Genomic DNA, 144,179 nt, shown 5'->3' with positions numbered 1-144,179 from the left:
TGTATGAATTCCACAGAACCTGTATGAGTGGACCCAAAAACAGACTCTGGCTTTGGAGTCATGCAGGTGAAGGAAACCAATCTACTTTAATGCAACCAAACACAAACTCCTGCAGCCGCAAGAAGTCCTGAACATGCAAACTCAAAAGTCAGAACTAAAACTTGACTTGATTAAAATGTATTCAGTCAAACAAAAGCAGGGACTTGATGAAGGATAAACTGGACTAATTCAGTCTAGTTGTGATTTAACCCTTTATGTGTGTGTGTGTGTGTGTGTGTGTGTGTGGATGTGTGTCAAAGAGATGTACAGAATTTCTGAGACTTTGTGCTTTTCGTTATGATTAAATAAAACTCCTCAAAACCCTGTCATTGCATTGATGTAAACTTTTACACCATCCTGAATTTAGACATTTCCACGCCCATGTTGGACGTGACTGGGAACAAAAACAAGTTGTGTATGAAACTTAATATAAAAATATGCTATCTCACCAGAGTATCTCACCTCACGCTGTCCCGGTTCCACAATCTTCCATGCTTTTATTCTCATGTGGAGCTTCGTTTTCTAGACAAATCCCTGCCAGCTGTCACTTGGACAGATGCATAAAAGCAGGTAAATCAGAACATTTTCTACATGTTTTCTGCTCATTTCAGTCCAGATGTTCAGATGTAAATGTTGCTGATTTGCATATGAGCTGCTGAGGAGAACATGCTAATCTATTTCCACAGTTTTTCTTCTTCTTTTTTCTTCAGCTCTGCAGTTTGATTTAAGTTGACACTTCAGCAGCCCCACAAAGCCTTCTGGGAGTCGGGCTGATCCGACACTGGTCCACTAATTGGCCATCTTCATATTTAAAAAGGGAAACTTGATACAGTAAGAAGTGGGAGAGAATACAAAAAAGGCTGTCAATTTTTTCCTATGGATGTCTCCTTTTATAATATGATAGCTGGTGTAATAATTGGCAAGATCTTATACTTTAAATATGGCGTCAAACTCGTGATTGATGGGGCTCGGAAGTAAAGAAGAGATTACTGAAGTCATTTGGAAACATTGTCAAGGAGCTTTGGTTACATAAAGTATTCAGTTCTTATGAAACAAGATTAATCTCAAAGTGCTTTCATGTGATTTTTTATTTTGGTTATGAAAATGAATGTTTGACGCTTGTTGTAAGTGGATTCTGGATGTTGAGTGATTACACTCTACTCCCGACATTTTCACACATTTGCTCACCCGCTGGAAATCCGTTCTCCAGCATGACCACTCTGAGCTGGCAAATCAGATTAATTATTTAAACCTAACGTGAGATGAAATAGTTTGCCAAATGTGGCGTTTTGGTCTGAAGAGAAAGTAAGCCAAACAGAGGATCAGAGGAAAGGCAGGCTGGAGGAACGCACCGATGTGTGTTGAGCCTTTTCTCCACATATGTCATTCTGTTCTAAGCCACACCTGCTGCTATCCACGACTTAGCATAGAGGGAGAGAGGCAGTGGAGTGTGTTGTGTTGCAGGCTGTGCAGTCACAGGCTGAGCAGTCGCTGAAGCGAACGGTCGCTGCATCGCTGCTGCCTTTCCTTTTTCTTTTTTTCCACCTCTGTTTCTCCTCCCTTTTTCTTCTCTGCTTCATAAAGTGTGGTCTTTCCTCCTACCATGCTGAAGCGATGGTGTAATTAGCAGGACTCTGTGGGAGAGGAAAGGCTCTGCTCTCTGCAGGATCGTTCGGCCAATCGCTGATTCTCACTCAGAACTGGGAATAAACGGAAGGCAGCGCTCGGACCGCCACCAGGCAACTGGGAATTCCTGTGAATGGGAAGTGATTATTTTAGTCATTTTTCTTTCCAGTTAAGTTGTGGAACATTTCTATCTGGACGTATCTTAAGAGAAAATCTGGGACATTTTGCTGTTTTTCACATGAGATCCAGAGAGCGGGAAACAGGTGGGAATTGTGGGTTTTTAACCTCTGTGCTGCATGTTGGGGAGCTCAGCTCACCTCCCCGCTGAGATCCAAATGCTGACAAATTGCCTACTTGACTCAATCAGGTGGCTGATCAGGTGCAGTCGTGACGTGTGATCCTTCAATCTAGCAGCACCATCGAGTTTATAGAAAGAACCGGATCATAATTGAGTTTAAACAAGGAGCCTCGTTGACAGGTGGGAGGATTTCCATCTCTGTGACGGGGAGAGGGAGTGCACAGTCATTAGGCAGCTGGGGAGAAGATGCCAGCCATTCTGGTGGCCTCAAAGATGAAGTCAGGACTCCCCAAACCCAAGCCAGTGCACAGTGCCTTGCCCATTCCCCAGAACCCCAGCAGGCCATCAGCTCTAGCTCTGTCTCCGGCACCTCTCAAGACCCACATCCCTTCGCTGGACCAGCAGGTGTCCTCAAGACCCCCGAGAGGCAATGCAACGGAGTCGGAGGCTGGCGGAAACACTCAGGTCAGGATGCAAAAATGGTCACTTTCACACCCACCTGCTGCCTTGTTGTGGTTAGATCATCGAGCACGGTGCTCAGCACTTTTTATTTTGATTCCTTGCATGTTCGAACAAATTTCGATATTTGTGCTTTCAAACCACAATGTTCCAAGAGAAAATGTTGCTTTAAGAAAATGGAAACTTTCAGATATTTTTAGTTTTTAACAGATCGACCAACAGAAGCGCAGCATCATCATACTTTGACGGCTCAGTTTGGGCCAACAGAAACAACGAGCCAAATTCAGCGAGTTCCTGGAAGGAGACGAAGCAGGCTGCTCCTCTGCTGTCCAGGATGACAGCGCAGCACGATGTCAGGGTGGATGTTTTGCTGTGTTTGTAAAATATTGGCTGCTCTTAGCAACCCCATGCAAAGGGCTGCAAAGGCAAAAGGGATTGCTGTAGCACCATGTAAGGCAGCGAGGGGAAGGGAGCTGTCTCTGTGTGTTTGTCTGCATTAGCTGGCCAAGGAGAGCATGCTTGCCAGCTTGTCCAGTAAGCATGACTCTCAGAGTGACCAAGGCTTCCAGCACGCCGTAGTTTGGAGACAAATCTAGATCCAGTTTAAGGAAAAGATGCAAGAGGCCAGTGCCCTTGGTCCCAGCGCGGGGTCTTGCTGCTGGTGTCGTTTGTTTTGTGGCTAATCATGTTTTCTCACTGACCTACTTTCTATGACTTTCTCCCCCTCTTTTCTGTCCTCCTTTCTTTTCTTCCCTGTGGTGCTGATGAAGCGGCCGTGGCCGTCTTCACCCGCGGCAAAGTTAACCCATGACCTTCCTAACCAGTCGCAGTGACCTGAACATTGCAGTCATATGCTTGAATCCACCAAATCTGACTGCGTGAGTGTGTTACACAGCAGGAGTGTTTGTCGTTTGGCTGCATTGTCCTTATTTTTGCACTGCGTGCCGAGTTTCACCCAGAGACTCATTGAAGCGGAGAGAGAACTGAAGTGGAATGGCTGCTGAAGACTCCACATTCAGGTAGCCCCAGTGGAGCTTCTGCACAGACTGTGATGGTTCCTGAATGTGAACCCAATCTGCTGAGGACAACCTGTGGTTATTAGTCGTGGCCCCGCTGGAGATGCATCGGCTGCCTTGTATTTCACATGTAATCAACATAGCAAGAACTTTTTCAGCAGTCTGTTAACCCACATCAGTCCTATCGACATGTCTTCCAGTTTCAGGATCCAGCGATACGGTGGCTTGTTGAAAAGCTTTTAGCTGCTGTAACTTAAAGCAGTTGCTTTCTGTATGATATCATCAGCCTCATCTTCTCTACAGTGTTGCTTCGGGTCATTGACATTTGCGGCCACTTGTTTTATACATAATTATGCATAATCATCATACTTGCTTGCCTACTCCAACCAGTCGAGGCAGATGGCCGTCTTCCCTGAGCTGGTTCTGCTGGAGGTTTCGCCTTCCTGTTAAAATGGAGTTTTCCTTTCCACTGTCGCCTCATGCAGGATTGGATTGAAGTCAAGATTTGATGCAATCTGTAGGTTTTCCTTAACTAGGCTATTTATTATGAATTGGCTTGAATTGGTGCATCTGTAAAGGGTCCTGAGACGATGACATTGTCAAGTGGCGCTACAAATAAAGCTGAACTGAACTGAGTAGAGAATAATTCTCTTTAGGTTCTGAAACAGCATTTCATTTGGGTTTAAGCCTGAACTTTGACAAAACTTCCCTGCTTCTGCATGTTTGTCTTTATGCGACAGCATAATATTTCATGTTGACATTCACCTGAGGTTACATTTTACCAACTGTTTAAGACCTGAAATAGTTCTTTTTAATTGTGACGATAAATAAAGCGTCCAATTAAAAGTGGGTTAACATTCTTCCACATGGGATTTGCTGCCTTTATGACTCCTTCGATGTTGCCTAAATTTCAGCTTGTAGATGATTGCATTTCTCATTAGACCTTTCCTTAACCTCCTGACTAATCTGCACACACGCTGCGTTAGCCTTATTGAAATTCATCTCAGTGTGAATCTTACGTTTCCAGCAAACATCAGTTTTATTCATCAGTGCGAGAAAATGATCACAACCCTAGAGAAAAGCGTGTTTGTTACCTTTTAGTGTGGTGTCATCCCAGCATCAGCCGTTTACTGCAGTGTACACAATGTTTTCAACAAAAAATGGGTCAGGGTACATCTGGAGATATGAGAAAATATTCCTTCCTTTTTTTCGTACCTCCAGCTGGTGACGCCCTAAGTAGTGAATTGACTGGCTCATGCTTTGAATGTTCCACTGAATGATGGGAATCAGAGGGAATAAAGAAGTAAATATATCCAACTGTAAATAAAAGTGAGTGAATATTGTATTTAAAGGAGAAATATTTGTCCTTAGAGAGGTGGAGAGGCAGATTTTAGCCTCCACAGGAGCCACAAATAGAACAGAACTGTAAGGCAGTGAGTGGGTTAAAGTTTGAATATCTCAGCTAGGGAAACTTCTTTTTTTTTTTGTACGGTCCCTATCACTGCCAATCTTTATCTTCACTTTACCCTTATTGCCTCCTTAGATCGGGATCAGGCTGTTGGATAATCCATGACTGTACAAAACAAACAGAGCAAATCTTGAAAAAAGTTTTTAAAATGAAATATTTCCACTGAAATGCAGCGTATTCTGCTTTTATAGTAAGCTGCTGACAATTGTGGTCGTTTGGTCATATTTTTGGGGGGAATGTAGGAAGCCAGCTGGCAGAAGCAGCGAGGCGCGATAAGGTGTGTTTAACCCAAACTGCAAACACATGATAAAGTGAACATAACACTGTTAAGTACTGACAGGCAGGTCAGTGTTTATCTGAGGGATTAATGAGGCTGTGATGGAGAGTAGCCGCGGCTCACGCGTCCAGCTGGTTGGCCCAGTTGGCTCGAAACACACAAACATGTTGCGTACACCTGTAACAAAGAGTTAATCCATAACACAGCAGGAGGCAGAGGAACTCAGCCAGGGTGCGTTTACAGACTGTGTGTGTGTTTCTAATTCTGATGTAAAGGTGATAATCTGTAAATGTGTGAAAGATATTTGAAGCTGCTGGCCAGCATATGTGTGTGTGTGTGTGTGTGTGTGTGTGTGTGTGTGTGTGTGTGTGTGTGTGTTTGTTTATGTGTTTCTGATTGTGACTGTACATTACTATAAAGCCCTTTTGACCTTTAACCCTTTGCAGTCCCTTCTTGAGAGCTTCACGTTGCACAGATACGCTGCTGCCCTCTAGTGGTCAATATTTATTTTGCACCTCTTTTCATTCATAAACCTGAGCATGGTGTGTGTGTGTGTGTGTTTGTTTATGTGTTTCTGATTGTGACTGTACATTACTATAAAGCCCTTTTGACCTTTAACCCTTTGCAGTCCCTTCTTGAGAGCTTCACCTTGCACAGATACGCTGCTGCCCTCTAGTGGTCAAGATTTATTTTGCACCTCTTTTCATTCATAAACGTGAGCATGGTGTGTGTGTGTGTGTGTGTGTGTGTGTGTGTGTGTGTGTGTGTGTGTGTGTGTGTGTGTGTGTGTGTGTGTGTGTGTGTGTGTGTTTGTGCACACAAGTCATGCGAGGTCACAGTCTATGCATGATTAATTATTAGCAAATCCATGTACTTTTGCTCTCTCCTTCACCTCTTTGTATTCCAAATTCTTCTCCTGCCATCTCAGTGTTTTTTACAACAGGTCAATGCCAGAAAAATACATTCTGATGTTTATGGAACGTATTCAGACCTTTCTTATTTATGCAAAGCACACATACATATAAACACTATTACAGAGTCACAAGCTCTCACATGAGCACACTGCCACAGAGAGAGATTTGTCTGTCTGCCAGGGTGATAAGGAACTCCTATCTTAATAAGCATCTTTGAAGATAAAGGCTTGAAGCAGACTCGGTATAAAGCCAGGCTTCATTAGACCCATTGTGAAAAGGCATCACAGTGTGTGAGCTGAATGTCAGTCTCAGTAGTCAGACTGGTGAGAGGGCTAGCAGCTCCCTTAGCTAATATTTACTGAGATCATCCTGTGTTAAATAAAGCAGGAACTGGCATTGATTAGACCGACCCCCCAACCAGCGATAAAGAGCTTAGTGTGGATATTAAATCATCTCTAAGATTGAATCATCAGAGTTTCATTAATTCTTCCATCCTTGAAGAAGAGTAATTGCCTGTGATTATAATGTTCCTCATTTGAATTATTCAAATTGAGTATAATTTCATTTACTGGTATTTGTTTCGACTGGATTTACTTTCCCAGATATGAGTGAGCCAGGTTGATTATTATTAATTCAAAGCTAATTACATGAAACGTGGAAAAGTGTTGATTCATTGCAATGGAAAAGCTGCACTTTGACTCAGACTTTGAAGTTTTATTTTAAACCAATAAGAAGAAAAATTAGGAAAGACATTATATCTCAAGTAAAGTCTGTGTTTGACCTCTCAGATGTGGAAGGATAGCTGAGGCTGAGACCAATTCCATTAGTTTCATTTCCTGAAACAATTGTGATGTGTAGATTAACTAGAAATCCATTTTACTGTATAATTGATTAAATGTATTTGTTAAATACAAACTGTTTACTGACCTCATCATCACCCAGTTTTCGTTGTTGGGTCAATAGTACAAGTAATTATAGGAAATCATCTTGGGTTATGGCAACCTATTTTGGTAGACAGTTAATAATAAATAATGTGATGCTACAAAAGCAAAATTCCAGTGACTGTCAGTACATTCTTAAATAAAACGAACTGTGGTTACATCTAACTGGACACAAACCAGTATATGTGACGGGAGGGGTATATGTGATGGAACAGACTTTACATGAACATTTTTCAATACATTCTCCTGTTTCTATGGCAGATTATTTTACATGTAAGAACAGTTATCTTAACTTAAGTTACATGACAGGTGATTTTCTGAATTGATCAATTCTGGATGTTTAGTCTTTAGCTCAGCACCAGTCTGGAAAACACCTAAGTAACGTCTTGAAGTGCTACCTTTTAGTCCCATTTTTAAATGTGTTTTACTGATTAAATAAACAGAAAACTGTCTGAATGAGAGCAGCTTAAAGGAATTCACTTGTCCTTTTCTGGTTTTACAGAATATGAAGCTTTGGCAAATGCGCATTAAACTTTGCTCTGTTTAAGTCTGATTGAGGGTTATACTTGCAGGAGTTAATTGAGCTGTAATTGCAATCTGTGTGTGTGTGTGTGTTTTGCAGCTTTGGAAGGTTAGATTTTATACAATTCCAGTTGGACTATGTTTACATAGATTTTAAAGTCCAGTTTTTGTTGAAGCAACTCTTTTTTTTTTTTTTAAATGTGATGTAAACTTACTGGCCACTAAGATAGCATATTTAGCTGTGTATTTATACCTGGAATCATGTTTGCATACTTCTCTTTGTTAGTTCTGATACAAAGGTGCATTTTTATGAAATGTCATACTATTAAATATGCATGATGGACACATTTGAAAAGATCAATAATGATTTAAAGACCAAATGCAATCATTTGAAATGGAAGCAGAGAAGGTTTTAATGGTCAAAAACTAATTTGTTAAACTTTTTTTTTATATCAAAGTTGTATGAAATAAATATAAAGCATATACAAATAGATAGATAGTATTTTTAGGTGCCTTTCAAGTTATTTTCAGGTTATAATGTTCAGGAATCAAATTATCATAAGACAACAAGAAAAACAATTTAATTAAATTTTAGCAGAAAATATTTTATATTTCTCCCTGCAGTATGTAAATGTCAGTGTTTGACCCCTTGAAAAGATCTCTATGGTGTCTGGGGTCTCTCCCCTCCTCCCAGTATCCGGCAGTAATGACTTTTTTATGGCTTTTACATCCAGCACGAGTCTCCTGGAGACCCGAGCAGGTGAGAGTGAAAGGCAAATCACCAGCATGCTGCATTGGATTGCTAATGTCTTCCTGCCTGTCCAGAGCTGGGCAGATTGGTGGGGGGTTCTGGTGTCTATATTGCCTTTTTATTACCATGACAAAGAACCACTCTGACATATGTCTCTTTGGGAGGTGCTGCAAGTTAAAGCCAGATTTAATGGATGTTTTATTGGCTCATCGTTGGGGAGATCTTTGTAGAACCAGCTTTTAATAGACTTCAACGTTCAGACAAGGAGCTCAGAAACGGGAGCAAGCTTTGTTTGGACTTAGGAGTTATCCTCATGGACATACTGTTCTTTACAAACCCTTTCATTTCATAGCTTTACATGTCACTGTTTTGTAAAAAAAAACCTGAAATGCAAATGAAGTAGAAATCAAGGCAGCGCTCTTTAGATGCTGACAGCTGACACTTTTAAGATAAGAGCTTTTTCACCCAGTAGCGAGTTACTATCAGTGCTAAGCAGGAGGAAGCCTGTGTTGCTGTTGATAAGAGCAGCCACACACCTGTGTGTCCTCTCACGGAGAAGACGGAGGTGGTTGTCCTGCATATTCGTGAGGCTGATCTGCGACAACCTGGCGGATGCGATACCAACGGCAGCCTCAGGTGCGGACAAACTGCTGTCAGATGGCGAGATAGCAGCCAGCCTGAAGGCTGTGCCCTCAATGTCAGGAGGCAGCTTCTTCCGCACACACACAGCGATGAAGAGTGTCCTGCAGGATTTATATTCATGAAACAGAATAATACAAAATACATGTTTGTTTTTTCTTTTTTGAGAAAAAAATCAGTTTGAATTGTATGTGAAATAATTTTAGCAAACATGAAGCTGTCATCAGTGCTGGTATTTTATGCTAGGCTGTTAAATGCTGTTAATTGGCTATTAAATACAATTTGGGGAAAAACTGAAATATTAGAAAATGTGCATTTGGTTCATTTTCATCTTGCATTAAAGCAAATAAAATCTGATGACAGTTGCAGATTACTCTAATAAACAATGGAAAGGGTGGAGCTATATTAACACTTGGTATTAACATTAAATATTAAGTATGCAGTATATGCAAATATCTCCAGAGTTTCATACGGACCACACACTGGTCTGATGCGTCTTCACACAAGCAGTAGATTTTCAGCCAATGTGTTTTATTGTTTGTATCAGTTTTCATAACAGCAATGAAGGGTGTAACAAGGGGTCCACATGGGCAGCGTGTCTCCAGTGTGTGTTCTTTTTTCATGTTTCTGCACAAACCGGCCCAGCAGGAAAACAACAGCTTCACTTTGTGTTTCTACTCAGCTGAGAGCCATTAACACTGAGCTCTGTCACATCTATAAAACTCTATAAACTCCGCTGTTATGTTACATGTGCTGATGAAAACTATGCCTGAGTACCATAAGTAGCAATATGTGAAAATGTCTTGGTGAATCCATAGTTGCAGCATTCAGAATTCAGTATAAACAGTTGGAAATCTGCACTTCACGTCCTGTTTGTGGTCTTGTAAGATGTAGGGTCTGTGTGTAGGAAACACTACTTCCAAGTCTGAGGTCATGGTCCTCAAATGGAAAAGGATCGATTTCCTTCTCTTGGTGGGGAGTGAAATGTTGCTTCAGTGTTGGGTGGATTACTTCATGTGGTGAAAAGAAAGCTGAGCATGAAAGCGAAGCTGATCTCCACATGGAGCTGATCCTGTTTAGGTGGTTTGGGCCTCTGGTCAGGATGCCCTTCTGATGCTTCCCTCAGGTTATGAATCTGGCATGTCCCACCTGCAGCAGCACTCTATCTCTGGCTGGTGTGGGGAAGCCCAATGAGTTCCTCAGGAAAAGCTGGAAGACTTGACTGGCAGAAGGAGTTCCAGTACCTGGTCTTGGATAAATAACCGAAGACGGATGGATGAATGGAATGAAGTGACATTTGATCACCCGTGGTCAATAAAGACTCATTTTCTGCCCGGGACATCTTCACAAAAAGGGACTTGTTAATCTTAAGGGAATTGTTATAAATAAGTGAAATAAAAAATAGATGTTTTAACATGGCAACACCAGATTGACCCATTCGGAGCCAATCACTTGTCATTTCGCCAAATATTTACCTTATTTCTTGTCACTTAAAACTGACCCTGCACAAAAAATGCTCATTGTTTGTGTTGCATGTCAAAACATATTCAGAAAAGAATTTAAATTCTGTCCTTTTTGGAAAGAGGCAAAAACATTCAGTTAAATTATTTTGAAAATTTCCAACCATGAAAACAAATGAAACCATGTTTCTTTAACAATTTAGATTACAATAAAAATAGATAGAAATAGCTAAACTAGGGTGCATTTTTGTGGGACATATGTGATCATATGGCAGTTGGCTCCATTTGAAATGACCTCATCTCCTCCTAATGTGTCTCGATCAGATTCCACTTCCTGCGCGGTAGTCCCCTCTCCTTCCTGTGTGAGGTCATGGCTGAGCACATAACCATATTAATTAAGACCGGGCATCTGCTTCTCCTGAGTCAACATCCTTCCATTGATCTCCTTCCAAGGTGCCCTCCTCACTTTGGTTTCTCTCCTTCTCTGCTTTCCTTGTGTCGATTGTCACATGGAACCCATTGGTGCACACAAATGGAGCATTGTGAGCGGCGCCCCCTGAGGAGTCCAACCTGCAGAGGCAGTTAGACTAACACAATCAGCGTCATCTCTGTCTGCAAGATGGAGCCGGGATAGAAAAAAAAAAAGGTAGAGGTCAAAAAGGCTGAAATCCCCCTCCCTGGAGGATCAAGCCCAAGGTTAAATGGGACCAGGATGCTGTTTGGATAACTGTATGACCTTTTTCTAGCCACTGTGGAGCCATTGACATTTGTCAAGAAAATTTTGGTGCAACACACAAGAATATAATGAAATGAATTCACTGTTTTTCACTTAATAAATAAGAAGATGGTGGTGATGGTGGACCGTAGCTTTCATTAAAAGGAAGTTTATTCTTCTGGATAGAAGAAGTAACACATTAGATATTAATTTCTTTTAAAAATGCATAATAAAAGATATTAATGCATATAATTTGTAACAGATCCACGTTGTGTTTGTGGGTGACAAGCTAGCTCAGTACTTGACGAAAATGTGTTGTTACGGAACTCACAAAAACAATAGTACTGGGTTTCCCCAGGGCTCTTCATTTATTACACTCATCAACCTTATAAAACCCGGTTGGACGGCTGCCGCCTCCTCATACATGAACTAAACAAAAGCTACCAGCATGTCACAGTGAGATCAGGAACTAAAAATTGAGCAGACTGCTCCTAAAATGTCCATCCTTCCTTTGCAAGGTCACATCCCAATCTGTAGGGTGCTGTCTGATGACATCACTACTAGTGGACAGCCAAAGTGTTTTTAATGGGCCATTCAACAACTAGAGCAGACATCTTTCAACTGGGAAGTTGGGAGATTGATTCCAGGCTTCCACTGACACTGAAACCCAAGTTGCCCCCCCGATGCGCCAATGTAAGTCGCTTTGGATGAAAGCGTCTGCTCAATGACTATAGAACTTCTACAAGCTGCACTATATGAGCGAAGAAAAGGTTTTGGTCTTCATTGAGAAGTTCAAAAAACAGTTTTTCAATTCTTTCACAATTTGACCCTTATGCGAAGATTCAGGTTTTTTCCCATCAGTTCTGACAGTTTTCCTTCTGCTGAGTCGCATCAGCTGATGCCGACAACCACACACATTTCTATTTAGTTTATTTTCCTTATTTATTCTGTATGTTTTTGTATTTTTAATTCCCTAAAGGGAACCAGGAAACATTTGACATTTGGAGAAATCAGATTATTAGGCAGGTATCAACAAAACAAAAAAAAAATCCAAGAACATTTTGTTGAAATTCCTCTGTTCAGATTAGTTTTTATTTACCGTATCCACGCTATCCCTCCATCCTACCTTGTACTGAAGGGTTTCGTACCCCATTTGTAAAGCAAACCACCATAGTTTGTATTTAAATCTTTAGTCTGAGCTCCAAGCTGCTGAGGTCGGCCTGATTTCCAGCTGTGCTCTGAGGTGGATGTGATTGTTGAGTATAAATAGGCATGACAACAGCTATGAAAGATTGCTTGGCTTTCTGTCAACAGTGTCTGCTTGTGAAAAGATGACAGAGTAGATTTTCACATCACCTCTTCCAGCTCTCTTCTCCTGCTGCTTTGCAGAGTTTATCAAGCTGTTTTATTCCTCCCATTTCAACCTGGATGGAATCGCATAAAGTGTGCAGAAGTGCACAGATTATCACTGTCCATGCTCGTTGTTTAGTGCATCTAAGCTTCTCTGGTAACTTCTGAATACTAAAACTGTTGGACTTTTTCAATTTCTTCTTTGTTTTGGAAGATCTTGGGCCTTCTATTAGTCTGCTTCAACTATAAGACTTTTTCCCATTTATTTCCAGGATATGTCTGATTCCCACCATTCTGAGTTGAATCTGTGCAACGCTGTTCAACAGAACTTAAACTTTTAACTCAGGTTGGAGAAGGCAAGCAAGACTTTGCTTTAGCATACTGACAGATCAGAAAACTAGCAACGAGCTGACACCATACTGCCAGTAACTTCACTCATCGCTCTAATTAATCTGTTAGCCTTTACTTTGGTAAACCAGACTCCTCATCTGAGTCTGACTCCAACATGTACAGCAATCAAGCTGAATTCATGGTTTCCATAAGCAGATTCAGGCACAGCTAACATAACAGGTCTCCTGTCTCTATATAGGCACTTTTCTTTAGTGGTAAATGGGTCCAGAATTTCTCAGCAGTATTGAAGAAAGAAACAATAAGTTTTCAGCATGTTTTTGATACATAATATTTTTGCATTTTACCTTTGAGGTTTTTTTTATATAGTTTATGTCAGTTTTAGCACAAGACTTCTGCTTACTAAAACATGTATCATGGGGAAGGTTTGGGGATGAAAGGTTTTTTATTCTGATTTATTTTGGGATGATACATTTTAATAGTACAATTACCTCCAAGTAGTGATACAGTGCAGCTTTTTGTACACTGAAAATAGGCTAAGTTTTGATTTTTTAATTAGTAACTCTCTCTGAGGTTGCCTCAATATAAAGCATCACTTTCGGATTAATAAATCTAAACATTTAATGCTAATTTTGTACATATAAGATAATATAACTGATGTAAAATGTCAGCGTTGACAATGTTGCAGTAAATAGAAAATTCTGTGCACGTGTCAGATCTTGACCTTGCATGAACTGTATTGCAAATCATCGAGAAGACTGTAGGAAGTTAGATAATGGGGGCAGTCATTATGTCCACAGTGGACCTCCTTTCCAGTTGCTTTTGTCTGCAACTTTCTGCCCCCAGCAAGTCCATATGTCTCTAAACACCCCTTTACTCTCACCCAAGCAGAGAAGCAAGCCAGCAGGTCTGTCTCACACCCTCCCCATCATCATCCAGGTCATCCTCCCCAGCTTTGAGAGCTCAGAGGTGGGGGGGGGTCCACCAAAACAAAACCCCCTCCGCAGTGGGGTTATCCCCTCATTGTCCCTGATGGACTGTGGTTTCTCTGGAACTGTGAAAGGAACCATACTCACCCCATTCACTGTGGCTTCGCTTAATGAGCTTGTTGAAGGCCTGCACTAAAACTGTTAAACACAAGCACTAAACGCTGACATCTTCCTGCTTGTAGAGCCAGAATGGCATTAAATCAATGCTGGTTGGGAGCAGTGTCTGAATGACGATCCACTGGGCCGCTATGCTGGGTAGACTTGTCTGTTTTTGTGTTTGTTCAGACTCTCTTTACATACAATGTAGCAGATACTGGCAGTGTGCAGCATTAGATGACTGTTTAAGACCGGGTTAAAGTTGTGATGGAAATGCCCTTTATTCTCCCCTTTATTGGAGTGGCTTGAGTCTTTGAATGGTTCTGTTGTTGGTGAAAGTTCTCCATAAGTATTGGCTGGATTACAACCAAATTTCTTTTCTATTCTATTCTATTCTATTCTATTCTATTCTATTCTATTCTATTCTGTTGTCACTTTTCTCCAAAGCCACTTACATCTAAGAGTGACAACAACACAAGCAAGAAATCAAACATTGGAGGACATCATAGATAAGTGCTGTGAGTCCAATTGGATTCCAGTGTTGCCATGTAGTGCTGGAGGACTTTTTTTTTTTTTTTAAAACAAACATTTAAAAAAAAACAAAAAAAACAAGCGACAACCCCCGGTAGTTGATAGTGAAGTCCATGTGGAAGTGCCAAAACTGCAGTTCTCTCCTCATCCACTAGGGGCTCTAAAAACAGCAAATCTCCATAGATTTCCATGTTAAAAAAGACCAACTTCACAGCATAAATAAACATATTTACAGCCTGGTACAAAAAAAACACTTTAGGTTTAATAGGTCAGGTTTACCTTCATTACAACTGTGGAGGAGTGATTATTTCTTTTTATTTAGAGGCATGTTCTTTTGATTGACAAGTACCAAATATTCTGCTTCAAGATGGAAGAAAGTAGGACAACCTCAGTTTTTAACTGGTTAACAGTGTGACTTAGCTTTAACCCGCCTTCCTCCGTTAGCTGGTTTGCTCCTGTTTGCTCTGGGTTAGCTCAGAGAGCTCTTAGCCACAGCCACCTCGGAGTTTTCTAGATGTGAATCATCTACCCGCATGCTCTCAGCCCCCCTCTCAACTCTATCTCTTTGCACATTTTTGTGTTTTTCGGGGGAGATGACACCTGTACCGCTGCTATGATGGTGATGGTAAGACCCGCCCAATGAGCTTCATTTCAGCTGTTCAGAAACCTATGGGTGACATCACAGAGGCTCCGTCCATCGTTTTGTATGCCATCTATAGTCGAAATACAAAGAACAGTTGATCCCACAACATTGTTTTGGGCGCTCATTCAGTGCTGAATTGTCACAAAGAACTAGACAATGGATGAAAAGAAGAGTTACACTAAGTGCGGAAATGCTCTGAGAATAGCTGAGTCTTTATCTTAGTCTTGAAAGTAGATAAGGACTCTGATTGGACAGAGTTTGGTAGGTCGTTCCACGAACAACAGAGGATAAGAGTCTGGCTACAGATTTAGCCCCATGTCGTGGTGGTAACGCTAGGTGTCTTTCACTGGTAGAGCGTAACTGTCGAGAAGGAGTGTAGCTCTGGATTATGGAGTGGTGGTAGAACGGAGCCGTTGGAGTTATTGTTTTGTAAGCCAGAAGCAAGGCTTTAAATTTGGTCTGTGCTGAAACTGGAAATTTGGTGCACACATGTACTGTACCCAAGGCCTTTAAACTGTTGGATGATCCAGAAGATACCCGTAGATATCAGCATTTCTTTATCTAATAAAAATGATAAATTTTGGTTGTTAGAACAATGTTCTTTCTTTCACTTACAGATATTTATCAGTTGAATCTATGTAAGTCTTGTCACACAACCGGTATACACCGTGTCACGGTGTTGATGTTGCTGCAGTCTGCATTTTAAATTTTAAGACAAAAAATTATATAACCATGTACTTTGCAGACTGTTAAAGGGCTGTTTACATTGCAGCTGTCACAATGTCAGGTTTTCACCACATTAAACCATTTATTATAACAAAATAAAAATCAATTGAAAAATATTTTGTCAATAAACTACTTTACATTTTATTTAATGGTTTTTCCTCTTCCTTTTTAAAGGAAATTGTGTGATCATTAAAATAGGTTATAAACATCTTTTAACATTTAGACTTTTATCAGCAGAGATCAAATCCCAGTAATATGATGTAATTATTATGAACATTATGAACATTGCTTGAGATTATGATAATCATTAAATTACTGGGTGGTGAACATACATACTTTCCTCTATTTTTTGAATGTCCAGCACATAACAGAATAAAGAAGAAGTGCAAAACAGACTGAAAGAATATCAAAGCACATCAGATGCTGCAATGCCACTTTTACTTTAATTTTAATCTTTTTGTAACGTTAAAAACCATCAGTGCAAAGCTTGATCTGCAGTGGACAAAATACTTGTGCTTGGTTCTAATATGAATGAATGAAATGAATGAATGAAAAATACCTTATTAATGCCCAAAGGGAAATTCAATATTGTAGTAGATAATAATTAATTTGAGGAGGTCGGATGCTGATGACTGCTGGCAGGAATGATCTTCTGTATCTTTCAGTCTTACGGCTATATCTACCTACTTATACATCTGTTTTAATATAGAGCATCACTGAGCTGAAGTAAATGTAGCTAAAACTCCTTTCAGGACTTTTAATGAGAGAAGTTTATGATTAAACAGTCTGTAAGGAGATCCATGTGTCTTGGATCCAACACCTAGTGGTCATGAGTGGTATTACACTTAAAGGCATTTCCACACTGGCTAATTCATCCATCTTATTATATAATCTGTGACATTAACTTAGCATGGGTGTACCTGGGGACTCCACCACACAATGTGCAGCCATTGCCAAATTATTTTTACTGACTTTTAAAGAGTTACTCTCCTGTTGAGTGTGTAATTAGTATAACTTCTCACTAACTACAAATCAACTTTTAGATGCAATGCAAAAGACAGGCAGTAATAGCAAAATATAAGGATCTTTTTTGTCATTTTGGTCTGAACAAACAGACATGAACGCATTATTTACAATTTATTGCATACATAACTTTAAGCTGCATCTGTGTTATGTTATAGCTTTTGACAGCTGAAAGTAATACAAACATTTAAGTTAAATTATCAAAGGTCGTTACTTTACACGGTCTACATGACCTCTATACTATTGTTTTTTCATAGAGCTTAAAGTGTTTTGGTTCAGCCTGCTGGAAGTGATCAGGCATCCCCCTACTGTGGGAACACTCTGTAAATCTTGGGCCTTTCCCAAAATTCAAATTCAGCTTGTAATTTGTGGTCAGCAGTGGGGTGTGTGTGCGCAGGGGGTTGGAACCCGCTCAAACAGAGGGCATCCTGTACTGTGGAATCTCTCTCACACACACATAAATACTTAGGTTATGAACCCTCTGTACGTAGGAGCATAAATACTGAAAAGCAGCTGCTGCAGTGTGCCTTGAGTGACGGCTGATCAGAGAGCGGGCTCCTCCATCTGCGTTTGAGGAAAATAAAACTTGGCTTGTTTTGACAGTGAGAAGCTGGTTAAAGAAATAATAATGGAGAAGAGGTGGTTAGTGTTGGGTTTTGAATGGTTGGGCCTCTATGAACCACACTTCCCACAGTTTAGTCTCCATATATTGCTATCAGGACTTCAGTGATCGTTCTTCTTTTTTTTTTCTTTACTTTTTTTGTCATGGGTGGTATGGATTGTCGGGGGAGGGGTAGAAAAAGGGTTAAGAGGTCTATCCTTTTCTTATTCTGTCTCCTCCCCATATGACCAATGGTCCATTGAAGAGCAATAGCACAATGTGTTGCTGTGGGTAAGGAGGGAGGGGGTCCAAGCCTCCTCCTGGTCTCAGTGCATTTGGTTTGGCTGCCTCTCAGAGCAGCAGCAGAGGCTGCGGAGCTCCTCTTGCCTTTCACCTCCTGCATTTATTTTTCCTCCTCTCTGTCCCAGAGAGGGTGGAGAGAAGCTGGAAGGACTGAACTGCCCCCCCTCCCCTTCGCCAGGCAAACAGAAACCTGCTGGGGCTGGAACAAGCAGCATTTTTACATCGCTCTGGATCTTCATGCTGCATCATTCAAGACCTTGTTCTCCAGCCTGCGACCTCTGCTCGGATTGATTTTCTTCTTTGTGGACTTTTTCGTTCTGGTGCAGCTCTGTTGGGTCCAGTTGGCTGTTGACCTGAAACTAATGTCTCATGTGTGGGCTGAGTGGGGCCACCAGCAGTCCTCCTAAATGTGAGGCAGGTGTGTCAAAGGAAGGAAGCTGCAGGAAGCAACATGAGTTTGATGTTGTGCCGCTGGGAGCAGAACAACTTCAGCATGAAACTGGTAGGTTGAACGCTGTCGGGTCATCACAAAGGTCAAGCAGCAGGTCTGTTTTGGAGTTTTTTTTGTTGAAAAAGCTGCGTAAAATCAAAGCCCTGCAGGCCTGTCTCTGTTGACAGCCCCTCCATCAATGCATTTTACACATCCTTTAACTTTTCTTCTTTTTTTTCCTCAAACCTCAGTCAGCATCTGATGGTTTTTTTTTTTTCCCCCTTGATTGTGTCTTTATGTATCAGTTTTAAAAATATAACTATCAGAGAAAACTGATCCATCCTGTTTTTTCTTCTTTACTTGATGGTGCCTTCACTTGGCCGTCTGCATGGAAAGTTAAAGCAGGCTTGGTAGGGACTTTACTTGGAGTTTTGCAACACATCACTGTGTGTTTATTTCCCTACCTCATGAAAAAGGGAAGCATTTTACTCTCTTTTACTACCTACTGTTTGGTGTGATATGTCAAAGAGGTGGTAAATATTCAACAAGATCTGGGACACTGAGATAAAATACAGAGCCGGTCAGGTGCAGGTGGGCTATGTGGTGGAAGCAAATGTGAAAAAAGACTCTTTATGAAGCTGATGTGACTGATACAAATAGGAAGCAGCAGATTTAATAAAGTAATTTAGTATAATGAGCACCCTGTTGAGTTTACGCGTAACACAAACGGTTGGAAAACACTCTTTCTTTCCTTCAGTCTCTTTCTTTCCCCCTTTCTTTCCTTCAGTCTCTCTTTCTTTTAGCCTCGGTCCTTATCTGCATCTCCTATGAGCCCAGAGAGGAAGGGGAGATGGAAGAAGAGGTTATTACCAGAGCCTAGAGATGAGCTGATAAGAAGGCTAGTTTAATTACACGCCACTAACGTCCACACAGCATGACTGACAGGAGGCCAGTGGCCCACAGGGGCAGTGTGTTTTTATTTGTGTATAAATGACAAGAAGAGAGTGAGACTGACAAAGGATTGCAGGGTAGAATATGTGCACACACTTAGAGAAATTAAAATGACCTTCCTTTTTTATTATGAAGTGTGATCGATGTCCATAATCCTCTCTGTTCATATTCAAGTCCATTGATTTTATTTGATTGCCATAGTTCCACCGTAAATGCTCGACCTATTGATGTGTGAAGGAAAATGTTTAATTTATGTGTAAAATGTTGGTCAAAGACCTGTCAGACTACGCACAGCAAATGAAAGAATGAGTGCAGCTATACTTGTGCTGTTAAGACATTTAATAGTTGTGTGTGCGCACATGTCTGTCTGTCTCTCTCTGTGTGTGTGTGTCCACACACAGAAGCCACAGCATCTGTTAAGCTACGTATTTGCTTTACTGTTCTTCTTGTACATTGCTTTTTATCCAAACAAATGATGAAGTTACTTTAATTGTCTGATTTTTATAAAGCTTTAGCAAGGCGATGTCTAAATGTAGCTTCCTGATCAGAATTTTCCCTGTTTATGACATTCACCTTTCACCACATTTATTGCACAGAAACAAGCATCTAAGGACTTCTGAAATGGATTCTTCAGATAAAGTCCCTGACCTGGTTTCAGCCTGTAAGCCCTTTATCACCGTGTGTCAGTCTTGATGGGCAGTAAAATGCAATCACCTCTTTACAATCAGCTGAAATAAAGGAAGAACGTGTTTAACCTTTTACAATTATTTATCCAAAGGTTTTTCTGTTACTCAGAAACCAGCTACTCCCTGTTTACACTGGTAGAAAATGACTTGAAAACTTAGTCAAAGTTGGGAGGTGAATAACACAAAGATCTTTGATCAGATTTCACTAGAATGGACTACAATAGCATCAGGGATGTGGCTTTGATAAACAGAGAAGAGGACACACCCACCCGTTGCATCAGAAAGCAAACGGTCTTAGAGGTAAAAAGCCACAAAAAGCAACAGCACTGCAGGTCATGTTTACTGATTTAAAAGTACAAAGAAGCTGCCGTGTGAGCATTCTGTGGACATGGAAATCGGTTTTATCAATGCACATGGGTTGCTAGTTCATGCAGTAGCATTAACAACACTTGGTGTTGCCACTGAGCCTTCATGTGCATCCGACTGCATGTCTTAGGACTTGTTCTGATTAGGCATGGCAGGTAAAGCACATTTCCACCGTGCAGTAACCAAAGCACCACTTTGGCATATTTGGAAATTTGGGATTTATGAGTCCATGTTCTCATATTCTGTATGAACCATATGAGGGTTACTGACACTACTTTAATATCAAAGTAGTAGATCAAGTATTTCTATGCATCCTTTGTGGAAATGCAGTTTTGTACATTTACACTCACTCAGTGTCCTGGGTTTCTTTTGTCAAATCCTGTTTCCCATGTTACTCCAGCAGAGTTTCGGCCACTTGTTTGGTCTGCCGTGTGTCCCGTATGGCCTCACAAAGCCGCATGTCTTTCATGTGCCAAACGGAGTACAAGCAGAGACATGAGGGCTTATTTAGAGCTGGTCTGCTGCAGCATTCTGCGGGTTAAAGCCACTTGAGAGGCTTGTGTGAGTACACTGGGATGCAGAGTGGAGTGGGATGGGGTGAGATAGAGGGCTGCTGCAGCAGACCAAGAGCTATCCATGGTGCAACTTGCTAGTAGCACAAACTAACAGTAGTTCTTGATGGTGATAGGATGAAGATGTAATGTTTTTTTCATGGAGACCTTGCCCTGTTCACCCTTAATTTCTCCCATCTTCAGTTCATTTTTTCCTTTCTGTCCAGCTGCTCCTCTTGCAACGATAAAAACCTGCAGGAGGGATGTGTGTAGCCATTGCAGTTAGTGGCACTTATCTTTTTACTTTTGTTCGCTGTTTACACAGAGAGGAATTCAGTCACACACAACTAAATGCAGGCCCCAGGTCGTTTCAAGCATGTCTGTTTGCTATGATTATGGACGGTATGATGTCACACATTTGTTTTTTAGCTTGCATTTTATAGCAAGAGTTTACCATCAGCATCTTTATTTATGCAGCCAGAGGTGATGAATGAAAGGAACTTCTGAGCCCGTATATTTTCTTTGCATCCACCGTGTCGTGCTAATACTTTTGACACCGCTGTCACAAAACACCAGTTTCTTTTAGTGACTTGGTGCAACCGTTCTCTAGCTTGCAGTGCATTTTATTATGACACAGTGAGTTTTACCTCTCATGTGGAGATTTTGCACGCAACCTTGTAATGCTTTACTGAAACTGCATTACAAACAACTTGTACCTTTTTATCATTTTGCAGGCATGTTTGTACATTGTGGATGTAGCAGTCAATTTAAAAACATGCAGCCTTATTATAACAATGCAAACTCAACTCATCCCTTGTTATTTTAGTTGCTTATGGACGTGTTTTATTTGGCATGTTTTACCGAACTCTATTTTCATTATAAAGTTTCTTTGAGAACTTACTTGATTTTTGCAGCCGGCCTGTAGTGGCCAAAGAGCTGACTTTTTCTTTTCTTTGTTTTTTGGCACATTTGTGTATCTTTGAGGTAACTTCTTGTTGGTAGAAGTGATTTTTCTGGCAGATATGATATTAACTGTAATAATTCTTTTGGTCTTTTTTATAAAATCACTGTGAAGTGCAGAAACATATCACTCAATGATCTATGATCATTCTCCAAGATCATTTATTTATTGTAACTGCTTTTAATTTATTAGAATTCTTTTAAACTGTGTTTTCTATGCATTTATCTGAAAATGATGTTACTTTATTTATAGTGAATGGAGCAGTGTTTGTTGACGAATCCACAACAAACTGGGCAAGCACTGAAAAAACCGGTGACCACATGGCAGAATGTAGCAGCAGTGAAAGCTGTAGTCATCTTTCTCATAAGGGACACTGGTATTTCAGAAGCCATCTGTCCATCTGTTAGTACTGAATAAGAGTCATGAAGAAGATCAGTGTTGATATATATCAGAGCTGAGAAAGTTTCTGTAGTTCTGTTATTTCTGTTATTTATAGTCTGTTGACTGACTGGTTGAGTGCTGGGTGCAGCAGTGAAAAGTCACACAGCTGAAGTGTTTAAGTGGAAAACTGCCACCCCTTCACACCTGTGTGCCTTTCCCTCCCCTCACTGCATCCTTCTTTAGATTAAGTTAGGGGCTCCATCAGTCCATCCATCATGCCCCCATCAACCATCTGCTACGTGGCCCAGGATGGGTCAGAGGGGATGTGTTGCCACATGTCACCCTCAGCTTGCAGCAGCACAAAGATGCTGAGTCCTTATTGATGGGGCTGAGGAGAGGTAGGGGTGAAATACATAAAATATGTTTTTCAGTATTGAAAGGGTTGAAAGGGTTTCTCATATTTAAGGCATCTCTTAACAAACTACGAATTGATCCTAAGAGACCATAAATGCAAACATAGCAGATGATGCATCTGGTTGTAGGAGATATGATGCTGTGGATATGACTTTTTTTTATTTTATGTATGAATGTGAACATTAAATTGTGACTGTCTTCATCTTTAAGGAAATAAATTGTTATTATTATTATTATGAGCTATCATATAGTATCATGAAGTGTTATTATTAATCATATTAATTATGATAATAATAAACTCCCATTTTATTTAACTATATAGCTGCATGTCAGGGGTTTCAACCAATCGAATGGCTTAGAGGACAGACCTGACCTCATTGACATTCATGTATTGGGAGGAGGAGAATTTACCAGTAACAGCTACACGGCCGAAGCAGAAACACCAGACAACCAGCTGTTCTAATTGTAAAGAAACAGTAAACATCTTGGGGCCCCTGTAAGAAAACAATTCAGACAATCATCAAGAGCACCTGTGAAGATATAAAGACACATGAACAAACACCAGCAGCATGTCTATGCAAAGCATGAGTGATTAAACTTGCAGTATAACAAACAGCCTTTTATTTTAGGGTTAATTTTATGCTTTAGCCTTCTCTTTTTTCTTTGCAAAACTACTCAGTATTACATCACATCAAATATCAAATTAGATCACATCAAACTTAATTTATAAAGCACTTTTCATACAATAAATTGCATCACGAAGTGATTTTTTTAGATTTTAAATTACTAAAAAGAATAATTATTGGAATATTAATCGAAGAATAATGAATCTCTGGTGAAATGTTACACCTTAAACTTTAACCCTGACTGCACATATCTTTCTGTTTCTAATAGAGTTTAATAAATGAAATATATAAAGATTGGTGTGTATATTCTTGATTAATTTATTCCTTGTCATCCATGGAGTGTGTTGTTTTCTGCCTCCATTTATGTTGCTGCAGGAACATGCAGCAGGACAGTGCACATGTCAGCACATAACTACTGGCTAAACCTGGTGACATAAGACGATGAATGCTTTCAAAACATAGTAAAAAGCGCCACCTGACACCTCAGACCTCCCATGTATGATATATGCCTCTGTGTGTGTTTGCCAGCTGCAATGTACAGCACCAGGTGTGCCGGAAAGACACTGAAATGTCATACTAGTCACTGGGAGATCATCTGCATCAAGTAAATATATCCATCACAATTTTACTGTCTGTCTTAAACACACGAGGTGACAGCACATGGTAAAACTTTACCTTGTAAAAAAAAAACAAAAACAAACCATAATCCTGGAAGACATATTTTCAGGAAAATGCCTTAAAAGAACTAAAGTAAATGAAGAATTATTCCATAATAACAAGGTTCATGTTCTTGGTGTCTAACTAGGAACATCAGAGAATTTATTCCCACTCATTTTGTGTCTCTTAGTATGTTTGAATGAATAAAACAGAGAATAAAAGCAGTGACATTTCTTCCTGAACCTAATTTTTTTTTCTCTCTAATGGAGAATAACACCAATGGTAATAACAATAATGATTCCATGTGCACACATTTAGGTGGTTATGTTAATATTTGTTCAGCCTTTTTGAGGGCCAAAGGGTCTTCCATATCCATAAACATGATAAAATTTTCCAACACAGAAGCAGACAGACAGAAGTGAAGAAGATAATGGATCTTTAAAACAGTTTTTCTGTTCTACTGGAACAGATTAAACTTTGTCAAAGACTTACGATAATGTGACCCAAATGTATTCAAATACAAAGTGGTAAAAAACAAAATAAAGGTCCAGTTTGGATTTGATGTTTACCTCTGCAGTAGCAGAAAGTGGAACTGAGTCAGAGTGATACCCAGAGACAGAAAGAGAGAGACGACAGGGGAGGGTGTCAGGATGTCTCAGGCTTCATAAGTAGCCTGAAAGGCGGAGAGGCACAGATAAGAGTGAAGTTTATGTAAAGAGGAGTAAAGCATGTCATGTTCCTACAGGCATCAACCCATAAAGACGCTGTTACACAGATGTGAGGGGGGCAAGCACACAGTCACCAATTAACTGAACTTCTGCAGACAGACTGCTTTCACGCTCATGCTCTGGTATTCTGGAAGTTTTAAGCTTTTAGTTGACTTCGTCCTGTTAGTTGTCTTCATCAAAGTGACATGGATGGCGGCCTCGAGGTGCCAGCCAGGAGCCACAGCCGCTTCTCCTGTGAAAACTACAAAGTGGTAAGAAAGCAGAGAGGGGGGGGGGGGGGGGGGGGGCTCAATGTTATGAAGGTTTTAGAAGTTGTTTTTAATGACTTGTTTTGCTCTATAGATTTTTTTTTTTTTTTTTAACTTATTAACTTGATCACTGACTGAACAGCACATAAAAAGCGATGTACAGCGGGAATAATGTTAAACTATTTACCACTGACAGTAACAGAGGGGACCTACGAGGGAGCGTTACATGAGGAGAGGTCAGCTGGAAATAGACGCGTCAGGAGTAGAACTGGATCTCTTCTAACAGCTTGGATTTATTATAGAAGCATCTGACAGAAGCAGGTTCTCTGGGAATTTAATGCATGACTGGAAGCTTTACAAGTCTTCCTTGTAAACATCTAGGTATCCTAAACGTGGTTTCTGGACGAGGCCTTCATCTAAGCTGACGTTTAAAGGTAGATTGCCTCTGAAGAGGCAGAAGAAAGCACTGTTATTAGAGCATGTCTTCTGTAGCCTCAGCACTTGGGGTCATTACCTGAATTATAAAGAAAGCCGTTAAAGTTCTGGCTCCTTCTTGGGAATGATTGCACTTTCCAGCAGCTTTGGACCTGCTGCATTCCTTTTTACAGTTCTTGCTTGTGTTGGCAGATTAAGTTCATAACTTCATGCTTTTAGGTTTCTTACTGGACCCTGCAAGTAATAAGGCTAATAACCTTTAAGTTGTCAGCATGATTGTAGCTGCACCTTTGACTTAGAACTTAGATGGGCTGACCTGAGGTGTTGTGGTTTGATCTCATGAGAAAATGGGACATATTTAGACACTGTGATTTTTATGCTTCAGATGGAGAGACTAAATAGTTCTCAACAAGCATCCCAGTACAGAAATACTTTTAAAACCCTCTGGAGGAATAGAAGTTCACCACATTGTCGTTAGCAGGCTATAAATACACATATCCAAAATGGTGTGGAGGAAGATTAAACATAATCAGTGTTTCCTTTTGCAAAAACCTTTGCAGACCATGTTATATTTTGTTCTTTAAATACATTCTGCGCTGTAACTGGTATCACATTTCCAGGTAACTATACAAAGTTCACATTTCTACCAGCACTTTACAGATGATAACAGTTCCTTCAGGGTCATTTGTCATTTTTATTGTTACTTGTCTCCTTGGGCATTACAGCAGCAGAATGATGATATGGTTTTTGTGTTTTTATTTTCCTAATTGAAATCAAGAAAAATGACAAGCAAAAAAAAAGTTTTATACATTTTTTTTTTTGTTTGTTTTTAATCTACAAAAATCAGCAATATCGAAAAATTGTGAGAATCGCAATTTAAATTGAATCAGCACCCAAAAAAATCGAAATGGAATCGGGACAAAAGCATGTCGTCACAGCGCTAGTGGACAGTATTGGTGAGTTTAGTTTAATCTCACTTAAGTGGCTCAACAAACAAAAAAGCATACTCTTAAAACGGTCGGCTACACAAATTGAACAAAAAAAAAAAAAAAAAAAAAACAGCCATGGAAAACTGAAACACCTCAAAAACCTTTCATATATATTTAATATATATTTCCTGAAAACCACCTTAAGCACTCAAAGCAAGTTCTAAAGAAGTAAGGGTGTCTTTAGATAATATTGTATAGCCGACTGGACTGATTAAAGCTTTTTTAGTTATAATTTCTTCTAACCTTTCTGTTTTAAAGGTACAGAGGTGGATTCAGGGGTTGATCAACCTCATAGCTGGCAACTGCTTAAGTCATAGACCAAAATGTTGTAGTGCAACAGAAAGTTGGCACTTTTAATAGACCAGTATGACAGATCTGCAACATTATCACTTTGTTTTTTTTCTTGTTTTTATGGTACTATCTTTGTGTGGAAACGGGTCGTCAAGGCAAAAACTCGGGCGTGGGAGGAGTTTGGTGAGGCCATGGAGAATGACTTTCAAATGGCTTCAAAGCGATTCTGGTCCACCATCCGGTGGAACAGTAGGGGGACCAGAGTGTGTGTGTGTTCCAATTACAGGGAAATCACACTCCTCAGAGGAGAGGAGGAGGGTCCATCAGATAGTAGGATTGAGGAGGAGCAGTGTAGTTTTTGTCCTGGTCGTGGAACAGTGGATCAGCTCTATACCCTCTTTGGGGTCCTGGAGGGGGCATGGGAGTTTGCCCAACCAGTCTACATGTGCTTTGTGGACCTGGAGAAGGCATGTGTACCCCGGAGACTCCTGTGGGAGGTACTCTGGAAGTATGGGGTACCAGACCCCCCTTGTACAAGCTGTCCAGTCCCTGTACGACAGGTGTCAGAGCTTGGTCCACATTGCCAGCAGTAAGTCGGATTCGTTTCCAGTGAGGTTTGGACTCCGCCAAGGCTGCCCTTCATCACTGATTCTGTTCATAACTTATATGGACAGAATTCCTAGGTGCAGCTGAGGTGTTGAGGGGATCCGGTCTGCTGGCCTCAGGGTTTGGGTTTGGATCATCTGGCCATGATCCGCAACTCTAGCTTGAGCAATACGCAGCCGAGTGTGAAGCAGCTGGGATGAGAATCAGCACCTCCAAATCTGAGACCATGGTCCTCAGCCGGAATAGGGTGGATTGCCCTCTCCGGGTCGGGAGTGAGGTCCTGCCTCAAGTGGAGGAGTTTAAATATCTCGGGGTCTTGTTCACAAGGGAGGGAAGGATGGAGCGCGAGATCGCCAGACGTATAGGTGTGGCATCTGCAGTAATGCGGACTCTGCGCCGGTCTGTTGTGGTGAAGAAGGAGCTGAGCCAGAAGGCAAAGCTCTTGATTTACAAGTCTATCTACGTTCCTACCCTCACCTATGGTCATGAGCTGTGGGCCGTGACCGAAAGAACGAGATCTCGTATACAGGCGGCTGAAATGAGTTTCTTCCGCAGGGTAGCCAGGCTCTCCCTTAGAGATAGGGTGAGGAGCTCGGTCATCCGGGAGGGGCTCAGAGTAGAGCCGCTGCTCCTCGGCATCAAGAGGAGCCAGTTGAGGTGGCTCGGGCATCTGGTCAGGATGCCTCCTGGACCTCCCTGGTGAGGTGTTCCAGGCATGTCCCTCTGGGAGGAGATCCCAGAGGAGACCCAGGAAACAATGGAGGGATTATATCTCTTGGCTGGCCTGGGAACGCCTTGTGATCCCCTCGCAGAGTTGGCAAACATGGCTGGGGAGAGGGAAGTCTGGGCTTCCCTGCTTAGGCAGCTGCCCCCGCGACCCGACCCCGGATAAGCAGAAGAAGATGGATGGATGGAAAGGGGTCATAGTTGAGAGCTGTTTGATTAATATGCTGCTTTTAGGCATTTTCTGACTGTATTTAAATAATACCAATGATCTTTGACATGATGTACATCCCATATGATAAACAAACCTTATAAACTAAGTACTGTGCTGGCCAGTTTAAGAAGAGTGAGGATGGGGAGAAGATTAGAAGTGTTTGCCATCATCACCTTCTATCTTGTTTAAATTGTGATCTGATGTCTTTGCATAGAAAATGATGGCAATAATTTTTGTGAGCCAAAATCGATAACTTAAGACAAGTCCAAAAATGGACACATAATCAAAAGAAATTTGAAAAATGCCACAACATTTGAAGAACTCGTGTCTTTGATGGAAACAGTTTGGACAAACTGAAGTGAAAATCTCAGTTCTCGCCTCAGTCTCCTTCAGCTCAAGGCCACTCTGGCAGTGTGATGCTCTGATCGTCCTTCTATGTCTGACCAGGCGCAGTGTGCTCTGCATGGGCGGCCTGTCTGCGTCATGCCCTTCTGCAGGCGTCGCACACCAGCTTTGTGACTCAGCAAACCGAGGCAGCAGGGATGCTGGATGTGCTGCAGATTTGTGTGTTTGTGTGAAGAGAAGATGCAGCTGTATGTAAAAAGTGACTCATTTCTCCTTGTTGTCAAGCTTTTAAGAACTTAGGGCTTAAATTAGACATTATTATGTGAACATGCATGTGCCTTTTATGCGGTAAATACTTGAAAATTGACAAAGCATGTTTGTCAGATTTCAGTGTTTTCTGTAAATGTCAAGATGTGTGTTTACAGAGGCTCGGCCAGCTGTCTGTGCAGTATAAAAGAAGCTGTAGCAGGTTACTGTTAATCATGAGCGTTTTTCCTCTTGAAGTCTACACAAAATGTGAACAAAGACAGTTTTGCGTTCTGGATTTTAAAAGAAATGGTGAATATAATGCTGAAAAGTAGGGTTTTTGACGATGTTTCTTATATATTTGATGCTGAGGACTTATTACTTATTAAAAAGGAGTAGCCACTGTAGTTGTGAAGCTACTAGCCCAAGACAGATGTTTTAAAAGAAAAAAAGGTGAAAGTCAACATTATCCAGTTTTTGTCCCTTTTAAAATGAAAATCCCTGATCTTTTATCAAAGTGTGTAACAGTCTATACACTGAAGTGGACATATTCCCAACAGACTACATGCGACAGTTTCCATACATGAATGAGTCAGTGTCATGTTTCTGTCTGTAGCAGCGGGAATGTCCCTGTCTCCAATACCAATTTACAGCTTCTAAAAAAGATTCATAAAACCCATGTGGAGAATGTTGGGAATACTGGGAGCTTTTGAGATTAGAGGGATTTCCCCTTTGAAAAACCCTTCTGTATATATGGACATCAGGTTAACGTGGCAAAATATGTTTTAATAATGCTCCATGAACTAAGAGCTTATAAGATATTATTTTAATTAACAAGCTCCTTGTAAGGTATCAACATCAGCTAAAGCAACATTAGTAGAATATTAATGTAGATCAAGTGATTACAGAAGAAAAGATCGATAATCTAACACTTAAATGTGAAATCCCAAATAGATGTTATTTTGTTTTTTGCAGAGACATTTGTTACAGCGACAGTCAGAGAAAGTAATTCTCCAGCATCATCAATACCCTATTTTAAAACTGTTTTGGATCAGCAGAAAATTGTAATGGTTCATCCTTTATTCATGCTTTACCGCTTCATCAAACTCCATCAAATTCAATTTTGTTGTGTCTGCATCATCTCAGAGCTGGCAGTAAAATGATATCTTCTCCAAAAACTTGGTAGTCTTGGCAGAGGAATAGCATCATGTACCAACCCCAATGCCAAAAGTTTAGATGACATCTGTTGTAATCTGCATGAACTAACCTTTTATTTTATAGTCCTGCTCATTTACATCATATTGTGGCCTCTTATCCATCTAATGATTGCATTTTCCAGTCCATATGTGAAGTGGTTTCCTTTTTATGAAAAGAGTGGATTGGAGACCACAACACCTCATTTCTTTCCAGTAGATGGATATTGAATCAATATGGAGTCAATACTCTTCTTTATAAACCATACAGCCCACTTAAATGTCCCACAATTCAGATGTTTGCCTTTCATCACCACTTGTTCATTACTTGTCCTCCTTTTCCCGCAGGTCTTAAAGCAACTATTAGATCATAGTTTCCAGTAAATGTGTGGTCGAGCTCACATGATTCAGATAATTGCTTCTTCTTTTCTTTTCTTCTTTCTATCAATTAATTTAGTCTTTTAGTTACATGCATCAGACTGATATTGACATGAATGTTGTCTATGCTGAGTTCATCTGTGCACACAGGAAAGCCAGACAGTAAATTGGCATTACGTCAATCAGGAAATTACACAACTTTACAGCTGTTTTTGTTTTTCTTCTCATTTTACAAATAAACCCCTATCCCTAGTGGTTATTCTGTGTTGTTTGCACCTTGTCCTACTAAGTAATTCTCCTTTTTACTTCTGGCTTTGAGCCCAGAACCTGAGCTGTGAATGGTGTACAGCACCTGTACACAGTTTGGTAAATGAGAAGATACATGGAAGAGAAACTTGCCTTTAAAGCTGCATTATTTAGGTGTTTTAACCAAACTAGGAAAATTATACATGTTATAAACTGCCTATTTGTCTTTCACTCATTTTTTTTTTTTATTTTCATTGATGTTTTCTGGAAACACACTACTTTTGCTAGATAAGTTGGATCACCGCCTGTTTGGAAGCTTTTATTAGATTTGCAGTTATTTATAGCAACATAAACTCAGAAATAAAGACAACTTTCAAAAAAAATAAATCTTTACTAAACTACATGAAAGACTTACAGTGGGTTGCAATAAATTCTTAAAGCAGGTAAGCTAACAGCAGTAATTAAACAATTGCTTTTTTTGTCTTTTAGGTCATAAATAAATATTTAAGGGGAAACTAACACATTTGACAGACACATATTACATATTACTGACACTTAATAGTAAGATGTGTCAATAAAATATCAAACCTGATTAACCAAACCCAGTTTCATCTATACTGTGGCTACAACTTATTAAGGTTAACATGTTAGCCAAATGTTTGGAGCAGCTAATGAACAAACACAAGTTATTTTCTATTTGTCTTGTTTATGTTCATCTTTGATGGCAAGTAAATACTTAAGCACTTCACTAGTTCCTGCACATCTTCACCTTAATAACCAAATTATTATTTTTTTTTACATTTTATTAACAGCTAGTTGCTAAATTAATCAGACTGCTAACTCGATGAGTTAGCTAGCTAATTGCCAACTGTCCGTCTTCTGTTTGGTGTTGTCATACACCGTGTATAGAATTTTTCTACAAGCCTTTTTGTCTGAAACATAACCCTCTTATTGTTGCTGGAAGTATTTGAGAAAGGTACATGACTGTATGATAAAGGTTCTAACTAAAAAGTAAATATCCTCAGCTGACAGTTTTGTGTGAAGTTGTAATGTAAATAAGCCTTTCATTTCTATTTTTCCTCTTCAATCTTACATTTTCGATTTGTTCATTTAAAGTTTAACCAATTCAAGTTGTAAAATGATGTCAGACATGTGTTTTGATAAGCAGCCTCTTGAAAACTTAAAAGCAACCTGTGATAATTGACCCACTTTTCTTTCGTTTTCCAACTTCCCCATGCCCCACATTCATCCTCAGGCCATTTGACCCTCTTGTGGCATTCAGCTCTGTGAATGACAGCCACCCATTTCACCTTGCTTTTAATTACACCCTAAACCCTCAATTTGCCTGCCCGAAACTACTTCAAAGAAAGCCTTCATACTCAGACAAAAGCTGCTTGAGATTGTACTTCTTTTTCTCTTAAACCAGCTGACGGTGTGAATTGAAGAGATGGAGTCTAATCCGGCTGCTTAAAGACTTTTCTTTTTTTTTAAGCTCAGTATGCCACAGGAGACCACTTTGTTTTTTACTGTGCATTTCTGTTTAAATAAAAGAAGCAACTTAAAAGTTTGCTCTTACTGTATATGTTGTGTGGTCTTGCATGCTCATAAAGCCTTTGCGTTTAAACTTGTTCTTGAAGATGAGTGTACGGATGTGTGTGTTTACATGCCTTTGAAGTGTGCACACCTGCTGTAAGCCGTCACCATGGGCAGTGATTCATCTGCTGAATAGCATGACAGAAAAAACCTTTAGGTCTGTTTAGAGTGCAAACACCAAGAATCAAGGGTCAGGAGCGTGTCACACAGACTTTACTGTACTTCAGGGGTGTCCAAAGTTGGTCCTCGAGGGCCGAGGTTCTGAAGGTTTTCCATGTATGCCTGTTCCAACACACCTGACTCAAGCTAATCAGTCACTGTCCAGAACTTAATTGGGAGTTGATCTGATTACTTTGAGCCAGGTGTGTTGGGACAGGGATGCATTGGAAACCTGCAGGACATCGGCCCTTGAGGGTTGACTTTGGACATCCCTGCTCTACATGCTTTGCAATATCTTCTGTGCATCACCTTGACCTTAATCCTGAACATGCGCTCAAAACTCACAGATTTCTCTTAAAATTTTAGAGTATTGCTTGCCAACAGTATTGTTGCTGCTGTGAAGTGCAGAAGTACTGCTTTTATGAGTAACTTCTGAAAGCCCATAATTTGGATTGATGTGTTTATTTGGGTGAGAACAATCATGTTCCTTACAATCCAACATGTCTGAACATTTTAATTTGTGAATGCTCAGTTTATGGAGCAACAGTCACTACTTTGTGTTTTTAGCTCCACAAGAAACCCATTATTTTAAATGCAGAAACGCATAAACATGATTGATAAGTACTCTGGTGAATCCATAAAAAGGCTGGATCACAGGAAGAATTTTAAACTTCGTTTCTGCACATTTAATGTTCATACTTGTGGTAATTAGGTTTACTAATTTCTATCTATCCTCTTACCCATTACTGAAACATGACAACTTGTTTACATGAAATTCAAGAAATCAAATTACATCAGAAAGCTGGAAGTGAAAATAACAAGTGAGACGTCTAAGGAGAGGTAGACATGTTTCAGATGTCTGTTGGGAGGGCGGTACTCTGAAGTTTCACTTGTCAAACAGCTTCTGCAGTTCACAGACAAGTGTATGCATTGCTGCAAATAAATATAGACTCACTAGGTGTCTGTTTCCTAAATATATTCCGTGCAACTTCACCTCAACCTTTCGGTGCCCCTTTTTGATCTCCTCAGAAATAGAAACTCACTTCTCTTTATTACAGAGTGACTCGGTAAAAGAGAGAGTTTGGCAACTAATTATGAAGGAAGCTATTCAGATTATTCAGATGCTTGCTCTTCCCCCCCTCCTCTCCTTTCCCCAGGCAGTGAAGGGCCTTTTCTGTCCCTAGAGAGTGATGTCAGCATGGCCCATTGAAAACAGCCGCCGTGTGCTCCAAGATGAATGCCCTGGCTGAGCACAATGGCCCCAATTTGAATACCACGCGAATATATGCCAGATCGGAGCCCCAACAAAAGAAAGAGGGCTACTCTGCTCCCATTCAACCATGCTGTTATTTTATTACTCGTAAATTTGCTACAACCGTTTCTACCTTTTGTAGTTCTCGAGTGTTTTTGGAGTTTGAAACACGTGGATGATCTGACAAGGCTGCCCCAGCTTGGGTTTGGATTAGTTTTGGTGGTTCATGACTGAAGTCGGTGTTTGTGTTTGTGTCTGACCGCAGATCTACACGGACTGGGCCAACCACTACCTTGCCAAATCAGGACATAAGCGTCTCATCAAGGACCTGCAAACAGACGTCACAGATGGAGTGCTGCTGGCTGAGATCATTCAGGTCGTAGGTAAGAAATCACTCATTTTATTTTACAAAGATTTCTGCACCAATCACGTGTTTGATAGGGGCAATAGTTAAATGCTTCTCTACTTAAATATATATGGGTGACTTATGACCAAACCAAGTGCTATTTAGTTGATGGCACCTTGTTAAGTAGTATGATATTAGTTAATACAGTTTACTTTATTATTGTAACTGCAGCTTTGCTTCATGAGATACTGAGAAGGACAAAGCATTCTTTTACAAGGAAAACCTGAAGGGATCTAATGTGTGGTGACATTTAGATGTTTAAAGAGAAACAGTGAATATCAAGCAAAAACAGAAATATGTGGGGGGGATGGTCTGTACTCCTTTTTATTTATTTATATCTCTCTGTCATATGAAATGTTTACATGCCAGCCACTTTGGAACTTATGAATACAGACTGAATTGTTTTCTTTGTATCACACAGCACCTTCTTGATTTTCTTGTGTTTTAAAGTTCATAAATCTTGTGTATAGTGAGGTTATTCAACAAAACATGGGCTCTGAAAGTTGCTTGTTCCTCTGTGTTTTTGACCTACGGCCTTCTATGTGTCATCGTCATCAGTCTTGTCATTTAGTCTGGCTGTCCTCAGCCTGTCATTGCATCTGCTGGCAGACTGGAGGCTGAAACAGGCCGACACCAGCTGACCGGTGACTCAGCATGTCAATGACTTTCTGTTCCCAGCTCTTCCCCCACATCCCTGACCCAGATTTTATACTGCCGATGATATAAAGAGCATCACTGTTCCTGTTCCTGGATGTGACTGTTCTTTGCATTGGATCAAGTTTATGAGCACCATGTGCCTTTTTGTACATGTTAGGTAAAATACACCCATTCATTTGGCAATTTCTTAAGAGTTTACATGTGAGAACGCAAATATCCACATCAAGCACACTCAATTTTCTGCTGCCATCTAATATTTAAGGTTCAGCATGTTATTTTAGTTCTTAACAAAGCAGCAAACAGCTATTTGTTACATGGAGATGTGACTTCAGAATACTTTTTTTTTTACCTGAGAGGAGAGTTTCTCTCTGTTTGTCATTATCTCCATCCTATTCTGCATGTTATAACAGCTTGTCCAAACAGTATTTAGAAGCTGGTGTGATACCTGAACTTGGTGTAAAAAAAAAAAAAAGGAAAGAGGACGACACTTCCAGATTGGCAGTAAACCTGGTTTTGCTTTGGAAAGATCTAAGACTTTATTTTCTTATGTTATATTTGAAAAATGAATTCAAGGAACTCAGCTAAAACATAAAAAGAAGATGACAGGTGCGCTGCAGGTATTCCTTGTAACCACTGGTGCTCATGGACGGGTTTGCATAAGTATTAAGAAAGAACTGAATCCAAAAAATGGAGAAAAAAAACAAAAACTCAGCTCCAGGCACTCAAAGGGGATTGAATAAAAAGACTTTATTAAGAATGGGCAAGAATCAAAAAAATACACCAACTTGTATCGGCTTATGCCTTCCTCAGCCTTAAGTGTTGAATACTATTTATGGAGTTAATGTATGGAACAAGTTCTGCATGAGTGTCTGTGTAATCGGATGAATGAGAAACATAATTTCCGTTTAAAAAAAAATAATTTTTTTTTAATTAAAAGGTGCTATATAAGGGCACATCACCCTTTTTAATTCAAAAGCCTGTGAATGTGCCAAACAAATTCTGATTTGGATAAAACGCCTCCAGACACAGGTCTTGGTTCACTTCAAAAGGACCAAATACAGGAAGATGACTACAATAAAAGTCCCTTCCTGCATTTGAGTCATTTGCCTCACCTGTTGTTCATACTGCGTCTATTGTTGCAGTGTATTTCTGCAGTATCCTTGCATAAGACAAAATAAAAACCCCAAAACGGCAATAGTTTTATCTCTATGTTTAACTCGCTGGTGGAGAAAACAGTTTACTTCTTGACGCAGGTCTTGTCCTCTTTTACTAAACAGTAGTGCAGCGCCACCTTTGGTGGGAATGGGGACATATTATTATTTTAATGGTTTAGCTCATTTGACCAAAGTTCAGCGTGAACACGATCTCAGTCCGCATGGATACACTCCCCTACAACTGAGCCGAGTCCCCAATCGGACCGAGTCTAGCAGACTATCCTGATTAAATGCACCCTAAGTGTGTGATAGCAGTGGCGAAGCTTTAATGTAATACGCTTTGCTGCATTGAGGATAGACTCAAGGTTTCAGTGATTTTTGCATGTAAAGGAGCCAGAAATTGAAATGAAAACCCTGTTATTAGTGGAGAAACCACTCTACAACCTGAGCCAAAGCTTTCCAGTGTGCTTTAAGAATATCTGCGTGTTTTAAAATGCACTCTTGCTCCTGGGAAACTCACTCAAGCGCACATACAAAGTATGCGTTGACAGCTGACTGCTGCCAGGCTCTCTAACTAATTCAACACCAACCATTCACCTGTTCTGTCCTGCCTTTCCACCGGATGCTTTTTTTCCCTCTGGGAAAAACTCACACCCCACAATCACTGGTGAAACCAGAGCAGCTTGCTGGTTTTCAGACATCCATGCCGGGTCACAGATCTGACCTGATATGGCCCTCTTTTATTACCAATTTACATTCAATACAAGGACTTTACTGAAAGAAAGGCCTCCAGGCTGTTACTGTCAACTTTCTTAAACAATAATTTGTCATTTAAATTTCAGCCAGATATTTTATTGATCTTCTTTTTCTAGTGCATCTAGCTCCATCCCCAGTTTCCAGTCTTCCCAGATAGTCTAGCTTTTTATACAACCTGAATGAAGCTGTTCACTTGTTTACGTGAACAGCCAAACACTTCACATGTTTAGCTTGCAGAAGACCAGTTTTATCTGGTTTTCTGTTTTTTTGTTTGGTATCTGTAAACCATGGGAATGTTGTCTCTTGAGAGTGTTTGTGTCTCCAGTTTGCACCTACTAGAAATGTTTTAGCTCTTTCTGATTCAGATTTATCCCGGATTTTAATCCTTTTAAATTGGAAAAATCCTCTTCAAACTCCATATTGTATATTGTTATACGTATTTCTTACATAATTAAATATTTTAATGCCAGATTTTTTTATCAGTCAAAAGAAAATCCATTTTTTTATTGAAATTCTTACAATATTTTTACATAAATGGTCAGAACTGATTCATCTTTGTTGTATAGCAATCTAAAATATTTGTAGCTTCTAAATTAAAAAGACAAAATAAAAGCCTGATTATTCATTTTCTAAATAAAAAAAAAGACAAAAAAAAAAAGGCTGATTATTCATTTTTGTCAACACGAAAAGCCTTTTGTTATGGAATGGATGGAGCAGCACCGTAGGCCCCACCGTGTCTCTGACGCAAAAGTCTGTGCTGTTGGCACAGTTGTCAGCTGTGACCTGACGGCCGTGTCTCAGCTGCTGTGGGCCGGGTCTTTAATGGACAAGAGGGTTCCTTAACACAACACACACTCCCCCTTTTAAAAAAAAAAAAAAAAAAACAAAAAAAAAAACAGCACAACACTGCATGCTCCCAGCGGCACCGTTCCCATTTGCTGGGACCAGATAATGTTTCACGTCTCAGTGGAAAGGGAGATGTGGGAGGGTCGCATTCACCGGCATGAACACCTCTACTGCTCCATGCTCAGACGGCAACTGTCTGGGACACACACATACTGGAATCCACATTCATTACAGTAAAAGAAAGGACTACATTGAATGAAAAAACAGCTTTTATCATCTCTTTTTTTTGTCCACCCATCTCTGCTTCCTCTTTCTGTCTCTGTCTTCAGCCAATGAGAAGATTGGTGATATCAATGGCTGTCCCAAGAGTCGTTCTCAGATGGTAAGTGACCTTCCAAGTTTGTTCTGGCACCAGATTGTGAAATTTATTTGTGTGTGCATGTGTGTGAAGTAACACACCTCTTTGATTTAGCATCTCATGCGTCCCCTCTGGAAGCTGCGGTACAGAAGTCCTTGTGAATAATTGTAGATGGGAAAAGTTAGGCCATTTATATTTACTTTTATGGTCTAGTGGGCTACCATCTGCAAAGCCTCTGGCTCTGACTTCAGGCTGTTGGCTCTCAGTTGAAAGGATCATAGGTTTGGTTTCTGGGGTCAGTGTTTGCTTCATCTTATTACACTTGCAAAGAAGTGCAGCGTTTCTCACATACGAGAGGGAAATTAAACGGGAACATCAGCACTGATGAGAGAAAGTCGGTTTTGTTGGGATTTTTCTCCTCTGGGGCATTTAGCAAACAGAAAAGTGAGATTTCTTTCCATAACACTGCTGGTGGCATTTGAATGTTTTCACAGTTTTGGGTTGTCTGTGGGAAATGAACTGAGCATCCCAAGGCAGGGCTGCCCTCAGCTGTATATGATGGGTTGTAAATTGGGCCAGTGTGCCAGCTGAGGAGGGGGGGGGCTATTTTTGGCCACCAGCCAGATCACTGAAGCCTCTCAAAGCACCAGAGAGAGAGAGGGAGAGGCATACACACCCAGATTTAACATCTGAGACCGAGGTGAAAGCACAGCTGATCTCTAAACCCTTTAGCACAAAAGCACATACCCACATCGGACCCCTATGACTGTAGAGGGTGTTGTTTAGGCATGACCTGCTGTTGTTTTAGTCTTTTTTATGGTGCTTGTTTCCATATTTTGATGGAGTTTTTCTACATCTTAAATAATTGAGGTTTTTGAGGTGTCAGAGCCAGTCCCAGCTTGTGGTGTCTAAGACGAGACTTAAGACTAGAAAGGACAGGGCATTCTCCGTAGTCGGTCCGAGACTCTGGAAGGCTCCATGTCCGAGCTGGCCCCATAGTGGAGAGCTTTAAGTCTCGTCTAAAGGCCCACTTTTATTTTTGGGCTTTTAGCACTGTGTGAGTTGTGTGGTCCTCTGTGTGTTTTGTTTGTTTTATTCATCTTTTTAGTTATTATGTTGGGTATTTATTTATTTATTTATTTATTTTTACCTGTTCTAATTCCATATCTTAAAAAGGTATTGAAGCATCCAACCCAGTGGAGTCTGCAACGTGGCAAGGTCACTTCAGTTTAAATTCAGCTGTTATTGTAATTATTGTGGTTTGTGAACTAAACACAACACAAACAATTCAGACATATTTTTTTAGAAGCTGTGTATTCATTCAGAAATGGACTCAAGTCCATCTAGACTAACTTCCTGCTACTTTACACTCACTGGCAACTTCATGACATAGACTTGGCTAAACCAGATTGGTTCCTGTTTTGGCTTCACAACTACCGTCATTCTTGACGTCATTGACTCAGCAAGGGGTTGGAAACATTCCTCAGAGATTTTGCTCCATGTTGACATGAAGCTTCACACAGTTGCTGCACATCCATGGTGAGCATCTCCCGTTCCACCTCATCCCAAAGCTGCTCTGCTGGATGTAGATCTGGTGACTGTGGAGGCCGTTGGAGGACAGTGAACTCATCGTCATGGTGGAGATGATGTGAGCTTTGTGACATGGTGCATCATCCTGCTGGAAGTTTCCATCAGAAGATGCTACACTGTGCTCAGAAAGGGATGGACATGGATGTGGTGTGGACCATGTTCAGTCTGTACTAACGGGGCAGCAGAACATCATGACCATGCCTACATGCTGCCATGTGGCTGGTTAATGATTTGTGCTTAACAACCAGCAATTGAACAGGTGCACATTATGAAGTGGCTGTTCAGTGTTTTTCTTCATTACTTGTCAAACTATCACAAACTCAGCTCCAGTTGCAGTAATGATTACTGAAGTTTTCCACTACCTTGCTGGTCCAGCATCATCAGACGATGAGAATTAAGTTTTAGCACAGTTGTGTAACCCACTAAAAAAGACTTCTTGTTGTGCGGTTGTATGATTTCTTAAGTTAAAGAACATTAAAGATAACTGAGGACAAAACAAAATGTTTCGATAAAGATCTTAATTTGAATAAGTCACTGTAACTACGTACTGTAAACAACATTTTCTGATTTATCTTAAGCTAAATAAAGTCACCTTTAAGGTAAGTTTTATCAAATTCAGTGAGTACTGCAAGCATGCATGATGTTTTTTGCACATCTCGTGTTAAAAAGAGCAATATTGTCTTATTTAAAAAAAAAAAACAGTAAAGTGTCAGATTAACATGTTAAAATAGTTCAGGTCTTTAAGCCAGTTCGATCCTGAAAAGTTGTGAACCTGAAATTATGTTGTTTTTATAAAAACAATGTCAAAAATCATTTTTATATTCTCAGTTGATTAGCATTTTCTCATATCTTTACACTTCCGGTCTAATTCACTCAGTCAGGTCCTTCTCATTTGCCCGATTAGACTCCCCACTGCCCTGTAATTGAGCATCTTGCACTGTTTCGTCTCAGTGGTGTGGCATCGCTCAGTGGTTTTACCATTAGCATCATGTGTTGGCTTTCTCCCATCCAGCCTCAGTGTGAAAACACAGCGGCTTCAAGTCGACTGATTGCGCTGCAGGAAACTGGAGAAATCTGACAAAGAAGTGGTCCTGTTACTGTCGGTGTTCAACAGAATCTATAGTAAATGCAAATAAGTTACTCTTTTTATTTGTTTTTACTCTTTTTGTTTGAGTTGGAGTGAACTAACAACAAATAGTATATGTTAGCTTCCAACGTTGCCAGTAACAGTAGTTTTATAATGGTTTATATTGCTTTATTGATTCTGTGACTGCCCTGCTGATCCGCTTTGCCTTATTAACCCCTCTCATGTTGCACTTTTCTTTTTTTTTGAGAGGGCACTACACAAGTAACATTTTATTGTCATAAAATATGATGTGATCTACATCATATATCACATCTTGATGTATGTGACATATTTTAATCTTTTTTTTTTTTTTTACTCATCTTATTTTGATTGGAATTTTGCCCCACAAGATAATTATAATTTATTTGACCTGGTTTGTTTTACTTGGTTTTTAGTTGTAATATGTGTTCAGAAAAATGCTAGGTAAAATATTTTGACTAGTAAAAACATTGTTTTCTATTCTATTCTATTCTATTCTATTCTATTCTATTCTATTCTATTCTATGCTATTCTACAGTCATTTAGCAGATGCTTTTATCCAAAGCGAGATAAATCTGAAAACCTGCATCAGTTAAAAATATTTCAAATTCATACAGTGACTGGATCTAAAAACATGTGAATTAGACACCCTGTGAAAGTTAAAATCTGTTTCACTTGTTTTAATGCCTCTAAAGAACAAAGTGCTTGTGATAAAGCGGTTGTCAGGAACTGCTGATTTTGAGTGGATGAACTGATTTGCTCCTGTTTGTGTTTATGTGAGCGTTATTTGATCTCTTTTTTTTTTTCTGTGAATGAAAATCCAGAGGAGTCAGGAGCAGGTGCAGCTGCAGTCATTATGCAAAGTGCGCTTTGTGCTCTGTAGTGCTGTTAAAACAAACGCACACGTCCACAGAGTTTATTTGGCAGCTGGTTGGAGACGTGTGAGAGTCTACTTTTACTCCACTTGATTTCATTGCATTTAAACTCCCAAAGCTCCCAAAGCTGCTGCCAATTACCACCACTTAATCTGACCTCCGCCTCTAAACGAATAAACATGGAAATCTGCTCCATCCATGGAATAAACGGTTACACTCTCGCCTCACACTCATGCTAGCTGATTAGCCGGCACAGCCCAGAGTGAGTGGCTGCATTTACAACTGTCACATCCTTGTTAAACAGACCCCCATCATCGGGTCATTCCTTTGTGCTTTCAGTCCAGAGGAGGGGGCTTGATCTCACGCTGAGCTGTTAAAACCACACAGGATGCACACCTAGATACTCAAACATTGGTTGCATGTTTGAGCAGCCCACTGAAGCAGCAGCTTCTGAAGAGATCTCGCTTTTTCCTGCTAAACGTCTTGTTGAATATTCGCTTTAATCCTGAATGTTTGATGGAGTGAGTTGTTCTGTCCAGTCCGTCTGTTTTCGACTTGCTGCTGGAACTGCTTGAGTTTAGATGGGAGGCTGACAATCGGCCACACAGGTAGAGGCAGCAGAGCCAGGTGTTAGATCGGCTAATTGAAGCTCAGACTAAAGGAAACATCAGCAGGAATCTCAACTCTTACCTGTGTTAAATTGATCATATACCTGACAGGAAAATAGAGCACAACATGCATCACAACTTTATCTGTGTTCAATGTGTCTTTATTTTATTCTTTGCTTTGTGAAAATTTACACACATTCAGTTTTGTAGAGAGCTTCTCCTTCTTCTCACTTAGGTGAGTATTAGTGTAAATAAAGAAGGTTTACCATGTAAACAAGGGAAAAAAGAGATCTTTTATTAATGTGTCAGCTAGCTGGTTAATGTTTGATCGTAGGGAGTGGTGCCTCCCATGTGTGTTTGAGAGAAATCCCCAACTGCGTCAGCTGATCAGAACTGAGGTGATCACATGGTGGTCTGAAAAGAGTTGAGCAGATGCAGTTTATGTTGCTTGGCAACAAAATAGATGAAAGAAAAGCAAGTATTTCTAGCAGCTTGGGCAACAAATTAATGACACCGACAGAAGTGGACAAAATAAACTGATGCAACAGAAGTCACTGATGTGTGACAGAGATGAACTGTGGTGCATTTACTTTATTTACTTTATTCTTGCATTTTGCTTGTTTGCTGCTGTATTTATTTGCATCAAAGTGGAAGTAGGGGGTTTTTGCAGTTTGTCAGAAGGATGATGCAGAACCTAAAACTGCCGAATAATGTGAAACTTATTGGGTAGTTTCAGCATGCGGGATCACTTTAATGCATTAAAATTGCAAAACACAACATCTGACTGCTCTTGATTTCTTATTTGTTGCATAAGTGAGTCATCTGCTGCTGTAACAAATAGTCAATTCAGAACTTATTTGATACAACAGTGAATAGAAAGAACTGTGAACTTTAGAAAGTTTAACCCTATATTGAAATGGCTTTTCAGATGTGCTGAAGCAGAAGCATCTATTAAAACAGCATGTAATGAACATATGTAAAGTTTAGAGGAAAAAAAAAACAGTAAAAAGAATGTAATTCACAAAACAAGAATCAAAGATTATGTGTCCAGTAGGGCTGTGACGATACACTTTTGTCCCGATTCGATTCCGATTTTTTTGGGTGCTGATTCGATTTAAATTGCGATTCTCACATTTCTTTGATATTGCCAATTTTTGTAGATTAAAAACAAAATTAATGTATAAAACTTATTTTTTTGCTCTTAATATTTCTTGATTTCAATTTGAAAAAACAACAACACAGTAGCCAAATCATCATTCTGCTGCTTTAACGCCCCAGAAGACAAGTAAAAAGATAAATAAAAACAATAAAAATGACAAAAAATTTTATACTGAATTATTTTTATTTGTTTTAAGAAAAATTTTAAAATTGTGAAGCAAAAAAAATCCCGATTTTCGATTTTTCGATTCGATTTTCCCACCCCTAGTGTCCAGCATGACTGTGGGGTTTAATAAAAAGGATTAAATTAATCAAAGATCAGTATAACTTTGTGTTCAGTTCACCTCAGCTGCACTGCTTTAACAGAAAAAGCCCTCCAGAGCCACAGGAGGCCATTTCTTCCTGTTTCCATCAAGCTGTACAAGACTGTTGATCACACTATAATCACTGTACTGTTATTCATATGTATAAATATATATATATATATATATATATATATATTTTAGTCTTCTGTTGTTGCTTTTTGATTTTTTTTTATCATGCATGGAGCATCTGGAAAGCAAACATTTTCCCTCCCAGGATCAATAAAGTATTTCTGATTCTGGCTAGATTTAGTTTTCAAAAGGTTTTTCCTAAATTTTTGAAGCTTTATTAGTCTATCATTTAAATCTGTGATGAGAACAGCAGAGTTGTCATGTCAGAAGGACTGAACGATCAGGCAAGATTTAAAGGAACCTTTAGATTAAACAGACTCAACTGGAAAGACACCAGTAAACTAAACTGTTTTATGGTTTCTGGTTTGACGTTGACCTTGTTTGACATTTTTCTGCTTTATTAGCAACATTTTTGGTGGTTTAGAGAAACTACTGGCTACATTTTTACCGGCATCACTATTGTTTGCTGTAGCAGTTGTCACATTCCCAGATCTTCTGCGTCACAATTCAGGCCTTTTTCACGGGTTAACAAGAATGTTGTCATAAGACAGAACTGACAGCTACAAAAACAAGACTCAACTGAAATAACCTAAATACACGGCAGTTTTTATGGTTCTTAGTGTGTTAACTTAGTGCGTGGACTTGCACCAGTTTACAGATTTACATCAGTTACAAGCATGTGGATTTGAGCTGAGACTCTTCCTCTGCTGTCTATAATATTTGTCAGCATTTTCCGTCAGATAGGAATAAAGTTGAGTGCAAAACATAAAATACTGACATGAAAACAGTCTGAATCAAGTGATTCCATCACGTAAGAACAGTGTTGGTTTAAGTAAAGCGTTTTAATATCAGAGTTCAAAAGTTCCCATTAGAAAAATCCTGCCTCAGACACACTCCCTCCCTTTCTCTGCTTTCCCTCTCTCTCACACACACACTCACACACACACACACACACACACACACACACACACACACACAACAATAGCAACCCTGTGAAGAGAGGAAGTGTTTGTTCAGAGGCTTGTGGGCTGGCTGGCCCAGCGGTCCGCTGCCAGGAGCCGGATCAGAGCAGCCACTGACAGTGGCCTTTGCTGAGGTGTGAAGCCGGAACTCGTCTGAGTTCTCAGTCAAGTACAGGACGAGCTGCCTGACAGATCTGGACTGTGGGAGGGATTTGTTGACTGTGGGACTTCTCTCTTCTTTAGAGGTATCTCAGATTTGACTTGGTGTCCTGCTTATGTGTGTTATTGCTCTGACTCTGTTTGTATCCTGAGTCTTTTACTGTAGAACACTTTGGAACATTTATTTATTTGTTGGCACGATAAACTTTGTGGAGAAAAGTAATGATCCAAAGAATGGTTAGGAATGTAATCTTACGATTATGTAAAGATGATGACATGCATTTATTTTCTCATGTTGCTTGTAGTTGCTCTTCCTAAATGTTCAACAGATGAGTAGCCAGATGTTTTATAAAGGTGAATTAGTAATACTGGAAGTATTGCTGTAGTCATTTCCTTCATGTGGAGGAGGAGGGGTGGCATGTCACGTATTCCCTGGCAATGCTTTGCTATTGCTTCTAGATCATTACAACAGATGGATTTTATTCAGGATAACTGGGAAATCAATGTTAAAGAGCAAATGAAGGAAATGTAAGTTCAGATTTTTCTTTTATTGTGGTTTATAACGGACCAGAGTTAAGTTGGATCTGTAGATCTGCAGCCGGTGGGAGTTTGAATGATGCTCCTCACGCAGCTCAGAGCTCTCGTCTCCACTGGTTTTAAATAGCAAGAGGTTTCAGTATTTCTACCCCCTGTGGGGCGTGGTTGGGGTGCTTCTCAGCAGGACAGACCTGGCATTTATGACGGGGTGTCTCACTGAAGGCTGCTGCTATTTAAACTTTGTCTATTATAGGGAATTCAGGGCAGTCAGTGAGTGGTTCAGTCACTCGAGTGAGGTTTAGGCTTCAGGGTATTAAAGAAAGACTGGGTTAGAGGGGTGTTTCAAAGAGGTTTATTTTAGGGAGCCTGTGGCATCCAGAGAGGGCCATGCTCTGCATTCCTGCTGTTCCTAAATTTTCAGTTGTATCACCTCGAAGGACAGCAAATGTCCAGCCTGACAACAGCTGTTTGTCGGGTCAGAGGTCACGGAAATGACAGCAGGGGCAGCAGTGGAGTTTCAGCTCAATCTGAGCTGTGGAGTCAGCCGGCCTTTTCACTCATCGTGATGGGTCAGGTAGGAGGGGAGTTGAGAAGTTGTCAGCAGGGAATGAAGCTGTGATCAGAAAGGTGATGAAGGAAGTTTTACGCAGAAAAACAAGAAACAAACTAGTTTGTTGCTGGTTGGAGATGCATAGCAGTTATGTGAGGAAAAATCCGTCATGCTGGTGATTATAGCAAGATTTTTTTTTCTTCATCAACAGATCAATCAGGCAAGTTTTGCTGTTTTACCTTGGCTATGCCTATTGAGACAGTTAACGGGTCGTTGCATCTACACAGCGACATATAGACATATAATCTATCAGTGTGACAGATCACTGTGTGTGAATGTTACCTGCTTACCTCTAGCTTCACATGACGGTTGCTGGGAGCTCTGACAGCTCTTGGAAAACCAGCAGTAAATGCAACATTTTTGGTGTTTCATGAATCTTGTGTAAATTAACTGCAACATAGAAAAACTGAGCTTCATTTATATTGATGCAGGTCAACATGCGCCGCTGAGCGCAGGACAGGAAGAAGTTGTTCTGGCCAGGAATTTAACTTTTGTCTGCTTTCAGTGACTTTCCACTGTAGATTTACTGATCAGGTATGTTTACATTAACTAAAGTCATCGCATCCATGATGTCATCATTAGTTGTCTGTTTAGTCGTCAGCATAGAAAATACAAACTGCAGATTTTTTAAAATCACTCAGAAAACCCACTTTTACCATGAATTTGATGCATTTTTAAAATACTTAAAGTTCCTAAAAGTTGTTGATGAATTGATGGTGCAGTTTGAAAATGAGATGTGTGAACCGTGTCCATGTCGAGCGGGGAAGTGCTGACTTAGCATTTGTATGTAAAGACTTGATGCGTTTGTATTTTATACTTAAATACCACAAACCATTGGTTGAATCAGATACAGTGCATCTCTTCTCATTGTTCATATTGCTGAATAAATCATATGAATAGCCTAGTATGGTATTACTTTTTGTTGTTTGAGGTATTTCATGAATGTGACATTTGCTAGAAGTGTCACATTGTACCAAAGGAGGATTGGACATGAACAAGAGAGGCTGCTTTGGTTTCATTTATTTGCATTTATAGATTTGGTTGTGTACTTGTGGAATGCCTGCAGTGGTCAGTAGATATTTACATGTTATGGAGGTGGATGTAAACATGTTTGTGCTTCAGCTTCTCACCTCGCAGCAGGACATTTCCCAACAGGAGAGCCTCTGCAGGGGCTGTAGGTCAGGCTATATTTGGTTGGCGCTTATTAAGTGTAATAATGTCATTAGTCTTTAGTGAACGGGACCCTCCCGCGTGCTGCACACACCTTGCCATGTTTACACATTTCACATGTATGTTAGTTGTGAAGAGCATGTTGGATATCCTTGCCCTGTAGTTTTGCTCTCTTGGGTGTGAGATTGCAGAAGCTGCCGTACTTTCAAACTGGGTTTGTTGTGTGTACTTAGTGGTGAATTAGCGTGTAATAAATGTCTTTCAAGTAGGATTTATCACCTCTGTACTGTTGTGCATATCATAAAATAAAGTCTTTAGTTGAGTGCTTTGCAGAGTGTATCACATCTGCAGGTAGACAGGAACCCTGCGTAACATGAGGGAGCAGTGGATGTGCTGCACTGATATCTTTTATGCTGTACTCTGCATGTTTGCTCGTCAACAACAGCAGCTGGTGCACTTTGATCACACAATCACTCACTCTTGCTCGATGACTTGTTTTATGTGGTTTACTCTAATGATCTCATGCACCAGCCAGCAGATTCTGTCTATAATAGGTCACATGATCTCTAAACAAAGCCCGTCTGCCTATCAAATCCTCTCGCTGTCCAGTGACAGCTCAGCAGTCTGTTCAGGTTGCCAAGGCTGTTGTCATAGCAACCGAGTTGCTCTCGATGTTTCATCCACTGCAGCTTGATTGACAAAAGTGTGTTGGGTTTGAATCCTGGTAAATTTAATAAACTTCTCATAACACATAAAATTAATATATGATTGAATAGTTTATTTTTAAATCAAATTCAAATGGAAAAAAAAAGAATTTTCTTTATTAGTAAACTCATCTGCAGATTTAATGTGCAATAGCATATTTACATGATTCTGGGAGTTTCAGCAGGAGTGTTTACTCCTTAATATTTCAAATTTATGTTTATTGGGCAGGAAACGAGTGTTTACACTCAAAGCCAATAAACAGAACCTGATTTTTTCTGATTCTGTGTCAAATCAGTGGTTGCGCAAGGATGAACGGCATGATATGCTTTCCCAACTATTTCATCATCACTTTTGATGTTTTTCACATCATTTAACTGCTCAGAACATCATTTGCTGCCAGCTTTATTCTTTACACGGTAAATATTCACTTCCAGTTTAGCCATTGCACTCAGTTGTGCAATAAACAAACCAGATGCTTCCTCTGACTTTACACAAATATGTAAATTGAATGTAAATTTGCAGCATGGCTTGTCTTACTCTTGTGTCTGTCTCTTTCCAGATTGAGAACATAGATGCCTGCCTCAGCTTCCTGGCAGCAAAAGGAGTCAACATCCAGGGTCTGTCTGCAGAAGGTAAGCTGGACTTGTGCAGCTTTAATCAGGTTTTCTTACTGAATATTTCTGCAGCAAAACATTTTTTCCAGACTGTAAAAGAACTTGAATGCTATCAGAGTGTGTACTTTTCCTGTTTGATGCCTCATTTTTTCCCTTAAACTGATCTTCAGAAATTCGGAATGGGAATCTGAAAGCCATCCTCGGCCTCTTCTTCAGCTTGTCCCGTTACAAACAACAGCAGCAGCAGGCCCAGCGACAAAACTCCCAACCAACACTCAACCAAGGCACACACCCTCCCCTGAGCCACCAGAGCAGCGCTCCGGCACAGCTCAGCCAATCTCCGCATGGGACTCCCCTCACCAACCCGAAAGCAGCACAGGCCGAGATGCAGTCCAGGTGAGCCTGAAGCATGCGAGCTGTACAAACTACAAATATTAGATATTTAACTATGAAACAGAATGAATGGACTTGTGTGTATTTTCACTGTCTTGATGTTTCTGCTGTTAAAAACCATCAGTTTGACGTTTCGATCTTCCTGTTCACACTTCATGTCATTTAAAATTCTAAACTTGACCTCTATCTGTCCTCTTCCATATCTCTCCTCTCCTTTCTTCTCCTCTAGGAATGGGTCTCAGAGTAAACTACTCAAGTTTTCCCTTGGTCAGAAAAAGACCTCTAGGTCAGCTTCTCTTGCTCTTGCCCCCCCCCCCCCCCCCCCCCCCCCCCCCCAGCCCCCGCCCTTCCTTTCTCTCCCCCTCCACCAAACCTCCTGTCCTGTCCCTTTCCTGGAAATACAGAGGTAGAAATTGCCCCTAATCAAGGATAACATTTCTTTTGTACTGTAATGAGTTTCATGTTACTTTGTCTGTGATTAAGGGCAATCTCTACTACAAGCATTATCCATTATGCATGAGTGATAGTGTTCAGCAGATAGGAACTAAAGCTCACGGCTCCATTTTCGGACGGCCGTGCTTGCCTCTGGCATCGCGCTTCATTTGGCAAGCCTGCTAAGTGGGCCGTGAAAGACCTTTAGATAACCCCTATATAAATGTGTGTGTGTGTGTGTGTGTGTGTGTGTGTGTGTGTGTGTGTGTGTGGATTGGTTTGCTTGACAGGAACATTCCCCATATAATATAACATTAATAATTAACAACAAAAGACTCTGGCAGGATGCGTGTCTGTCAAGGGAAAGTGTGTTACTGGAACTTACCTTTGTTTGGCTTTTGTTTGCGTTCACATTAACCTTTGTTAAATAGCATGCAGTGACTTATTATGTGATAATACACCTGAAACTAAATGTAGGATTTGGTTTTGCATGATGCCCATCTCAGATATTTGTTTCTCCTGTCCCCCTATTTAAAAACTGCAAAGAAATGAAATGGCCCCATCTTGTGGCGAACTTATGTAACTACAAGATGTAAAATGTGTTACCTGTGATATTTTTGTTTTTCCATCCACTAAAGGCTTAGTGTGTGTGTATATGTGTGGGTGTGTGTGTATGTATATATGCTATACACACACACACACACACACACACACACACACATATATATATATATATATGTATATATACATTGTGTGTGTTATTATATTTTTTATTTTATTTGTGTTTTTATGGTTCATTTATTGCTAATAATAACAATAAAGCATGATGCATCCATGAGTAGATTGTAGGAAAGCTAGTAGATTTTAGGGGTGGGAAAATCGAATCAAAAATTGGGATTTTTTTTTTTTTTTTTTTTTTTTGCTTCACAATTTTAAAATAATTTTTTTTGTTAAAAAATAGATTTTTTTTTTTTTTAAATAAACAAAAATAATACATTTTTGCCATTTTTATAGTTTTTCTTGTCATTTTGGGCATTATAGCAGCAGAATGATGGTCTGGCTACTGCGTTGTTTTTTCATAATTGAAATCAAGAAAAAACTAGCAAAAAAAGTGTTTTTGACGTTTTTTTTTTGGGGGGGGGGTTAATCCACAAAAATCAGCAATATCAAAGAATTTTTAGAATCACAATTTAAATCAAATCGAAATCCAAGAAATAGGAATCAAATCAAATCGGGACAATTGAATATCGTCACACCCCAAGTAGATATCTTAGACTTGTTTTCTCTGTATAAATGATGGTCATTCAAGGCAAACGGCATACTGGAAATGAGCTGATTTCATTTGTGAGAGATGACTAATAGAGCTATAATCTGCTTATCAGCACAGTCTATGAATGATGATGATGATGATGAAGAATTAACTTTTGACAAACAGGTTGCATGTTTTCGTTTGGCTTTAGTTAAAACTTTCCTCTCAGATCCCAAAAGCAACAGATTCAGTTAGAATAAAGAAGCTTGATGTCATCATTTCTCCAGGGCTCATCTGTGGTTAATAAGGTTTCCTGTCTGAATCCATGTGGATCCAGAGGAGCAGTGAATGTAATCTGAAGCTGTTTAGCTCTCAGTGGACTTGCACTCTATCCAATTTATCTGCCTCAGTTTGATTACTGGAGGTGTGCGTAAGAAGGAGGAGCCTGTCAAAGTTACAGGAATAACAAAAATTACATAAGTTTACAACGCACGCTCTCAAATTTCCAACTGAGGATCACCAAGATGTAAACATTTATCTTAGCAAACTCACTGTTATCAATCAGCCTGAAATAGTATAAAACTCAAATCACACATAGGACTTGTATTTACAACTGGTTCAGCTAGACTTTGGTTAGATCTGATTGGATATCAAGTATCATTTACTGATACTTAACAACGCCAAGTTTTCTTTATTATTAAACACATTCTCAGACAACTATTTTTTTAAACACTGTTTCTTTGTTTACATGACATAATCAGGCATCTGGCAGTGATCAGATTAGATCTTGTGCATTTTAAATGATATAATTAGTTGCACATAGAGCTTTTATGTGCTGCTCATTGTGTTATTGTCTGTTTAATGTAAATGGTTGTAGTTTAACAGTGAATATTATGCAGAATTTACTGTTGAAGAGCAGGAACACGTATTTAATTGGATTTGATCATTTTACATGTTTGGAAATAATCAAAAGATAGTATGATTAAACATTTGTGTTTTCATACATTTTTCTTATTTTGTTTAATAAATGATAACAAATTGACCCTATAAATGTGAAACAATCGGATTTTGTTTGTGGGATGCTTTTCCTGAAGATTGTGCACTATGTGTGGTGCTGATCAACAACCCACAAACACGCTCACACACAAGGCTGGTTTTTTGGTTCAGTCTGTGATCTATACCATGAAAACATTAGTTTAGGCTACATTTAATGATCACGTGAATAAAAAAAATAAGTTGAAACAAAGTGCTAATTTAAATATAGAAATTTCTCTTTTCTATGAGTCCTTTTAAATTTTTTAAAACCTTTTTCATGACAGACAGACAGACAGATAGATATTTTATCTTAATTTATTTTTAATTGGGAAGCCATAAACGAATGAGTAGCAACAATTTTTACATTGATTTCAGTCATTTTAGTCATGATTTTGATGAGCTATAGAACCTGGAAATTTAGTCTTCTGGCAGATATTTATCAGCATTTTAGTAAACAAACCTAGAATTTAACATACTGTTAACAATTAGAGTTTAAAATCCTTCCATAAACCCACTGATGTTTGTATCCATCTCAGGTACGATTTTAGGGAAGAAAGTATGTTTGGAAAAGTGTGGAATTACACATGAACACAGAATTCAACTTCTGTGTAAACATTACGTTACTTCAATTAACTCAAATGTTTCTCCGTCTTCTTCTGCTGTCCCTCCTCCTGTCCTCTCTCTGCATCCATCAGGCTACCTGGCCCCACAGCGAGGGTGTCCACTGCCGGCAGTGACATCCCTCCACGAGGCTCAGTCAGCGCTGCTGGGAACAGACGCAGTCAGGGCTTCAGTGACAAGACCAAAGCCAACTCTCACCTGAACAAAGGTAAAAACCAGAAAACAACCACATCCTGACACACTTTGGTCGAGAATGGAAGTAGAACAACAAAGCAGAAAGTGTGCGTGTGAATGAGAGAAAGACTGTAAGCCTGAAGCTGTAAAGAATCTTGATGCTTCTCACGGCGAACAACAAATCTTTTGGGTGGTTTTAATGATTGGTAATTAAGTTCATGAAGCTACTTTGAGAACAATAAAGCAGTAAATAAAGGAAATGCTTGCAGCATCAGTGCTACACCAAACAACTTCACTTTACTGTACCTTAAAGAGAAAAAAACAAAATAAACAAATAATTAAGACGTTAATCAGAAAATACATGTTTTAACATTTAAACTTTTATCCTGACTTTTTGTAAAATATTCAGATCTTATTTTTTATTTACTCATTAATTTTGAATAAATAAATAAAAAAAAAGTTTTGAAAATAAAATTAAAAAAAAAAAACTAAATTAAAATTTTAAAATTTAAAAAAATTAATGAAAATGTATTCTCGGACGGGCTGCACTGTGGCCTCACAGCAAGAAGGTCTCTGGTTCGATCCTTGGCTGGTTTGGTCAGTGGCCTTTCTGTGTGGAGTTTGCATGTTCTCCCCGTGTATGCGTGGGTTCTCTCCGGGTACTCCGGCTTCCTCCCACCATCCAAACACAAGCATGATGGTCACTCTAAAATGCCCCTAGAAATGAGTGTGAGCGTGAGTGGTTGTTCGTCTCTCTGTGTGTGGCCCTGCGATGGACTGGCAAGCTGTCCAGGGTGTACCCTGCCTGTCGCCCAAAGCCAGCTGGGATAGGCTCCAGCTTCCCCGCGACCCTGAATTGGAATAAGCGGTTCGGAAAATGGATGGATGGGTATTCTCGGACTTTTTTAATATATAAAAAAATAAATTAATTTAAAAAAAAACTGCCTCAGACTATCCTGAATTTTGTCAGTAAGGAAACATCTCTAAGAGAGAGTTACATTATGTCCTCATTCAGGCAGCTGTACACAGACAGTATTTGTTGCTATTTTATCTGACATGTGCAGGATATTGTTAAGATAATATTAGCTTGATTGTTTCAGATCTGAACTCTTTAGAAAAATAAGCAAAATATTTTTGAGTTAATAGGTGATGCTTGCCATGATGCTAGTTGTCATTACTAGATGTAGTTAAAGAAGCCCATAGTGGAAGGGAATTCCGTCGTGCAGGTTATTTTTATTTGTCTAACTAAAAAATAAAATATAAGTGCTGTGTTTGTAGAAATTATAGACATTTAATCTGTTCAGTTCACAGAATAGTAACCCATGAAATAATTCTATGCTGTAGAATTAAAGTTTATTTTTTCTAAAGGTTTGATGCGTTATCATGAACTACTACCTTCCACTTCAGTTGCGTTGGTTATTAATTAGATACTTCAAAGAAGATGACCTGATTTTAAAATTAACCGATAATTTTATGTTTCATCTAGATTTATTTAAGTTTATGTTTTTATGACTGAACCAGGAATTGTGTGTTTTTGTCTGCTGATGATTGAACCAGGAACCCTTTTTTTTTTAAAATCCAATCCTTTTAAATGCACCAGTTCTTTCTTACATAAGTCTCTCTAGACACAAACACGAAGATCTCTGCATTTTCATGTTAATAAGCTCTGTTCATGTTAAATAATGTGAAGTTGATGCCATGACGCATACAATGCTGGATCATTGTGGGTCCTTGTTTTGTTTGCACACAATATTCCAAATATCCCAACTGGGTTCGTGTTGGGTTTTGTCTCTGGAATAACCTCAAGGACAGTATGGTTAACCTCCAGAATAAATCCAGTGTGTCCCGTTTTCTGCTATTTGCTGAATGATAACGAGGAAGGAGTCGGCTGCTTGTCATATGCTGTCAGTGGAGTCAGCGCTGTTTTCACACAAGTTAACTGCTCTGACCCAGTTTAACTTACTGGCAACTGAAACATACAAACAGTGTCTTGTTTGCTGTGTGTTTAGTTAGATCAGTGTTTTATGTAGACTCTGTTAGTGTCCACAGTCTAAACTTATTACTCTGAATTAGACAGAAAATTCTAACCACCCAGAGAGAGAAAAGGTTGTCTGTGTTTCGACAAATGAACTGGGAAGTGAGTCTGAGCTGCATGGTGGAGCTGCTAACCCAAAGAGAGACACCGGTGCAGATCAGGGGCATTTTATGGTGCAGTCTGTGTGGACAAAGTTTTTGGTGGGTACAGAAAACTAATAATTAATGTAAACTTTTACACAATGCATCTGAATAAATGACTGAACTTTATCAGAAGTTATAGAGATTTTCCATCAGACATCCATCAGGACATGTTTGTCGGTTGGTGGTTTAGGGGGGTTAGTTTATGCAAATGTAGCTCTGCTCTGGACTTAGCAACATATATCACATCCACAAAGCATCAGAAGGAGTTTCTATAATGTCAAAGCGCCATGTGGTCGTATGAAGAGGACAAGATCTTAACAGTCTGCTGGTGTCCAAGCAACGGATGACTGAAGCGGCTGATAGTCAACAACTAAATGTTTGCAGTCTGGATGAAAGGAGAAAGCTTTGCAAGTTAAAAAGCTTGTAAATAAAGTTGTTTTTCAGGTATGCAGGGACATGTGTCTATTTCTAGGTGTATGATTGGGGGATGAGAATCCCGATGGACCCTCCAGCTCCCTTGTGTTAACAAACTCCTCCCCCCAGCCTTAGCGCTGCGCCACACTCCTCCCCCTCCCGCTCTGACCGACAAGAGTTTGGGACTCTCCTGTTTCTCTTGCCCATCTCCTCCTCCCCGTCACTTCTTTCTGTGCTCGTCCTGGATGTCTGCAGCACGCATGAGGTTTGTCAGCTTCCACTTGTAGATCGCCTCCATTCAGGATGACAAATGATCCTTTCACATGGATCCTTTATCAGATTTTTAATCACCTTCTGAAGATGTGGTAGCATAGACTCATGTTGTCACCGCTCATAGAAACTGCAGATGAAGATGTGGGAGTAGTAACTGAGGAGGTTAATAATTCATTATTAAGAATATGTTTAATGATTTCTGAAATTTCTCTGTCTTTTCTAACATGATGGCAAACCTCATAGTACTTTGGTGAGAAAATTACAAACTTTCTGTTTACTTCTTCCTACTGGTGCTTTTAAACATCAGCTAGTGTTTGCTTTATAGGGATATAGTAGTTGGCAAAACTGCACTTTAAGTTATACTCTGGTTGCATAAAACGATGTTGCTGCAGGATGGGGTGGTTGCAGAGACACCTACTGCCTCTATTGTGAGGCCAGAGCTGCTCTGTGTCAATGGCTGTGACACCAGAATAAAGTCATGTAACCAGAGGGCTCCAGAGTGGAGAAACAGACCTGAATCTTCTCTTCTGCTCTGTGTTAATATAAGGTGACAGAATCTGGGTGTTCACCAATTGACACAGAGCAGAGAAGCAGAGGGAGCAGGGGGCACCTGCGGTTGTGTTTGTGTACGTGCATGATTCTGTAATGCAAGTAAAAGTGTGTGTGTGTTTGTGTGGCTGGTGCTGTTAGTGAATGAATAGAGTTCTGATGAGCTGTAGCGTCACTGTTTGAGTGTATTCATGTGGAGAACCTTTAAAGTGTTTCAGTCTCCACACAAAAGCTGGCTGTCCCTCTCTGTTTTGGAGCACAATGACTGAGGAACGAGAGAGCAGGCTTCTGAAACCAGAACATGATGAGTAAGCAAACACCTGCAGCCTCCGACTTTGTGCTGGATTTTGCAGATGAAATGCTTGCGAGGGTGCCTGTAAATCTACGGTCCAGGGACAGCTGTTGTTGTAGTGCTCTGTCTCTGCAGAAGACAAATGAAACATTTTTTTCTCCATGTGTGAGTGTATGTGAGCAGGCCACAGGTCAGTAATTTGGTTGCTGGTTTTCTAAAGGCTTAATGCCTTGTGACCAGTGCAACCATGAGGGAAGTTGGATTACTTGTGATGTCTAAACAGTGTCAGCCGACGCTGCCTTTATTACATTTACTGCTTGTTTTCCATGTAACACAGCTCTGTGGCAGACATATAGAGTTTACAGCAGAAAAAAAACACCTCTGTCTCTTCTGACCAGACATAAATGCGTAGATATGAACGTAGAGAGCACGGAGCGTTGCTGCAGAGTGAAGTTACACACTGTCCTTGGTTTGAGACGGGAATGAAAACACATACATGCACACACCAGTGTGACGATCTATGAAAAGAGCTTTGAGTCCACCAGGGCTGATTTCCTGAAAGGTCTTGATGTTATCAGGATGCAGTGAGAGGAGCAGGCAGCTGGACCGGCCTTAAGAGGCCTTAGGCAAACTCCAGAGAGTGGGACAGGATTTTCTGGCAGACAGGAAGTAGAAGGGGTGGTCTGTGAACCTGTCTTTATCTGCTCTCTCATTTTAATCTATAATGACTGCAGTAATTAAGCAGTTAAGTCAAGCACAAATTCTCTCAGCATGTTTCCAAAAGCAGTCGGCACAGCTCAACCAGCAAAATAAATGTCTAGGATTTGGCCCCGGGGCTACACAGGGTCATTAGGCTGGTGACCCCTTCTCAGACCCGGTTAAGAAATGATTTGTTTATTTCTAAAGGAAATGGCTTCTTTAAGTGGATTCTGAGACCTGGATTTTCAAACAGAAGAAGAAGGAGATAAATTAAAACAATCAGAATAAGCTTGAAATATTTCATTGTGCAGCTTCTCGCTTGAACCGTGAGATCCTCTGGACCAGGGAGGCCCAAGTCTGGTCCTTGAGATCTACCATCCTGCTGTTTTTAGGTGCAACCCTTCTCCTACACACCGGAATCAAAGAAGTGGCTCGTTAGCAGGCCTCTGCAGAGCTGAATGACATGCAGAAGAGGAATTCAGCTGTTTGACTCAGCTGTGCTGGACAGGGGTTGCATCTAAAGGTTGCAGGATGGTAGATCTCCAGGACTGGACTTGGGCGCCCCTGCTCTGGACTATGGCGTTTGCTGTGACTGTGTTGCTGAGGATATTACTCCACCTTGTGGCCGCTTCACTGAAGGGTCAGCTTTGAATCAATTGTGAAGAAAACCTCTTAAATCTGATGTGAACTTTTGTTTATGGTAATGTAAATTCATGTTTGATAACTGTTTAAGTTTGTTAGAAACCCTGCTTGAGTTGAGTTTATGAGGCAACAGTTCCAGAGTCCATCACTTCATTTTCACTATGTTGAACATTGACTTCCTTCTTTTACCCTTAGCAACCTAACTGGAGCGTGTAGGTCAGGGTCAGTGGGTTCATGTCAGGGACCAGCTGACCCACTGTCCAGGGCCTGGCCAGGTCTTCAGTTTCTCCCTGTGTTTCTTTCTGACCCAAAATCAAAGCTGACCGCTATTCTGGGGCAGTACAGACCGTCCTGCTGGCCTACATCAAAGCTTCACTCATCCCAAACCTGCACTGCTTGTCCCTTATTCGTTCAGCCTGTTCCATAAGCACAGCAGGTTCCCCTCTCATTCAACCACCACCAATAGGAAGCCAGCTATTAGCAGCCTGACCCACTTTGGCCATGCTAACTGCTAGCACGTCTAATTGGGCTTTAATCACTTCCTAATAGCAGCATTGTTTCAGGTCATTCTGCTAAATGCTAATAGGGGGAGAGAGAAAAGGCAGTATTGTTGCTGTCTTTTTTCAATTAGGGCCTGAAAGGCGCTGTAGGAAATAAAGTGGAGAGCCTGATGGAAAAGTCTGAACAAGCAGGTTGATTGTTTATCAGTCTGCATAAATGCTGACATGATACACTGCAAGAACTGAAATCTAAGTAAGATTAAAAATCTTAAAATGAGTACATATGCTTATGGTTTTTTTAAAGGTAAGATCATTCTTAGTTTTTATACCAGAGAATTCCCCTTGTTTTAAAAGTATTTTACTTGTTTTGGGAAGTCTTGAAGTCTTGTTCTGTTGGCAGATAATTTATCTGATTTTAAGCAACATTTACCTAATTTTTGTACATTTTTTTTCTTGTTTTTTAAGGCTGCGTTTTTGCAGTGTAGGAGAATTTAAACAGAGAATTTAGGTTGTTGTGCATTAAAGAAAAACTGTATTCACTGACAATACTGCAAAGACTCAGCCTTAAAAAACAAGAAAAAAATATACAAAAATGAGGTAAATGTTGCTTAAAATCAGATAAATTATCTGCCAACAGAACAAGAAAATTTGGCTTGTCAAGACTTCCCAAAACAAGTAAAAATACTCTCAAAACAAGAGGAATTCTCTGGCATAAAAACTAAGGATTATCTTACCTTTAAAAGAATAAGCACATGTGTACTCAATTTAAGATTTTTAATCTTACTTAGATTTCAGTTTTTGGAGTGAAGGGAGGAAACATTTTTCTGGTTAAAGAACAATCAGAGAGCAAGATTCATTTATCACCATGCTGTTACAGCAATGCTCTTAAATCTGTAATCCCTCAAGATGCCAACAAGATGCTGCTCCTTCAGAGACTGCAGAGACTGAAACAGGTTGATTTAGTTAGAAAAGCAAACAAATGAACAAAAACAATAAATTCTGATGAAGTTTTCTGACTGCTTGCCTTCTTTAAGGTAAATATGAATAAGGATAATAATTAAAAAAAAAAAAAACACACACAGCATCAGCGCAAAGTTTACTTTACAGGAAAACCATGTTGAGTATAGTGTGTCATTTTACAAAGTCAAATCATACCCAAATGTGTAAAACCAGAAGAAAGTACACCGGCAGTAAAGCCATGGAATAAATACGGCTTTGTCTTCGTATGTTTATATGTACATAGTAAGGGGGGTACGTGAGGACTGAAGTGTTATGATTCAGTCCACCCAGTCCTCCCTGCACCGGCCCTCTCTCTCTCTCTGGCAGTTGGTGTTTGAATATTCAAATGTTACTGGTCTGAGCTGCCAGTTGCTGGTTGCACCACTCTGCATGCACGCTGAAAACCTCGGCCACCATCAGGAGACCCTGGCTCTCAAAAGGCACTGACTTAGACGTCCTCAGACGTTTCAGCTCTTGTCTTACCCCTTCAGCTTTTGGTAAGTTTGCTTGCTGGATGCTGCGGAGTCACATGCTGCAGATTTACACAGTTTCTTCTTGGGTGATGAATCTCGGTGCATTACAGCAAACATGTCATGTTGCATGAAATTCTTTTGTGCACTTTTCATCTCCGGGTTGAATTTTATGCATTTTTTTTATTTTGTTGTTTTTAATGATAGTTAAGAGAGCAAATTCAGACAACCAGATAGTGTTTCTGGACTGTTTTTGGTCAGAGGGACCTGGACCAAAAGCTGTCCTTATAAGTGCAAGCCTTTTAAGTGCAACAACACTTCTTCTTGACTTGGCCTGCTTGGCTGGACTTAAAAGCACTGGAGCCTGCTGCTCTATAGTTTTTATAAACAGTTTGTAATGGGCTCCTCTTACTGTTAGTGCTAAAGGTTTTTTTCTAACAGTTTTGGTGACTAGCTTGAAGCAAAGTAATGGCACATTTGGTTATATCAGCACAGGCCAACTTCAGGCCTTTATATGGTCACGTTGTGTGGGGTCTTAGAAGACTTACCCTGAACATCTGGTTTATTGTTTTCCCCTAGATACTCTACTTGTTTGATTTTTCTTCCTAATCTTTACACTCTTGCATAATTGTTTAATGAAATGTCTATTTTCTGATTTAGATTCCTTTGAGGGCATGACCTCACAGCCTTTGGTGATGACTGAGCATGCTCCATCATCTGCAGTGACTGTGAGTTCCTCTACCAGCATCCCAGCCACTACCTCCTCCCTGGTTCCTCCGTCTTCATCGACAGCCATTCCCCAGCCCAACAGCAGCAGCAGCAGCAGCAGCAAGCCCTGGAGGAGCAAGTCAACCAGCTCGAAGCAAACCTCCTCTCAACCTCCCACCTCCATGAGCACCCCCTCATCTGCCATGCAGCCCAGCAAGCAGGAGAAGGACGCTTCCTGCTCCGGTAAGGCTGCTCCTTCAACAGAAGCTCCTCCTAAAGCTGCCACTCAGAAGTCAATGCTGGAGAAACTTAAGCTGTTCAACTCTAAAGGAGGATCCAAATCATCCACCAACACCACCTCTTCCTCCAATGGAGTAGGGTCCCAGCCAGACAACCCTCCCTCAGGCAGGCAGATCGGAGCAGGCTATGTGGAAAGAGCTGAAACTGGCTCCAACACTGATCCCCTAGAGGAGGATGATGGTAACCTCAGGCCAGGACTGAACGGAACCAGCAATGGGACAGCATCACCAGGCACTGCTGTCTCTGTGACCGCCAGCAGCCCCAAAATCGCTCTACGGGGCATTGCCCAACGCACTTTCAGCAGAGCCTTGACTGCCAAGAAGAGTTCTGTGAAGGGCCCTGAAAAAGACAAAGACAGGGGCAAGGAGAAGGAGAAAGGAAAGGACGTGGGGAAGCGTGTCTCTGATAGAACAGAGCTGAGGGGAGAGGAGCTGAAGGAGGAAGTTGCACCAGCCGCTGCAGATGCTGAGGTGTCAAACAAAAGGACCTCTAAAATAGCCAGTTTCATTCCTAAGGGGGGTAAAGTAGCCAAAAAGGAGAGTTCCACCCCTGCACATAGTGGAATACCAAAGCCAGGAGGCAAAGTCCCAGGAGTTGGGAGCAAAGCTTCCTCAGTGAAGGAGGTGGGGGAAAGGCCTCGGAGCATGAGGTTAGGAGGGGGCCTTGCCATGCATCGGGGTCCCCTTGACAGAGACAGGGACAGCAGACACTCCAGCTCTACCTCCAGCCTGGCCTCTACAGAAGGAAAGTCCGGCGCTGCCCCTGCGGCTGGAGGAGGCACCACACAGAGCACCGCCAGCAACACGGTCAGCGTGCAGCTACCTCAGACCCAACAGCACCACAGCCACCCCAACACCGCCACCGTCGCACCTTTCATGTACAGGTGAGATCTTTTTTCCTTTCTCTTTGTCAGTGTCTTTCTGATTCCTCACCCTCAGCTTTATTCTTAATCTTTGAGATCACATTCACACCAATGACTGGAATCATTTCAATTTCTACAAACTGGATTCTCTGGCATATTTTACAAAATCTTTGAATCTTTCTGTTTTTATTTCCTGCCTCTGTACACACACCTGTCTGCCCAAAAATGTGTGGATGTTGAGTGTCTCTGACCTCTGTCCTGGTCCCAGTATGATAAGGAGAGAGGTCCACTGCACTTTCATTAAGTCCTTTCTAAAAGCTACTCATTAACTTTCTAACACTTTCTGTGTTCCTGCCTTTTTTCCTTCTGCAAAGTCTGACCTCTCGACCACATCTTTGAAAAAGACCAACCCCATTATCAGTCTTTTCTTAAACTTCCTCCTCTGCTGTATACCTGTCAAATCCCATTACTTGCAGGATTATATCACCTCCACACCTAATGTGTGCAGTAAATAAGAACTGTAAAAGCATTTTCTCTCAACATTCATGGTGTAAATTGAAAATAAAATGTCCTCAAATTAATCAACTAAACCAAAACACTAAATGTAAAGACATAAGCTCTCGTTTCATTCAGTATTTTAGAAGCATTTACTGCACAGCAGCATGTTAAGAGGCAGCCAGTGACTTCAGCTGGCTCAGAATGAGCGTCATTAGTCAACAAGGACAAAGTCTGGAAGCAGGCAAAGCCCAAAGGCTGCCTGCAGCGAGGTATTCAAACATCATCATCTCCAAAAGCGACCAGCCAGTGCAGTGGCAGTGCTGTATTGATTTATACTCAGAAGACAAACAATAGTGACGTCTGAGGCTTAGCAGGCATTCGTTTTGGACCGCAGTCACAAGACACAGCAGATTTAACTCTTAATCAGGTTTATTCCTCCTTCGTGACAATTTTCTGAATATTAGTTTCCTGCTAAGATCATTATAATTCAGTTTCGATGATTTCTTCCCAGATCCCAAACAGACGGCGAGGTTACAGCAAACGCAGAGAGTGGTTCAGGCGGAAGAGGTGGAGACGTTTCCTGCACCAAGACCAACCAGACCTCCACTGAGGATCTTTCAGGTGACCACTTTACAGTCTGTCTTTGTTTAAAATATTATAAATGTATTATCATGGTGATAAATTATTTTTTATGTGCCGCTCAGGTGAAGACCCAGAGACGAGACGGTTGCGTACTGTCAAAAACATCGCAGACCTGCGACAAAACCTGGAAGAGACCATGTCCAGCCTGCGAGGAACTCAGGTCACACACAGGTAAAGTGTCTCAACTGGCCCCACCTGCTGGACTATGTAAATATTATGTATTGTTGGTGTTATATTACATTTTCTGATGATCCATTTTGCTCATTTGATTAGAAATTGTGTTCCTGTTTTAAATCTGTTTGGTGAAGAAAACTATTGCATTAAAGTAACTAAATAAAATCCTTTTTTTCTAAAAGGTTTTCCGTTCAGCAACTAAGTTCCAGCTTGTCAAGTCAGCAGTGTTTAGAGTACGTTTATGAAATGTGTTGGCATTAGAAAACAAAACCCTATTGTTTGAGGATCATCAAGTGTAAAGCCTCACAATAGTTGCTAAGTTAGAGTTTTAAAGCAACCAAATCAGGCTTTATGTTGGGGATTTGAGTCAGTGGCTGAACTGCCTCGTGGCCAGCAGACTGTCTCTCTGTAGATTTACAGGTTTTACCTCGTTTGTGTGTTTTCTTGCCTCATCCTTCATTTAAGGGGTGTTTTACTTTGATCGCAGAGCATGTCTTTTATGTCTTCTTTGCCTCAGGTTTAGCTCCAGTCACATGAACTCCCACATTATGTGCTGCTCTGCCCACATGCCTCAGTGTTTATGTTCCTCTGTGAGGTTAACATGTCCCGTTACTTTGTTTTAGGCTCAAATAAAAAAAAAAAAAAACAATTTCCACAAGTCATTTAATTTGGAAAATGATGCTATATATATGATATATTGTTTGTTTTGTACACTTCTGCTGCTGTACACACCCAGCTAAACACTTGTTATTTTCTGCGGCAGCACCTTGGAAACCACCTTTGACGGCAGCGTCACCACAGACGTCAGCTGCAGCAGCGGCGGCAGCAGCAACACCAGCGGAGGCGGTAGAAGCATCCTCAGCCTCACCTCTGCTCGCTCCTCACTGTCGTCATGGCGACTGGGCCAGTCCAGCCCCCGTCTGCAAGCAGGCGATGCCCCCTCCGTGGGGAACGGTTATGGCGGCCGGGTGGTTGGTGGGCAAGGAGGGCGCTATCTGTACCCTGGGCACTTGCGGCGCCAGCTGGCTGGCAGGGGAGGAGCCATCTGCAGCGTGGACCTCGGAGACAAAGCTGGGGAGGATATTGAGCTGGATGGGATTGCCATGGAGGTTACGGGATACATGAGCGATGGAGACGTGCTGAGCAAGAATGCTGTTCGCACTGATGATGTCACCAGCGGGTAAGTTGCTTTTAACGCCTAGAAACGCACAAAAAAATTACTTGTTGATGAATTAAACCAGTTTTTTTTCTCAATTCCAGTCCTCAGACCCCCCTGCCCAGCATGTTTTAGAGATGTTCCTCCTCCAAAGCACCTGAGTCTGATTTTTTAACTTCATCGAGTTCTTTGCAGCCTGTTAACAAGTCTTTATTTCATTCAGGTGCGTTAAGGTAGGGTTTCCTATAAAACATGCAGGGCAGGGGGCGCTGAGGACTGGAATAGAGAAACACTTAATTAAACTAAAACCAGGATTTTTTTTTCTTTAATGAACAAAAAAATGCCCACATTTTCCTGCTCAGTCTTCAGTTCAGGAGTATGCCAGGAGAGGGCAGTAGTGGTCCTGCAGGACATCGCTGTGATCCAACCGTTGAGACGATATCTCAGTTTAGCCTGTGTATTAAACGGAGCATTTACTCTATTTAGCACAGATCCCACAAGTATCCCATTGTCTTCAGATGGTGAAATATCTGAATAACCTGTTTATTTTCTCTCTGAGTCAGTGTCCATGTTGTAACAGGCTCCTTGCATACCTTGGCTGTCACACTCCTTAATTTAAACTTTTGTCAGCATCATTATCAGATGGAACCGTCCAAGGCGCCAAGTTGTCTCAGGAAGTCAGACAGAGCAGAGTCTGGTGTAGAGTTGTGTTGGGGTTTAGTTTAAATGAAAATAATGCAATAGTAGCAGACATCCTATGAGATCAGGGACATAAGAGGAGATGAAATGACTTCATCTGGCCTCCAATGGCTTGAATTGGTTCACCAACCCTGAGGCAGCATCAGAAAGAGAGGAAGCAAAGTGCCTTGAAGTATTTGATATGTCTGAATATGTAGGTGAGCAGACAAAAGTGGGCCACGGCCACACCTGAACAGGTGAGTGACGCTCGCAGGCGATCAGAGGCTCTGAAAACCTGATATCCAGGCTGGGTCGTGTCAAAAACATTTACATGGTAAATGGTTTTTGTTGGGAAATTTCTGACATCAGGCTGAGATGAATTGTTTTTGGGGTTTTTCTTTTTCTGCTCAAGTCCATCATTCATCAAACACACACTTGACACCAGTGTGCAGCAAATAAAACACACGAATCCTCACTTCTTAGAAACTTGAACCTGTTGGTGGTTGCATTTTTTTGCCTGATAAATGACCCAAGTGATTGAGATGTCAGTTATTTTTCTGTTGGTAAATGCTTGTGTGTGTGTGTGTGTGTGTGTCATGTACAGTACATGCCAGCGTGTTTTTGTTTGGTGATCTGAGCTTTATGAACCTAAGAGATGAAATGATGGATGGTGTGCAAATGAGCTTTTATTCAAACTGAAGTACGTTGGCCACATCAGCCTCTTTGTTGTTGGGGGTGGAAACACCTGGAACAAAGTGTGTATGTTTGAGGAATAGTGTGTGGGCACAGGCATGTGGGTGTATGTTTGGTGGGTGGAGTCACCCTGTAGATTAGCCATTTAAAACTGACACAGACTGATGACCTCCCCCTCTCCTCCACATCCTCGGGCCATTTCAGGGCTACTTCTGTCACAAGTGTGTTAGCGTGCAGAAATAACAAAAATGCTGACCTCTGTATTCGCAGGTCACTGGTTCTTCCACACAAAGGTGGGATGTTTACCCAGAGAAGAGAAGCTGGCATTTGCATCACACCAGTAAACTCTTTACCTCTTAAAATATCTCTTAAATGCTTAATTTACAGATTTAGAATTTCTACTATTCACCAACATTTAGTTTTATTTGACATAAATATGGTATAAGGATGGTCATTTTCAACTCTTTTACACTCAAATGTGAACTATAAAATTTTGCCTGCATCCCATAAAGGATGAATAATTCATTAACCAATCCACTATTGTGAATAAGGTAAAGTCATGTTTATCTTATATCTGATCAGTGATTGAAATTAGGTGAATCTTATTAAGTTTACATGACAAATGAAAATGAAGTACATCAATGCAGTCCATTACAGTCTTTTGTCTCTTTAAACATCTTGAATTCAGATGCCTGATTGTCACTTTTTAGGTAAAATGTTCACATTGACTCATTTTGTTGTCTTAAATGAGAAGAGCTGCAGTTTTTTATTTTAAAATGATTATATTTCTGAGCGTTACTCTGACTAAACATAAGTAAGTAAAGTAAAGTAAGTAAGTAAATTTTATTTATATAGCACCTTTCACAGACAGAAGTCACAAAGTGCTTCACAAAAAAGCAAAATACAAAAATAAAATGCATATAAAAAGATACAACAAAAATACTGTATATAAAAATAGACACAGAAACTGCTGGTCATAACACCCCTAATCTACACAGCTGGGTATGCCTGCCGAAACAAGAAGGTTTTAAGATTGCACTTAAACACATCAACAGACTCAAGCGAACGTAGGGAGGGTGGAAGATCATTCCAGAGCCTCGGCGCAACAACCTGAAAAGATCGGTCTCCTCGGGTCCTAAAACGAGAACGAGGGACCATGAGTAAGTTTTGATCCAACGATCTCAACCTCCGCATGGGGGTATATGGACACAACAAGTCTCTTAAGTAGGAAGGGGCCTGGCCATGCAAGGCTCTAAAAGTGAGCACCAGGATTTTGAAATTCACACGAAAAGAGACAGGGAGCCAATGGAGAGTTTTCAGAATTGGCATGATATGAGCCCTTCGGTTGCATCGAGTCAGCAACCGCGCAGCAGAATTTTGGACCTGCTGCAGATGAGACAACTCTTTTTTGTTTAGACAAGAAAACAAACCGTTACAATAGTCTAAACGAGATCAGTGTAAAGCATACAACAGAAAAGCTGGAATGAAACAAAAAAATGCAATTTGCAATTATTTTGAAAAAGCTTTATTAATATGCTGACGGAAATTCTAATAATAATATTTAATACGTAATATATAAACTTATGTTAAATCATTTGTTTCTAAAATTAGATGAAAATTACACCTTTTTTCTCACACTTGTGCTGTTTTATGGTATAAAACAATTAGAATGTAAAATGAATGAGGTGGAGATTAATGAAGCTGTCTGTTTAGACCACGATGACCCGCTCAGCTCTTAATAGTTCATTTATTTCTGCTGATATGCATCCTGGCTGCACAGCCAGCATGACGAACGACACCAGCTATCGTCAGTGGATTCTTTTTGCAACCCCCCCTTTTCTTTCCTTCTGGGTTTCTGTGGCCCATGTAGACGAGGGCGCCCACCTCCCCAGCTTGGGGGTATATTTCCAGATCTACCCCTCTGCCCTCCCTCTATTCCACTTCCACCTCCCACCCCTCCTCCTCCTCCTCCTCCTCCTCCTCCTCCTCCTCCTCCTCCACCTTCACCGTCAGACCAAACCTCCAGCTAGGAGAGAAAAGCATGCAGAGCTGAGGAGAGAGGCTGCATGCCAACACTGATCTCTCACTGAGCAGCAGCAGCACACTTGCACTGTACATAGAGAGAGATTTCTGATTTCACCATGACCAAACACACCTTCACCTGGTGATACTCAGCAGCAGATGCCACAGACTCTTCTAACATATTAAGATTTTAATCAGAAAGGATCAACACTCACCTGGACGTGTTTGTTTTGCTGTGGACTGACTAACCATGTTTGAGGCAGACAGGTAGGTGTCAGAATCAGTCAAAAGATCCAGACGTTTATGTTCGTATCTTATCTTTCCTTTATGTGAGAATTTGTGAATTTTCCTGCTGTTTGTAACACTGCACTTGTTAACAAGTCAAGCGTAGCTCCTTTTCCCAGAGCTTTTCGCTCCCGTTGGTGTGTTGCTGTGTAAACGATGTGACTGCTTCAGCCCGTAAACCGTCTTGTTGGAACACGTTCCTGCTGCTGCAGAGGGTTACAGGTTAACAGGCATCTGTGACTATTGGACAGGAGTTCAGTTACTTATTAGTGTGAAAGAGTGTTGTGTTAGTGTTTGTGTTCATGTGCGCCGCTGGTCATCTCCAAGGTGACTTTACTCTGTGATGATTGATACTGACCCCCCCTTAAGTGTATCTTGTGTCAGAAGAAGGTCCCTGCTTTGGCAACTGACTGCAACTGCACTTTATGTCTCGTATGAAACTGAAAATCTGATCTATAATCATTATTACAGCAGTTGTTTAAGTTATGTTTGTCAGTTGTGAGATTTGTGAAATACTTAAAAGATTGGTGGGTTTGTCAGATAACTGGTGACCATTTGGTCCCACATGTAGCTTATCCTTATATCGTGCTTTTAAAAGCATTTCCAAATACTTAATGTTGTACCTAAAAATTTATCATTAATATAATTTGATTACTTCTTGGTTATTAGTCAAGTTTCACTCGTATCAGTTTGGAGATGATAAAATGACCACAAAGAGACATTTCCACATTTTTTTTTACTCTGTGTTTATGTTTTATTATAGATAAAATAAAGTACTTTATGTTTGCTTTTAAAACATGCTTGCATATTAAAGAGCTGATTCTCTTTGGCAGCACTTTACTGTTCACAAAGAGTCTCTGTCTGTAGAAAACACTGTGTATACTGTATATCCGTTCAGGCATAGATGGTGTGTTTTTGGGTGTGCACAGGGTCGTGTCTCGCTGAGCTCCACGCAGAGATAACAAAGTATTTAAGAAGTCAGCTTAGTCCCACTCCCTCTCCACCTTAAATCAAGTTTCATTCAGTGTTGCGTGACCTGAACAAGTCAGGTCCGTTAGTTTTCTGCTTGGCAGGTAAATATTTGTGGATTTGTTGTTGTTTAGGCAGGACGGGGAGTGTTTGTGTTCAGGACTAAAGCATCAGACTGTAACGGTCAGCCTCCACCTTCAACAAGCAGCAACTCATGTCCTTTCAAATCTTATTTTCCATCAGTGTCTCACCAGGTGTGTTTGTAGCTTTTCCTGTTCAGCGGTAGCCCAGTATATGGCAACTGGGAGCGCTGATGGAACCAGTGTCTGTGGTGAATTTATGTCCTGTAGGAATAAAGAATAGACTCGACCTCTGTCTACTGTGCAGTTAGTTGATTTAAAGACCGCTGTTGTTCACCACTGGCCACATGAGAGGAATGTGGCCCTGTAGTTAGTTTGCCGTCTCCAGTCTTTGTGTGGGAGCTTTCGCCAGTCGTTCGGCCCTGATTGTGCTTTGCCTCAACCAGAAAACTAGATGTGGGCTCCACCACCTGAAGACACACTTTACATAAAATCAGATGTGTGTGAGGAAGAGTGTGGGTTAAAACAAAGCAAGTCATCTCTGGTGCCTGTATCTGACGTGCTCTGTTCTGGCTTGCAGCTACATGACCGACGGAGGTTTGGGTCTGTACACCCGGCGCCTGAATCGGCTCCCTGACAGCATGGCCGCCGTCCGGGAGACGCTCCATAGAAATACGTCATCTGGACAGGGGGATGCTGACAGGTACGTCGAGAACATCTTAAAGCTGCTTTCTATTCGTTTCTCTTTTTTTTTTCTCCTCAATGATTTGTGCTCCGCTTCACTTGATTTCCTCTGCTCAAACATTTCTCAGAATGCTTTTGTTAAACCAGCTCAACTTGTTTCCTAAAAAGTCTTATTTCTGCTTGGTTTTTACTCATAAATTTAAACAAAAAATAAAAATATTTTTTCATTTTAAAGTAAGTAAAGGTGGGAAAATGAGGGAACGCTGGCTTGTTTGAAGCCACTGGAAATGCACAGTTAGGCCATCCAAGTTTGTGGTATGAATGAATTAATCAGTGATTCAGTCATTGTGTTGTTTCACGCTGGTCTTGAAGCATAAAGCAAACATTAAAGTGCCATGTCTGGGTCAGTTATTGTGCGTTATGACCCCATTTCAGCTCTCTCAGCTATACTTGAAATGAAAGACTGAAAAAATGCCACTTAATATTTAATAGGAAATGATAATCAAGAAGAAAATCAACATGAAAACATCCTGGTGTAATTAAATAACATTTAATAAAACACACAGAATGTTGTGCAGTATTACAGTAGATGGTAGACTTAAGTCACTCTCTGTCTTCTGACTTATCAACAAACTGCTGGAATGATCTTAAACGTATCATTTCTAATGTTTGGGAATGTTTAGGCCTGGACATGTAGCACAGTGAGATTATTGCAGAGTTTCTGTCCGTGGGGCTTTGTGACGTGTGCCGTTTCAGTGTGAGTGACCTGCTGATAAGCTGCAGTCTTTGTCCTGTCACGTAGCCGGGGAAGGATTTGGGTCCTGGCTGGTTGACAGAAGGAAATAAATGAAGGCTTAGCAGAACCCCACCATGTTGCAGGAGAACAATGGGGGGGTAGAGAGAAAGAGAGCTTTGGGGGAGGGAAATAGCTTGATATGAAGATGGACTGCTGTGTAGATGGAGGTGGCTGTAAGAACAAATGAATACGGGATAAAAGAAGTGAGACAAAGACTTTCTGCTGCTCACAACACAAGTAGGTTGATTGGTCTCTGCAGTTTAAAATATTTTATCGTCTATTTATGATGAGAAAATAAGAGTTATGAAGGTTTAGCGGTTATGCAGACAGATATGCTGTCGTGTTGTGTATTGGTTTTGGGTGTTTCAAGGAGCCTTTACTCATAAAATAAATCCTCAGGTGTGGCTAATTTCCTGTCTCCCAGACTCTTGACTTTTGGCCTCTTGCTGCCTCATACCCTGCACACACACATACACACACACACACACATACACACACACACACACACACACACACACACACACACACACCCTTCACATTATACTCCTCCAACCCTTAGGTAGAGCTTAACACAAACTGTCCTCCTCCTTACTTTTCATCTCTCCCGTCTCGTCCCATTTCCTTTCCTCTTCTCCAGCAGAGCTCCATCACTCCTCTCACGTTTTTTTTTACCTCCTGGTTGTTTTGATGAGGGAGTGCAGTGAGCTGAACGAACTGGAAAGCAATTAAATGATAAAAGTTGGATATTCCTCCTTTTTGTTTGATTGCACACTTTCATGTTTCTGTCTGAGGTTTAATTGGCAGCGTCTGCAGATGTTAAACTTCACGTTTTTCTCCTTTCATGGTCTTCAGATGGTTGGATTTTTGGGTCTTTGTGAGATTAGAGGGAAGAGCGGGGAGAGATTTTAAAATAAAGAGAAGTGCTAGGTGAGTCCTTTCCACCGCCGCCACCCCTGAAGGAATGTCTGATGAAGCCGCTTACTGCTCTTACTTTGGGATTAATTAGGAGAGTTGTGGAAGCGGCAGTAAAATGTATTAGCATATTAAATGGAAACTGTTGGAGCTGCAGGGTTAAGAAGGGTGACTGGTTTTGTCTTTTCTAAAAGATGAGGCTAATTTAATGCATGAAAGGGGGTTAATGGTGCAGTTTGGGGAGGAGAATATGCAGATCTGCATTTCCTACATTTTCTTATCTGTGTGTGTAAAGGTGTGTGTAGTCTGTATGAGCACAGTGACCCGTCTATTAACCTGCTACAGTTTAAAGGCTTTATTAAGCATTCTCTGGTTTGTGATGCTGCGAAGCCTCTCTGGAGGGGTGGGGGAGTAAATAGGTGTCGGGTGTTCCTGTGGCACAGAGGCGAAAAAAAAATGCTGACCTCTGTATTCGCAGGTCACGAGCTTCAAAGGTTCGAGCTTTAAAAAAAAAAAAACAAACCTTAAAGCCTTCATGCTAAAATCCTTTGCATCAGACCCAACGTGGACTAATGAGGAGTGAAGGATGCAGCTGGAAACTGGTGTTAAAAAGCTGATTTGTGTTAACAGAAAGTACTGAAAGTGTATATCAGCAGTGACGTCGCTGCTGGGAGAACTAAACTAGTTTTACTAACCGTCAGATAAATGCAAAGCAGGCGCGTGTGTGTGGAAGCAAAATGAGTCATGAAACAACAGGACCTGCAAGGCAGAGACAATGGAGAAACTGTGTGTGCATGTGTGTGTGAGCAAGCTTATCCTCGTCATTTATCTCTGCGGCTGGAGAAGGAGGAAGCAATCCATAATGGTCTGTCTTCTGGTGTGAATCCTCTTTGTTAAAGCAGACAAAGGAGAAGAGGTCTTTGTTGTGTGAATCCGCTGTAGCACAGAGTGTTACAGAGCAACCCCCCTCCTTTTTTTGCCTTTTCTTTTTCTTGGAGAGGTGTTTATATCTATCTTTTTTTTTTTTATCTGAAGGAAAGGGCATTTAAATAACTCAGTTTGTTGCTAATAGATGATGCATTCATGTAGATCAGGAGAACGAAGCGATGCGGTGGACTAAGTATCCTGCTAATGTTGTTTTTGGAGATTTAGGATCAGTATTTCTGTTTGCCCTTCATTTGTCTCCCTGGTATCAACACAAAGAATTATGTTCTTTAACAAGCAATTAATCCACAGCAGGAAAGCGTAGAGCAGATTTTTCATTTGTCCGGAGTTAAAAAGTAAAAAAGAAAAGCAGTGGGATGCCTTAACTGTTAAACAGGTGGTTTTGAAAGAAATTTCTTAGCTGAGCTCATGCCTGGAGGAAAACACACGATGAAAATTCCAGTGTCCACCTGGTTGCCAAGTTTGCATCTTAACTCGTCGGAGTTGGAGCCGGTGTTTATTCTTTATGGCACAGTGAAATGTACTGAATTTAGACCGCAAAAAAAAAAATCTGCATTTTTTTTTTTTCTTTTTTCAATTTAGGACCAGCTGGTTTGACCACAGAGATGCAAAAAAAATGACCATTGTGTTTCTGGGAGCAGCGTACTAATGTCCAGTTGAGACAGCAGCTAACCCAGTTAATTGTTTGGTTAGACATGAGCTGCCACTGAGGTCAAACAAGTTGATTATAATTGATCTGTTGTTGTCTGATCACTTAAAAGTTTCTGCTTAGACACAGACAGATGAGAAGACATAGCCTCATTCTTGTTGGTCTTCATTTTGTTTCTTTTTAAGCTAATATCACACAGAAACTAGTGAATCATGGATCCCCAACCCGGGTCCTCAAGGACCAGTGTCTTGCAGGTTTTCCAAGTGGATCAAACCTGACTCAGACTCAGACAAGCTCTGCACATGTTTGCTGAAAACACATTGATTTGAATCAGGTGTGTTGCAGCAGGGACACTTGGAAAACCTGCAGGACACTGGTCCTTGAGGACCAGGATTGGGGATCCCTGATGTAAATGGGATTTTAAAAACAATAAAACAAAAGAACACAAGTAAAAAAAACACTAAAATAAGTCTATTTAAGTTCCATTGCCAGAGGAAGTGTTTGGAAGAAAGTCATCCTTAAATGAATCGGTACGTGACGGGGAAAAGCTGGAATGATGACAACTTAAATCCCTCTTTTCTGTTACGTTTTCTGCCACAAAACGGATCAATTTTGATGCTTCCATTGTGATACTGGTGCTTCTGCTGCGGCTCCACGTGAACTGACAAGCACACAACATACAACTCGATCCTCTTCATTTGTAAAAGGCTTTGCATAAAAGCGTTGGCCAAATCAACTCCGTGTAATAAACACAAATTTCTAGTAAAGCTTCGTCTTTTCTTTGCCATCTCTGCTGCAGCTTCACACGGGCATCAACAGGCGACGGGGTTATGCCTTTAATGAACCAAAATCTTGTACTGTATGGTAAAGTACTGAACTGTGCCATGTAACAACAAAGATACAAATGGGATGACTTTATACTGTATCCCACAATCTACATTAAAATCCTAGTTATACAGAAAGCTGATTCCTTGAAGTCCATGACTGTTATGTTACCACAGCCGTCAGCCCCACAATAAGCTGTCCACCAGTCAGGCAAAGACCATCAATTAGCTTCTCTTTTTGTCTTGTTATCAGTTTTAGAGTTTTCATGTAAGACTTTATAAACTTTATTCTTTAAGCAGCACCTTCATGTAAAACCAGCTTGTGCAGCCAGAAGGTTTAGTCTCATCAACATTAATCAGTGCTAGAGCCAATAAGCACATCTCAGGCAGAATGAACTGACAAGACTGAATGCCAGTTCAACATTCTGCTCAGTGTAAAAGTCAGATGTTAGCAGGTGTTCAGAAGATGTTTTTTAGTTTTATTTACCTGGTTAAAAAAGGTTGGACCGAGTCACGCAGTGGATCCACATGAGTGTCAATCGTGTCCTTTTCTGATGACAGAAAAGATTCCAGGTTTTTGTCATGAGCTTCAGTCAGCTCTGATGAGTCCACGTCGTCTCAGACCAGCTGAAATTTGAAGTTGCAGTTGGTGAGCAAAAATTCATGAAGTCACACTTGACAATCCTCTGGAATAAGACGTGGGGGAGCGGGGGGAATGTTTTTGTTAAGCTCCGCGGAGGTTTTACTAGTATCATGTGAGGCTTCTTAAAGTAAACACAGCGTGATATCTTTGTTTCACGGACAGGTGCCTTCCATCAGCAGCTGCCATTCACTCTTATTTTACTTCTTTAACAATATATCTCATGCTTTTTGTAAGTTCCTCCCAACGCCTTGGTGTCTCAACGCCACTAAACAAACTTGAACACTCTTACGACCTTTGCAGCAGTAAATCTTTTACCCCTAATCGTCGTTCAGACCAGTGTTAGCACTGAACAGGAAAAGTGGTTTATTCTAGTCGGTCTAACTCTTAATAAGGCGAGAAAACAGAGGATGGACCTGATTTAGCTTTTACCTCAGAGCAATGTGACGCACTGCGTTGGCCAATCACTTGAACACCAGCTTACATTCCTGAAGCATCACTCTGCTGCATGAATTGTGTAACTCTACTGTGATAATGTTCCAGTGTTGTAAAAATCCCCTTTTGCACTATAAGTCACTCTGTCTGATGAATCTGTTGGTCTAAACCAGTCTCCCAGGGTTGTTTTTGTCTTCTTATTCGAACCCTTTTGCTTCATCTCCTCCCTCTTAGTAACTTTCTAACGATTCATCCTCTAATTATTTGGTCTGCCTGTATATGTGGGATGATTGTATAACTGATGGATGTTGATGGCGGCTCACTGAAGTCATATTGACAGGGCATCTTTGCTGTAGTTTCTCTGAAAACGGTCGCGATCCCAGCTGCAGCAGAACAGAAGTTGTTTAGAAAATATGTCACCGCTCGCAGACACGCACGCCCCGAGCCCCAATATGTTACCGCTCCTGTCTGGACTTGAGCAGGTTCTCTGTTGGCCTCAGGTGGAGGAAGAGAGAGGTTCGACCTCCCTTATCAGCTCCTCAGCTACCAAGAACACCTGGCGGCCCATGTGTCTCTCCTTCTAGCTGTCTGTCTGTCCTCTGTAACCTCGCCTCCACCTGCTACTCTGGTGTAGCAGAGTTAATGTTATGGTTAGCTTCCAGGCTCTCACTATGATAATAATAGTTGGATCAGCCTTCCCCCTGCCTGTGCTCCTGTCTTTTCATAAGGCCAGCACTCCAGTTGTCTGGAGAGCCAGAGGTTTATTTGTTTAATAATTGCAGGCTTACAGAAAATACTGCTTCATCTGTACTTTCAGCCTGAACCTGTACTGGTCTTACTCATACTGGGAGACATCAACCTGTCACTTCTCCTGTACTAATACCTGCAGTTTGTTTGTGTTACAGTCTGGTGGGCCATGTGTGTTTGTAGGTTGGAATACCAGGAGTGTTTGGTTAGTGATGGCAGAAAGGTGCAGAGCCGGTCAGTGTAGGGTTACCAGGATTAGTGACACCAGGGCAAACGGTGAACTCATCTAAACCATCTGTGCTTCTTAGTGGAATTTCTCCAAAGTTTTCCCTTCATGAAAAAATGGAAAGTTGACTTTTGGGAAAAGGCAGATGAAGCGGGTTATTATGTTACATTATATTATTATTTATTATAAGGGAATTCTTTTATTGCCGAAGATGCATTTTCATTACTAGAAAGTGGATTATGTTTCTTCTTTTTTTTTTATTCTGCTTGATCATTTTAAAATGTTCTTTTTGAAATCACAGTCTTGTGTGTACATGGCTGTGGAAATCATCTAAACGTTTGTTGATTTTTCTGAAAGATTATTCACACTTCTTTGGATCAGAGCCCTGGAAATAAACAAGCTATAGCTCAATTCAGAGACTGCTTATTTTTTAGGTTGATAACATCCCAGGTAGGACTGAGAAAGAATCATGTGGTGCCTAGCATATCTCATTGCATGGATAATGTGGCTGGAACCAACCAAAGACAGCTGTGATGGCAGCCAGGGTTATGAGGCTGAAGATAAAAAATATTGCATGCTGATACCAAAACAGCTAGGTCTGGAGTTTCTTTAATATTAGGGGGAAAAACAACAATTATCTTCTTTGTATACTGGTAAATGTTGCATTTAGCATGTGCTTGTGAAAACCTTAACATGCTAAATGATCCTCTGAATGTTGGATAGTTTTATTATATCAGTTTTCAAAGGACATGTCTTTATAGACAGTTTTATTTCCAACAAGCAACCTCGTAATTGGAGCACAGTTTATAAATAAATAAGATCAAATCAGTTCTGCAGTGTCTCAGTAAAAAGCACTTTGGTTGTCATACTTTCAAGAATATGACTGATACCTTTTGTAACAGCACAACGAGCTGTTTCTCACCACAGGGTGAGTGGTTGTAAATCCCAGGATACCGTGCACATCCGAGGTGTAACTCCCTTTCCTATGAAAGCTGTCATACCCTCAAATAATGCATCATTTTAGGTCTTAATGCAGTTTCATTGGTTGCTGGAACTTATCTGTTGTTAGGAAAGCAGATAGCAACAGACAAGTTGGTCCACGCCTTTGCCTCCTCCAGGCTGACTGTAATACCCTCCTCGTTGGGATACCAGGCAGGAGCCTGCAGAAGCATCGGCACATCCAGAACCGTGCCGCCTGCATCCTGACGAGGAGTTGAAAAGGTCTCCACATCGCTCCTGTTTTACGGTCCTAACGTTGGCTCCCTGTCCAGCAGAGGACAGAATATACGATCTGCCTGCTAGCTGTCAGGGTCTGCACAGCCATTCCCCAGAATATCTGACAGAGCTCCTGTCCCTCACACACCACCATTCGCCGTCATTTCAGGCTGCTGCTCCACAGCTGTGGAACGCTGTGCCTCAACACTTGTGTGCCACAGACAGTGGACTCTTTAAAAAAAAAAAAAAAGCACCTGAAAACTTTTTTATTTAAGAAGCCTTTCATATAGTTTCATGTTTTTTATTTATTTCTGAACTTGTGTGTTTTTATGCTTTGCAGCAGCACTTTGGGGTTTTGTTTAAAATAAAAAGTGCATTGTAAATAAAATGTATTATCAATGTTATTATTCTTATAAACCAAAACATGTTTTCTTTCCAAAGCTATATGTTTATTTTGGCTGCACTTTGATTGATTACAACTTTGTAGGACTGTGGGATGGACTAGCTGCCTCCAGGTGGACATGCCTGCATCTATAGTTGTGGCTCTTTGCTTTCGCAGTACGATCGTTGCTGCAGAAGTTGCAGCTTAGTTGAAATGTTGAACTTGGATTTCACAATAAAAGATGTTTGTTCAGAGTAGAAAAGGTTTTTTTTTTAATAAAAAAAAGTAAACAATAAGTTAAGAAATATTACTGCAAATCCATTCAGACTTGTTGCAACTCATATGTGCTTTTACTTTTTAAGACTGATTTTGTAAGACGAGAACAATGATCCTATTTGATAAACATTGATGAACAGAAAGATAAAGCCAGTAACTTGCTACAAAAGCAGGTTTAACCTCTGAAATAGTTTTAAGACAAATTTACCATTATTCAGAAAAACAATTAACAATTAAAAACAATAAAATGTTTTAGTGGACAGTTTTAAGTCTTGTTGAAAACTATATTTGAAGTAATGTTTATGTTCATTTTTTATTTTATTTTGTCATTTTGACCAGAACTCCCTGGAAGAAAAGATCTTGTGTCTCATTGGGACTTTAACCAAAGGAATAAATACACCCTATAAAGTAAAAGCTTTTGAAACTAATGTAAAGAGGATTTTTAGCATAAAAAATAATGATTTATTTTATGTCTTCTTAAAGTTACAGCAGAAATTACTTTAACATTTAGTCTAGTTGGAAAAGGAAAGGAGATTAAAGATGTCTATAAATATATTTTTCAGCCCCGTTCATTCATCCAGTGGAGAATTTGTTCGTCCTCTGACTCTCATATTCTTACAGGCGCACATACACCAGCTCACACACACACACACACACACACACACACAAACACACTCTAATAACACTTTATTTTGCCAAATATCCGGAGAATCCAGACTCTCACAGAGCTTTCAACAGCCTGTGAATATTAAGCGCTATAACTGGCTACAGTCATGCTGATCGCAGTGTTCTGCTGCATCCTGGAAGTCGTGTGTGTGTGTGTGTGTGTGTGTGTTCGTGTGTGTTCGAAATAAAGCCCTGCTGGCCTGGAGCTGTGGGGTTTGCTGGAAGTCTCTGAGGCGATGTGAATCTGTAGTTAATGTAAAGTCAAACATCCAGTACACGTATACACACCTACACACACACACAGGTATAAAAAGCTCATCCCTTAATAAAGCAAAAACCTGAATCTTGGTCAGTCTTTTTTAAAAATGCTTTCTTCTTCTTCTTCATATAAGCCCGCTTGATGAATCTAACCCCTAATAATGCTAAGGGCCCAATAGAGTAGGTGGCGTTTATTTTTATGGGGAAAAGTAAACCAAAGAAATGAACAAAAATCGTGATGTGTTCTATCAACAGACCACTACCACAATCCCCCTCATTGTGCTTTAATTAAGGAAAGCAGCCTCACCCTAGATGTAGATGTTGCACACACACACACACACACACACACACACACACACACACACACACACACACACACACAGAATGTGGAGCTGTAGTCTGGTAAATTCATTCTTTCTTCTCTCTCTTGATCTTTATGCTTTTTATTTTATTTGTTTAGGTTTGTTTCAGGCTTTCTCTTCTTTGTCCAGTTCTTCTCGTTTATCCTCAGTGTGATGAAATAAACACTGCGAGACATAAAGTCTGAAATTCCACCAGGGTTGCAGCGAGGTTCAAAGCCAGGACCTGTAAAAAGTACAAGATGTTCAGCCAGTTTAGCTGACCACCAAACCAGCAATTTTTGAAGGGGAAACAAAAGGTCAGAGGCTCGGCCACATGTTACTGGTCCAGTCTGGAATCCTAATCTGACCATTAGGAGGAATCTGGTGTTAGTAAAGCAAAGGAGTGCTCTATGTGCTGCTCATACAGGGTCAGTTTGAGCTGAATTTTTTCATAAGTTTAGGTGCAGATGTTGGAAATTGAGGAGATGCTCCGTGCAGGTTGCAGCTTTAAAGTATAAATCTGGTGATCCACGTTTCACTGTGAACTTCAGGAAAGGCTGGAGGACAGACGTCTGTATGCAGGACTGAGACGGGCAGCACACTACCTTCCTGTGTCCCACATGGAATAAAAAAAAGATCACTTTCATGTAAAGTTTTAATCCTTCTAAAAATGTAAGATTTTCTGTAGAATGCTGTTAGTATCTTCAAATGTACAAATTTCCCATAAAAACAAAAAATTGGGAGACTACTGCCCCCCCCTCTTCTGATTGAATGTGAATGAACTCTGCTTACAGTTTGGATGTGGAAAAAACATTTCAGTGGGTGAAGATTAAGGATAAGATAATAAGTTAACATGCAGCTTTTAACAAGTCACAAAATTTCAGACTCGTTTCACATTTGACAAATATAACCTACATGTGAACAAAGAAGCTTAAATGGTAATTAGTTGCAGTGAGATTAAGCATGTGAACACTGACGGGAGAGCAGCAAGCAGATATAAAGGACTGGCACAAATGGAACATCCAAAGCTCTGACCAAGTAATGACAGAGTCTCTTCTAGCACCCCTAGAAAATGACTTTTCACACCAGATTCTGCTGTATTGGTGACTTTTAGAGCAGGCAATGATATTTTAACATCCTATTTGATTTTATAGGCAAGACTTGAGTTGCTTTATGATGGAAAAAAATCTGAAAAAATGAGAAAAGAAAAGTCTTAAACAGTTCCTGTGATTGTTTTTTTTTTTTTTGGTAAAACATTATTTAAAATGAAGATGGACTATCCAGCAAACATAAAGAAGTCTGGGAGTTTTTCTACCACCAAAGAAATACTGCACAAAGTCTGGTCACCAATGCAAAATGACAGGGCTTTATATTCGAGATATTTTGGCTTTGCCTTTGTGGGAGAAAGTGGTGCCCTACCATTTATCTTAATGTACAGTGTGTGTTTAAGATGAGAGATGTCGGTTGTATTGCTGTTCACACTGTTGCAGTCCAGATAAGTTAGTCTGTTATCTCCTGCATATGTTTTTATCTAGATGCTTAAAATGATATAACTAATGCATTATACCATAAAGTAAACTGGTTTGTTCTGATTTATTGCATATTTTGTACTGTTTAACCTGTGAAATTTTGGTTTAGGTGCAGGTTATTGCATCTGTGAGAAAAAGGAAACATGGAAAGAAACCAAGTGGTTTTTCTATGAGAGGAAACTCCTCCGTATATTTTATTTCCTCAGAGGGGATCATGATCTGTCATCTGGACACACTTTCAAAGAAGGTTTTGAACCAGATGAGTGTGGAAAAAGAAATTATTCTGGGAGTAGTCTGCCTTTATTTAGCCGCTGCTCCCCAACGTGACTGCCGGGGATCCGATGAGCCTGTTGCTTAGAGCAAAAACTGAGGCAGGAGTTACAGCTGAGTGTTTCATTCTAGCACAGAGATGAAAATAGGGTGTGTGTTTACGTTGTGTGTCTGCACACATTTTAGAAATTCCATGTTTTTCCCGTTGGTCTTTTAAGTGGACTGGATGCTCCATGAGTCGTGTGCTCGTGTTAAGGGATGCATGTTACATGTGTAAAGGTTTGGTGTGTTTTTACTGCAGATCCGGGTCAGTCAGTTAAATCTACAGGGCTGTGTGTTTACACACCAAACACACAAACACAAAAAGAAAGAGTGGAGTCAAAGGAAGCTTGTGTGGAAGAGGCAGCCAGAGGGATCGAAGTGCTTTGATAAATTCTCTGAGTGTGGACAGCAAATGTTTTCCCTACAAGAGACAATGGGACTGGACTGGAGAGGGACAAGCGCATAGCCAGAAAGACAGACATTCTTTAGTTTCTGTCCTGTCCAGTCTTGTCCTTTCCTGTCACAGAAAGGACAGCTGTGTCATTTTCGTACCACAGGACTGCTGGGCTCCGGCCCAGAATGTCCCAATCTTTTTTCTTTTTTTTTTGCTGACTTTAAGTATGAACTTACTTTTTACAATCATGAACAAAAAGAAATGGACATTTGAGATCTTTAACTGAGGAATAAACTTAGTTTTTACTAAAGATAAATTAATTTGTCTTTCTTTTTTTTTTAAGTGAAATTGTGTGAGGTACTTAGAAACGGATGGATGTATTTCCTGCAGACTGTTTGGTAAACCAGTGAGGAATTCTGCTGTGGGAGCGAAGCAAACAGCTACTCAGAACAGAGAAACCATGAGAAAAACCATTCAAACCAAAAAAAAAAAAAAGTCAGTAGCATCTAAAACAAACACTTTATGTTGTTAATTTTACAGCATCCAAAGAACATCTGTGTTGCTCTGGGTCATCATACGCAGAATGATCGCTACGTTTCTCCTCATATGCTGTGGCTCAAAGCTCTAACAGTCTAATCCGAACTTCAACATCCAGGGAAAACAAATCTTTACAAAACCAATGCTCATAGTTAGTAGCTCAACAAGGCTTACTCCGCTTGTGCCAGACTCCAATCAGTTGCAAGATATGCTGCACACTCACCGTGGATACAATGAAGCTGAGCAACACCGTTTTGAATTGAGTGCATAAAGAAAAAACTGAATTACTGCCTGGTGCAAAAACCACTCATTGTCAGAATAAATATGTAAAGTGTTTGTTCAAACTGCTGTGAAATGTTTCAGACTGTAGTTCAGCAGGTGAAAATTTATTTTTTTGTTGCTCAATATTATCTGTTAGCAGCTTTTCTGTCAGAATTCCACACTCATCCTCCAATCTGAGAGCTGTCTGACTGCAGGAAAGGTGCAGACCAATCCTAAATACTTCACACAACCTCACTTACTTTGTTGATACCACCTAAGTTGGTAAAACACGCATCTTTTGAGGAGATTCCCAGAATCCCCTCCCTATTGAATCAACCACTCTTGATGTTGTGGAAAATAAGCAGTTACTGAGAGTACAATAAGCAGCATTACATCAATCAATCTGCTGCTGCTAATCCAGACACCTGTGATTATATCATTCTACAGATCTAAACTGCTAAGAGCTTTCTTGTAATTATTACATAAGTAAATATTTGCAGACCCTCAAGTTAATGAGCTGCTGAGAGACATCTATATGTTTTTGTCACAGTAAAACTGGTGAGACAACTTTCCAGGAGATGAACCAACATGTACTGTTGTGCGAACACCTTCCCGCAGTAAAAACACCAAAATTCACACACAGTTTGTTTCAGCTCGTCGTGCACCAATGCGCTTTATTTCTACTTTCTAAGGACATCATTGATGTGTGAAAAGGTTGCACCATGACAGTTATGGACACACAGAAGCAAAGTTTTCCACCAAGCTTTTGGAAAAGAGACGTTCACAGCTACTCATTTTGCACATATCCTTTTTGTGCTCTTCCCAACACAACATACTGAAGCAGGTAAATGTTGCTTCTGTATGACAGCAGGTACCCAAGCACATAAATGTTTATTTTTCACCAACTCGTACCTTTTATTGCATGCTGCGTTTCATTTAGTGGCTCATTAAAAGTTTCCAGCGGAGATCTGCTGCTACTTAGACCTCAGCATCAGGTCTTCAGCAATTACAACTTAGGCTTCTTTTGTGTTGCAGCTTGCATTCATTCAGGAGAAGGCAACCACACAGCTGATTTACAAGAACAGAAAATTCTAGTTTTATTTTAATGAAGTTGTGGGGGTTTTTTTTTATTTTAGCCGTATCATTGCCTTTGAGCATGTGGACATGCTGTAGTCTTTTTTAGACTTGGCAGCATGAAAACTTGCAATGTGTTTTGTTGTATTTGTACCCTAAAATCTGCTCACATTGAGCCGTTTACTGATGGAAAAAAAAGCTTTGAATGATTGTGATGGTGCTGAGTTGCTTGGGGAGGAGTTGGTCATGTGATGTTCACACAGAACTCACTTGTCAACTCTGCTGTGATGTTATCTGTGTTCCTCAACCCCTGAAGGCTGCAAGTCAGAGACGGTCTGTCAGAGTTCTTCCCGTTTCCTCTAGACAGGCAGACAGACAGACAGATTTGGGGATATGATATAGCTTGAGCATGAGGACCAGTTGTAGTCCTCATGCAGGAATATGCGGGAAATCCCCTTACTTCTGCCTCGCTGCTCTGTTGTGGCTGCATGTCTGTGTGTACATTTCTGCGGCACAGATCCTGTGTGCATGTGCCAGAGCCGGACTGGGTTTGCAGGACCGGGGGGGGGGGTTACAGTACAGTAACAACCAGCAGGCCAACTGTCCAACTGACCGCACTCCCAAGGGACACACAGGAAAAGTTAAAACAAACACAACCACAGCCTTTTTTCTCAGGATGCTTGCAAACGTTCTGATTGGCTGATGCATGTGGGAGCCCTGCTTTTTTTCTTTGACCTTTCTGCCTCCCCCACTCTGTTTTTCTCTTTGAGGAAGTTTTGAGGTTTGGCCTCTGCACTCTGACCCCTTTGGGAGAGCAGAAAGCGATCAAATTGGAGCTGGCAAGAGGCGAGTTTCCTCGCTGGAATGTCTTGATTTGAGTCACATTTCGTTCTTCGCTACTGTCCCCGTCTGACTGCTTTACAGGCCTTTTAGCCTCTTTAATGAGTGACAAAGTTAAGCCTCATGTAATCCTGATGAATGACATGCTTACAAGTTTTAATGCACACTCAAGCAGATATTTAGTTAGTGTTTCCAAAACCCATTTCTCACGAAGCGGCAAGCTCTTCATGGCTAGACACCGTTGGAGGTTAAATGATGAAAATATGTAATTTTGTGATTTAATGATGAACTGGAAGAGTAAGAAGTACTTCACATCTTCCCCACAGTGTGATGATCTATTAGATGCCGACGTCGCCGGCCTGTGTTTGGCTCCACTTCTTCCTGGGGGCAGCCCGTGGTTAATGTTTCCTGCTCCTCTGATTGGCCATAAAGGACTCAGCGGTTGGTAACTGGTGGGTTGCTTTGCCAGCAGGAGGCTGTGGGCTGGGCCAATCCGCTTGGCCTGATCTCTAATTAGCACTTGCTTGTCAGCTGGTCAGGGTGGATCTGTCTGGGAAATTGCAGTCTTGCACACACAGACATTCATGCACATAAACCAAAGCTGGGAAACGAACAGTGGAGCAACTGTGCCGTTGTACCTCGCATTCACCGTGTCTGCCATCGTGTGGCTTTGATTTGTGTTGCCTGCTTGATTCTTCTTAAGGCTGAAGTGGCTTATTTTGGACTCGGGGTGTGTTTGTGTGAGTTTCAGTGTGCTCTGTTGGCTGCAGCAGTGAAGTGGTTAACAGTCCCCATGGAGGCTCATGTTTCCAGCAGCAGGGCAGGTCCTTCCCCGTTCTCCCTCCAGTTTTTCCCAGTGTTAGTGCAGATAGACACAAACAGTGCCCGAGGGATGAAGCGTCAGTGCAGCGAGTGACAAAGGAGCTCGATCCAGGAACTCTGCCAGGACGAGAGAGAGTGAGAGAGAGACATTGACAAAGCTCAGAGAGAGGAGGGGGTGAGATATTTAACTGTGTGAACTCATCAGCGGCATGAAGTCATGAAGCTTTCTGTCCAGCTTGGCGTTTTTCTGCAGCACCCTGGTTCCCACGGCAACCCAGGCACCCTAACCAGGTAGATACTGTGTGTGTGTGTGTGTGTGTGTGTGTGTGTGTGTGTGTGTGTGTGTGTGTGTGTGTGTGTGCAAAACCAACTTTGTCTTCCAGCAATGAAGACTTAGATTTCTTTTCTGTTCGGAAGTGCTGAGATCATTGTGGTCTACTGTCAGGACTCAAAGGGCTTAATGATATATGTATAATATCCCTCAGCTGTCCATATTTATTTTCTTTGAGTGCAGTGTGTGTGTGTGTGTGTGTGTGTGTGTGTGTGTGTGTGGGGGGGAATTTCCCCTGTGGCTGTATGGTTGAGTTGAAACAGTTGTGGTCACTCTAAATCTCTCCTCACCTCTGTTCTCTTTGCGCCACGGATGCTTTCAGCTCTCTAAGCCATGTCTTCGCTGTGCTCCTGCTTGATTTATCCTGCAGTTAAACCTGTTTCTCTTTGCTTCTATACATCAGGTTGTTAACTTAAAAAGCAGCCGATGTATTTTGTCTCAAGTCTTTCATGAACTAGCTGATTACATTTTGATGGTAATCTGAATCTGGGATTTTTGTCACTAAGTCTTTGTTTTTATTGTCTTTTAGTGTTTTGGTTTTTTTTTTTTTACCCTACAATTATGATGTGTTTTCGTTCGATGGTGGGAAAATTCAGTTCATCCAACTTGGCTGCTGAGCCTCTGCTAGCATTAGAATAAAAATAAAGCCTCAAACTACCAATCTCTGAAAGCCAGTGTTTGATTTTCATCTCGTTACACACTTAAATGAAGACAAAACAGAGATCTTTGGGGCTGTTTCTCATTCAGAAGTTGCAGAATTTAGTCTTCCACATTTTTGCATTAATCTTTTATACATATATTGCTCAGATTAAATAACTAATAAAAGTAATTTTGGATCAACATACAAACTCTAGCTTGACAGGAATAAGGAGACTTTTTTTTTTTTTTTTTTTTAAATGCTAGAGTAGGTTTCTCATAGCTGCATGGCAATACTATTTGTTTAACTTATAGGTTATTAGCTGATGGACATGAAACTAGTAACTTGTGTCATAATCAACTTTCAGCCTTTCTCTGTTTAGCCATGATGAAAACAAAATATTTAAATATCTACAAGGTTGCCTTGTACATTAAAAGAACACTGAGTTTTTGTAGTTGAACAAAGGATAATTCAGCCTCTGTCTTGCATCCTGTCTCTTCTCTGAGCTCTGTCCAGTCAGTTAAAGTCAGTCCAACATGAATTTGAGTCTTATCTCTGACTGTGCCACAGATAACCTAGGCTGGGAAAAAATGGGTGTGAAGTGAGATTTCTCTGCCTTAGGAAGCTGGAAGGCTACTACAGATCCAGGGATGTGTATAATGAATGTCAGTATATCACCAAACTGAGTCAGAAACACTGAGTTTTAGGTCGTGAACCTTGGTAGTTGGTAACTGCTTCAACAATGTGCAATAGTTTTGTTGGAATAGTGACAGTGACACTATTAACTAAATGAGTAACAAAGGTTTTTTTTTTTTTTTTAAAAATCTGAAAAATCTTTACATTATAATATCTATTCAACTTTCAACTTTATTTATACAGCATCAAATCATGGCAATGCCATCTCAAGACGCTTTACAGACAGAGAAAAAAACATAATGAAAGCCAATTCTTAATAGCCTATATAAGGAAACCAACAGATTGAGTTGGAGGATCCAACTCAATCTCATATCCTGAGCAAGCACACTGGCGACAGTGGGAAAGAAAAAAACTCCCTTTTAGCATAAAGGAAACCTCCAGCAGAACCCGGCTCAAGGACAGGCAGCCATCTGCATTTCAACATACCCCTGATATATATATATATATATATATATATATATATATATATATATATATATATATATATATATATATATATATATATATATATATATAGGCTCATTAATATAACTGGTAGGTGGTGCTTATTGTCCAGTTTGACTGATGTAGGTGCGGTGACATTCCCCAATGAACTGGAAACTGTTTGACATTGACAGAAATGATCATATCTACATACGAAGGAAAATGAAAAAGTGACTATTATTATACTAAAGACATGACTATTTTATGACTGATGTTTTTGGTTGTGGTTCTGTTGGAAGCACAGATGTTTCAGTCATTACCCGGTGGTCACCAGTGGTATTGCACTTTAGTGCAAAAGTTTTTGTAACTTTTAAAGCTCAGTGTCTTATATTTATATTCTGTGGGCATAACTTCAGAGGATCGGGGTGATGCCAGATTTTTTAATAAGATGATCAACAGTTAGTATGTCGTTTTTACTCTCTGGAAAATTGAAATATTTAAAGAATATTTAAAGCAATTTTTACTTAGATTTCTGCTTACAGTCATGTGGTTTTAACACATAACCATATGTTCAGTTACTTGCATTGTTAGACTGTTTTTTTCCATTGTTTTCAGATGTAATAATATTCTCATGTGAACTGTTAAAATGTGCTTAAAAAATAGCTGGATGGAAACACAGCTATTGTGTACGTGTTTTCTATTGTCAATACATTCTCTCTTAAGGTTGTAAATGTCCCCTTGATGATCCTTAAATGCAGTTAGCTTTTTGACAGCCGCTCTGAACAGAGTGTGTCGGTGTGTGTGTGTGTGTGTGTGTGTGTGTGTGTGTGTCTCCTGCTGCAGCCGACCCTGCACTGGCTGTCACCATCAGCCTCCCTCTGATCCTTTCAGAGCAATGTTTGCCAACTGGCTGGACTTCCTGCCCCCCACAGACTCAGAGCGGATGCAAGCACAAACACACACACACACGCACAGTCATATTTACAAATATCCTCAACTCCCGGCGCTTTTTCTCTGTGCATATGAGTCCGTTTGAACAGTTCACACACACACACAAGCGCACCATGATGTCACCCCTCAGACGAGCCTTTGTTCATATGATAGACGACCCTATTCAACCAGTCTGTGTATGTCTGTGTGCTTGTGTGAGTGTATCCAAGCTGAAGTCAGTTTAAAGGAGAATAAAGGAAGAGAATCACCAGGCAGTCTGAAATGCTGAATTCTTCTTAATTTCCATCTAGCACCCTAGTTAATGGATTTAACGTTTTTTTCTTCTCAATCAAAGGCACAAAACGATCGGTTATACAACTTTATGGGCACGTTCATGCTGGCTGTTTTTGCATATAAATACATAGTAATTGTATTAAGTGGAAAAAGATATTGGATGATCACTTTTTTGTATTAAAATCTCACATCTCAACCAAGCATCAGAATGTCTGCAGAGTCCAGCTGAACGGAGCATCACACTTTCCCCATGTGTTTCTGACTGAGTGAATTTAGTGCGAGTATCTGCACACAAAGATGAAACATGTTGCCAAAAAGAAACTGTGTAACGAGACTTAAGTGGATCCTGATTCTCTTTAATCCTGCTGAGTCATTGTCATAAGTGGACTAAAGTGCGCCTATTTGTGTGACTTTGTGTGTAGCTGGGACGACAGCAGCTCCGTGAGCAGTGGCATCAGTGACAACATCGACACAGATGACATCAACACCAGCTCGTCCATCTCCTCATATGCAAACACGCCTGCAGCACAGCGCAAAGGCCTCAATGCGCAGGTAAGACGACACACATGCAACAGTGCTCTCTGAACATCCTTCTGTAATCGTAGCTGAATCTTGTGTTTGAGTCCGAGGACAGGAAACTTCCAGAGGACAAAAGGTACCGAGGTCCTCATGCTTTATTAGAAAGGTGACTATATAAACTAAGTTTGTAGTCATTTATGCAAACACCAACAAGATGTGTTGCAACAGGGATACATTTAAAACCTAAAGGACACTGGTCCAAGAGATCGGAAGCTAGTGATCTCTGTCCTAATCCAATCCTCTTTAGATCATGTGGTGCTGGAGTCACTAATAGACTCTAGTTTCCAACATCTATATTTTACAGAAATTAGATGCATTTTGTAAAAAACGTGTGGCAGAAGCTGAACTTGTTTGCTGTGTTGGAATGTGAGTGAAAAACTGGTACAGGATTCCTTCAAACTGGAGAATCTGTGAGGATTTCTATCAGGATTGAGACAGCTGTTATCAGCTGAAAACAACCTGGACCTTGTAAACTTGCAGGGCTTTAGCGTGTGATGTCAAATCTTTGTCACAACATTAACCCAAAGTAGTCATGTGTTCCCCACATGATTGCTTGTAGGGTGGCTGTGAACTTCCACATCATCATGAAACATTGCCAATACCTGTGTGAGGCCAAAATGGAGTGGAATAAAAAGCTCCATAATAAAATGACTTCAGTCAAGCTGCAAATGGACCCTTTAAGTATCTCTAAAACTTATTCATAAATACACTACCAGTCAAAAGTTTAGACTTACTTTCCCATTAAATCCAATGTGAAAGTGTGTCCAAACTTTTGACTGGTAGTGTATACAAAAAAAAAAACCCTCCTCTCTCACCCGCCCCTCCCATCTCCCCAGGGTAGGGCAGGTTGCTGTTCATCTCTCAAGCTCGGGTTCTCTACTAGAGTCCTGGGAGCTTGAGAGTCCTACACAGTATCTTAGCTGTTCCTAGGAAAGAAAGAGATGTCTGATGTCTCACCAGGTATCTGTTGGAGCCACTTCTCCAGTGTGGGAGACACGGCCCCCAGTGCTCCCATCACTATGGGTACAACTGTTGCTTTCACCTGGGATCCTGCCTATTTTTCACCAGACAGATACAAACTATTCTTCATTTAAGTACAAAAAAGAAAGAAAAAGAACAAAAGTCCGTCTCCCACCTTCCCACAATGTCACAGTCACAACGGTTCCCAAAATTCATAAAAATAATTTTTCGATTAAAGTTACATTTAAGGGAAGCAAAATGTTTATATCATGACAGTTAAACACGCTGAATCTGCACTGGCCTGGTGAAAGCCAGTCCTTTGATGATTGGTTTCACCATCTGACCTGGGACTGCACTTTACAGTGTGGGTTAGAAACACGTTTGGTGAGGCTTGCGGGAGTTTAACAGGTCCTTGTTTGGCCTGCAATGTACTTTCAGAACTGTTTTAGGTTTATAAATACCTGAATGTGTCTGAACTAACGTGCTTTTCTCCAGTTCAAGTTTCAGCACATGAGTGAGGCTGTGAAAAGTTGGCAGGCATGTTTGCATGTGTGTGTATTGCACATACAGTATATTTTGACTGATGTAAAGCCAATCAGCATGTGATGACTGCTCATTATTGCCAAAAAGGTCGAGGTGCTGATAAAAAAAACAAAGGAGTCTTTTTCTCAGTGCAGCTGGCTGACACAGCGCAGGTTAATGAAGTGTGTCTCATCAGTCCTCAGGCACTCTCATTGGCTGGACTTTGGTTTTTAAGCTCTCAGCAGAGCAGCTTGCTTCATTCTTTTTTTACAATGGGTGAACAGCTGCTGAACTTAAAAGTAGCCATCATCACTACAGCTCCTGCAATTCATTGTTGGTTATTAAAAAGCTGATGAGAGAGAATAAGAAAGTTCCTGCAAATTTGTCTGTTATTCAAATAAATATTGTTAAGATTTCAAACTAAATAGAAATCCAGTAAACAGCATCAGGATGTGTTGCATACAGACCCTTTTTATGATTAGTTTACATGAGGTCAAGTTCCTTGCTGCTCCACAACCATAAACAGTCAAATGAAAAATGCCCGGTCCTCCTGATGTGGAAATCATGATGTGTTGAATTAACCAGTATGACGGTTTTAGTTGTAAAACCGAGCGCTTCTTGATGCAGCATGTCAGGAAAAGATGCTTTATCCAGCAATACTGAGAGTGACACGCTCTGTTTGTGTATTTCCAGCCTGTGACAGATGCAGAGAAGCACTCTGCCTCCACAGCAGTTCACCAAGCGTGGACAGGAGACGAGGTGAAGAGGCCAGACGGAGGGTCAGACAGCGGGGTCAGGATGGATTCAGGCTCCAAATGGAGCCGCAAGAACCCCTCCGACATCTCAGATGAGTCTGACAAGGGAGGCTCGGGAAGGAAGACCCCCTCAGTGTCCAATACAGGCTCCTGGAGAAGAGGAATGAGCACTCAGGTGGGGGTGACATCCCCCCGGACTAAAAGCACCAGTAGCACAGGCTCCACAGGTTCTGTGGGCATCAAGAGCCACAGTTCAGGTAACAAAAACTTCCACCACTTATTTCTATTTATTAGGACTGTGACTGTGCTTTTGTCCCAATTCGATTCCGATTTATTTGGGTGCCGATTCAATTTGAATTACGATTCTCACAATTTTACAATATTGCTAATTTTTGTGGATTAAAAACAAAATAAATGTATAAAACTTTTTTTTTTTTTTTTTTTTTTATGAGGAAAAAACAACACAGCACCCAGACCATCATTCTGCTGCTATAATGCCCAATAAGACAGAAGAAATTTTATAATGGATTATTTTTATATATTTTAACAAAAAAATTATTTTTAAAAATGTGAAGCAAAAAAAATCCCAATTTTCGATTTTTCAATTTTTCAATTCGATTTTCCCATCCCTATCATTAATTTAAAAAAAAAAAAAAAAAAAGCCTACTTGAAAAGTGAAAAAAGTAAAAGCACATATTTAGTTTTTTTTTTTCAACTTACATGTGTTGATTCAAGCTGATGTAGTTCTTCATTCCTAATCTCTAAAAAACTATGGATTTATTTTTATTTATATAACATCATCCAAAGTCACTGGAAGAAAACGGTGCGTAGTTTTTAACAGAAGTAACTCCAGAAGTAGGACATCTGTGTTTCTGTAGAATGCTGGGCTGCTTGCTGCTTGTATGTGACAACATGTCACATGTAGCTGACGCCCGGTTGTGTGTCCTGCAGGTAAAACAGATGACATTAAGGTTTCCGAAAAAGGACGCCTTTCTCCCCGTTCCAATGGCCTTCACCGCTCGCCTTCAGACGCTGGACGCAGCAGTGGCGATGAAGTGAAGAAACCATCACCCCCCACCACCCGTACACCGACTACCAACACACTTACACACACCGTCTCAGATCCACATTCACAGACTCACATGTTAACCTCACGCACCCCAACCAGCACCTTTGGCTTCAAAAAGCAAGGCCAAGGGATGGTAACCATGGTTACTGCCAGCGGCGCTACTATCACCAGTGGCTCAGCCACCCTCGGGAAGATGCCTAAGTCTGGGACACGCTCACTGTCAGGGGGCTTGAAGTCTGGTGGGCAGGATGGGAGCTCAGGAATGGGTCACCATGACGATGGCTTCCTCCCCATGAGCGCCCGCTCCACACTACAGTACCGCAGCCTGCCACGACCAAGCCGCTCAGGAGCAGCTGCCCGCAATGGAAACCGCTCTTCTACCAGCAGCATTGAGGCCGCCGTGCTCTCCGTCACCTCTCACGGGAAAAACGCCATCAGCGTTACGAAGGCCAACGGCTCCGGAGGCCTGCTGGCCAATCAGACGGACCGGGAAAAGGGCGTCTCTGAGACCGACAACCTCAGGAGTGGAGGAGCAGCGACTGTTCCTCTGACAGGACGACAGCAGGTCTCTTCGCCTACACTGCGCAGGTGAGCGCACACACATAGACCATCATTTGTCAGTTCCAACGTCCTGCAGACACACTGAGAGGGGCCCTCTTGTATGGGCTTGACTGTACCCTGATACAGAACACACACTCTGAAAAGGCCATTTTAAGAGACAGTAATCATACAGTCAGAGTACATGTCGAGAAGTGGTGAGTAATGATCACACGTGTGGGCTTGTTTCACACACACACACACACACACACACACACACACATAGTCTTTTTTAGGTTAAATCAGGTCTTTGTGAATGCAGGCCTTGAGCTGAGCTGATCAGCTGCCAAGCCTCAGCCTTGGTGGTGCAAGGGGGGGGGGGGGGTGAAAGCAGGGTGTGGTGCTGTGTAATGGAAGCAGAATCTTACCTCAGCGCTCTGCCCTCATTAATGTGAGGGAGTGATAACTCTTCAAAGAGAATGTGCTGCTATTATCCCCCATTGTGGCTCCAGTCATCACTGCCTGCCATTTAACTCTACCCCAGGATTAGGGCTGAATGAGGAGAGACTTATGTCAGCGCATGTGTGTGTGTGTGTGTGTGTGTGTGTGTGTGTGTGTGTGTGTGTGTGTGTGTGAGAGAACCGGCCTTGATTCAGATTTGAGCACTGGCTCTACCTTTACTGACTACAGACCTGCTACTGTATTTCTTGTTTCACACATGGTTATGACACTGTTGCCTCTCTACTGTTGGCAAAACATGTGAAAAGGATGTTTAAACCGCCATGTCCATGAACATTTACCTGACATTTGTCCTTTTGCTAATGACTTTTGAGTCCCCAAACCCCTCCTACTTTCCATTTTTCATCTCTTGTTTCGCCTCTGGCTACAATTTCCACCCACATGCAAGGATCACTGAGGAAATTAACAATAGAAGGGGAAAAAGTTTTTCTTTTTTACTCAAACCTATTTTTTTTTTATCATGTTCTGCTTTTAAAAGTTGTTTTTTTTTCCGTTTAAGAAAATTCTTTGTTTTATAGCAGGAAATTGCATCCTTCATTCCGTCACTTTTATGAGCACTTGAGCCTCGGTTAACATCCTTTTCCCTTGTTGCTGATGCACTGCAGGTTATTTGGTGGGAAGCCCAACAAACAGGCTCCAGTCACCACAGCTGAAAACATGAAGAATTCAACAGTCATCTCCAATCCCCATGCCACCATGAACCACATTGCTACAGTGCTGGAGTGTGCCGATGGAGGGCTGGGAGGCGGGGACAGCGACACCAGCAGCCCCTTGTTTGGAGGCCGAGCCCTGGGATCAGCGACGGGGACGCTTGGTAGCGAACAGGTCAGACAGATCGAGGTGTTAAAATATAACAAGAACCACTTGCGTAGCTTTTGACCCCTTTACTTAAATGCTGATCAAATGTTTTATAGTAACCTAAATGCAGCTGTGCAACCAGCAGGTCAACTTTAACATGATGAGCTTAGAGACGAGGTAAATGTGCAGGAAGGTGTTTGTAGACGGATTGTTTTATTCTCACTTTGCAAAATCCAGAAATGTGTGAATTCCTTGAGCTGCTCGTGTGTTTAACAGATCCACAGTGGGACGGGCAGTGCTGACACTTGTTTCACAAACTTAAGGCCAGATATCGTTTCAGAGCAGAAATGTCTGAGCGTGCTCAGTCATGAGCTCTCCGTCACATTCTCTTGTGATTCATCAGCCGTTCTCTGACTAGTTATGAATTGTGGGATGACTCATTGTTTTTCAGAGCAGAAGTTGTCTTTACAAACAAGTTCACATCAGTTATCTCAAATCATCTGCAACCTGGATCAAAATGATGAAGAGAGGTGCATTAATCAGAGATGCCTGAAGCTTGATTTTATTATGAGTTATTACTGATGTCCACCTCACTTATCGGTGGACAGAGATGACTTCTTTCATCTTTACCGAACACAGATGGTTCTGTGAAAACATTCTAATAGCAGCGAGGCATTAACATACCCAGACTGTCCTTCGTAGAGACTAAAAACAGATCCATAATATACCAAATATTGGATTTTTATTCATCAAGCTGTTAGACACTGTACACCAAATGTGTGATTGTTTTCCGACAGGTTTATATGTCAGCATTGTCATCACAGGATGTTTCCTGCCCATAGAGACCAAACATAAGTTGTTTCATCGTGTTTGTTTTCAGTTCAGCCTGTCAGCCTTCACCATCTTGATATTTCTAAACAAAATGTTACAGGAAGAGGGTGGAACTGATTTTGCCCCACAGAAGCTGCACATTTATAAGTTAGCAGCTTATTAATGATGAAGTAGAACCGCAAAGTTTTGTTTATTCCAGTGTTGTTTTTACTGAAAGACCCCCCCCCTTCTCTTCCCTTTTGCATGAGCTAAAGTCTATAGCAATGGGGTTTCAGATGTGATAAAATGTACCATTATAAGTATCGTAAAGAAACAGCCATCTCCAAGTGATAAAAAGTGAAGAAATGGAGCGAAATCCAGAACACTTTGTGCAGCTTTGCTTGTCTGGGTCCTAACAGCAGGTCCTCCGACATCTAACAGCTTTTAACATCTGTTTTCCTGTGAATACTCATGTGACAGCTTGAGATCTGTGGGCATATCTTCAAAAGCCAAAGCTTGAAATGTTTAGGTCAAAACTTCATCTTCCATTAAAGTTATTGAGGCTTCTTGTTAAACATTCTTCTATTATAGTTTGCACATGAATAGTGTTGTATTTTCACTACATACTGTTTAGCTGATGACTCTGCTTCCATGTTTGGTCTTCCCGTTGTGTGAATGTGCCAGTGACAAATGCAGCTTTAACTGAACACTCTTGAAGATGAAGATGTGCTCTTATAATGGTCATTTTAATATCTGCAGTTTTATTTAATATACACATAAAACCTGAGTCCCCTGTGTGGGACAGGAGAGTTTAATGTTTCATAATTAAGCAGATGTGTTCAGATTTTTCACGCCTCCTTAAGAGGAACAAAAACCCCCGTTTGGAACACCTGGTTTTTAAGACTGCTTGTTCCATAACAATAAAGGAGATCAGTTTATATTATTGTAAATCAGACCATAACGGACTGACTTAAACTATTCTTTATGAGGGACTTGAACTTACTCCAACTAGGAGTCTATGTTTGAAACACTGTCATCTTTCCCAATCGACAGGCCTCCAGTCCAGGTTCAGTGTACTCCTCCACCGGTCCATCCAACAGCCTGACATGGGGGACCACCTTCAGCAGCTCCTCAGTCCCAAGCAGGGAGAGTACGCTGGGTGGACACGGTGGGACGGGCAGCGTTGGCTTCCCTTCTGTCAGCAGCATGCACACCAGCAGCGAGTCCATCGACATGAGTCTGGGCAGCGCTGGAGGAGGTGGTGGCCACGGGACCCACAGGGAGGACACCCTGTCTGCTCTGGGTCGCACCGGCAGCGTTAAGACCGGCATGTCTGAGAGGTGAGGACGCAACAAAGATGGGCCATGGGGGAGTTTCTGGAGTCCAAGAATGATACAAGTTGAAGTTAATGAGTTTATTTAATCTTATAGGATAATTGCATCTCTGAAATAAATTACGTTTACTTGTGATGTAATAAGTGAAGCAGAACCTGGAGAACCTGGATTCTGTATGGTTCCTTATAGAAGTTATGCCATGTTCTTTGAGTTATTGAGATAAATATTGTTGAGTTAATCTGCAAGTTAAGGTTCATTTTAGATATAGATTCAGTTTACAGTGAATTAAATAGTCAGACTCCTAAAAGTAGTTCATATTGACTTTATTTGAACAAACTAAACCATTGACATTCATGCAAATTCTCCAGTAACAATAATCCAGTTGCAGTTGTATGTCAGTGTGTGTTATTTAGTATAGAATCATTGTGCAGGAATGTTCATTTCCTGTTTACTTTTTTTGCATATGTTTAAGCATTTTTCAGGCATATAACATTGTCTTAATAACTATATTAAATCTGCAACATTCAGCTGTGAAGACCTAAGTTGAATACTGAACAGTCCATCCAGTGAGATATGACATGATAAACCCTTAGTTTTCTCATCGCAGTGGGTTTTTATTGTCATTAAAAATTCATCTAAGCGCCACAGATGCTAAAAATGCTGCATCCTGATTTCCTGTCTGGTTCTTTCAGAACCCATTATCAAGGCTGCACACAAAGCCTCCTTCATGGTGAGGCATCTCCTCTTGTTTGCCAATCTGTCCCAGCAGAGACACAAACCCCCTGCAGGCTCTTCAGCTGATTATTCAGTAATTGTGCTCATTGTAGCGGATTCCTTCCCGACAGGTTGACTGTGTAATGCGACAAGGTCGTGTTGGAGGAAACTGAATAGGTCTTGGAGTTGAATCTCTGAGGCGGTGACGTCACTGAGCCACTCGTTGGAGAATCTTGCAGCTGATTTCTGTTCTGAAGCAAACTTTTATCTACTTTACTCTAAAACTTTGCTTTGTTTCTCTGTGTCTATTGTGCTTCCTGTCTTCCATCAGTCCCCTCTCCTCCCCCTCTGCTAGCCCTATATTCAGCCGAAACACACTTCCTCGGAGGCAGGACAGGTAAATGTACCTGTTTGCGGTGTTAGGCTTCTGGTGAGACAGCTGTGGGGTGGGGGGGGGGGGGTCCTGCTAAAACCACCAACCACTGTCACGCAGAGCTCCACAAAGAACCTCACAGTCTCTCTCTGTGAGGTAGCTTCATGTTTTAGTGGTTTCCTCTGCAACGAGTAGCTCTGTGGTAGTTTGTGGTTGTTTTCAGGACCTCTAGCTCCTGTGTGAATGAAACGTTAAGTGTGAGGTTTTCTGTGTGGATGTTGGCAGCTCCACTGGTCTGTGATGACTGTTCGCTTATCGCCACCCTGTGGTTGAGTAGAGCAACACAAGCGTTGATTAGTTGTGTATTTGTAGACAGAAAAAATACAAATCTTCCTTATTTTTATTTTTAGTTCTTACCCTGTGAAATGTTTTGTCCACTGTGGAGCTGAGATAAGTCACATAGTTGTATCCATATCTTATTTTTTATGCTGTTTTTAGACCAAGTAAAAGAGAAAACTAGACTTTTTTTTAGCAGTGTAGGGCTAGTGCTTCCTTGCCTCCTTTCTTCCTTTTGTCTTCGTCCTCTGAAGTGTTTGTCTCCCACAGCGGGCCACACTGTGGTAGAAACACTCTGCCTAAGAAGGGATTCAGGTACTATATTTATCTTTGTGCTGGATTTTTGAACACTGGTTCACCAGATTGTCTTGTTTACTTTTCTTTTCTCTGCGTTCATATTCACTCTTCAAAAGCTTCTTCACGCTTTTTTTAAAAACGTTTTTGTTTGGCACTTTGGCACATATGTTGTTGTGTTGAGCTTCTGTCGAGAGGCATGTCATTTTGTCCCCCATACGGAGCTTTCACCGTGTCCCGCTGCAGCAGGCATGATGTTGGATGGAGATCAATTTTCTTTGGCGTCTTTTTTTTGCTTTTCCCCTGAGTTTCTGTTGCTCACAGCTGAATCCAGTCTATGTTCACACTGTTGTAATATGTTGTTGCAGCATCTGATTCATCTTCATGTTTGATCCCGGCTATTAATCTGGCTGCTTCAAAGAAGAAAATCCACCTTACTGACTGAAAATATCTGACCCCCCCCTTCCCCATCAGCTTGTCCTGATTAAAAACAATCCACGCTGCATCTTCTGGCTTCCACTGTAACGGTTTCTTTCATTCCCTGCAGGTACGGCCCGTCGCCGCAGCTGCGAGGCCATGAGGACGCCCGTGATTGGCTGCGCTCCCACTCCACCAGTGGGCTGCAAGAGTCAGCCAGCAACTCCCCATTCTCCCCCGGGTCCAGCCTCACCTCCCCCTCTGGTACTCGCTTCAACTTCGGACAGCTGGGTATGCCACCAAAACCTCACGCCACATCTTTATTTACCCAGAATCTATTTGCATACGTGGCAAATAAATTAACCAAACTGTTATACTGTTATATTTCCTTTAGTTATCTTTATTTTGTCCTTTTTTTATGTTTAAATGTGTTGGATAGTAATAAAAACCTTTCTATGTAACTCTAGATTCATTCTGAAGATGTTTACATGAAATCAGGAACATTTCAGTGAAATGAAATTTAATAGGATAAAATAGCTTTGTGACATTCTGCTTGTCAGTGATGTGAGTAAAAAATTGAAAAAGAAATACATAAGCTTGTCTCATATCATATGCCTTCAATTTTCTCAGCATCCAGCCCGACTTCTGCAGCTCAGATAAATCTAGCCGGGATGCGCAACAACAGCCTGACCAATCAGGACGCCCCTTTTGACCCTTGCACCGACAACCGCCTGAGAAACTCCTGCATGTCGCTTGATGAGAAGACTCGCACCATGAGCCGATCGGGATCCTTCAGGGACGGCTTTGAGGAAGGTAATTTCATTTTCAGTCCTTTTTGAATCCTCAAGTTTTTTTTATCAAGACATTTGGGGCAAAATCTGAAATCAGATGGAAACTATTTCTAAATCCTTTAGCCTCACCATCCTTATTTTACATCCTTGTGCTAAAAGAATCATTATTTCATTCAGGTGGATTACTGATTAAAAAAAAAAACAAAAAAAAAACAAAGGAGAACTAAAGCTGATTACGTATTTCTAAGCTTGTTTATTGTTAGAAGTACCAAGCTGTGCTTTTCTCACCGGTGGGCAGATTTCATGCTTTCACCGCTGGAGTCGCCTTGATCCTCAAAATCCACAGAAACACCATGCTTTGATTAACAGATATAAAGGAACATTGTTGTGTTTAAATGTCTCTCTTCGTTGGAAAAATCAAGCCTTTTTGTTGTGGTGAATTTTTGTTATAGTTTATCACAATGAAACAGTTAAACACGCCGTAAACGTGAGACATTTTTACAAAGCAGCCATAGAAATGTAGGTCTTCAGCTGATTAAGTAAAACTTTAAAGCCCAGATCAAAATCAAATTTCATAAATCTCAGAGGAAAAGGGGATTAAATTGGCAGTTTGTCCTGGACTTCCTGGAAACGATCAGGATGGACGGAGCTGGTTTTGCGAACATACCTGAGTTGGAATCAGCTTAATCCAGATTTTAATCTCAAACTGTTTGTTTTCGCCAGACTTCAGATAACAATCATCACTTTTGCTTTTGTGTATATTATTCTTTTCTACGCATCACAACACACAGGGTAAAACCTGCTGTGTTAGAGTCAAAGAGATGCCCTTTTAAATGACTGATTGTGCATGACAGTCACAAAAACATTCAGGATCCCTGAGGAGTGTTTCAAAAACCTAGAAAGCCATTAATCACAAGTTTGTCCACATGCTAATAACTGTTTCCTCATTGCTGTTGCTTTTGTTGTCGTGTTCATGTCGTGTTCATGTCAGTTTCTTTTAGACAAAGAAACTGTTTGACAAAAGGTGGGAATTGGATGCAGCTTCTTAGGGGTTTATAAAACATGCACAAAGTTTTCCAAAACCAGCCAAAAGATAACGCACATGCACATTTCTAACTGTGCGTTCACATGGTTTAATCCACAAAAATCCAGTTTTATCTGGCACGGTGTTCGTGGAACAGAAGCAGTATACATAACACCTGTACATGTGAGAGAAATTTGAGCATTTTATGCATTGTGTTGTTGAGGAAAGTCAGTCGATTTACTTTTAATGACTCGTGCTTTTGAACAAATTTCAAAGTACCGCACACCTGCTGTGCAGATGTGCAGCAATATAGATGAAAACAACACCTCTGTCCCCAACCCCCCTGCATCTCTGCTTTATTCCTTACTTTCCCAGCTCTAATTCAAATGTGGCTTTCAGAGGAGGAGATAATTACAGGGATCACAGCGAGAGGTGTGAGTGAGATGTGGTGACAGTCAAAAAATCCTCAAACAAAACTCGTCTTCCTCTCACTTTCTGTGTGCGTGTTGGATTGCGGTTTTTGTTTGCATGTTTCCGAAGTGTAGAATTACCAGTCAGCTTTTGTTTGATTGACAGGACAAAAGTCTCATCATTCACTCGACACTTTGTTGGACTCATCCTTAATGAGAAACCCGCTGCCCCACCTTCCTTCCTGCAGAGCCTCTACTCACTCTTCTCCACCCAGTCAGCAGAGTTTTGCATCATATAAAACATCTTCTGTAAAACAAATATATCTATATATCTACATATATCTAGATATATAGATATATATAAATATAGAGATATAGAGATATATATCTATAGATATCTATCTATATATATATATATATATATATATATATATATATATATATATATATATAGAGATATATATATATATATATATAGAGATATAGAGATATAGATATAGAGATATATATAGATATATATAGATATATATATCCCCCTCTGAACCCAACGCAGATAAAAGCAAGTCCTCTGTAAACTACTGTAAACCAGTTCCTTTTGAGGCAAATAAATGAACAAATGATTCTTTAAGGATCGGCTCAAAGTCTCGGTGTGGTTGATGACATCACGCTTCTGATCCTCTCTAATCTGCGCCCAGGCAGGAAACAGTGCCGGCGTTGTTTCCCTGCTTCTGATGTGTGATTAGCGGCTGAGTCATTAACGGGGTAATTCATAGGCTGTCATTAGTTGTGCCACAGTTGGACTGTAACGTGGAGGAGTTTTATCTTTATGGCCACAGAGCTGCAGTCATTAGGTGCAGGAGGAGGTGGGCAGTCGGGTCAGTGCAGGCATGCAGGGGGGAACTGGAGACAGATTGGAAAAGGAGCGGGGGGTTTGTGGAAGAAGACTGTGGGAGGTCTGTTTATTATCGCGAGTGTGTGCGTGTAGATGTACTTTCTAATCCCAACTTTTACTTGTGGTTTTTCTCCCTTCAGTTCATGGATCGTCCCTGTCTCTGGTCTCCAGCACTTCCTCCATTTACTCCACGGTGAGTTTGAAAAACAGTCAATCCATGTTGGATATTTTGCTAACTATTTTTTATTTTATTTAAATTTTTAATAATTCCTTTTCAGGGAAATTTTGCCACTTTTACAAAGTTTGCTTTTAAACTCTAAAATCTTCCTCTTAAGCTTCTTCTCTTCTCCTGTTTGTTCATTGTTTAGCTCAGGGTTACGTTTAAACTTTCATGCGTACACTTGTACCTCCAAGCAGGGCATTTAACAAATACTACAGAATTAAACAGATCAGATATTCTTTAAAAACTCCTTAGTTCAGGTACCTTCACATCACATTCATTCCAGAGGAACCGCTTTCTGCTGTAGCCAATGAAAGAGTGAAATATTGAGTATTAGAGTCGACAAATTTACCTTTTAATCCTTCCAAATATGACTAAGATGTCTTGGGAGAAAGAAGTCTGGTGCAAGTCATGCAGACAGAGAACAGCCCACATATGCATATACACGGTAGCTAATCAGAGCTTATGTAGCTCCTCCCCCTCTGGGATGGTTCACTCACCTGGGCAGGTGCAGCAGGGAATTTCTCAGACAGTGTCTGGACCTCAGAGGCAGAGAGTCTCAGACTGGAAGTCAGAGCAGGCAAAATGATGGCAACTTTGTCCCTGACAGGAACCGTCACTTCCTGGCAACAAACGGTAGGAATGATGAGCAGCAGCTCTGAAAGATGCCGAAGATTTTTCTTTTTTTTCTAATTCTTCTTTTTTTTTAAACTTTGGGATTCATTTATTTATAATTATATCGATTCAGATCAGTTTTTCCATAATGGGATTAATGTTTGAAGTTTCTCAAATATTGATTGAAAGATTTTCTTGTTTCCGGCCAGAAATCATCCAAATATGTTGCTAAGCTATATTGTTTTTATTTGTGAAGACTTAGTTTAGGTTTTTACATCAGAGTGAGACATCTTTGTGTTTTGGCTGCATCTCCAAGACAGATTGCTGTGTTTGTGTTTCTAGGATCCGCTGGTGTGTGTGTGTGTGTGTGGGATTGACAACTCTGTTTGGATGTGTGGACCATTTCTGGGTAGATGCAGCTTTGTAAACCACATCCTGTGACAGAGATGTCATAACATACAGCTACAAAATCGTGATCAGCTGCTTTGTTTCCATCAAGATATTTTTTTTTTTTTGTTCATCAGTAGTCACAACTTAAACTCATTTTGACATTTAGTCTCTAACGGTGGAGATTAACTGACTTTTCAGTGAAAAACAAACGTCCAGGTGTAGTTTCAGTTTGTGGTGCAACTTGTTTACATGTAAATGAGGGTGCCTTATGCTTCTGCTTTGGTGAGCAGCAACAGGGCGTGTTGTGTTCGTGCGAGCGCCTGTTTTGTGCGCCCTGCCTGGATGCATACATGCCTCCCTGTCTTGTCTTGCCATTGTTGTGTGTAGAGCCCATGAGGACAATGAAGCTCACACACACACACACACACAGGGAAATGCCTTCAGGAGGATATCTCTGCTTCCCAGATATTTTACACCAGACAACGAGTTTATAGAGCTCGTCTCCACAGAGTTGCTAAACCAAACAGGAGTCTGGACGTGTGGAGTCGCGCCTCCGGCAGATTCTACATTTGTTATATTTCATTAAAGCTTTTCAGAACTCTTGTCAGTCTGTTCACTAATGATTTTCTCTTCTTCTGGTGTTTGTTCTGCAGAACGAGGAGAAGTCTCAGTCGGAGGTAAGCATCAGCCCGCCTCCAGTCCTCTTTAATTTTCTACCTGCAGTGGCGGAACTTGTTGAAACATGGGGATGTTTTCACAGTTGTATCCAGTTACACGTGTAACCATTCTGCTACTGGGGCTGTAACAGGCTCTTGTTCCGCTCTGAACACCTGTATGTGCTCCTTTATGCTCCCGCAGTGTTTCGTCTCTGAACCTGGAAAATATCAGCGCTCCAATCTAGGAGCCTCCCTAGTCTGTTTTCCTCATTACGTGTTTTGATGCTTGCGTGTGTTTGGGTGCTGCGTGCTTGTGTGACTGTCCTTTTTGATGTGTTTTCTGATTTGCGTGTGCAGATCCGCAAGCTGCGGCGGGAGCTGGACGCCTCCCAGGAAAAAGTTTCCGCCCTGACGACACAGCTGAGTGCCAATGTAAGAGAACAAGCACTTGAACACACAAACACGCACACACCTTGAGAAAAATATTTAATTTCTAATATGGGCATTTAAAACGTTGACTTTATGGAAATATAATTCTAATACACTTTGAACATTTATATCTCAGCTCTGAGCTGCAGGGGATAAAACTGTCCCAAGTTAAAACAATCAAATCAGATATAGTTGTGTGCGTCTGTCACGCACCAAGACTTTACTGAAACAGAAGCATTTAGCTGCACAGATGGCTCCTACAGAGCACTTTAATCTCAGAGGGTATAATTTCACAACTGGCTGAAGCATCGTAAAAATCTCTTAAAGCATCTTCAGGCACGACTCTGTCTGCAAGTCTCCTCGCTGTGTTGCACAAGTCTCACCACGCTTCACTTCTAATCTACTACCTGAGCACGTGCACGCTGCTGCCTGTGGATTAGATATGAGAGGAAGGCAAAGGTGTTAGATTACAGCAGAGACTCGAGTCTCAGCAGAAGGCTGAGGGACCATCCCACATGTAGACTGAAGATTTACAGCTCGCGACGCCTGGATACAAAGAGACGAAGAGTGTGTTCTGAAAGAGCAACACGGATGTAAAAAAAAAAAAACAAACAAAAACTGAGAAACACACACAGAAGCTTGTATGGAGGGAAGGGGGCTTTGTTAAAATATTTGATTACACGACGCAGGAAGATGAATTATCTGAACACACCTTGAAGCACCTGAGGCCAAGAATCTAAGAACATCTTCTGTTGCAAAGAGTCACAAGTTCAATTCACACATCAGTCAACGTCTTTCTCAGCTCACACACACACACACACACACCCCTCTCCAGACTTCCACCCATCTTGCATTTTAACTGTTGTGGACATTCCTTTGATTTGATGGGTTTATTTCTAACCAAAGTTAAGCTGTACTTTAAAAATCATCCAGGCTGTTTCACCAGAATGTCACTGACTGTGGGGACCTTGAATGAATGTGTGTAATGTGGGGACAAACCACGTATCAGAGGGGGTTTTATTTGGGTTTGGTTTTGATAAGATGGTGACTTGATGTCGTGTTTGGCTTTAAACCACAAGGTTGAAGCAGTAGAGGGAGGGTGTTCCTTTTCTCAAGGATGCTGCTGATTCAGATAGTTTCCTGTCCATCTCAGTCCCGTTAGTCTCCTCAGCTGAGCTGCTGCTACACGTATCTTCAGGTTTCTGCTTTTTTTTCCATGGCATCAAGTAGCCGTCATCCTGCAGCGAGCAACACAGGGACCTGCTTCCCATTACACTTAAATCCTCCCATAAACGACAGGCGGAGGGAGAAACCGCTGAGATGTAACTCAGGCTTGCTTCCTCTCACTGTGGATACAACTCTTAAAGAGGTTTATTGTAAATTTCTCCTTGCAGAGTGAATTATTGAGCTTTTATTGCTGGAGTTTGGGAACTAGCAGTGTGTGTAACACCTGCCTGGGAGAGTTTTACTTCTTTTTTTTAATTTTTTTTTATGTCCTACAGATCAAAATATCGAGTTTTACCTTCTGTTTTTTCCTCTCCCTACAGGCTCACCTGGTGGCAGCCTTTGAACAGAGTCTGGGCAACATGACCATCAGACTGAAGAGTCTCACCCTGACGGCAGAGCAGAAGGTGAAAACAGCTGCTGTTGTTTTTTAACAGACTGCAGCATTATCTGTGTGGACATTTGAAATCTCTGCAGATGATTTGTCGGTCTGAATGTCTCACTGTCTTCTCTGCAAAGGATTCTGAACTGAATGAACTCAGGAAGACCATTGAGCTGCTGAAGAAGCAGAACGCTGTTGCTCAGGCTGCCATTAATGGAGTTATAAACACGCCTGAACTCGTGCCTAAAGGAGACCGGACAGGTACAAACACAATAAAATAAATAAATCTTTTGTTTATAATGAAAGTTATAAGGAACAGGTTCGTGGCACAGCAGCTGGTGTTTGACATAGTCTTTGTTGTTAGTATGTTTAAAAAAAAAAACAATGTGTCTGGCCAGACTGAACATAATAAATAAAAGATTACCGTCCGTTGGACATAAACATGTCCCTTCTGTCTTCTCAGCTGGAAATAACAGCAGTGTCCAGCAGCAGAATCAGCAGCCGGACCTGCGAATCAGACGCCAGCATTCCTCCGACAGCGTCAGCAGCGTTGCCAGCGCGACCAGCCACTCCAGTGTGGGCTCCAACATGGATGCTGACGCAAAAAACAAGAAGAAAAACAAGAAAAACTGGGTAAGTTGGGAACCATAAATCTGAAGGTGTTTACTAACCAGTCAGAAGTCTTGGTGGTTGGTTGTTTTTGTCTCTTCATGTTCATCTGTGTGTTGGAGTCACATTGTTGGGTGTTTCTCCCTTTTAGCCATCTTTAACTGGGGAAAAGGTGAATACTTAGGACTTTAATCACACACTTGTGCAGAAAACTAACACTGGATTTGATTTGGTTATTTGCAAACAAAATAAATATAGACTTTGGTTAAAACTGGGCTGAATGGGCTTTTTTTTGCAAATTTCCAAATCACCGCTTCCAGATTAGCGTCTCTAGTCTTTACAGTAGATTTTCTGTCACTCATTATCACTTTTAACTGAAACATCAAGTAATCTGACTGAATATTTAAAATGTAAACTTTCCTTTTGTATTGTGAAAGACTTTTTTGTGCACTGGAGGACAAGTCAAAGATGATGAAGTATGCAACTATTTTTACCCCCTTCGTATCTTCCCATAGACCAAATCCATTACACCCCCCATCTCCCTAATCATAAGCAGATTTTAGAAGCTGAATTTAGTTTCCAGCTTTAGGCCACAGTGATGATGACCCCTGTCTTGTGTGCATCTTTAGACGTTTAGATTGAATAGGACCCCACAGGAAGTTCCTGCCTGCAGGTGTTGCTCCCGCTGGATGGGGTGTATAGGGGTAGCCTATATTAGATCATGAAAGATCCTTCTCTTCATGGTGGCTGTGGAGTCAAATCAGCTCCAGTCTTGTAGGGGTTTCTAGTTTAATCTGTCCCTCCATAACACACTCAAACCCATATGAACGTGCTGTTTTGTCTCTGTCTTCCTTTGCTTCGCTTCATGTGGCAGGTTTATGAGGTAAGAGTGGTATGCTGAGTGCATTAAAAGCAGAAGAAGCCTAACCCCTGCACCTTTTATAGGTTACTAACCACAGTCCTTTTCTTTCCTCCCACCGCCGTGCTTTTCCTATTCTCTCCTTCACTGCTCCCCTTAAAATGCTCTTATGACGCTTGAGCTGACTTGTTTAAGGAATAATTCATTAAAAATGAAGGCTGGTTGATTTTTTTTTTTTTTTTTTTTTTAAATGAAAAAAAAAGATTTTAAGGAGTCAAGTGAATTATGTCCTTAAAGCTGCTTCAGAGTCCATCGAAATGGCATAAAACAGCCATTTTAACACACTGACTTTAATGCCTACTGAAGCAGAGTAGTCTGAACATTTTTATGTTAATGTTTAATTTCATTAAAAAAAAAAACATTAAATACAAAATAAGACTGCCAATTAAATATGGCTTGAATGAAAAGGAGCAGAAAGAATAGCAATCTTATATCTGCCCCTTAATTTCCTAATGATCCTATGTCCATTCTTATTATACATTTTACAATATTCACATACAACATCCAGTTGTTCCAAAATTTGCATTAATTACCCATTACATTCCTTTTCTTTGGTGAATTTTGAGCTGAAAATGTATTCTCTTTAAGTTAAAGGGATCCAAGTCTGAATTTATACCCCCCCTCAACATATAAGGCCATCTTTTTCTGAGATTATTAAACAGCAATTCATGAAACGTGGAAAGAAAACGGGTCCATTATTAAACATTAAACCTATGTTTGTGTTCAGAGTTCCAGCTCCAAGTTAGTCATAAGACAATCTAGCAACAACTCCCTCTTCTCCCCTTGACTCTTGTGCACTTTTCTGCAGCCGTTTTCTGATATTCCGTCTCCCTTTCAGTCTCGCTCCCCACCACACATGCTTATTGTTTGTTTTCCTGTTTCCCTGCAGCTGCGAAGCTCCTTCAAACAAGCATTCACCAAGAAGAAATCTCCCAAATCAGCCTCTTCTCACTCGGATATTGAGGAGATGACGGACTCGTCGTTGCCGTCCTCCCCCAAACTGCCTCACAATGGCACCTCGGCCCCCAGCCACATGCTCAGGAATACACACTCCAACACGCTGTATGGCTCTTTTTGGCTACTGGGGATTTCAGCCACATGTCATACACTGCAAGCCTTCTGAATTGTTAGATGTCCATGTGTCTGTGTGCACATACAGATTGTCGGAGTGCTTGGACAGCGAGGCAGAGACGGTGATGCAGCTGCGGAGTGAGCTCAGGGAGAAGGAAATGAAGCTGACAGATATCCGCCTGGAGGCTCTCAGCTCTGCACATCAGCTGGATCAGCTCCGGGAGGCCATGAACCGCATGCAGGTCTGCGCTTACTTCTTGTTTTATCAGAGCATGTCCTACTGGAGGGTATTTTTAGATTGTAAAAGTTCTGTAGGAGAAAAATCTAGAATGGCTTTTTGAGACACCTATTTAAGGGTCTTCATGATGCATTTCAAAAGAGGCTAAAACGGGCTGTTTGTGCATTTTGGCAGCTGGAGATCGAGAAGCTGAAGGCGGAAAATGACCGTCTGAAATTGGAGACTCAGGGCAGTAGGATGGGCTCCCAGGCCTCCATCTCATCCTCTCCTCCCCCCCACACTCACAGCCAGACCCCCGGACCTGGCCCGGGACTCTCGCAGCACAGTCTCAACCTCGCCACCAGTGAGTCCACAAGCCTCGGTAAGTCACATTAGATCCTGTGGAACTCTGATGCCATGTCACAAATGGGGTATACTGGACAAGAAAATGTGTAGAAATATTTGCATTAAACAACTGAAAAAAACCTGAAACTTGTGTCTCCCTTGCAGACATGCTGCTGGACGACACCGGTGGAGAGGGCGGGATGAGGAAGGAGGGACGGCACGTCAAGATTGTTGTCAATCTAGATGAGGACAGCAAGTGGGGACAGGTGACGCTTTTAAATTTGTTTGTAAAGACTTGTATTATCCATGAAGTCTTTTTTTTTTTTCTTTTAATCTTTACATTTATTCGTTGCAGGACGGTCGCCCTCGCCATTTCCTGATTGGCTGCATTGGTGTGAGCGGTAAAACTAAGTGGGACGTCCTGGATGGAGTGGTCCGAAGACTCTTCAAGGTAATTAAACACAGTCAGCTGCACATTCGATTAATTTACACTCACAGTGAAATTAGATGTTCAAGTATTTGAATCTGTTCAGAAAGCTACTTAAAGCTGAGCTGTTCCTCTGGCAGGAGTACATCACTCACGTGGACCCGGTGACTCAGCTGGGCTTGAGCACAGACAGCGTGCAGGGTTACAACATCGGTGAAATCCATCGGCCGAGCGGCCCCAGCGCAGCCACCACGCCCGAGCTGCTGCCTTGTGGATACCTGGTGGGCGACAACACCATCAACATCCAGCTGAAAGGTACCTCAACATTTCAAATCACCTTATTATCCAACAGTGTTTGATTATCAGGTAACATTAATTTTGTGTGTGTGTGTGTGTTTCCAGGAGCGAGCAGTGAAAATGTAGATTCGCTCGTGTTTGAAACATTGATTCCAAAGCTGATGCTGCAGCGCTACGTCTCCCTCCTGAAGGAACACAGACGGGTCATCCTGTCGGGGCCAAGCGGCACCGGAAAAACCTACCTGGCCAATCAGCTGTCTCGACACCTTCTGCTGCTCGAGGGCCGACCTCTGACCCCAAACGCCATCGTCACTTTCAATGTGGACCACAAGTCCAGCAAAGTAAAACACACAGATTGTTTTTTCAGTTTTCAAACTTAAATTTAGTCATTTTTCTTTCTGCCTCAACTAAAAAGTTCCTATTTAGTTTTGTTCGATACAAATGGATTAAATATGAAAGACACCAGATTAGATTAAAGCAAACGGATCTGAAAGGACTGGGAGTACCTTTGGCTCTCTGGTTTAAGCAGATTTTTTTTTTTATCAAAAAGCAGCGACGCGTGAGGATAAACTGAGCTCTGTGTCTGCAGGAGCTGCGTCAGTACCTGTCAGGTTTGGCAGAGCAGTGCAGCGGCGTCTCGGGCGCAGACACCCCCCTGGTGGTCATTCTGGACAACCTGCACCACATCAGCTCCCTGGGAGAAATCTTCAACGGTCTCTTCAACTGCAACTACCAGCACTGGTCAGTTCACACCCACCTTAACCAGTCTCAAAAAAAAAAAAAATGCTTGCATTACTAGTGGATAAATAAAACCCTCTCAGCTGGTGACTTCCGGTCTAAATGTGATCCGATGACGCATAATCATTAATGTTGGTCCCTCCTTTCAGCCCTTATATCATTGGTACCATGAGCCAAGCCACATCATCCGCCCCCAACCTTCAACTTCACCATAACTTCAGGTAAATTATGCACTAATCATTTTGTCTAGCCAGATTCATGTTGACATAATAATCCCTACAGCTGTTTTCCTGTTCTCTAACACCGATGCATTAGGTGGGTGCTGTGTGCCAACCACACGGAGCCAGTAAAAGGGTTCCTCGGCCGCTATCTGAGGAGGAAGCTCATTGAGATGGAGATTGGTAGCCGAACACGCAATGTGGAGCTGGTGAAGATTATTGACTGGATCCCACGTGTTTGGCACCACCTCAACCGCTTCCTGGAGACCCACAGCTCCTCTGACGTCACCATTGGTAGGTAGACTTTGAGATGAGAGATCAACTCCTGTCAGTCTACACAGAAGTGGTGTTTTACCTCTGGCTCTGCGACTTGCAGGACCTCGTCTTTTCCTGTCATGTCCCATGGATGTGGAGGGATGCAGGGTTTGGTTCACTGATCTCTGGAATTACTCCATCATCCCTTATATGTTGGAGGCTGTACGCGAGGGACTGCAGGTAACAAAAACACTCAGCATTGGTTGCGGTTCCTACTACAGTTGGATTTTACAGTGTGTATGTCTCTGTGACATCAGATATGCAGTTAATTATCTACTGTAATGCAACTTTATTGAAATTGCACTTTAAAAACACCAAAGTGCCACAATGTGCAGAGCTCAGACTAGAAGCAATCTCGTAAAATGAATGTCCATCAAAGACAAAATGTCATTTTTAACCCCTAAAAGAATTCCTCAGGCTACATGTGAAAGCATCTCTGGAGAAGACTTGGAACTCTGCGTTTCCCCAGAACATGTTTTTGACTAATGAAAAACATGAAATTGACTGATTAACTTATTCAAGGTTATGTTTTACATGCTGGAAATGAGTATATTTTTTGCCCTCCTTTTAAAAAACAAAACACTGTAAAAAAAAAAAAAAAAAAAAAGTTCAATCTAAGTAAGATTAAAAATCTTAAATTGAGCACACTTACGCTTATTTTTTTAAAGGTAAGATAATTCATCTTGTTTTAAGAGTATTTTTACTTGTTTTGGGAAGTCTTGACAAGCCAAATTTTCTTGTTCTGTTGGCAGATAATTTATCTTATTTTAAGCGACATTTAAGATTACTCTAGTTCATGCCAAAAATCCATCGGTATATTTGCTCATTGTCACATAATGTCTGCTTTCCGGTTTCAGGGAGGAAGAGTTATGAAATTACTAAACCGATACTGGCTCATAGACTCTGGTACATATCTTCCTAGTGTCTATGTTCAAGCTAAAGTCAATGCAGCTGATGGCTAACCGCACCAGTGTAGCATCGGTAACCTGAGCTGAGCTGCTGGGTGACGTAGGTACATGTGTAGGGACGTTTGTAACTGTAAAGCAGCATCACAGGGAGCGTAGAAATTTAGAAGTGGGTATACTCCGTTTACCCTGGACTACACCACTGCATGCAAGTTTTCTTAGATGGGAAAATAAAACTAAGTTGTGAATACGAGTTACTATCAAAAGACAGTAAGAGCACAGATGATGCTGCTTCTGAACTGTTTGCAGGAAAAAATCATTTCTGACTCTTTTACTCTAATCTGGAGAAATTTTCCTTCGCGCTAAATTGTTCTGAGATGGCTCCACTTTGAACTTGCTTATGTTTGTTTTTTTCAAAGTGAGGTGTGTGTGTTTAGGGACTTTAGACTCACTGAACGCCTCAGCCTGAAGTATATTTTCCTTTTGTAGCTTTATGGCCGCAGGGCAGCATGGGAGGACCCGGCAGCCTGGGTGATAGACACCTACCCGTGGTCATCAACACCCCCTCCAGGTGACTGGCCCCCACTGCTGCAGCTCCGCCCCGAGGATGTGGGGTTTGATGGCTACTCCGCCCCAAGAGAGGGAGTCAGGAAGGAGCCGCCACAGAGCGACAGCGACGCAGACCCACTGGTAAGTCCGAATGCACACCCAGCTGTGATACCCTAACTCCGTCTGTAAGGCAGGTTAGACGTGAACGCGTTTATTTAAAAAGAAAGTGTCACCAACCTCTTGTTTCGGCCAACAGATGAACATGCTGATGCGTCTAAAGGAAGCAGCAACGTCATCAAGCCCACAGAGCTACGACAGCGATTCCAACAGCAACGGTCACCAGGACGACATCTTGGACTCATCCCTGGAGTCCACCTTGTGATGCTGCTGAAACGGAAATATATCATTTTTACCACAGAACTTTTTTTTTTCTTTTGGACTACTTCAGAATATAATCTCATGCCACAAAATGCAGCCACCTTAACTTGGGTGCAGGTAACCCAAATATTTATAAAGGTTAAAAAAAAAAAAACATATCTGCGTTTCAGTAAAGGAGCAACAGAAGTTTCTACTGCACTGCTGTTTTTTTTTTTTTTTTTTTCACCGTTGTGGCCCTTGGCTCTTCTGTCGGGAGCCTGACGTCTTCTTCAGACAGACAGATTTCAAGCACACAGCCTGTCCCTGTTGGTGAGGCGTCATTTTCCCATCATCACCAGCCATCAGTTTACTGAAACACAGCCAGCAGTTCTCCATCCTCTGAGCCACAGCATCAGTCCTGCCTGACTGCACTGTCCCAGATCAGCCTGCAGATGGCGATACAGACCCTCGTGTCTGGAGCATCAGTGAGACAGCGTTACCGCCTGCTGGCTGGCTGGCTGGCTGAACAGCCAGTTTATCCTCTTCCTTCTCCATAACTCAAGTTTTTGTGACTTGTGATGGATAAATCAAGCCAAAGTGAGTTTTCAGACCTACATGCCTGAATTCATGTTAAAAGAATGTCTGTTCCAGATCACAAAATGCTTGAGATAAAAAAGACCTGGTCCGAGGAGCTCGAGAAATACTGCCAGATATATCTGAAGCTTGAGGAAAGGGTTGCTGCTTCCGGCTGACGAGATGACACCAGCTTTGGCCAATCAGCTTCATAATGATGAGGTTTCGATCTTTAAGATGACTTTTGTTTTGCAACAATATGTAAAGCTGAACTGCGGATCAGGACACGTCCATCCGAAAAGTCAACTCTTGTTTTCATTCGATTATAAACCTGGAAAGTTGCGGTGCATGGTTGAGACACTAAACGGATAGAAGTTGCCACTCGCTGTCTCCATCGGCACAGCTTGTCATGTTGGCAGACTTACATGCAGGACTGGGAATTAAAGTCAGTAACTGGGAAAATCAGAAGTACTGGGAACTTATTTTTGAGGAAAAAATTAGAAATTATTACAATTCTCTAGAATCTACTTCCTGAAAAGCTACACAACAGACTTGCCTGCATGACTTCAACATAAACAGATTAAAACTTAAGTTTCAATTCAATTCAACTTTATTTGTATAGCGCCACTTCACAACAATGTTGTCACAGGGCACTTTACATGCACCAATCATCATACACATCATTTAGAGCCAATTCATACATATCCTATAATAGAAACCAACTGATTGCATCGAGTCATGACTTCGATCCCCAAGGAGGATGAATTGTATCAAAACTACGAATCACTTCATGTTGGAACTGATGCTTTAGACTTTAAGTGAATACATTTTCACCTGCCACATGAAAACAGCACATGTTGATGAGGCCTGCATTCCACTTACACCAGAGGTGTCCAGCTCCGGTCCTCGAGGGCCAGAATCCTGCAGGTTTTCTATGTATCCCTGCTTAGACACACCTGATTCAAAATAATTAGTAGTAGAGCTTAATCAGTTGTGCATGTCATTGGCTGTTTGATCCATTTAGTGGAAGCTAGATGTGTTGGAACAGGAAAACATGGGAAACCTGCAGGACAGCGGCCCTCGAGGACCGACTTTGGACACCCCTGACTTACACTGTCCATCATGTACTAAAAGTGAAATGCAGCCCTTATTTTTACCCCACCACCGGAGTTTTGCATGTAATTTCAGGTTGAAATGTCTGATGTGAAAAAGACTGATTCCAATCACTCCCAACCCTGAACACTCACCAGAATCCGTGCTGCTTCTTTTGGATTTGGGACATTAAATGGCTTTTAACAAGGTTCTTTGCTGGGAAGCTATAGTTCCTTCGAACTAAAGCAGAAGAGATGACAGTTTTATTGATCAAACACAGAACGGGAAAGAAAGCACAACAATCCTACTCAGCACAGCATGTAAAGCTCATTTGAAAAGGCAAAAACAGAATGAACAAAAACCCTGTAAAGTCTGATTTTCTCAAAGCTTCAGGAGGAAGCAACGCTAATGGAAAACTAACATTCACTTTGGCCAGATTTATTCTTAACTTTTAAGATGATGTCCTCCATTTTTGTCACTACTACTTGTGTAGTTTTACAAACAATGCCTCCACCACTTACATAATCTCGCTTTGACTCCTGAGATCTCCATGCACATTGGCCCATGCAGGCTGTTGTAGCACAAATCTCTCTTGGTGCTGGATGAATTCTAACAAAAATGCCTTACTCTTTTCTAACAGACTGCGTGCATTAGCTGCTTCTTTGTCTAAATGGCTGTAAACTTAACAGGGCTGCAAGTCAACTCTCCTTGGCCAACCGTGGTTGTCGAGGAGCGACGTTGACCTCTCATATCAATCACAGATGCCGTGGGATTGAATAGACGTGAATGAAGAGCCGTGCGTTGAGTTTTAGATAAACTTGTCTGCATGTGTGACCCCGTGCTGAGAAGACTGTAAATATTTTGGTCCACTTGCGTGAAAGAAGAAACTTTAGATGTGTTTTGGTGCTTAAAATCAGAACCTGTTGCAGGTTAACTGGGTGAGAGAAGTTTCAGATGTATTGATTTTATACCTCACCCTCCCCTTAAATTGTGCTTTTTGCCGCGCTTCTTTTGAATATGTGAACAAAACTCAAACAAATTGAAATCATTAAGTGAAAACTAGTGTGTAAGCTGCTTTGTTTATAGTAATTAAAGATGATAAAAGGTACTTTGGTTGAATGATCAAGAAAAGTTTGATGTGTTTGTGACTTTAAAAAATATTGTACTTTTTCTTTGTTTAAAGCCTCCCAGACTGCCTTACAGGAAGAACTGGCAGATCAAATGGGAGTCTCATGGTCCTTCACTTTCAATGTTTTTGTCACCGATCCTATGCAACATTCATTCTAAACTCCAAATTGAGGCCAAAAGCTGAGTGTTTTTGTCCCCTCAGCAGTTTTTCAGTACTGCCTTCAGAGGTTCAGCATGGCTGCAGATTTGTCCAATAATCTTTATATATATATATATGTATGTGTGTGTGTGTGTGTGTGTTAATTCCATAAAGGCTGTCCTGCTACTGTCTTTATAAGCACAAAGCGTGACTCCGTCTGTGTAAAGCCTCCTCTGAGGGATGTCGAAGCATTTGACTGCTCTGTTTTACTACACAAACTCAATGAATGTTTAGCCTTTTAGCCATGTACATTTTCTACGTGTAACATAACTTTGTAAATAGTATATCTTGCAGCATTTTGATGACCTTTTCTAGCTGATTTGGTACGATACTTGAAACGGAGTATTTTGTGTACAGTCTCTTTAGATCAGAGCGGATCGATGCAGTCCGTCGTCACCTGTCTGTCCAGAGCTTTGAGAATTAAATCTGTTATCACTGTACTAGTCTTAAGTTATTGTGATTCAATAAAATTAATAATTATTTATGATTGAATGATGTTTGTGTTGTTTACAGTTTTATTTGGTGTTTGTACAAAACAGTGAAATAAACATATATACAGCACATAATACAATACTTATTAAACAAATTAATATAAATTATTAACCAAGCTGCTACAATTTCAATAAACAAGTCTACTGTCAAACCCAAAGAAAGTAACTTGATATTCTTGGCTTGAAATCTCCATACAAAATTGTACAAAATACTGTACAGATATTACAAAGCTGTGCAAAACAGCAAACTGTGTCCTGGAAGTAGATCCTGTACTCCGCGCACGTGCACCAATGAAGCCATAAACTATGACATTTGTGTTTTCCGGGCAGCAGCTTCTTGCAAATGTGGTCACAGTCCCACGAACACCCACGCAGGTAACACGTCCGTATTTTTTTTTTTTTTTTAAATAAATTAAGATACAGTTATTTCTTCTTCGTCTGACTCTGAGAAGTCCGAATGCTTACTGGAGGGAGAGGAGATGCTGAACCCTGCTGCCCTTATTCTCTCTTCATCCTCTTCCTCCTCATCCTCGGCGGAGGACTTTTTGCCCACGTCGCTGAGATCTGGGTGTGGGTTGGCTTTAGTGGGCAGAGTTTGCTCTCGACATCCACCTGATGACAGCAGCTCTCGTTCCTTAGAGTTTCTCCACTTCATTCTGCGGTTCTGAAACCAGATTTTCACCTGAAAGATGGCAGAAAATAGTGATTAGTAAACTTTATGTAAACCAGAACGCGCATGCTCCACGCTAAACTCTTCAGGTGAAGTTACCTGCGAGTCCTTGAGGCCCAGTTTGGAAGCCAGTTTCTTCCTGTCGGGCTTGCTGATGTATTTCTGCTTCTGGAACATTTTCTCCAAAGCTTTGCGCTGCACGTCGGAAAACACGGCCCTCCTCAGCATCCCTCTGCGGGGCTTCCCTCTGGCGGCCAGGGGCCACGAAAAGGTCCCGGGGATTGGAACAACAGAAGAAGATGCTGCAAGACAAACAAGATATTTCAAAGTTGTTATCTTTAAAAACCAACCCATACAACACAAATTTAGTCATGGAAGTAAAATACCAGGCTATGTTAACAACTGCTTGGAAACGCTTCTGAAGGAAACTACATGAATATAGTCCCTTCTTAGTTTTCCCATTTTGGATCTGAGCAATACGTCTCCGTTTTGAGTGAAATGGCACGAGGTGACTAATTAGCACATTGGCCGGTCCTCAACCGCATTGGTATGGTAAAGAGATGGAATATCCTTTAAGGAACCCTGTGAGGGCGGATAGAGGAGTTAATAAACCGTGAACGGTAATTGTGTAGTAATGAACTAACACAGAAAAGACTCTGGACAGGCGGCGAAGGCCATATATTATCGCAACAAAAGGAGATTTACACTTTCAAACTAAACACAACTGCATACCAGAATACTGATGCCAGGCTGGGGGGAGCAGAGAGTGGGGGGGGGGGGGGGGGACGCTTTTTTCCCCCTCCTTCGTGCCCTCAAATCATTTTCATTAAATGAACACGAAAAGCTATTCAAGACGCTGGAGTTGTTTTGTTGAGACATTCAGCTGAGCCCATGAATAGACTCCATCTCCATTATGAAAGCCAGGACCAGCGACTTTATAGACTTTTCTAAGGGATTATTATTTAGCCCAACTCGTTGATTGGTCCAGTTAGAGACTACAGGAACATTTAAGGCACAGACTGATTGGGGGTCAGTGGTAACCCATCCTACTGACCAAGCAGATTGAGTGGGAAAAAATGCTCCAGTTGGGATATCTGGGTGCAGTTGGCATTGGGAAAGTTGACATTACTTTTGAACCCCCACGTCGCTGGACACTTCTCTCTGCACACTACTGGACTCACTGTAGCTGCCCTGCAGCCCAGTAGAACCAGGAACAACGGCGCACTATGTGGTCTTGTGAGAATATTGAAAACTCTCAATAGCGCCTAATAGGGAAATTAGTGCATGACTGGTTCACGCCTTTGGCCCGCCTGGTAAAAGTCACTCTCCTGGGTGTGTGGGTGGTTTGCCCGGTGGGAGCTGACCAAATTGGTCACGGTGCTGGGGGGCTTTGTTACCGCCACAGTGGCCCGGTGGCCCCTCGGGCGCTGTGGGAAAACGCAGGGCCAGAGAAATGCCAAAACGCCCCCAATGGGAAGCAGGGAAACTATAACTCGCCACCCCGCCTCAAATTTAGAGCGTGACGATTTGGGATAATTGGTTAATTAGGGGGTGGGTGGGTTGGCCCTAGCAGAGGCCAGAGCCTGCAGTCCCCATTAATAAGACAGTGATTTCTTCTTTTCTGGCTGTTTGTCTCTTTTCTTCCTCCGTTTTAGTTCAAATATATGACAGGGTGACAGCATTTAAATGCAATTAGCACAGACAGAATTCTGAAAGGCAGTGAGGAGAAGGACATCAGGGATGCGCCTACCTGGTAAATAAGGTGTCCTGAATATGGGGTGAAAAGCTCCCTCAAAGCAGGGGAGGGGGAAGGCTTTGGCGTGCAGGCTGTGGGCTGCAGGGGGTGAAGACGCTGTGGAGGAAACGTGAACAGGTCAGCAGGATCAGGACATGAAATCCAAAACAAACATATGTTTAAAATTTCAAGATGCAAACTTAGAAACTTCTGCAAACTTACCAGATTTTGGTGATGGTGCCAGGATGGCGCTAACTCCAAACTTGAGAAAAGTTGGCTCCTTGTTGCTCGTCACAGAAGTTTTTGGTGAGCACGACTCGCGCGTCACCGCGGCGGTGGCGAGTGCGCGCTCTGCGGATGCGCCGCTGAAGGATAAAGAAGTGGTAACGTTGGGCAAAGAGGCGCTTGCTGGTACGACAGTCCGGTTTATGAACGCGGCAGGGCGGCTTATGCGGAGCAGATCCTCCACCAGGAAGCTGGAGTGGTTCGGAAAGGCGGATGGCAGAGTCTGGTGGAGCGGCAGTACCGCGGTGGACCGGTACAGCCCTGGGTAGAGGGCCGGAGGTGCAATGACATTTGGGATCATCATGGTCCCAGTTTTACGGGAAAAATAAAAAAGGAAAAATAAGCCGCGAAATGAAAAAGGAGGTGAAGTCACCGCGTGAAATGAAAAATATTCCGGCTGTTAGTTGGGAAAGACTCAGTCATGTGAACGCCTGCAAACTGCTCTAAGCTGCCTCACTCTGGGGAGACGAGTTTTATAGCAGCCAGCCCCCCCGGCTCTCCTCACAAAGCTGACAGCATCAACAATAGAACCCAGCAAAGTTCTCCACATGGGTCGCTTTCATGCTGCATCCCCCGGCTCGCTGATTGGTCAGAAGATGCTATTTATGATTGCATTAGACTTCATAAGCAAAGGATCCACAATGCAAAGAGCACAAAAGAGGCTCGGTCATCAATTTTCCATGTTGACCACTTTCCTTTCAGTTTGTTTTGTTTAGCAGAGCCAAGCAGCCTGATTACAAACAATCTTCTGATTTAAATATTGTATTGGGACTTTTCATGACTTCTTAAAAATATCTTTTCCTTTGTGCCTTTTTGTTAGAATGAAAACAGTGAAAAGTTACTTTAGTTTTTAGTGCTGGTGGGGGAAAAAAAAGTCTATATAAAAATATGTAGCACAAAAGCAGATTTTAAACAATTAAAATAAAAGAACGACAACAAAACATGTTCTGTGTCAGCTGCAGGCTTTGGCAGCATCACATGTAAATCAGTTTTAGGGTTTCATAGGATTCTCAACACTCAATCTGGCCTTCGTCATGGAATAATGTCTTAAAGGGATTTCTGCTATCAAAACGCTTTAACAGATGTGTTAAATATCACTCTTTTGCTCCGGCTTCATTCAGTGCGCACAGCCGCGGCTCAGAGCGCACAGGAGAAGTGTGCGGCCCGGGCCGTGCGCTCCTGATCCTGTTAACCATGAACTAACTGTCACCCTCAGCTGTGGAGGAGGCGCCCCTCGGCCCTTTTCTCTTTCCCTCTCTTAGGCCCAGTGGAATTAAAAAGCTTCATTTCTAAAGACGGTTTTGTTCTGCTATTTTAACTGGCTGAATAAAAGTGCATCTGTGATTTGATTTAAAACGCATTCATATGAGCGGACACAGAGAGCCCCAAATAAAAATCTTATTAAAGCGACTTGGAGCCTGATCGTCGTGTTCTGTCAGCTTTCCCCCCGAAAACCCGTTAAAGCAAAGCTATCAGCCGAAAATGTGTTGGAGACCCAAAGAAGGGAAGAGTTATGCCTTGAGACCCAATACAAAAGTGAAATTATTTTAAAATTAAAATACAATTATAAAAATATATTAAAAGTTTCTAAATTATGTGTTTTCGTCTTTTGTATGTTTTATGTTGTAGCCTGCAGGGTTGTTTTTCCCCTTTTTTGTACTAAAGCAAAAACTCTGATTTATAGTCTATTTAACTTTTTTTTTTTTTTTTTTTCAAAAATACTACCTTAGATTTTTTGTTTTGGTCATATTGCAATACTTAGAACCGAAAAATATTAAAGATGGTGAGATAACTAATATTTTCTGTTACTTAGCTTTTAGCCCCAATGATGTGTAAAAATAAATAAACGAATAAATAAATAAATAATAAATAACATTTTAAATGAATACTTGTGTTAAAGTTCTTCATGTTCTTCATTAATCTAGTATCTGGTTGATGTAAATTGTTCAGTTTGTATCATTTAGATCACTTTAAATACTAAAATAGCTCTACATTAATCAAATAAAAATTGGCTACAATCGGATAATTAAAAGGGAACGCCTCCGTGAAATGATCCTTTACAGAGAGTCAATGCTTATCGGAGGTGCGTCCTCTTTATGGGCGCGCGCAGGACGCACAGGCGGGCGTTGACGCAGCGCTCCATCTCCGTCCCTGCAGCTACACCTTCAATAAGTAACGAGACCTTCAAAGCTTTTTTATGAGCCTATATTCCTTTACTCGGCTGCCCAAAATCCCTCTTTTGTGAGTGGTAAGCAGATGGTTAGCAGGAAGCATGGGCTGCTCTGGCTGACCGAGACTAATTTCTACGAGCTTTGCAAGCTTGCCACGTCCCCCGCTCCTTTACCAGGCCGAGTAAAAACAGCTGGCTGCGGCTGAATTAAAGCCATTAAAAGCACCACTCTGAAATATCATCACCAATAACAACAAGCCCTCCCCTTATGATGGTCCTGGAGGGATTCAGCTATTCATGTTTAAATTTAAACGCTATTAAATGTGTCTCCATCAAGAGGTCAGATATCCTACATTATCGTTAAGATCTTGTCAGTGAGATTTTGTTGCCTTTTTTTTTTGTTTTTGTTTTGTTTTATTAAAAAAATCACTTGAACTTGATTTTAATGTTAGATTTCAATTTACCAATAATATTCATACTGGAAATACGTCATTATTTCCACATATGGTCATCTTAAATCCCTGCAGGGATTGTTACATGCTGCATTATGTCTCACCAGATATATTATTAATATCTCAGTCATTTATAAACCATAAGAAGATTCAATTCCGGCATCATCTTTATTCTATTTGCACAGCATAAGGCACCTTTTCTCCAAAAAAAATAGCTCACTCTGTCGTTTCATTCTACTCGAAATTTGCAGAAAAAATGAATTAATTTACTTCCATATTTTGTTGAAAATCCTTCAAAAACAAACACGATTTTTATTTATTTTTTACAGATTAGTTGGACCATATACCAGTTTACCAAATGGATGAATTTAACCATTGTCTTGGGTTTCTCTTTGCCTCGTTAAGTGAAAGGGGATTGAGTAAATATGTTACCCATGCATGAGAGGATCTTAATGGGCCGTCTTATTGTGCCGCAAGTCCGACAGGTGGTTGACTGTTTATTATTCCCTCATTATTTATCAGTGACGTGAGCGCATCAAGGGAAGGGAACTCCCCATCTTTTCATTTAACTGGGATGAACAGATTGTGCTGACTGGTTGCAGCCTCGTATATGACACCGGTCAGCAGTCCATCCATCTCAAGCCTAAGCCATTCACTGCATCCAACGCAATCAGGCTTTTAGAAATGGCATCCCAGCAAAGGTACATTTACCCATACAGCTGCATTAAAGGCTCAGAAATTGTGAGATTGAGCGCTTAATGTTTTAGCATTACAAGGTTGAAACATGAAACCAACCTGTATTAAAATCAGTCCAACAATGTTACCCCACCTCCTAACATGTTTTATTATTAATAGTAATTTAAAAACTTAAGATATTTTGGTTAAATCAAACTCAAATTTGGTCCTATAAACCACCACTATAGTGAAAAGACTGCCCACATGCGTCCTTATCAAGCATTTCTGAACATGTAATAGACTAGCTTTGTGGTCCATTTGGTGACAGAAAGAAAACAGGCATTTCTACTGTACATTTTGACCATGTGTGACCATTTTACACACAGACAAACATTTCCATCACATCCTGGTGTGAGACTGCAATGCTATTAAAATGGTTCAGTTAATGCATCCATTTGTTTAACCAACCATTTCAGTTTAAGCAATTACACCTTTACTATTGCAGAAGGTATTTACATTAAATTAGAATATTTTTTCACCCATAAAATTAAATCAAATACAACTTATGAATATTAAATAAATATTTTGAAGCCAATAAAACAGAAAACAGCAACTTTTCCGCTGAATGGCCACATGAATACTAGATGTTCTTCAACCTCAGAACTCATAGGTTATTGTATAGATGTCAGTAAATGAAGCTAAATTAAAGTGCCATAAACACATTTTTTTTTAAAAAAATTATACTAATTAAATGTAGAATTTGCATTTATAAACAAAAAATAGAAATTAATTTAATTAGAAATGGTCTCAGACTGATTTGAAGGCTAACCTGGTGCCGATTTAGACAAATAATAAACAGATTTATAGTCAAATAACATAAATAGATTAAATAAAGTTGTTGATATTGACTTCACATTTGATTATATTAATTTTCTTGTGCACACTTAAAAAAAAAAAAGTCAATATAAAAATAATAAATCTAGTTGATTGGACCACTTTTGCATCATTCATCTGGTTGTGCCAGGTTGTAGCCTACTGGTCATTTTAATGTCACAGTTTGAATATGCTGCAGATGAAGCTGCAGCAACGCCTTGCTCCTGCCATGTGCAGTTAATCTAACATCTATTTCAGTGGTTTCAGTTAGTGACCGGCTTCACCTCAGCAGCAGCTCCCACTTGGGGTGTTTTGGCCGCAGCCTCACCTCGTCTCGCTGCAGCACCGAAGGTCTCTGCAGCATCTGGCACAGGCAGCGCAAAAGCTCAGCTCAACGCTGAGCGAATTAGCAATGCCACAAGATTCAGAAGAACAGTGACAAGCATTAAATCGATATTAACTTTGTATTAAACATGGGGCCCTCCCTCTACCCCAAATGGACTGGAGCCATCGGTGCACAAAGCGCTCTGTATGAACTCTTGGCTGCACCTGTTCCCTCTCACTTGGTCATGGGAGTTCAACTTCTTAGTTTCACCACAGGCTCTTTTATGTTCAGCTCACCCCACACCAAATTCTTTCAGTTGGGCTTTTGTCATCGGGTTTTGATCTCAACTTCACCCCCTCCAAATTTTACAACTCATAAAAATATCATTAAAACCATGCATTTCCCAACCACAGTACTGTCCAAACTTCAACTCAGAAGTACTGCTTTCAAGCTGCTGAAAGTTTCAGAGCTTAACTGCTCTTTTTGATCCAGACAGGGACACTTGCCTCCCCCTTTTCACTGTTCATTTATTAGCAGTTGTCAGTATGGATGTCGAGTGGTGTCCTAATCTTCTTAAAGTGCATGTTGGTACAGTTTGCATATCATTTTCTAATCTTGGAGAAAGGCCACAACCCTCTCCATTCACAGGGATTCCCTGTCCTCTTTCAGTGCAGCCACCACCAACAGCATTAGCATAATCTGACAACCAATACCATTGTCCGTGACCTTGTATGCAAAGTTAATTGCTCATTAATACCAGACAAAACAGAGGGGTGCAGAGGAAGCACAGTATTCCTCTAAATCCTTGTTTTTTTCACAGGACAGACAGGCAGGCAGGTGGAACATCCTCTGCTGGGTCATTAAACTACCTGAAACGAATGTTTTCACATCTGAACGTTTTAATTCTGGTTTTCCACAAAAGCATTGGGTGCTGCAAAATATAAAGAATAAAGTGATAAACTAGTAGTTGTTTAACCAACCATTTCAGTTTAAGCAGTTATTTGGTAATACTGTTTAAATGCTGACAAACACACACACACACACTCACCCCGAGGGTTGCACACACTCCTTCAAAAGTATTTACAATTTGTCACAGTGGCTCAGCATTAATCAATTGCAAATGTATCTTTCTGCAAGTTTAATCTCATCTCTACATTAGTTTCACGGATCTGGGGCGATTTGCAAGAAGACCCTCCACTCCACCGCCCCCTCAAGCACCTGGCAGTCTTTTGGGGTAGCGTCATGTAAACACCCACTGCTTTAACGGGTGCCCTGTCTGAGGACCCAAGCGTCACTGCGCAGCACGGAAAAGGCGGCCGGGCTGTGTGGTTGTCAACACCGGTTTAGTTTAGGAGCCCTATTGTGATGCTGGTGGTGATTCTTCTGGTCAGGGGGAACCTGCAGTACTTATTTGATATAGATATTGCTTCTTATATCTGATAATTACAGAAAGAACAGGCACCAAAAAGGGTTCAAGAGGCGACCGTGTGCAGCTGCCTAATACTGTCTTTGTGCTCTAAAGAGCTGCACAGTCACCAGCCAAATGAAATTCTTATATTTTTCAGCTTTGTGCATCATAAGTAGTTACCACCTAAGAAGAAGCTAATTCTTTATGTCATTCATAGTAAAAACAAACACAAAACAGTCCTTTTCTAATTGTCTTTCTTGGGGTTAACAGTTGGTGTTTAAGAAGTCTGCTCTGGAGGCTTGTTTACTACTCCTGGACGTCTTAGGGAGTGTGTGTGCAAGTATGTTTGGGAGGGGCTGCAGCACAGGGGCAGTTGACGAAGACGACGACGAAGAAGAAGAAGGTGGTATGAATGGCAAAAGAAGGGGCTTGGGTGGAGGAGGGGATGCTTGACGGACTTCACTGCCTGTTGGCCCTGCAGCATTGATGCCGTGTTGGCCATATAATCGGATTGCCAGTGGGTGAAAGTGAGCCTGGGTGCTTATGTCAGTTTGCGTCTCGTCAAGCTGAATAATACGCATGGCCAGGGAGTGAAGCGGACGCTTGCCATTGAGGGCTCTCACTACTTGTGGCTAAGCATTTCTAAAAGAGAGAAAAAGCCTCATTGGATTCATATATAATTCTCACTCAAGCGTTTTGATGCATTTGCATAACAGGGGGGAACCAGTGATCTTTTCAGTGCTGCTGCTGCACAAGTGTGTGTTTGCATGTGCTGCTGCTGCGTGTGTGTGTGTGTGTGTGTGTGTGTGTGTGTGTGTGTGTGTGTGTGTGTGTGTGAAGTTAAAAAGGGTCCTGGCTGAGCTCTGCATAAACAAGGCTGGACAGTGATCTTACACTTGGCCTCTTGTGATTAATCGAAGATCAGCAACCAAAAATCTCAGCATTAATCTTTTTGCAGTAATCTGTCAAGGAACGTAAAGCAACAATTATTCTGCCATTAGTAAAGAAGACCAAAAAAAAGACACTGTCATTCTGAGATTTTGCAAGTTTTAAATGGAAAGCTTCACAAAGTGAAAGTCTCATCCAGCATGTAAACTCTGATATCTCATCATATCAGCCCCGATAGCCTGTAGGGAAATCACAGATAAACTGTAAACTAATGAAAAATAGACAAATCCCTCATTTGATCCACAAGCTTGAGTCACAACTTTTTGGGTTGTTTTAGACCACTATTGTGTTTAACCTGCGCTGCAGTCTAAATAAGTTTAATTGTGCTTTTGTTTCTCCATCTCATTAAAAATACACACTTTAAACTATGACATGATGGTAATACGCACAGTGCCCTAGCATTAAACACAAACCAGATGTGATCCCAAACATGCAGGCAGGATAGTCAATGTTTTTAAGGGTTTGCAGTGCAGTGTTCTGAGTTCTGATCCACACAAAATAAATATCTGAACTAATCTTGATTGAAAGCTAAAAGTGAGGACAATTGCAGTAACACACCCACAGAGCAGCAGAAGGGAGGCACTATTTGTCACTGACAAAACATTCAACACTAATTTAAAGAACTGTTATGAAAAAATGTATTAATTTTGTATAAACAGGTGTGATACTGATAACTTAATAACTGACAGAAAGTTAATAAATTGCTGCTGCTGACACTTAAACTGTTGATTAAAAGATCATTTTTAAACTTGACGTTAGGCTCTAACACCCTATAAAGACAGGGAAAAATCATTAAATATTAGTTAAAGTAATTAAACTAATACCTCTCAGCTGCTTTGCTTTGAACATTTACTCCAGTTTGTATGGTTTCATCAGGAAATGAAATGTTTCACGACATTTGAGTTACAAAAACGATAGAAAAGGGGACATTTTGCAAAGACTTCTGGGCAGCTTAGTGTGAGGTGTCCGTTTGTAAAGCAGCTGACAAGGCCATTAAAGTTCTCTTCAACCCGGATGCAGACCACAAGCCGGTCCATTTACCCTGTTGAAATTCTGTGAGGCATGATGACCATCGGGGCGGTCCAGATCTTCGGTTCTAACCGACAGCACTAATGTGGTCTCACTGACTTTTCACATAGAGAACTGCTCCCCCTTCCAGTCTGATTCCTAGAGCAGTCAAAGTCCTGCATCTCAAAGTCACATACAGCCATTTAGAAGCAGTGGCCTGTGCTGCTTCTCAGTCCCAGTGTGGCTTATAATTGATCCCATCATTGTATTATGAGGAATCTAATAGGCTCTAGGTGATCCGACCTCTGCTCCCCAGGTCTCAACTCCCCCTCTTCTGCTTGTCAGTTCTCTACACCATCACTCATCTATTCCTTTCAACATCCACTGCAGTCCATTTCCCCCTTTCTCTTCTGCTCAGATTTAGCAGCCACGTTGAGCTCAGAGATATTTCAGCTTAACAAGCAGAAAACGACAGTTTATCCTGATCAGAGAAACCGTGACATGCAGTACTTTAATATTCTTTTCATCCCACTGGTCAACTATGCCAACAAAGAGATGCCAGGACTGCAAATGGCTTGCACAAAAAACTCGTGTCCAGGATGTGGGGTCAAACCAGAAACAACATGGAAGAACATGGCGGCACTTTTTTTTTTTTTTCCTCTGAAAAATTAAAACAAAAAACTTTAAGACTGCTAAAATAGACAAACTTTGAATTCTATACATACTAAATCTTCAAGTTTTCCATTCATCTCTCACCCCAAGTCTCCCTCTCAAAAGTACTTTGTGTATTATTTTTAGCTTAAAAGTTCTCCAAGAGACTTCTTGTATGACTTATATTCAAGTACAAAAGGAAAACAGAGCCAGCAGGGGGAAGGGTCACCTTTAGTAAAGTGACCTCTGCTCTGCAGGGCCAAATGATAAGACACTTGAGGTCAAGAAGAGCACAAAGGCCTGAGAGAGAGTCCACTCAAAAGACAAGCCAGAGAACAGGAATGTGAGACTTTCACTTCCCTTCAGAAAAGCAAAATCACTTGAGGTAAAGCTTCAAAAAAAGAAATAGTCTTTTATAAGCTTACAGCAGGTCAAGGATGCTCTTACACCTTGCATTCTTGCTTAGAAAATATTGGAGATGTAGAGAGTGATCCATTGTTTGCTTTGCCACACACCGAGAGAAAAAGGTTGGTTCCAATTGTTTTGCTTTTTACATTTCATGAGTCAGAGTGTGATTCCAGCAATTATCTATGGACACGGTTCTCTCCAAATGTTTTCCCATCGTCTTTCCACAACAGTTTGATGGATCTTTACTGTTCTCTTTTCTGGGGATGATGCAGTGGGACAAGATGAGACTGATTGAGGAGAAAAGAAAATCTCTTGTCACAGTTTGGGGGTCTAAAACCTGTTAGCTTTATGATGTGTGTCCAGCCAGTAAAGCTTTGGCAGATCTCTGATCCCAGCAGATGTCTGGGAAAATACAGCCACCAAAGTTGTATACTCCCGCGTCTACTTGAAGTAAAGCTGCTGTGATAATTCATGCAGTATGAAACACTAAATTTTGTGCATGCTTGCTAAAGAAAAAAAACAACAACAAAAAAACGTATTTGCACATAATTACTCTTGTATGGGAAACTGGCAGCTTGTGAGGAGTGGTCTGTGAAGAGAGGCAAGGATAAAAAAAAAAAAAAAAAAAAAAAAAAGAGGCAATCATAGTATAATAAAAGATTTACAGAATAATGACACATATGTTCCAATTTTACACCATTCATTGAACTGGGACAATATTTCAAGGATTAGAGATGACAGGCCATGATAGGCCGTCTCCCGAGTCCAGGGATCACGGCTGCATTCACATGCAAAGAGACTACATACCCACAAACTTCAGAGATGTTTTTCTTTTAAATGAAAATTCATTTCTAATGACCAGAATCCACAGAAAATGTCCCCCACGATGAGCAGTTTCCTTTTAAACTGCACACAAAAGCTAATTAATAAAAACCCTATCAATTCATTCACTGTTGCAACATCAGACAAAGAGAGCAGAGAGAAGAGTGCATGAGAGCAAGAGACAGTTGGAAACGGTTGCCAGTTGAGAAAGCTCTATTCACTCCTCCTGAGGTCCTTCATACTTATAGAGGAGATGACAAAGAGCACCAGTTAATTAGCAAGAAGTAGTATCTCAAGGAGGACTGGGGGGTGGGGGGGTGGGACCCCTCCATTCACTCTCTTCGCTCACCTCTCACTTATGAGACTCAAGTGTGAAGGAGGGAGGGGAGGTGAGCAGAGAGGAGGCTAAGCTTGAACTGAGAACCTGGCTGCAAGCATGGAGCTGCCTTGCTTGATTTAATTTGGACAGTCATTCTTTTAATTTGCAATGTCATTGTATCGAATAGGGGGGGGCTTCTATAGAGGCTGGTGATTATGTGAAAGCCTCAGAGTGCAAGTCAACGATGTCCCCCCCTCTGTCTGCCGGTTGAGACGCGGCTGTAGAGGAGGAAAGAGGATGAGAAGAGAGAATAAAGCAGAGAGGGGGATTTGGTCAGAGGATGAAGCTTTAATTAAGGCACTTCTCTGTTTCTAAGCAGAGTAATTCAGCCATAGTTCTTCACAAGTGTACGAGACGATTGAAACAGAAGTGAAGGAGAGGGCTGAGGGGCAGCTTATATTAGATCTATTGTAGAAGAAGATTCTGAAGTGCACGGATGTATCATTAAAAGAAAATTACATTGGGGAAAAAAAAAAAAAAAAAAGAATAGCCAAGGTGGTCTACTCTATCTTCACCATCCATTTACAAACTTCAAACCCTAAAAACCAGTTTGAAACCAGGAGTTTAGTTATAAAATTTACTCAAGGAAGTAAACTATTTTTATTTTTTTGTCTTAATAGGATTAAAAAGCAGATTAGGAAATAATAAAGACCTAAGGAAAAAGCATTTACCATCGCACCAGGAACAGAAGGGCAACAGCTTGCATGTAAATCTCCAGTGGAGGGAACCTGGTTGGTCTAAATGCTGGTTTTGTTTGACTTGTTTAAATGGAGGCCTGATCAAGGCAAAGAACTCCCTGAGGTCCACAGGCTGGGTGAAGACAAAGGTAGGTCTGCCTGTGCTACAGTCTCTGAGGAGTAAGGAATATGCAAAGCCCTGCACCTCCATACTGAGGCTGAATTTGAATGGCTTAAACTAGGCTGCACCATAAGGAGGCAACATTCAGCTCTTCTAGCCACTTGGCTTTACATATAAAGGTTGGAAATGTAAATGTGTGACAGTGACAGAAGTCAGGGGTTTAAAAATTAAAATGCAAGTTTTTACATCATCACTGTTAGGGCAGGATAAGGGTTATCACAAGCCAAACAAATAAAATCTAATGAATACTGTAAAACTCTTAAAATTCCTGGCATGTAACCTGCAGGAAAAAGAGGAAGGAAAAAAGTCCGACAGGGTTAATTGCCTGTGATAGACGGTGTCAATCAAACTGCCTCACCGCCCAGGTCTTTGAGAATCCATAGAGTCTGTTCATCTTCACTGCACCATTAGACACCGTTAAAATTTAGACCAAAACAGCATTCAGACTATTCACTCAGTTCTGGCTTGTGTTTTACACTGCAGAAGACAATTGCTTGGCTGAGCTCTTCATAAACAGAATAACTTTTTCTTCTTTGTTCCTTTCTCTGCCATCCTGCAGAAGTTTTTTAGGTTTTCTGAAGTCAGTTGCAACAGCAAAATACCAAACTATGCCATGCAACTTTCAGAGTTCTGACCGTTTTCTAAAAGCAAAGCAAGAACAAATGTGACAGAGAACTGAGTGTTGCCAACATATTTCAATATATTGTCCTGCCGTTACAATGACAATAAAGCTGCTGCTTCTTCTGAAAAGCTAAGGAAAGCATATAAGTAAACATGAGGCTGGTATCGTTCTCCCGTGTGATTATTTATCCACTTCTAAAAGTTGCAAAATAGCCACAGAATAATAAGTTTTCATCACTGAAGATTACCATTACATACATACATACATTATGAAGGGAAAGCTGATCCATAAACAGCAGAGCGCTCAAGCCCCAGCAACGTACACTTTTCTAACTATATTGTTTTTTTGTCCAAAACTAAAACATTTTCAAGTGAAAGTCAAAGTAAAAGCTGGAGGAAAATATGAGGTACCAACATTTTCTGCTCCGGAAAGGCAGCAAAGTTGACACGACGTAATCCTGTTTGTGCACAGTGAATTCAGTGATTGTAGTGATATGTTCAGACTCTTACCATGCTCTGCAGTGTACAGTTTGTGGCGTTAACACAAACTTATACTTTACTGTTTTTACAAGAAAAATTAAAGTAGGACGGTGTAACAACTGTCCAACAACTGTTGTATTTAGAGAAGTTATATTTGTATGATTTTGTTTGGTCAAGTATGTTTACATGCATACGTTTAAATTCTGCCTTTAGTCTGACTAGCAATGGTGATTTTTGAATGTCATCTAAACATATCTAGTGTTTACCATCCTGGGTGACAGTCCTTGTTCGACCAACATGCCCTCCTTCTTCCTGATCTGGAAGAAGGAGGGCATGTTGAAGGTTTGCTTTTGTTTATAAAAAAAAGAAAGGTGTAATACAAATTTGTTTTTTATGACTCATTTTATGATAGTCTTATATTTTTTAAGTTTCAACATGTTTAAAGTATCAACATGAAGAAAAGAATTTTTCTGAACTTAAAATTTTAGCTTTGGCCTGGAGCTATACTTAAGCCACATTTGTGTCTAAACCTAACCATAACTATGCCGTTTCTTGTACCATAATAACTTGTGTCAGTTATGATTATCTTATAGCATTCATTATAGCATATGATTGGGTGGGAAATTCTGCAAAACCCCCTTTTGGTTTACTTTCATACTGTATTCTTTTTTTAAAGAAACCACCTAGACAATGTCACCCAAACAGCAGCTTATTAGAGGTAATATTCCCTGAAATGACCACTAGCCAAGAAGAAAACAAAAGCAGGATAAGAGAGGCTCTTTGAGGCTGTTTGTTTCTGTTTGGCTCTTTGACTTGACGAAAAATTAAACTCCTTCCCCTTCAGCCTGCTAATTCAGTACAACAGTGGAGACACACCAAGGTTATGCAGTCTTTTTGGCTGCTGGACTGGCCAACTGTACAAGAGGTCAGCCAGTAAAAGCAGCAGGTAAGGTAAACTGTCTAGCATGCTGTGCTATGACACGCTCTACATCACTTCCTCTCTTTGGTTCCCTGGATGGTCGGTTTGCTTCAACACTGTAGAAAAGGCCATAAGTCAGTGATGGGACCTCGCTGTCAAGTTCTATATAAGGACTCATTAGTTTCAGTCAGGTGTGTTGAAGCAGGCTTATATCTAAAACCTACAGGGCAACAGTTTTAAAGGACTAGTTTGACATGCATGTTTTAAACAAACAGCACCAGCGCTCACTTTTAAGTGAACCAAGACACCTGGTTTTCAAGCTTCTTTGCTCCATTCCAGAGTGTGACTGAGAATTCATTCCACTCCAAATGGACTGTACCATCAGTGGAAGTGGACCAGGGTTCACTTAAAGCTGGGGTAGGTAATGTTGGAGAGCTAGCAAGATTTGAAAGTAGCGCCCTGTCTTGGCTCCTCCCCCTTTGGTTTGGCTACTTGTGTGAGGCTTTTTTCTTACCTCCACCATGGAAGTTATGTTTTAACCGGTGTTTATCTCTTTGTGTTCAAGATAACTCAAAAAGTCAAGGACGGATTTTATTGACATTTTCAGGAATTGTTGGAAATGCAAAAAGGAAGAACTGATTTAATTTCGGTGGTGATAGGAATCACCACTTGGATCCAGGAACTTTTTAAAGGGTCGGGGAAATCCTTCCTGCATTTTCTCTGCCATGTTTGCCTTTTGAGTTTCTTCTTCACAACTTTGTATTTTCATCCTAATGTAGTGTTTATGTGCAGGGTGTGCAATGCGGGAGGGGGAGGAGGGGAGCCGGGAGAAGAAGCTTACGAAATATAAAAAATTAACAACTTCAATCCGGCCCGAACATTTTGACTGGTCAGAGTTTTTACAGATTTACAGTAAACCGAGGGGTCTAACTATATTTCTTATTGTTCATGATTACAGAATGTATATACTTCTATCAGGACGAGGAACCACTTCACCCAGAGTAAAAAAAAAAAAAAAAAAAAAAAAAAAAAAAAAGTGAGCAAAATTACTAAAGCCAGCTTTAATGCAGACTAATTGTAAATGCATCCTTACTGTATGAACTTATCCAGAAGTGTTTTCTAAAAAACTTAATGAACTTTCAATCTTTACTAAAAAATACTGCTGGTTTTGCAGATAAAAGCACACAAAAAGATATCATGACCATGATCCTACATCTTTAGGCTTCACATTACCTCCTAAAAAACATAGTTTTATGAAATATTTTGAGTCTTGAAAATGTTAACATAATTTTTTTAAAGAAGGGGGAAAAACTGATTATGCGTAGAGGTGAAGACCCAAATGCAGGAAGAGAGGCAGACTGCTGAGAAGGTTCCGGGAATCAGGTTTATTTAGTTAAACCAAGGCAGAGGACTGATTGAGTTACAAACTAAACTTAGAACACACACTAGACCAGAGGTACCCAAAGTGGGGCCCATGGGCAAAAATCAGCCCGCTAGCACTTTGCTTTTGGCCCTTAAGTCAGTTGTTTATATTATTGCCCAACAGAGCTTCATGAAAAGACACTTTCAGTGTCATGAACCCCAATAAGACCAGACTCAGAGAGACCCTGACTGACTCACACCTCAATGACCTAGTCAGTGAGCCAGGTGCAACCCAACATGGAGACTGGTAATGTCCAAAGATCAACTTCATGTTTTCCACGAATAAACAACAACTTGCCTTGTTCCACATGCACCGTTTCCGGTTGATGACACGTTGCACTTGGTTAAAGTTTAGTGGCTGTAATTATTGTTTCTTGCCCCTCTAACTATGGCTTCATTGTCTTATTGCTATATTGATTTTTTATGTAACATTCTATTTGCCCAGATAGGAAAAAAATACACTGTATTTGCTATTGAACAATACTCTTTGTGCATTTTCTTGTGTTTCATCCTAAAAGCTGCAGCGTTTGGCCCATGGCTCACTGGATCATTTTCAGTTTGGCCCTTGGAGGCAAAGAGTTTTGGCACCCCTGCACTAGACTAACACAATGGACAAACAACTGAGAACACAAACCAAGAGGTATAAATACACGGCGGAAGTAACTAGACATGGGTGAAATGAATCAGAAAATCAAACCAGGCGAGTCAATGAACCAGAAACTAGACAAGAGAGAACTAAACAAGGAAAACTACAAACTAATACAGGAAACCAGAACTAAGATACAAAACAAGAGACCATCATGACAGATCATGCATCAGACTTGAATTGGTAAAATGGTTTTCATCCCATCTGAAGAGAATATGCACAGTCATCAGCTCAACCTGTTGTCACTCAGGAAACTGTTGACAGAAGCCACAAGAGTGCTAACAAGGGTCTTTACAGAAGCAAGCTAATGGTTAGCTTGACAGGAAAACGTCAGCATTTCAGCATCTGCTTTGTCTGACAAGTGTCAAACCTCATCTGGTTCAATTTTGAAAACTTTCAGGACCAAAATGTTCATTAGTTTTGATCATTTGATGTTGTGATTTTGTGTTAGATAACAGGACAAAATAAAATCAAAGTAAGGATGATGTTAAAAAAATGTTGCTAACATAAGAATACTTTGAATTTGAGGCTCCTCGGAAGTTTATATGAACCGTAAAGGCGCTCATCGGTGTGTCATGAATATCCAAATAGCTTTTTTTTTTTTGCCTTTAGTGGTCAGTATGGAAATTTTGACTTCCAAACGCTCATGACTCTTTGTGATACCCAAACATTTGTTAGCATGAAAAGGTTGAGAGAAAGCAGAGATTTTCCTTTAGCATAAGTGTGGAAAGGAGGGTTTTAGAGGTTGTGCTCAAATCCCTGGAAAAATTCAAAGTGAGTGAGGAAAGAGAAGAGGAGAGGGGGTGTTGGATCTACCAGAAGAGAGGGTGGAGGGGAGGGTGATGTATGGATGCGTAAGAGTAAGAGTTTATTCACTGGTGTCTGAGGGAGCCTTTCAGAACCACTGAGTGAGTGTCTATAGCGGGGCAATCAACCATAGGACTAGGAGGCTTTATCTCTAAAATACAACCCCACCTCCACCACCCCAGCCCCACCCTTCAGACACACACACATGCGCTTTCTGGTACCTGTGAGAGTCTCATGTGTGCCATTGAGGGAGACGGAGGGGGGAATGGCCAAAGAGCGACAAACAATCCTGAGGAGTCTATCATTCTGTGTGGTGTTGTCTTAGAGCCTGAATGGAGCCACTGTGACCTCCCCACCACCACAACCACCACCTACTCCTCCTCCCCTCTCTGTGTGTAGGCCTACCACCAGCATCACCAACCATATTGCCTGTATATGTTCACCATGTTTTACAACTAAGAGAAACAACCAGTTATTGGTGTGCAAAATAGCTTTAAAAATGTATAAAGTGTGATTTCTCTAGTTTTAAAGCACTGCTCTACTTGCAGAACTCAAACCGTGGATACCTATGGTTGTTACTTTATATGTACAAACAATACAACCTACCCTTGAGGAACAACGTGAAGCTGTTGCACCACAAAAAGTTCTTAAATATCTCGAGTAAAGCAAACCCTTAATCCAGCATCCAAACATCACAGAACCTGATCTGATCATGCATCAGCATGATACGCAAAGACAAGTCAGATCTACTGAGGCTCCATCTCACAACCCACCACAGAGAGGATCAGAAATTCCTGCTGCAAGACACAGCAGGATGTCTCCAGAGGTCACATGTCCAAGACCCGACAGGTCAAAGCTAGTCATGTGACTTTCATCCAATACAAAGTAAAACTCATGCCGGTATCAACAATACTAATCCAATACTTCATACAAAACTTTATGTGCTTTGAAAACTAAATAAAAAATAGTGTATTTTGTATCTGACCATGTATGGGCTCCGTACTGTAGCAGGTGGGAGGAGAAAAGGTTTCTATCAGGTAGTTCCTGACAGTACAATTGCTTTCCACTGGGTTCCTGCATTAAAAAAAAAAAAAACCAAACTTACATATTCATCCCAAATAACTAAAATATCCATATTTTTATTCTGAATTAATTCTAGAACATAAATATCTGACACAGAAGGTATTGGTATTTTAGTATTGATCCACATATCATTAGTTAAGTGCATTTTAATGGCTAAAATTCACTGTGGGTAGTCTTAATATTTGCATTGCAACAACACACACACACACACAAAGCATGTGACAGTGTTGCACACAATAGAAAGGCAATGATGGCATTTCATTCACCGTTGTTTAAAGGGAAATATTACAAAGTCAACTTTAAGGCAAGTGATCAAATGCTGAATGTTTGCATAAATGGACATGTGTATCTCTCAGAGTAGTGAAATTGCTCAATTTTAACAGACATGAAATATTTGTCAATTCAATATCAAATTGAGAGGATTTTCCTATCCTTGCTTTCTGATTTTAACTGTATAAACAATTAAAAAAATGAAGAACTTTTAAGTCAGTGTAAATTCTTTTCCAGTAATATATCTCTGAGCCTGCATCAACTGTTTTAATAATAAATATCACTAAATCAAAATATTTAATTTAATTTTATTGGTGGGTCATTTTCCTTCTTTCAAAAGCACAACACTATGGAACAAATCCATCAACAGTTCTGAGCTAAATGTTAATTCACTAAATCCAAAGGCAACAAAACATGCATTGTAAAAATAAAAATCAACCTGGTTGATGTGAAAATGCAAGAAATGAACGAAAGAATATCTGTATGTTGTAAAACTAAAATAGTTGAAAACGCTGTTGGAAGAACCAAAGTGGAATGGGACTTTAATAGATGCATTTACAACATTTCCTATGATTTATATTAATCATTTATTTAATTAATAATAACTCAGACATTCTGAGGCCTGAAAAAGAACATTTTAGCACCCCTTTATTACCTGGAATGCACCCCACAGTCACCATCTTAGCCCATTAACACTAAAATATAAAACACCTACATTTTGTTTTTATTTGTTTGATACATTTCCTTTCTCTTTTAAAGCCCAGGGATAATCCCTCATTTGCATGGATTGGTTAATCATTAAATGATTAACCATTTAAATCTAATTCAGACTTTTCATAAAGCAGTTTTCTACAATCATGAAAATTATAAATGAGAAATGTGCTAACTTTTATAGCATTTTTATTATACTGCTAAAAATTATTTTTAAAATCAAGTTACAAAATAAAAACCAAAAATCACTTTAAATTGAAAACTGTAAACAATTTCTTGCCTGATAATGGAAAATTATTACCTTTTTCATTATTGTAAGAACAGGTTGACACTATAATGAAGTTAATCAAGGTTATCAAGTAAATTATGGTTAATATTGAATGACAAACATTATTTCAGTTGAGTAATTATTGCATTTTCCTTTTAGTTGCAGTACTTATTGATCTGAATAACCTTGCTGCTTGAGCAGCTTCAAACTGCACTAATGTCATTTTCATCCATATCTGTAAAAACATTAAAAATCTGTTATATCTTTCACTGCTTTACATTACTAAACATAACAATGAGACCCCTGAACACAGCACAACGTAAAACGTTTATTAATGCTGCACATAAGTTCTTGCTGTACAGCTGGCGGCTAACATAACATGGGAAGATGACCCACAAGGCACATGCGCTTTTAATTACGGGTCCCCTAATAGCCCAAAATACATCACAAAATCCTTTGTAATTTTCTTAATCTGACAGTATCACGGTTGTCTAGCTCAGTCTGGCAGTGTAATTGGTTCATCATCTTTGTCCCAGTATACAGGAAGGATAAGCAAAGAATTGACCAAGATAAGTCCAAGACCTTAGTGCTGTGATCTGCGGGAAAAACTACTCAATATATTCTACTACTAATTTTCTCAGATAGATATCATAATGCCTGTAAATATACAATTTATTATTATCATATGCTGAGTTTTACATCATCTTCATTAAATATAATCAGTCTGGACAAATAAACTAATTCCATGTAAGCTATTAGTGAGATTATGTCGCTTGAATGCTGCATTATGATCAGTAATGTGATTATGCTGATAGAAATAACCGATGTGTTGAGATAGCGACAGCGACATGGTGTGATGCAGCTGGAGGTGAGAGTGTGTTCTCACTACAAACATTTTCTTACTCTAACTTCCAGATGTCAGCGACCCCAGCACATTTCCCATTTGTGTTTTAGTGATTTTGGGGCCATTAGTTCTTGGTAATATTCCATGATATTAAAAATTGTGTACTAATGTCTAACTTCATTTTGTTAAGCTGCACATTTAAACAGGAAAAACCTTTTTCACCTTCTTCCATATTTAACATTTAGAGTTTAGCCCATACTCAGATTATAAATGAGAGATGCACAGTCTGAGGAAATGACACACGTCATCTAATTGTAACTTGAGTAGAGGTCAGTTTTGAACTGTTAGATTTCTTCACACTTGGTGAGGCAGTCAGATTATAGGGGTGACCCACAGCCCTTTGGCACTACTCTTGCGTGGCTAATATATTGCTAAATGGCATGAACATATTGGATGTCTTGATCAGGTCGTCAGTATTAAAAACATTTCACTACACGCTGGAGGAGATGTAATTATTGCCACATAAAACTGTAACCCCTCAACTGATTTTGTGTCTATCCTAGAGAGACATGTTCAACAACAGAATGCTTTAGAAACTCTCCGGTGGCCTCGCAAATTTTTAGCTTTATCTTTTTTCTTCAATAGACTTCCAATCTTTATAAAAAATAAAAAGGCTAAAACAAATGGCACTATTTGTGGTCTGAAAACAAAATATTTCTGTAGCTCCTTGTAGTCTAGGTGCTTGTTTGTTCAACCCAGCAAGAAAAGACTTCTTAGTCCAGCTCCAGTGTGTGGGAAAGGCTGAAGGACCATGCTTCATCCAAACATATAGTCCTCCGATTACCCCTGCCTGATCTGTCATTAGCATCTGTTGCCATGTGCACCATGAAGATGCAAACTGTGACCAACAGCATTGTTTAGATGTGACTGCTTGTGTAAATAATTCTAAAAGGAGAAGATTTGAGGGGGGCAAAGAGTTGGGTTCAGGGGTACAGACAGGGCACTGGGCTGGTGGCTGCTGGGGTAAAATGGGAGGGTGTGAGGGCACCAGAAGGACGTAAAGAGAAAGACACAGAATACAGTCATTACCCACCCAGGGCTTTTCCTCTCTGGCCCATTAGCTGCTGGCGGCCGTGACCAATTGGGTTTTGTTGCTCATAGCAGGGTCATCCAGTGGTGGTCTGGGCCTTTTCTATAATGGACGCTCACTCAGCCGTCCTCACACAAAAACTTTAGTGAGGAAAAAAATTCTCTCCCTGACTCCCTCTTCTCACCCTCTCAGTTTAAAAAGAGCCAGTCAGGCAAGAAAGAGAAAGAGTGAAAAGTGATCATGAAAAGAGATTTGTTGCGATGTATAACGTGCAGGGAAGTGATCGTTTAGCCACACGTGGGTAGAGGGGACTCCATGGCGGTGGGTCTTATTAACCCTCTAGACTCAAATGCCAGGAACTACATCAAATTGCTCTGTGCCTTCGAAGTCTGATGATGTGGTTCCTCATGGGATAAGCTCACAACTTCACAACTGGTGGGGTGTGTAATTTTCAAAGTGGACGGGAGGAGAGTGAATGGGTCCTAGCAGATTATCCAGCGTGTACGAACACTAAACCTTAAACTTCAAAATAGTTGAACTGAAAGGGGAGAAATACAGTATAATAAGCCACTGTCTTGAATTATATACATCACACTATATTAATCTATTACAAGAAAGTTGATAAGTTTACCACAGAACAAATCAAGGGCAATTATCATAAGTTTTTTCTCTAATTTTCCAATTTTAGCAGTCATTTGCAGACAGAAGTATCCTTACTGTTGCACAAATGATGAGCATATGAAAGTATATTCCATCTATATTGAGTTTTGTATGCCTGTGTGTGTGTGGGTGTGTTTTCTGTCCAGTCCTGAGCTGAATAAAAGGCCAGTTAGCCACCTAGCGGGCTACTAATTCTCCATGTCAAATACAATGGCAGCAATTATATGGTAATCAGTGTTGGTAGCTCATACCTTTCTGCTGCTTTCTGTGAGTGTGTGTCTGGCCGAGCTGCTCCTCAGGGAGACGGTTAGTCACGGCTTATTATTGACCCATTAGACACCCGTCCCCCTGCCAGAAAGAAACCAGCCAGCTCACAGGCCGCGCTGCATTCACCCAACAACAATAACGAGGGGTGAGACAGAAGACTGAGTTAATCATTTTGTTATCTTTGGACAAAATGAACGAATTCATCAGCGCCAAATTATGATAAAGACAGTTATATTTGCAAATTTAACAGCTTTAGGAAGCAAATTATGCTTTGAATGGTTGGCAATATCAGTTTAACATGACACAAACAAACAAGAATTTATTCAGACTTCATTACCATTTGGTGAAAATGTAGTTTTGTGAAAGGGCTACTAACAGTAAAGCAAAGATGGGCTGTCAGTAGAGAGAGCACATTTAGCTTATATAAAACTGTACAGTTCACATTTAAAAGAGACAACAAAACTTTTATGAGAACGAAAAAAAATGTCACAACCGTTTTCCTCACATTGCTGCAAAATTAGTGTATTTTCAGAGTTTTTTTGTTGATATTTATACTTGAACTATAAATACATGTTAAAAATGATCCTGTAAAAGGACTTTTATGAAGAAACAAGCCTTTGAAGACTTTTGAAACATCCTTGCATCTTTGTTGCTTCTTCTCATATAATCAACAACTGTGTTGTTTTGATATAATCCTCCAGATCTGTCAACTCTAAAGCTTGCCCTCTGCCCCACCCATCCTTCCATCCTCCTGCCCCACAACACACCCACACAGACCCCTCTGCCACCTCCTCTGCAGTCCCCACCCCTCAAAAGCAAAGCTCTCTTTGTTAACCTAATGTGCTTTTACCAGTTGCTTTCTGCCAGGGAGACATCTGCTGTGTGCAACCAGTCAATATTGTGGGGACAGTTCAAAGCGGCCAGTTCATTATCTGTGTCAGCTTAACAACCCGAAGGTAGCGGTCTAAGGGACACAAGGAGGAGGGGAGGAGGGGAAGGGTTGGAAGGGGGGGAACAATGTGTGAGAACACAATGGACTCCTCATTAACCAGTGATTTATCATGATGGGATGCCCGGTTCAACCTTTGCCCCCCTCCTTCTTGCACACACCTCTAGAACCGCCTAGAAAAGGATGCCATTGTTGGAAAAAAGGAAAGAAAGGACTGTGAAAGTGGAGTTGAAAGTGAAATGATGAAGTTAAAAAGTCAAATGAAGAGTAAAGTAAAAGAAAATCGACCCCAATAAAAGTGTGTCCTTCAGAAAGGGAGAATAAACGCCCGCAAGGACAGACTTGCTCAAACTTCTCTGCCTTTCTGATTTTTAAAAGTAAAAATTTAGAAATGAAGAGTGAATATCATTCACCATTAATCTCAGCTTTTCTGCTTTTATTTCAAAACACTTTACTAAAATTAAAACAATTCTCTAAATAAGATAGGAACTGGTTTTCTGTATGAGTTGTTAAAAAAAACAAACAATGCAAACTTTAAAAAAAAAAAAACCTTTTAACAAACATGTTTTGATTCATAATGTAAAAATTATCTTTGCACCTGACCCACCCTCCCTTTCCTGTTTCAGACCGTATGAAAGTCAAATCTCTCAGTCATGATGATATCATACATGTCAGAAAGCCACTAAAGATGCTCTATGCATGCATATGCAGAGAGATCAGAGTCCATCCTCAGCTGCTCTGCGCTCTCAGAGATGGGGCCTTCTCTTCCACATAAAGGCTGTATAATGAGCGTTTAATGTATGGCTTCTCAAAATGCAAGAGAAAAGGGAATATTCAACGTGGCCCATGTGGTGGTTTTGTAAAGCTGCTGTGCGAAGAAACACACCCCTTTTCACTTTCTCCTTCTGCATCCTTTCCGTGCTAACCCCCTCCCTCCCTCCTCTTCTGAATCCATTTGCCTAAATCAATCTCACAGGAGGCGGTCGTGGATAATGTACCAGCCAGGGTTTGTAAACCGTTTTGTTAACAATGCATTTTGAAAAGAAAAGAAAAGAGGAGGAGAGGAGAGAGATAAAGCGAGACAGAGAGAGTGAGAAAGGGAGATGGGGAGAAATGGGCAGAAGGGTGCTGAAAGAGGAACAGTTGGGTGGGTGTGGTGTGCGGCTCTACTTCGGATGGGCCCTGTCGACTGGTGACACCCCGTCCCATGTCCTCCTCCCTGCATCCGCCTAATTCGGTCCAGTCCTCGCTTTAGTCACACCACCTGCTTTCACCATTCTTCATTACACACCCACCCATCCTTTGACATGAACAGAAGGAATAAACTAAACCCCTGTAACTCAGCCTAGACATTCCTTTCACATAAACACACATTTCTCCTTTCAGAAGCCATGCTGACAGAGCTAGAGTTGTGACACTGATCAATAATGACTTTTATCCAGTTTCCCTCAACAGTGTCAATATTATGGTCAGAACGGGGCAACATGTCATGACAGTGAGGAGGTTCACGCTACATGAGAATGAAATCTTCCTGGATTTCCCCAGGTTTTGTTTTAAATTGGCCCTTCAAGAGAGATCAAATATTTAAACTTCAACATGATAGAAATATGGAAGACAAGAAAAGCTGAAGATGTCTGATAAACTCTTTGCACCTACAACTGAAAATGTGGTTTACAAATCTACACCAATTTATGATGAAAGGCTGAAAAATTGTTGGAAAATTCTCTTCCCTCCTTACATATAGTTTTCCCAAAAGAAAAGAAAATTAAACTTTAGAGATTTTTGGTTTTAGACAGTGTTTGACCTTTTTTTCCCCCTCAAGCTACAATTATGCATTTTACTTGTGAACCTCATGACAAGTCTATCAGCAACATGGAAAATCCCCTAATCATAAATAAACCAGCATGAAATTAGCTGACATTTAGGAAAAAAAAGACTATTTGCTCAGATTTAAGGCATATAAAGAGAAAAAGGAATATTTTACTGGATAAAACTATTAAACATCTAGCCATTCTTTTTCCTCTTTCGTTCATTGCAAGAGAGGGTTCAGCTTCCTCAGTACAAGTTAGAAGTGACATGTCCCATCAGCTGGGACCTGTTCTTCTACGTTCCCTCTGTTGAACTACTCTACCCATCAAAGCCTCTTTTAGCCTAAGGATGCTGGGCCAGGTTGACACCACGTTCCCTCAGGACCCTCTTAGATCGCCACCAAAGCACCCATTACTGGATCATAAGCTGCAGCATCAAGCAACATTGGACAGGAATCCCCAGCAGAGTCCTGCGGATCCACACTGATTTGCAACATAAGCCCCCCTGTGATTGCCCATTAGCCTCCGTCCCCACTAATGGTGGTTAGGTGGGTAGCATGTGTAGCTCCAGCAGTTACTATGCACTTCAATTGAAGATATGCTACCATTACTTCCCCTAATTGGCTGTGAGGGGTATTAAAAGAGGTCATGGCTTTGGGGAATTAATAGTGACATCTGATCTGATGTCCACTTAAAATGAAGACTATGTTGAGTCATAGCATGCTGACAAAACAGTATTCTCCTGGGACACAGCTTAAGATCTGGTGATTGATGGGTTATTATAATACAAACCTCTTGCGTCAAGACCGATTTTATTTTCCATTCAGTTCCAGTGTTCCACATCCAAGTTGAAACTGGCTTTGTACAGATAATGTGAGTAAGGCCTGCAGAAATATCTGACCTTACTGCATTACTGCTTGCAATCTGTTTTCATTAGATGACAGAATGATATGAAACAGTAATATCAGTCAGTTTTGCCCCAAATATTTAAAAAAAAATTGTTAAACAATTGGATGATAAACTGATTCTGCACATTTAAATATTTTTATGCTAGAGAACATTTAACCCATGTCATGTGACATGTTATACATATAATCATGAAACTGCACACAGTTTAGGTCAATGGTATCTAGTTACAGGAGTGAAACTTCCTAAAGATGCTTTGGTATGAGCAACCATCTTGCTTAAGGCGTTTCTCGTAAATAAATGAAAAGATAAGCTTAAATATCTTTCATGTTTGCACAATTCCCAACATACAGATGTGTAGGTGGTTTCCCTGAAACAAAGTAGAAACAAATTTCTAAACAACTTAGTGCAATTTTGTACGGAAGAGTATTACGGCCACTGGGAAAAGAAATTCTCATAATTCTGACTTTAATCTCAGAATTTCTGAGATGTTTTCTTGTTAGCAGCAGGGACAGTCCATATTATATATATCTACATATCTATATATATCTATCTCTCTATATATCTATATCTATTTCTCTATATAATATCTATATCTCTCTATATCTCTATATATCTATATCTAAATTCATCTATCTCTATCTATCTCTATCTATATATGACAATAAACCAAATAATGGAACATTAAAATAAGCTGAAACCAAACCAGACAGAACAAACAACTCCAAATTTAACAAGTAAAAGGAAAATCATTAAAGGGTTAAAGCTGAAAGAGTGCGCTGGTCTTTCGAATCTTCTGCTTTTATATTGTCACAAAGATGAACCAAACATCTGTGCCAAGACATGGAAAGACCAAACACAGACTCACTGCTTCAACAACTTATTCTCCAAAAAAATGTGTAACTTTAGTGTAAAAAAAAAAAAAAAAAAAAAGAAAAAAAAAAATCAGAATTCTGATATTTTTTCTTCTTCAGTGGCCCTAATTCTCTTCTTGGAATGTTTTCATGAATGACCAATTATTTCTTCAAGAAATCTCATTTTCAAACAACATGTAGCCATTCTTTTGTTGCACAGTTTAAAAATGTCTTAAAATAAAATTAGGAGAAAATCGAAGATGTTTTTTTTTGTCCATTTTTATGTTGTATTCTTTTAAAATTTCAAGTCTCACAGACTGAAGGAAAGGAAGCACCAAAAGAGTTAAATGAGTTTATTATATTATGTTATGAGGTGGGAATATGAAATGTATTTTATTATGTAAAAAACAAAAAAGAAAACATATTTATTATCCCTGAATAAAACCAAAGTTTTCACTTGTCAGAATCCTAATAAAAAAAATAAAAAAATAAAAAAAAAAGACTTATTATACAAATTTCTTGTTTAATATATTAAGTTTTGTATGAATATAAAAAAAAAAAAGCTGACACGCTGATGCATGTGGATCAGGATTTTAGGATAACGGAGAAGAATATTTTTGAGAAACTCTTCTAGTCTGAAACCAAAGACATCAGCTGTTGCATTAGTTTTAGTTCCATCTGCAAATATCTGAAATGTTCACGTGGAAAACTGATCTGAAAGTGATAAAGCATAAACATATTTGAGTCTTCAAAAGACATTTGCACGAACCTCCAACACTTAGAGGTAAAATCAGATCAAGTCTTTTAAAAAATGTCTAATTATTTTTCTCACAGTTTCTCTCTTTCAAGTGATTTGAGACACATGAAAGCATGATCCGGTAAAACTTTGTCCTTCCTCTACAGACCACAAGATACCATTTGGTCTATCCAGCCACCCAGAATCAGTCAGAAGAGGGAAACGGTAGAGCCAAGCTGGGAGCAGATCAGAGCATACAGACACTGAGTGTGGTCCATCAAAAAGCTCTTCCTAATCAACCCCGAGACCCTGGGCTTTTAGCCGCCGGCCCTCAACACGTCTCGTTGTGTTTACACACACTGATTAGTTTGGTAAGTGTGCAGAATGTCCCAAGAATGGTGATCTCTGAATCAATGTGTCCCTCAGCCCCATCCTTTATCTTTCCATCCCTCTGTAACAAAAGGCAGAGATCCTCTTGGAAAGGGTGGGAGAAATTAGAG

The 144,179-nt window shown here is 40.8% G+C and overlaps 2 protein-coding genes across 2 annotated transcripts; one reads left to right on the top strand and one right to left on the bottom strand.

Annotated features, from left to right (window-relative positions):
* The first annotated feature begins 24,623 nt into the window (after positions 1-24,623).
* On the top strand, positions 24,624-114,572 carry nav2a (neuron navigator 2a). Its single transcript, XM_079240831.1, has 40 exons — positions 24,624-24,737; positions 33,670-33,787; positions 37,553-37,605; positions 48,054-48,126; positions 48,279-48,504; positions 48,731-48,787; positions 51,913-52,046; positions 59,689-60,919; positions 61,908-62,017; positions 62,101-62,209; positions 62,976-63,392; positions 68,676-68,798; positions 87,594-87,723; positions 89,926-90,244; positions 90,939-91,644; positions 92,718-92,937; positions 94,774-95,060; positions 96,100-96,165; positions 96,748-96,792; positions 97,319-97,479; positions 97,819-98,001; positions 100,446-100,498; positions 102,184-102,207; positions 102,544-102,618; positions 104,163-104,246; positions 104,359-104,482; positions 104,685-104,854; positions 106,639-106,811; positions 106,909-107,062; positions 107,233-107,419; positions 107,548-107,648; positions 107,738-107,833; positions 107,950-108,124; positions 108,212-108,447; positions 108,696-108,847; positions 108,994-109,065; positions 109,160-109,356; positions 109,439-109,557; positions 110,772-110,972; positions 111,088-114,572. The coding sequence occupies exons 1-40, from the start codon at positions 24,672-24,674 to the stop codon at positions 111,211-111,213; spliced, it is 7,353 nt and encodes a 2,450-aa protein (XP_079096957.1). The 5' UTR covers positions 24,624-24,671; the 3' UTR covers positions 111,214-114,572.
* A 511-nt stretch (positions 114,573-115,083) lies between these two features.
* Positions 115,084-117,665, bottom strand: dbx1a (developing brain homeobox 1a; the record flags this gene model as incomplete). The annotated part of the gene is made up of 4 exons (XM_079246007.1): positions 115,084-115,353; positions 115,441-115,643; positions 117,092-117,193; positions 117,299-117,665. 4 exons carry the CDS (start codon positions 117,663-117,665, stop codon positions 115,084-115,086), a joined length of 942 nt encoding a protein of 313 aa, XP_079102133.1.
* Between the last annotated feature and the right edge of the window lie 26,514 nt (positions 117,666-144,179).

The sequence above is a fragment of the Telmatherina bonti genome (assembly GCF_933228915.1).
Source record: "Telmatherina bonti genome assembly, chromosome: 1".
Lineage (NCBI taxonomy): Eukaryota > Metazoa > Chordata > Actinopteri > Atheriniformes > Telmatherinidae > Telmatherina > Telmatherina bonti.
This window is presented reverse-complemented; position numbering and strand designations above follow the sequence as displayed.

Excerpts from the sequence above, each read along its gene's own strand:
- nav2a (XM_079240831.1), top strand. The coding sequence starts at position 24,672 with ATGGATGGCGGCCTCGAGGTGCCAGCCAGGAGCCACAGCCGCTTCTCC. Across the intron at positions 48,788-51,912 it reads GGTCAGAAAAAGACCTCTAG|GCTACCTGGCCCCACAGCGA; the intron begins GTCAGCTTCTCT and ends TGCATCCATCAG. Across the intron at positions 110,973-111,087 it reads ACAGCGACGCAGACCCACTG|ATGAACATGCTGATGCGTCT; the intron begins GTAAGTCCGAAT and ends TTCGGCCAACAG.